At 37.1% G+C, this 139,801-nt stretch overlaps 3 protein-coding genes across 5 annotated transcripts; 2 read left to right on the forward strand and 1 right to left on the reverse strand.

The window, feature by feature from the left end:
* Positions 1-340: 340 nt before the first annotated feature.
* Positions 341-11,200, forward strand: Zdhhc23 (zDHHC palmitoyltransferase 23). 2 transcript variants are annotated; one of them, XM_026396253.2, is made up of 4 exons: positions 341-483; positions 5,048-5,758; positions 7,410-7,577; positions 10,933-11,200. In XM_026396253.2, exons 1-4 carry the CDS (start codon positions 341-343, stop codon positions 11,198-11,200), a joined length of 1,290 nt encoding a protein of 429 aa, XP_026252038.2. The 2 variants fall into 2 exon arrangements, with proteins under 2 accessions (XP_026252038.2, XP_026252044.2); XM_026396259.2 differs by having other exon boundaries at positions 7,419-7,577.
* Positions 11,201-17,627: 6,427 nt separating this feature from the next.
* On the reverse strand, positions 17,628-88,643 carry Ccdc191 (coiled-coil domain containing 191). Its single transcript, XM_026395607.2, has 17 exons — positions 88,517-88,643; positions 84,580-84,618; positions 78,617-78,758; positions 74,300-74,443; positions 71,155-71,333; positions 69,513-69,736; positions 66,788-66,941; positions 56,751-56,941; positions 49,141-49,393; positions 44,964-45,421; positions 44,077-44,165; positions 41,662-41,744; positions 39,618-39,719; positions 26,858-27,001; positions 25,130-25,282; positions 24,500-24,645; positions 17,628-17,829 (listed from the first exon to the last, which is right to left on the reverse strand). The coding sequence occupies exons 1-17, from the start codon at positions 88,604-88,606 to the stop codon at positions 17,685-17,687; spliced, it is 2,736 nt and encodes a 911-aa protein (XP_026251392.2). The 5' UTR covers positions 88,607-88,643; the 3' UTR covers positions 17,628-17,684.
* A 262-nt stretch (positions 88,644-88,905) lies between these two features.
* Qtrt2 (queuine tRNA-ribosyltransferase accessory subunit 2) lies at positions 88,906-113,720 on the forward strand. 2 transcript variants are annotated; one of them, XM_026394543.2, is made up of 10 exons: positions 88,937-88,991; positions 92,547-92,580; positions 96,103-96,323; positions 97,104-97,159; positions 98,782-98,858; positions 100,472-100,684; positions 105,131-105,330; positions 107,906-108,057; positions 109,714-109,831; positions 111,537-113,720. In XM_026394543.2, exons 3-10 carry the CDS (start codon positions 96,124-96,126, stop codon positions 111,766-111,768), a joined length of 1,248 nt encoding a protein of 415 aa, XP_026250328.2. In that variant the 5' UTR covers positions 88,937-88,991; positions 92,547-92,580; positions 96,103-96,123; the 3' UTR covers positions 111,769-113,720. The 2 variants fall into 2 exon arrangements, with proteins under 2 accessions (XP_026250322.2, XP_026250328.2); XM_026394537.2 differs by lacking the exon at positions 92,547-92,580 and having other exon boundaries at positions 88,906-88,991.
* The last annotated feature ends 26,081 nt before the right edge of the window (positions 113,721-139,801 follow it).

Below are 139,801 nucleotides of genomic sequence, written 5' to 3' on the forward strand. Positions count from 1 at the left end.
GCCGGAGATGTCCCGGGCCGCGTGGTCGGCTGTCGCCATGAGAACGTCTTGTGCCCTGACGGCGCCTGCCCCAGATGGGAAGGGGTGGTGAAGCAGCTTGGAGCCCTAAGATCCTCGGAGCCCCCTGTCTGACCATATGAAGCCACAAAAGCTTGATGAAATTGGGACCCCTCCCCCACTTTCTTCTCATTTTTGATTATTCAGGCGTTGGTGTTCATCAGAGAGAGAGGCGTGGATGTATTTACAAGATATGAATTGGAGTCTTTCCACCTTTACCTTTTGAGGGCTGCTTACATCTCATGGTGACAGGTGCAAATCACAGCACAGAAGGGCAGTCAGTATGAAGCCAGTGAAAAAAAAGAAAACCGAAGAACCTGAATTGGAGCCCCTGTGCTGCTGCGAATACATAGATAGAAATGGGGAAAAGAACCACGTGGCTGCTTGTTTGTGTGATTGTCAAGATATCGATGAAGGGTGTGATAGGTAAGAACAGAGCTTTTCTTGATGCTGACCCTACTGGTCCTTTTAAGAACTACCAGGTGTACTTTTAGCTTTGCCATCCAGAATGCTGGATTTTGCTCTTGATTACATTTTCAAGGATCAAAAATTGAGAATTGTTTTCTATGTCAAGTGTGGGGATTTTATAAAGATTGTATGCAGTAATGTACACTGGTCCAGCTCAATTTACTAGAACATTATTAATTTTCATTTAAAGAGAGATGATGATGATGATGATGATGATGATGATGATGGAGAGAACAGGCAGATAAGGGTATAGGAAGCAAGTTGTTATGTATATTAAAAAAAAAAAAAACTGCAAGCCAGCAGAATGTGTAAGTTTAAAATAAACACAGTAGTTCCAGAAAGTTCCTATATTCTTAGTGGCCTTTCATTAGAGACTGACTACATTCTACCTGGTTTCAAAGCACCTTGAGGTTTGAAAGATCATTTTTGTGTCGTTGCTGGTTTTGCACCTTGTTTCTGAGGAGGAGCTCCAGCCAGAAGGCATGAACCTCCTCTGGATCTACTGTTTTCAGGGTGAGCAGTGACGCCATCTTGATTGATCACATCATATTGTGCCTTTATTTCCACCACTCTCAATGATAGGAATTACTGTCCAAGAAGATAATTTTTAACATCACTGAAAAAAGTGTATGTCAAACAGGAATAAACTGTTTTTTACCTACTTTCTGAATGGAAAACAAGAATGTGAGAAGAGTAGGGATATTGGACATTTGATTTAATTACTTCTGATTTAAAAAGTCATTTCACCTGCAGATTGTTAACTTAGACCTTGGTGCATTAATCTAGCCATGAAAAGCATCCTCTGGGGACCACTGCAGTCTTGTACTAACGTTGTCTCATAAAGACTCCATTGCTTCTTTATAATTCTTTAGATTTAGTCTAAAATCCATACTGAGAAAATGGAACACTTTGTACTAATAAATGGTAAAATTATGCTTTTTCCATAACCGCTGTCACTTAGACCACAGCCTTTCCATTAACTTTGCTTTTTCTCCTTCCTATTCCTTAAGACTGAGGCTGTCCCCTGAACTCTCTCCTCTGCTCTCTTTATACCTTTCTCCTCTGGAGATGGAGTTCCAGTGTTTCCACTGTCCCTGCTCCTCTGTATGATTCCCATGTAGTTACTCCCACTCACTTCAAAGTTCTAGTCCTACTTAATAAAATTGTCTAAAATCAAAGTTTTTCCTATTTTCTATCTTTCCATATTAGCCTTAATCCATTCAGGCTTCTATAACAAATACCTTAGACTGGGAGTTTATAAATGACAAATTTATTGTTCACCATTCTGGAGACTGAGAAATCTGAGATCAGAGTACTGGCAGAATCAGTATCTAGTGAGAGTCCTATTCCTCATAGATAGCACCTGCATCCCCACATGGCAGAAGGGGTGAGTAATCTTCGTTGGGCTTCTTTTCTAAGGGCACTCACTAATCACATGAGAGTTCTGCCTTTGTAACATAGTCGCCTCCTAAAGACCCCATCTCTTAATACAGTTGCCTTGAGGATTAGGTTCCAATGTATAACTTTGGTGGGATACCAGTGTTCAGCATTCCACCACTGACCCCTCAAATTCATGTCCTCACATGCAAAACACATTCATTCCATTCCCCAAACCTCAAAATTCTTTATTTTCCCAGCATCAACACAAAAGTCTTAAGTTCAAATATAATTTAAATATCATCTAAATCAGATATGAGTAAGATTCAAGTACAGTTCATCCTGAGGCAAATTATCTCCTAGCTATGTACCTGTGAAATAAATAAATTGTGTGCTTCTGAAATACAGTAGTGGGACATGAATAGAACAGACATTTCTAGTTCAAAAGTAAGAAGGAGAAAGGAATGAAAGCTCCTAGCCCCACAGGGAAAACAACATTCAGGCTTGAGAATAAACTTGGGCTTGAAGTTCTACCTTCTAGACATACTGAGATGGAGAATGGGCCCCTACAGCTCTGAGCACTCCTCCCTCTATAATTTGCTGGGTGTGGCCCACACTGAAGCTCCAATGAGTTGGAGTCATGTGCTTACAGCTCTCTTTCCCTGGCTAGAGTTGCATACTCGTGGCTCTACCAGTCTGGGGGCCCCCAGGCAGCCCTATTAGGTATAGGAAAATGGCCCTACTCCCATGACTCTGTAGGCTTTGCCCTAGTAGGGGCTCTCTGTGGTGGCTATGTCCCTGTGTCAGTTCTTTGCCTTGGCCTCGAGGCTGTCATGTCTCTACAGCTCTTAAGAATTGGTACTTATGACTACCACCAAGATTTACCCCTAGAAACCCTTGGAGTGGTAGACACTGTAGCCTATACTGCACTTGGGTCCACTGGCGTCACACCTGGGCCTGCTGTGAAATGCTGCACCAGAATTTAGGGATAAGAGACTTCAGGTGGCACTGGGCAGCAAGCCCTGAATTCTCACAGGTACACTGGGTCTTTCCTATGCAACTGTTCTGTCGTCAAGGCCCTGGCATTCTAGACTTGTATTGGAAGTGGAGCTTTCAGGATCATTCCTCCATTGCCTTAGTGAATGGCATGACTGGTCTATATACTGATCTCCTCACCCACACCCTTGGTGTTTGCCCCTAAACATACTTTCTCATTTGTTACAATATAGACAGGCTGAGAACTTCCAAATCTAAGTTCTGTTTCCATTTTGATTATAAATTCTATCTCCTAAAGTCTCCTCACATTTTATTATAAGCATTCAAGAGAAGCCATGCAGCACCTTGAACACTATTCAGAGATTTCTTCCATCAAATATCCAGTTCTATCCCTCTTGACTTATAACTTCTACAAAACACGAGGACATGAACATAATTAAGCCAAGTTCTTTGTCACTTTGTGTCAAGCCTCACCTTTCTTCTAGTTTCTCATTTCCACTTAGACTTCATCAGAAAGGCTTTAACCATTCATATTCTAAATATTCTGCTCATGATCTCTTAGATAATTTCTAAGATTGAGGCTTTTTCTCTACCGTTCTCTTCTTTGAGCTGTCACCAGAATTGCCCTTACACAGTAATGTAGGTTTTTTTTTTTTTTTTTTTTTTAGGATGCACTTCAAAACTCTAGCCTCTGTCCAATTCTGAAACTGCTTCCATATTTTTAGGTATTTATTATAGCACCACCCCACTTCTTAGTACTGATTTCTATCTTAGTCTCTTTGGGCTATAACAAAATACCTTAGACTGGGGAAGTTATAAATGACAGAAATTTATTGCCAACAGTTCTGAAGACATGGGAAGACCTGGGCACGAGCACATACTGTGATTGGTGAGGGCTGCTGTCTACTTCATAGATGGTGCCTTCTTGCAGCATCCTCACATGGAAGGAAGGCAAACGAGCTCTTTTGGCTTCTTTTATAAAGTATTAATCCCATTTGCTCTCATGTATGACCTGATCACTTCCTAAACTCCCCCACCCCTCCGCTTTTTTTACCAGGGATTGAACCGAGGGATGTTCAACCACTAAGCGACATCCCCAACCCATTTTTTTATTTTTTATTTTGAGACAGGGTCTCGCTAAGGTTTTTAGGCCCTCACTCAGTTGCTGAGGCTGGCTTTGAGCTTGAGATTCTCCTGCCACAGCTTCCCAAGCTGCTGGGATTATAGGTGTGCACTACCATACCCACCCTGACCCCTTTTTTTTAAAGACAGGGTCTTACTAAGTTGCCCAGGTTGGCCTTGAACTATTGGGCTCCAGGATCCTTCTGTCTCAGCCTCCCAAAGATTAGCTAGAACTATAAGTGTGCATACCACTGTTTCTGGCAGTCCTATCTCTTAATACCAATGTGTTGAGGATTAGGTTTTAGCACGTGAATATGGGGGAACATAGACATTCAGACCATAGCATAGCCTAAGTGTGCAAAAGTGTCAACAGACACCATTCTGTTTATTAGGGTCAGGCATTTAACTCATACTGGTTTGATCTCCATTCTTCTTTGTGCAGAGCCCTGTCCCTGCTGAAGTGATGTGCTGTCCAGGACAGGTCTTGTGCTACACTCATTCCTCTTCCTTTCTCCCTTCCTCTCCACCCACATAAATGCTAGCTGGCTGTCAGGGTCAAGTACAGATCCATTTTTTTTTCTACTAAGACCCCTCTGATGACTCCACCTTCTTCAGAACTCTTTTTATAATGTTTGATCATAAGAATTCATTAGATGATTATTGTTGCTTTGTCCCTTATATAGTATTTTGTAGAATTCTCATTTTGTTTGTACAAGCTGTGATTTTTTGAGATTGTTTTAACCATATACACACCCATATCTATATATTTCTTGTATTGAGTATGTGTATATACTTATTAAATACCTATGTATTTGTTTAAGAGATAATCTTGACTGTTAAATTTCTAAATATTATTTTCTTGTTCCTGTTTTTTAAAGTCTGAAAAGCTCATGCTTAGTAGTAAAGAAATAAAATGTTTGGCCTTTAGTCTCTTATCATTATCCTGCTATTTGGCATTCAGTGTTCTGTAGTTTTGAATTCAGCAGACCTATGTGAAGTGTATTCTCTTTGTGCTCTTTCTGAATAGATGGCTTACGTGTAAATCAGTGCAGCCAGAGACTTGTGAAAGAATCATGGATACAATTTCTGATCGCCTCCGAATTCCATGGCTTAGGGGAGCCAAAAAAATTAACATTAGCATCATTCCTCCACTTGTCCTTCTGCCTGTCTTCCTTCACGTGGCTTCCTGGCATTTCCTCCTGGGGGTGGTGGTTTTGACCTCCCTTCCTGTGCTGGCACTGTGGTACTACTACCTCACTCACAGAAGGAAAGAACAGACTCTGTTTTTCCTGAGCCTTGGACTGTTCTCATTGGGCTACATGTACTATGTGTTCCTGCGGGAAGTGGTTCCCAGAGGGCATGTGGGGCCCACTCGGCTGGCTGTTCTTACCTGCGGGTTGTTTCTGATACTCTTAGCCTTGTATAGAGCCAAGAAGAATCCAGGCTACCTCAGCAATCCAGCAAGCAATGACAAATCCCTAAGCAGCAGCCAAAACGAATGTCTGAGCAAAAAAGGGCAGGAGAAGACCAAAGGGTTTCCTGGAGCCGACACGTCGGGGAGTCTCAACAACCGCACGCTGAAGGATGATCTTAAGGGCTCCTTCAGGATGTTGGCCAGCAGCCCCACCAAGGTGAAGGAGGACTGGTGTGCCAAATGCCAGCTGGTGCGACCAGCCCGGGCCTGGCATTGCCGTATTTGTGGCATCTGTGTAAGGAGAATGGATCATCATTGTGTCTGGTATGTTGGAAAAATTTGGAGGCCTGGAAAGTGTGAATTCATGTACAGCTCCCTAGTCATATTTGATCTTTGTGCTAGCCTAAAATTCCTCTCTTTCCCAGCTTTACACCTTGTAGATATTTGCGGGCTTTAGGGATGTTCCCACTTAGTCATCAGTTTTTTGAATTTCACAGATTTAGTTTCTTCAGTTATTTCCTGAAGGAGAAAAACGCTTTGGGTGTGGTTTTCCTTTTTCTTTCTTTTTCATTTTGCAATTTTCCTTGGAACTACTCATTTATTTTCTCCTTTCTAATAGAGTTGAATGTTTTTTTTTTAAAACAGAATTTATCAGCATATGTGTATTTTTCTCTGCTATTCTTTTTGAACAGAGGGCTCGGGAACGTGTTCTCCTATTTTTAGGTAACTCTTTTGTTCTCTTGCCATACACTCTTAATGATTTTTGATGCTAACAGTAATTTCCACTCAACATTATGGAGTTGAAGCGCTATCAGATAACTACTTATTTGCAGAAGGATGGGCTTCTTTTATACCTTCCAGCTGGCCAGTGGCTGAGGAACTCATGTAAGGTTCATTAGATACACAGTGCAACATTTAAAGATAACGTCTGCAGCTTTATGGAGTTAACTCTACACTGAAAGGAGAATTGAGTATTCAGGTACAGGACTGCTGTTAAGTAGCATGTTTGTAGCTTCATTGCTCTTAAGGTAGTTGTGATAATTGATTGTGTTTTTTGGCCATATAGCTTACCTCTTCTTAGCAGGGGATGCAGGAGAAGGTGAGGGTGCTGGAAAGGTCAGGAGGGCATCGGAGTGGAACTCAAGTGTACAACCCAAATACAGGGGCAGCTCTTTTCTGGGACTTTGTCTTTTGGGTAAAGGTATTTCCATTTTTAGATATTCTACTTCTTTGTCTTCATCACTTATTCCTGTGTGTGTATATATGCTAGTTTGTCAAGGGCCTAACAGCCTCTCCCAAGTGAAATCTACTTGGCCTATCTGAGCATCTTGGTGTGCAGTAGGCAAGGGAGACTGCTTGTACATCCTGCCCTGCAAATGGCCATGACACCGAACTATTTTTACTTAACAAGTAGCCTGTATGTTATCAGGTTACCCCACACTATGTTTCTAACCTCTTTGATCCTTTTAATAATCTCCTGTACTGAATACTTCTGACTTAGCATTTTTAAAGATTTCATAACTCTACTGTGTAGCTTCCTTTCTTTATTTAGCATGGTGATGGTACTATTGACTGTCTTTGTCACTTGCTAATAGACTTTGCTTATTAATACCAAGGAAGAGGAGTTAGGAGTGTAGCTCTATGGCGGAGCCCTTGCCTAGCATGTGCAAGGCGCTGGGTTCAATTTCTAACATAAAATAATATCAACATATGTGTATATATTTTAAATGATTCCTTAGCTAGGTCTGCTTTTTGCTTTTTTAAAAAATTAAATGATAATGATTCTACTTGGTAAAGAACATAGAATATAGGTATTGCTCAGTTTGACAAGTTTTAATTTTTTAAAGTTGAAAAAGAGAACTTAACATTTTAATAACTGAATTACATTATTCTTATCTTAAAAGCTTTCTTATTGTTTAAGTTATATAAAGAACCTTTAAAATATGTTTGCTTTTCATCCCCATGCTGTTTCTAGGATAAACAGCTGTGTTGGAGAATCAAATCATCAAGCATTTATACTTGCTCTTTTGATCTTCTTGCTCACTTCGGTGTACGGGATAATGCTGACCTTGGACACCATTTGTAGAGATAGAAGTGTCTTCACTGCCCTTTTCTATTGTCCTGGAGTTTATGCAAATTACAGGTGAGATATGTATCCCAAAGTTGATACACTCAGCCAGGAAGTAATGGATGTTGTCATTAACAGGAGTTGTTATTTGCTGTTAAGTTAGGATTTGTTCAAAATGAAGGACAGGTTATAGGGATCCTGGGTATCCCTGAAATTGCCAATAAAATTGTGTTGTGGTTATATACATTTTTCTAGGGTGATGTCAAAAGGATTGTTAATATAAAAACTGAGGAGCTAGTACTGTACAGACAGGCCCAGGCTTAATCAGGAACTTTCAGAGTCAAATGACCACTTGCACACCCAAGGTAACAATAGTGAAACTGAAATAATAAATATAACCAGCAATACCAGGAATCATTTTTCACTTTATTGCTACTTTCAGATGCTCTTTAGTCCAACCTTAATTTACTGCTTCTGATTCTTTTGAAAAGTGCTTATGATCTTTATAACCTTTCTTTTCTTTCTTTCTTCTCATGGTTTTTCCTGTTCTTTTTTTTTTTTTTTTAATCACTCATGATTACTGTGGTATCTAGGTCAAAATTTCCTTATGCATTATTAGGTGGGGGCCTGTTTATACCCTGTAAAGTTTTCAATGCAGTGGCAAAAACTGGGACTTGTCACCAGTGACTGTCGCCTTGTCACCCCCACCCCTCAACACCATGCGCTTCCCTGCAGCATTCTTTTTCCTTTCCTCCATTGTCCGCAAAGGTTGTGGTACTTTCCTCTTTCTTTTCATTCGCCTTTCTTCATAACCATCCCTGCTTTCTCCACATAGTATCCTATGCGAATTTTTTTTTTTCAGTCTATGGACAGATTTCCCCACTGTTACTCTAGATTGGGACATTTATGGGTGTTATTAAAATAGATTGGTTCTCTTCCTCAGGGCACAATTATTTCCTAGACAACTGGAGACTGTTATCTAGTTTTGGAATTCTTGGCTGACACTGTGGGTGATGAATGTCCTTCCTGCAGCAGAGCCTGTTGCCATGACATCATGGAACCCCAATTTTCTCTCTCCATGTACAACCCAAAAGAACTCCAATTCCTGTGATAACAGACTCCGGTTCCATGACTCTCCCTGTAGAACCCTGCATCCCAGGAAACACCATCATCATCAAATGTCCATTATGTGGTGCCTAATGTAGAGCCCATCAGAAATGTACATCAAAACACCAGTTATGATTCTACCCTTCCACATAGAGATCAGCAGCCCTGCACATTCTGCCACCCATTGAAATCCTATTCCATGTATATCCAAGGAGAGCAAATCTGTCCTGGGAATTTTGCATTAATAGAACGCAAGTTTCAAGGATCTCCATGTAGAGCCCTTCAGTGATGTGGAAACACCCATCACAAATCTCCAGTCCCTGATCTCCAATATGAGTCCATCAACCATGAGAATCCACATCATAGAACCAGTGAAATGGTTCTCCACAAAGAAACAACATTCCTATACAAGAAAACCTCTATGCTGTGACTGTAAACATAGTGCCTAGCATCCTGGGAATTGTGCAATTAATAGAATCCTAGTTATTTGGATCTTTGTGTAGAGCACAGGAAGAGCTCCAATTATAAAGTTAATTTTCCTTAGTCTTCATGTAGAGTCCAGGAACACTGTGAATCCTGCCATCTTAGAACCTTAGTTCCCTGGGACTTCCATGTACCACCGGCAGCATTCCAGGCCCAGCCATCATTGAAGCCCATTTCCCTGCATCTCCACATAGAGTCCATCAGCCTGTGAGTCCTGCCAACATAGAACCATAGTGCCTTGCTTGAACATAAGAGTCTAGCAGCACTGCATATCCTGCCGTCAGAAATTCAGAGTTCTCTGAAATTTCCTTATAAATTCAGCAGCTCTGCAAGTTCTGCTAACAGAAAAATCCAGTTCCTTGCTTTCCATAAAGAAAGAAAAGAAAGAAGCATCCCTGACAATCTTTGCACTATAGAATTCCAGCCCCTGCATCTACATGCAAACCCTGGCAGTTCTGAATATCCTTCTACCATAGATATCCATATCCATCCACTGCACATAGAGTTCAGCAGCCCAGCATATCTTGTCATCATAGAATCCCAGTTCTATGGAAATACATGAAACACCCTGCAACATGGGAGTCCAGACATTCCTTCTAGTCCCTCTATTTCCTTGGCATTCAACATTTATCCCAGCAGACCTAGGAGACCTGCCATTGTAGAATCTTAGTTCTCAGGCTCTCTACATACAAGCTACAAGATGTGTGATTCTTTCCATGATAGACACAAGTACTCTGACTCTAATTCTAGATACAGCAGGCCTGGGTGTCTTGGGATTATAGACAGCAATTCCTATCTCTCCAGATAAATCTCAACTCTGCTCATCCTACCTGTCTGTGCTCTGTGGGGTGATTGAAATGAACTAAGGAACACAACCCCACTGTTGGTTTTCACTCCACTCTGCAGGTGATTCATGTCACATCATCTTTTTTTTCTTTAAATACTTTTTTAGTTGTAGACACAATATTTTTATGTGGTGCTGAGAATCGAACCCAGTGTTTCACACGTGCCAGACAGGTGTGCTGCCACTGAGCCACAAACCCAGCCCCTCATGTCACCTCATTTTGATGGTGAGGTTCTTGGATTTAATCATTTCTGAGGCCCTTTTCAGCTTTACAAAAGAAGATTCTGAGTGAATTTATCTCCAAATAACTTTCCATTTGCTCATGTTTGAATGGATATAATCAAATGGCATGTGTGATTAGGCATCTCCTCCTCGCAGCTTCATTGATGAGCCTAAAAGGAGCTTTGCTGCCTTGTAAGGTAATTTGTTTTAGGAAGCTGAGTTGGAAATGTTGTAGTGCTCCTGCAGATCTTATAATTGAGGCTACTAAGTATTGAAACTTGCTTTCTACTTTGTGTTTGTCTGCCTTGGACTAGAAAAAGAATGGAGATTAATAACTTAAGCACGGTTCCTTGGTTCCCATTGCAACTTCCTAGAGGACATTTTTGGCAAACTTATGGCATCTTCATTTTCTCCTGTGTTAGGTACATTTTAGGAATTACACATTCATTCATCACTAAAAACAGATGTTGAATGTCATTGTGTCAGGGCTGTGCTGGTTGTGTGGAAGATACAAAATGTAAAAAAACTGCCCTTGCTATTCTAGTATAACATACTAGAAACAGAGGCACTGATGATTATAAAATACAGTAGAACATGTTAGTTCTTGTAAATTAAACCAGCTATTGGTATTCTGAGGGTAGTAAGGTATTTTTAAGTTTTGAGGATTGGAAAAAATGGCAAAGTCCTTAGTAATAAGTAGAAAATGTATAAAATGTGAGAATGGTAAGGACTCTATGTGACAAAAATGGCAGTAGCCCTTTTTTCCCTTCGCAGCTCGGCTCTGTCCTTCACCTGTGTGTGGTACTCTGTGATCATCACAGCGGGTATGGCCTACATCTTCCTGATCCAGCTGATAAATATCAGCTACAATGTGACTGAGCTGGAAGTCCAGCAGGCCCTTCGACAGAAGACCGGGCGCCGGCTCCTCTGTGGGCTCATCGTGGACACAGGCCAGTACAATAGGGGCTTCCTGCGGAACTGGCAACAGTTCTCCACCCTGGGCACGCGTGCATTCCACCACCCTGCCGAGGACATTGTCTGAAGTGCCTTTTGTGCGGCTCCTTTCCATTTTACACTTCAGTGTCCATGCAGGATGTTCATTTTTTCCCCAGTTCCTTACAGGCATTATAGGGCCATGCTCAGGTTTGGATACTGGACTGGAGAGAAATTAATTTTTCTGACTTCAAACATAAAGAGATTTTTATATTGAAGCAGTAAAAGTAGAGCCATTCCTTTCCAGTCACCTTATTAATTGACTGAATCACCAGAGGTTGAAAAGGATGTGGATTGCTAATGCACAAATTGATAGAAGCAATTCCCATCCTTTAACATGGCAGGAGGAGTTTGGGATTAGGAGAGCTTCTAGTCCCTCTTTCAATTTTTTAATAGCCATGTGACCCTTAGTCGAGTCACTTTCCCAAGTCTCAGGTTCATCTGTAGCATGGGGTACTGATGCCTGCCCTGGCTACTTCACAGAAGATCACAGGAGGGTCACACAAGGGTCACATGAGGATGAGGGATGTGGAAAGCACTATGAAACAATTTAATAAACACCTGAATATGTGAAATGTTATTAGGAAAATCCCAAGACTGAATAAAAATGTTGTGGTTCAGAATACTAAAGCCAATATTATTAGGGTTATCAGTTTTCAGCATATAATATGTTGTACAGTTATGGGAATTTCTCCTTAAGTATTAGACATTAACTACTCTCACAGGGCAAGAGATGATGAGATGGACTGATTCTGGTCATCTGATCTTAAATGAACAATTGATAACAATGATGAAGATAATTATTATCAATGTAATGTGTAGTGGTCATGAGTATAGGAAATGAGTTATTTTTATTTTTTTACGTGTTGTATTTACTGTAACAGACTCCAAAAGGTATTGAAGGGTTTTTTCCTCTTTCTGTGTTTCACCTGGTAAGGTGCTAGCACACAAGATAGTGGCTGGAAGAAGAACAGCACTCTTATATTAGGGAGTCTTTTTCTTGGTAGGGAGACTTAATTAATATCAAGGGCTTGTTTTTTTCTTTTTTATTCTCTACATACATGTTTCAAGTGCTGTAACTTTATAGCACCAAATTGCAAAAACCAGTCTTGTGGCAGTCACATTATTCTGGCATAAACTGTCTTTGAGGAGTTGATTGACATCTTCCCACTTAACTTACACATTATTTTCCATTCACTCTTCCCTACATAAAGTATCTCACTAGGAGAGAAAAACAGGGTATATGTGGCTTACTTTCATTAATGCATTCTTCCCTCATTTTCTCCAAAGTAATAAGTTGTTTCTTTAATCATATCTCAAAACTGGAAATGTATTAGATGGAATATTTATATAGAATGGATCATTCTGCCATAGAATTAAGAGTGCATTTCATATAGGGAAAATACTCTCTTGAAATGTTTGATTTTATACATGTACTGTTCTGCAATCCCAAAGATAATTCTTGAGTCCTTAAATTTGCCTTGGCTTGTTGCTTAATATAGGGGAAATACTGCTAGCTTTTTCCATCAGTCAGTGCATGCTGCTTTAGCAATAGATTTGTACGTGTTAAGAGGAAATACTACTTCCTACAATTCTGGGTAGCACCATCCCTAGTCTTGTCATTAGTTGACATTCTTCTTAAGATATTGTCATTACATTTTTATTCAGGCATGTCATTACTCTCCCCAGAGATGGATTGTTTAACAAATGATAGGCTTTGTGTTCCATTGGGACGAGCCAAAGACCCAGCCTGGGAATGCCAGCAGACACTGTGGTTTCTACAGTGATGCCCTCTCTCTGGCCCAGAGTCAAATATTCTTTTAGAATTGAAGTTGGCTCTGATATAACTAATTTCTTTCTGTGTAGGTTTTAGATACGAGAGTTGGTAATAATGTCAAGGACAGCGTTATGTAGGCAGAAATTGGTAGTTTTCATGTGTCTTGAGCCCCAGCTAAATAGCTAACTGATTATCTAGTGATTGATAATAAAAATTCATAGGTACATCAGTATAGTCACTTATAATAACTTGCCACACAGTAAATAGCAATCCAAATGTGATGTGAGCTGGGTGCAGTGGCACATGCCTGTAATCCGAGTGGCTTAGGAGGTTGAGGCAAGAGGATTGCAAGTTCAAAGCCAGCCTCAGAAAAAAGCAAGGTGCTAGGCAACTCAGTGAGACCCTGTCTCTAAATAAAATACAAAAAAGTGCTAGGGATGTGGTTCAGTGGTTAAGTGCCCCTGGGTTCAATTCCCCAGTACCAAAAACCAAACAAAAAATATGATAACAGTAGTACAAAAAGACCAAAGTCATCGAGGAGATTTAGGAATGTTCACCATCTCTGTAACATCTCACTCCTGACATTGATTACCTGGATGAGGCAACTCAGTGTCCCTTACTTGGATGGGAACTGCTTAGATATTATTCTGGCTTATTGGAATTAAGATACTTGGTTTAAATTCCTTAAGAACTCATGATTGTCAGTTTACTGAAAAAGCTCAAACCTGAAGGAAGCTCATTGCTTTTGTGGAGTAAAAGCTTTCTGAAGTGTTTAAACCAAAAGGAGCAGCAAACAAGGGTCTACATGTGCACAGTGTTTCTGTAGTCTCTGCAACATCCTTGGTCTAGACTTTTGAGCCATTTTATAATCTGGAACCATCTAAGGGATTTCATTATAGGCCTTGGTTCTCTCTGGAGGGCAAGAGAATTTACTGTGGAGTGTTTGAAAGGACAAGATCTCTCTGTTTGAGTCATCCCAGAGAAATATCTGGTAGTTGTGGTAGTGAAGAATTGCCCTGCAAATCTATATCCCAGCAGTCCCTTAGCCATAAGAGCAAACTCCTTCCCATCACCCTCATGTCCCTCCCCTTCTGGTTGCCTCACATCCCCAGACTCTGTTCAGAAACATTCTGGATGTGAAGCTTAATAAATTGCCTGTTATATTCTGGCCACTTTCAGAATTATCATACCACTGTGTACTTTCTTGGGGAAGAGGAATGAGTCCATTTGAAAGACTCAAGGGACAGATAGTTAAGGGTCAGGATTGGACAAAAGGAGAAAATTCTTTGATGTTCAGTGTTTCTTAGGATACCCACAAAATACTCCTGTGGTTCTAGCTGGGTGCTTCTGAAATGAGCAGACCATTAACAATGCCTCTTTGGTAGGTTACTCTTATGCTGCTAAAGTAAAGCCTTAAGTTTGTTTTCAGGATAGCATACTGCTTGTTTCACCCTCAGCTACATTTGTGTTTGTCTTTAGGATGTTATAAATCTTTGCTCTCCGAGTACTGTTTTCCTTTGGTGAGTGAAGTGATTATTGTCTTCCACTGTTCCTTCTGCCTAGAAGTAAGATTGCTACAGACTTCCTCTTATGCAATAGTCCTTGGTACTTCTAATATTTTTAAAAAGAGAAAATTTTCTATACTAGAATCTCTCACTGCCAGAAAACACAATGCCAGTAAGTTTCTGTGTAATACTGATCATCTGCTTAACAGACTTATTTCCTTGGTTAGGAAATTAGCTTTTTATTATCAAGCTCAATTAATAGAAGCAAAAATATGACACTAGAAGCACAGTTTTAACCAAGATATTTAAAAATCAATATTCTGTGAGGTTTAAGGATCTCTATCAACTAGGTAAATAGGTTTATATGAATTACTTCATTTTAGCCATATTTTGGTACTCTGCATTTTAAAGAAGAATTTTCTCAAACAAGCAATGGATGATAAGAGACTTTTGCTTGAGGCACCTGTTTGGGATCCAGTGTTCTCGGCAGTTTGACAAGTGTGCCATTTTATATCCAGCACTGCAAAGTCGATGCAGGGGAGAATCAAAGCCATGCTGAACTTAATACCGAATAAAACTCAGTATGTTTGCTGTGATTAATATAAACTGTTTGAAGGGTCAGCTAAGTGTAATCCTGTTGCTAGTATAGTTATCCCCACTCTGGCTGGCACTGAGTGTCTCACTGGAGTACAAGCCATGGGCCACAGACTAAATGGTCAATGGAAACACATTTCTTAGAGGCTGTGGCCATCTCCAAGTGGGGCCTGTGACTTACTAGTGCTTTAGTCTTCAAATAGCACCTTTCACCTCTAGAAATTCATATTTATAAAGCAAAGCTTTAAAACCTCAGCTAGTCTATTTTAATTGTTGATGCAACTGAAGTTCTGTGTTTCTTCAGCTGGATCCATAGACAAGATGCCATGTTACAGAGCTTGTAAGCTCAACTTGTGATCCTTCTGTCTAGGTGATTTGATGGTTTGAGATGTTTGGGGCCTTTTCATTTTATTACATTTCTGGGCCTGATGTTGGACTAAAGGAAACCCAGAAGTATTTATTTAATATTAAAAATTCAATATTTAATGGTACTGGCCCAGTAACATTAAAGGATTTCTGAAGTCAACCTGGAGGCCATGGATTACATATTGCACTGTTTTTATACCTGTATTCTTATCCTCTTATCACCTCAGAATCAGATGCAAGGCCTTTTAAATCGAGATTTTACAAATTACTGCCATTTGTGTAAAATGATATCCTGTGACCAAGTTGTTTAAATGGAAAATAAAGTGCTTTCTTTAAGGAAAATAGTTTGGTGTGTCTCCTGGATTCATTTGCTTTAAGAAAGTCCTGCATTGTAGCTGCTGCTGCTTTGGCTACCTTGATTTCCCATCCTATGGACCTGTTCCTAACCCCAAACCATCATTTTCTTGGTTATTTTTCCAGTTTTGTATATCAGGAAACTGCTTGTTTCAGGTGTTGTGTTAGCAGTCACATTTCAAGTCATAGTTTTCTGATAGTTCTGAACTATCTCTTTTGAGGGTTTTACAGGTAGTTTAAAAAGTCTAGGTGGTCTAATCAGAATATTATATGATTATAATATTCATATCCATAATCAGAATATTATGGATTGCCAAGCTTGAGGTGAGCAAAAATAAAGCTTAAGAAAGAAAATAAGCTAGATGTGGTGGTACACAGCTGTAGTCCCAGCTACTCAGGAGGCTAAAGCAAGAGGATGACAAGCTCAAGCCCAGTGTAAGCAACTTAGTGAGATCCTTTCTCAAAATGAAATGAAAAGGGCTCAGGGTTCAATCCCTGGTTCCCCCATCCCAAAAAAGGAAAACTTGAATGGGATCTATTTAGGTCCCTGACGTTTTTATTTGAGGAATTCACCCTTCCTTATCTACAGTCTTGGCATTGAATTAATACTGATATTTGCTTTTGGGTGCTAATATCATCCAATATTCTGTTAACTGTTATATTGTTAAATGTATACAGTGGTTTGGATGGAAAGAAATGAATTACTTTTAGTTCCATTTTCTTAGAATCATCTTAGAAAAGATTATTTTTTTTTTTAGTTTTAAAAACAACTATAATCACATTAAAAACTATTTTCTTTAGTTTTAAAAACAGCTATAATTAAAGGAGACAACGTGTGGGGGAAGATTATTGTAGAAGCAGTAAAAGTTCATTTAGGGGTGTTTTATCATATCTTGGTTAATCATCATATATCTTCCATGAGAAAAGGATGCAAGGCACGTTGCAGGTGGTGGAGAGGGATATCCCTTCCAGGAAGTACAAGATGGAGACAGGCACTTTCACTTGAAAAACCATAAGACTTTATTTTACCAATTCACATTTCTAACACACCATATAACAGATCCCTCAGGGCGACAAGGATCTTACTTGTTTTACCATGTGTATTAGTAGATTATTTGAATTGCCACAATAAACATGTATTGGTGATGAAAATTTTTTCCTACCAGGTAATTCTCTAAGACAGTTTATAAGACGAGACCATTTTATCAGTGTACCTTCAAGGACCTTAGAGATAAGTAATTCAACATCTAGATCAAACTGAGCTGAGGACTAGAAGACAAATCCAGTGGCTTATATGAAGTTGCAATTGGGAGCATGAATAGATATTTTAATGGATTGCTGGACTGTCTTTGACAGAGTTATTAACTTTTGGAATTTATGCTTATCAAGGTATATTATATTCATTGACCCAGTTTCTCTAAAAATCAGGATAAGCTGCTACCCTCCATGTATTACATGTTTTGCCATAAGGGGTGGCCAAAAAGGGATGGGTGTTGTAGGACACTTGTCCTCAAACTCTGACCATCCATGCTTCCTTTTCTGAGTACTTACTATATTTAAAGTAGGTTTCTATCAATAGCTCCAATTAAGACATAAGGACACATACTTTCCTTCACAAGCTCAGCAGGCAAAGACTTGTCCTTTTTAAAGTTTACTATGCTAAAAATGTATAGGATACACTTGAATAGTAGTATCCTAGACTCTAACTTCATATGATCCCTCTGTGCTAAATGCTATAGTAAATGACTAGCAAGAGGATTACAAGTTCAAAAACAAAGTATCTCAGAAACAGACCAGGTCCAGGAATGTACGTGGGTGGGTGGAGACAACATACACACACATTCTGGACCAACTGGCCACTGCTTCTGTATTTATGGGTACACAAAAGACTTCTCTTACTCAAGGGATGAGTATCTGACTGAAGGGATAAGTAATAGTCATGATGGTGCCAACATCTGGAAGTCTGGGAGAATTTCAGCCACCTTCCTGCGGAGCTGCTCTCGCCTTTCTTCTTTCCCCCTTTCGTCTTTCATAAATCTTACAGATGTCTTCCATGTCTGAAATGCTTGGCTGAGAATCCTCCTTTAAAAATAAAGTTGGGAGGAAGGGTAAAATATTAAGGAAAAGTTGACTTTCCAACTGATGTACATTTAAACACTATTAAAATAATTATGTGGGGGGCTGGGGTTGTGGCTCAGAGGTAGAGTGCTGGCCTAGCATGCTCGAGGTACTGGGTTCGATCCTCAGCACCACATTGAGAAATTAAAGATATTGTGTCCACCTATTAAAAAATAATTATGTGAATAAAAGGTTACACAAAATGTGTGGAAATCACAACTGGGATTCAGTAAAAGGGGATGACAGTGGAGAGGGAGATTATTTATTTTGGTAAGATTGCAGGGAAAGCCTTTCTAAGGAGATGACATTTGAGCAGAGGACCCAGTTGGCCTCTGATAATGCAGGCTATAAGACATGTTTCTCAGGTGATCTGATCACTACCTGTGTTATTTTGTGCCCAAGCCAGGATCAAGTGATTCCAGCAAGGGCACTGACAGCAACAACACTCAGGGCAAAGATTTTGGAAAACTACATTCAGAATGTGCCACTACTATGGGCACTGGGACTTCAGTGCTTAGTTATATTTTAAAAGCCTGCTGGTTTCTGGGTACAGTGGTGCACACCTATAATCCCAGAGACTTGGGGGAGGATAAGGCAAGAGGATTACAAATTCAAAGCTAACCTGGGCAATTAGCAAAACCCTGTCTCAAAATTTGAAAGGAGGCTGGGGATGTAGTTCCCCTGAGCTAATTCCCAGTACTGCAAAAACAAACAAAAATAAATGCCTTCTGATAACGTCACCTCCAACAAGAATAAAAACAAAAACAGGAAAAAAAGAAAAGTCTGACTCCAGTTGAGAAAAAACCTAACATTAATTGTGGAAGCATGGTTAAGGAGGGCCACTGAAGCTTTGTCTCTATGATCACAGGAAAGCATGCAATGTCCTTGGAGGGTTTCTCAGTGCCTGCTCAATCTGAACACCAGCCATGTACAGGAGAGCCGGGACACCTACCCAAGGAGACAATTAAAGTGAACCCAGAGTTTCAGTACAGTGGGAAGGGACCTCAGTGGTGAGAAGGACAGGGGCTGCCCAGTCTGGTGATGAGGAGTGTCCGAGGCTTTTGAAAGACAAGATCTCTGAACAGCATTTTAGTCAGGGCAAAGGAAAGGCTTTCCCAGAAGAGGGTGCATCTTGAATAAAGGCAAAGAGGCAAGAATAGCCGAGCATGTGTGAGGAATTACAAGAGCAGTTATGTTGAAACAGAGGTCAGAGTAGTTTATATTTTCACAACTGGAGGAAGGATTTGTTCTAGCCTCTTAACCACCTAATGAAGCCTGGAATGAGTCTCAATTCTCATTAGTTTTATGGCTGTTGGTTGTCTGATGTTTTGGATAAGGTTGATTTTTATTGGTAGAAGTATGAGACAAAGAGGGGGGATAAGGGGGAGTGTGCACATGGAGCTTTGAACTTTTTATCCATCCAGTCCATCATTTACAGCTTCCTGTACTCATCTCTAGGGCCCTGTGTTAGTCAACTTTTTATCACTTTGAGACAAAAATACCTGACAAGAACAACTTAGAGGAGGAAGAGTTTATTTCAGTTCACAATTTCACAGGTCTCAGCCCCTGGTCATCTGACTCCATTGCTCTGGCCTCAGGTGAAGCAGAAGGTCATGGCAGAAGATAATGGTAGATGAAAGTAACTCAAATCTTAACAACTAGGAAGCAGAGAGCACAAAAAAAGCGGGGGGGGGGGAGGATATATATAATCCCCAATACACACCCCCAGTGACCCATTTTCTCTAGCAATGTCCCACCTGCCTGGAGTTACACCCATTTAGTTCATTTAAATTATTAATCCATCAAGTGAGTTAATCCAATGATTAGGTTATAGCTTCCACTATATCATTTCACCTTTTACATTAACACAGGAGTTTTTCAGGGGCATCTTGTATCCAAACCACAACATTCTGTCTTGTCCCCAAAAGCTCATGGCTATCTCATAATGTAAAATACATTAGTTCATTTCCAAGAGTCCTTATAATCTTAACAGTTCAAGCATGGCCCAAAAGTCCAAGTCCAAAGTCTCACTTGACACTTAAGGCTAACTGTTGGTTGTAAGCTCTTGTAACAATCAAAAGCAGATTATGTATATCCAATATATATGGCGCAGTGTTATGGTTTAGATATGAGATATGCCACAAAAGCGCCCCTGTGAGACAATGCAAGAAGTTTAGAGGTGAAACGGACTGTTATGAGAGTCTTAACCTAATCAGTGCATTAATCCACTTGAATAGATAGTAGGGTATGACTGGAGGAGATAGGACACTAAGGGTGTGACTCTGGGGTATATATTTTGTCCTTGGTGATAGGCAATATCTCTCTCTGCTTCCTGATTGTTATGTCCTGAGCTGCTTTCTTCATGTCCTTCTGCTCTGATGTTTTGCCTCACCTTGGACCCAGAGCATTGGAGATGGCTGTGTGTGGACTGAGATCTCTGAAAATATGAGTGCCAAATAAACTTTTCCTCATCTAAAATTGTTCTAGTCAGGTCTTTTTGTCACAGCAGTGAAAAAGCTGACAAAAACACACAGAGTAAACATTTTCATTATAAAAGGGAAGAGTAGAGGCATAGGAAGAAGGGATGAGACCAAAGTAAGATCTAGCTGGGAAAATAGGTCCTGTAGCTCCACAACCAGCACTGAGGACTCACAGTGGTGAGATGTGATCTCCAAAGGGCTTGGGCAGCCCCACCTCTATGACCTTGCTGGTTGCACCCTACGTGGTCTCTCTCTTGGGATGGCTCTCTCTGAGGCCAGCAGCTTTTCTCAGCTCCCAGTCCCTATCATTTTCATCTCTTAATTCCTGGGGTCTCCACTACAGCTTCAGCTTCACCTTCACAGCTTCATGCATTGCACTCTCAAGGGCAGCTGATAGGGATTCCAACCCTGCTATACTTTGCCTGGCCTCCCAAGCCTTCCTTTGAAATCTCAGCAGAAACCTCCATAACCCTTAACTTCAGCATCCTGTAGTCCTCCAGAACCAGTGCCATGTAGAATGATACCAAAGTCTGCTGCAAGCTCAGGCAGTATCTGGGCCTCCTTGGACCATGGCTTTAATAGCCTCTTTGTACCTGGGTGGCTGAACAAAATGAAACAAATTCTGGGGAAATAACTTTGTGGGTTCTGCTAGGTGAGCTGGGTGCCTCCATGATTTCTTTTCAAAGGCATTTTCACTTATACACTCTTAAGCCTGCCATGGGCGTGGTCTTGCTGATTCAAGAGATACCCTCAAGGTATCTTTCCTATTGTCTCTGTGCAAAGTACTTGGCTTCTCCTTAGTGGCAGTAATACTTTCAATGACCACACCTTCCTTATCCCCAATTTTATATACACTTTTCTGGCTGATTGCAAATTTTAAAAAAATCTTTTCTGCTTTTTGTTCCCAATTATCACAGTAAACCTGACTAAAAAAGTTGCCAGCATTAGTCATAACACTGCCTGAATGTTGTGCTGCCTTAAAAATTTCCTCCACCAGATTAATCAGTCCATTACCTTTAAATTTAGCCTTACATAAAGTCTCAGGGTGTGGGGAATCTGTAGAAAAGTTCTTTGCCAGAATCTAACATGAATGCTCTCTAATCTAATTCCCAAGAGAGTCTTCAATTCTATGAAACCTCATGAATATAATCCTTTACTATCGGCACTCCTGTGAGAATTCTGGTTTTCTGAGATCTTCACTAAGTTTACAACATTCTAAGGCTTCTCCAGCCTGAATTATCAAAATGTTCCAAACTCCTTCTGCAAACCAGTTCCACAGGCTTTTGAACCACATCGTCAGGTTAGTCACAGCACTTTCTGTACTTCTCAGTACCAATTTCAGTCAGTTTTTTGTCACTCTGACCAAAATTCCTGAAAAGAACAATTTAGAGGAGGAAAAATTTATTTTGGTTCATACTTTCAGAGGTTCATTCAATGGTCAGCCTGCTCCATTACTCTGGACCTAAGGTGAAGCAAAACCTCATGTTGGAATGGCCTCTTAGAGGAAACCTGTTCATCTCAAGACAGCCAGGAAGCACAGAGAGAACATGAGGAGCCAGGAACAAAACACATAATCTCTAAGGCATGATTACAGTAACCATTTCCTCTAGTCAAGCCCACCTGTGTAGAGTTACCATCCAGTTCATCCATTTGAATTATTAATTCATCAATAGATTAATCCATTGTTTAAGGTTACAGTTCTCCCAATCTAATCATTTTACCTCCTGCATTAACATAGGAGCTTTTAGGAACACCTCATATCCAAATAATAATAGGCCCTCTCCCAGTCCTTGAACCTGTCTCCCACTTTTACCTGCTATTCACATCTTATTTCTCCTGTCTACACAACCATTTTCTGACTTCCACATTTTAGTTCCTACTGTTCTACCCTGCTGAAATGCTCTGCCCCCCTGCATGGAAAGAAATAGGGCAAGTAAACAGCTAGACAGTGATGAAGGTAGGTTGGTCAGGTGATATTTGAGCAGATGTCTGAATGATGGGAAAGTCCAGGTCCTATGAATTCTCTGAAGCAGAAGTGAGCTTTGTATGTCCAAAGAATAGAGGCAAGTGGGTCAGGAACACAGTAAACAAGGAGTAAAATGGGAAGAGATGAAGTCACAACAATACTTTCATATCAAGGAGACACTGCTGAAATTGTATTCCTTGTTGATTGCATGGATTCCTACATTGATTTCATAACTTCAAACCCTGAAGAGAAACACTATCTTACAAACTATCTTAACTATACCATATATATCTTTACTATATCATTAACTATATGATATACTTAAGATATCTTAACTATATCATTTGTTATAGTTTACCAATGACAGTGAATTATGAAAATGGGGAGGAAGACTGATCCAGGGAGCTGCCATGCATTATCTGTCTGCCTTGAATAATTCATCTACCTGCCTACAGCCTGTTTCCTTGCCTGAAAATGCAAATCAGGAAATCTGCTCCCCACCCCTGGGTTACACTGTGATAAGATGGTTTGTTATGAAGCTACAATAAATCGCAGCCTCTATTCAATGGCTGAGAAACAGAAAGAAAACAAAGAAAGGCAAAAAAGCATTTTAATAAAAATACATTCACAATGACACTAACTAAAAAATATTAGCTATTCTTTTGGACAAACCAGTGCATTACAATGATACCTTGCTTACTTTTCACAACAACCCTATAAAATAGGTTCTTTTGTTATCTTCATTTTAGAAAGGGGAATCAGGGAGGTTTTGAAAGGTTATTTGTCCAAAGTCACAGAGATATTGAGTCCTACCTTTCAGATTCTAAATCTGAAGCATTTTTATTCAAAGGCAAACCTCTGAATACTCTCACTTATTGCATATTTATTTTAATTTATACAAAATCATAATCAACTTGCTTATCGGTTGCCAGACCACTGATTTCCAGTACCTGTAAATTAAACATGGATGAACGGTTTTTGCTAGGAGTCGGTATTCTAGTGTACTAAATTATGAAAACTAATAAAAAGAACAGAGATATGCACACACAAGAGCGCGCATGTACACACACAAACACACACACACACATACTCCTACAAATGAAAGCAACCAAAATAAATCTGAGGGCAGTGACAAAAGAGATATTTGTACACATCAAAACAATCTTCACATCTCAAAACCCAGAGGCATCCTGAAAGCACCCACCACATTCACCAATGTTCATAAGGAATGATACCAAATCACCAAAAAGGATAGACTGTTTACTCTCAAAGGGAAGTGCATAATATTCAGAACATTTTTTGTACAAAATGCTTAAAATTAGAAATCAAAGAAAAAAATGTATTTATATAGACTACCTTATTTTCTAAAAATACTGGATTAAATTATTATTTTAAATATTAATATGATATACAGTATGATTCCATGTATAAAAAGTTCTAAACCAGGCCAAAAACAAAAACAAAACAATAGCATAATAGCATTAAAGGCTGCATACTTAGGAGGGAAAAGTATAAAGGAAAGTTAGGAAGGGTTCACTGTAAAAGTCAGGAGAATAGTTTATCTTTGGGAGGGACTTATGATTGGGAAGGAGCTTGGCGGACTGTGATGTTCTACATCTTGACCTCAGTCATGGTGAAATGGATGTTTACTTTTTAAAAAAAATGTTTTTAGTTATAGATGGACACAATACCTTTATTTTATTTATTTACTTTTATGTGGTGCTGAGGATCAAACCCAGTGCCTCACACATGCTAGGCATTGCTCTATTACTGAGCTCCACCCCCAGCCCTGGATGTCTACTTCTAAACAATTCATTAGACTGTATGATTTAGGTACTTTTCTGTATTTGTGTTATAGTTCACAACTAATAATGTTAAAAAACTAATGAAGCAGACAGTATATTTACTTAGGTGTGTTGTGTGTAATCCACATATTTGATCTCCTTGCTAGTCTCGGTGAGGTGAAGGGGGCAGGCCTCCATCTCATTTTAAAGATGGGTTCCCCTAGAATCCCAGGGTGGTCAGTGTTTCCCTCTTACCCATATAGTCAGTGGATATGCTGGGACTCCCAACCCTGCCTGGTGTCTGAGGGCTTAGCTCTCCTTGCCTCCACTTCCTATTTCAAGACATATTCCAGCAGAAGAGCATTTGTGAAGTCAGTGAATTTCCTTAAAGATCAAAACCTCACCTGTCACTATGTTCCACTGAGATCTTGTGCTTGTTCTGAGCATCAATCTTCGCCTCTTTGACCACTGTAAACCAGGCTCTGAAAATCCTCTTCTGAAGGAAATGTACACAAAGGTTTCTCACTTGTTCCTCCAGATCAATCATGTACTGGGGATAAGGACAGGAACAGAAGTGAGACAAATAATATCAATAGACAAAGAATTAGAGCAAATACCTGGACGCAGTGGCACATGCCTGTAATCCCAATGGCTCGGGAGGCTGAGGCAGGAAGATCATGAGTTCAAAACCAGCCTCAGCAATGGTGAGGCACACTAAGCAACTCAGTGAGACTCTGTCTCTAAATAAAATACAAAAAAGGGCTGAGTATGTGGCCCAGTGGTCGAGTGCACCTGAGTTCAATCTGCAGTACCAAAAAAGAAAAAAGAAAAAAAAAAGAATTAGAGCAAATAATAGAGAGAGAGAGAGAGAGAGAGAGAGAGAGAGAGAGAGAGAGAGAGAACAGAAATATACAAAACAAAGGAACAAAGGATGCTAGAGGGATAAAGAAAAAAGAGGATGTAGCTCATTGATAGAGTGCTTGTGTTGCATGCCTTGGGTTCAGTTCCCAGGATGGAAAGAAAAGTGTCCTTACCTGTAGCCAGCCCTGAAAGACTCTCCTAAGCAATATGTGGGAATAAAATTGATCTGCCTGGGCCATCTTCCTAGTCAGACTGTCCTGACTACACTGGAACCAGGTCAGCAGGCATTTCCTTTGTAGAGCCAAAGAGTGATGTTCTTCTGCCACCTAGATATATTTTTAAGTGAGAAAAGGAAATTATTCCTTAAATTTTAAATCATTTAAGAAAACTTCAGCTTGTAGTATATGATACTGTATACTGCATTTAAGCAGTTCTTAGGGAAGAAGAACCCTAAGTATAGACAGTCTATGACCCAGAAGTTTTGACTGCCCTGTTATTTGGAGGATATAGATACACATCATTATGCATGGCCCAATGCTGACTCCCTGAAGACCACTCCCTGACTGGCTGTTATAGAAATGGCATAAACAATCTCCAAAGCTGTCACTTCACTTCCATTGAGTTTTGGAGTGGGTGGATGGAAACATTCTTGGTTTGCTCTCCTGAAACAAGGACAGCAACTCCATAACAAACCTCTCTTTATTATGTACTTAACCACTGTTTAATTGAGAAAATGCCAATACTGTCAATTAGTTGTAATAAACTGTCACAAGCATTAAAATTTAGATATTATCAATAAATCACAAACCATTTGTAGAAAAATAACATGATGAGCATCAACGTCCTAGAAACTCGTAAGGCAAAGAGTATCATTCTATCAAAAAAAAATACAACTTGCTGTTTATAGATTTTATAAAGTATTGTTGTTTTCTGTATTGTTTTATTCTTTCAAGAGACATGAGAAAAAACCCTCTCTCTTAGTTCTCTCCAGGCAATGAAATATTTTCTAAGTCTTTTCTTAGTCTTTCATCCCTGTGAATATGACTGATCCAAGCAAACCTTTTGGTAGTCATATTTATTGGCCAAAATGAACATCACAAGGGTATTCTGTGGTATATACAAGCCTGGAAGCCAACGTTTCATCTATTTTGAACTTCATGATCACACACTTGAATACTCTGTTCCATGCAGTGGATAAATTTATGAGAGAAATTTCAGTGGTATTCAATTTCATATGTCTCTGTGATAGATCTCTATAACAGAATTTTATATATATATACCATTTGTAATATGATTTCACAGTGCCTTCCAGTGGAATAGATGGATCTTCTTTTCCCCCCTCAATGACCTTGATTGTGGCTCTATGACTTGCATTGTCCAGTGAAATATTAGTGGGCAGCAGAGGTTTCATATAGGTTTACATAATTTGGCTTGGTCTTTTGTATATCTGACAGCTGCCAGGTGAAAGCATGCTGGAACCAGAATGAGGTATGGGGAGAGACCTAAACTCAACACACAATTAGCCCACAGACATGTGAGTGAGAAATAAATTCTTGTAAGCCACTGATATTAGGCAAAGTTATCACAGTAGAACCTAATACACCTGATAACCTTTTCTGTTTCTTAAATTCTGCTAAAATTACTAGAAGTCTCTGTTCCTCTTACCTTGAAGATCTCTAATAAAAATGTATTCTAATTTTTTCCAACCTGCTAAATTAGAAAGTCTTTAAAAGATTAAATACAAACTCTTATCCCAAACAAATAAATACATACACTTAAATAATTTATGTTTTAGACTTTTAAATCACCAAACTCCTCCTAAAGCTTAGTTTTGATACTTGTGCTATTTGAAGAAGTTGTTTTCTAATTTTGAGGGTGAGGGTAAGAGTGGGACACTGCACCTGGGTGTTTTGTTTGCTTTGCATTCTCAATCTCTTCCAAGGTTCTAGACCTTTTTTTCTTAGCAAGAGCTTTTTATAATGTTCTGTGGCTACTGCTTCCAACTCTTGGTTCCTTTTAATTCTCTTCTGTTTCTCTAGTTCTTTCTGCAAAAAAATAATGAAGTAAAAATGCCATGATGAAAACACTAAGGAATTTCAACAAGAAGTTAAAGTATTTAATTTGAACATGAAACAGTGTGTTAATCATTATAAGAGAGCTCTGGAATATTTTTCAAAAGAAGAATCAGTTCTGCTTAAAAGGTCAGAAAAAGTTGGTTATAAGCTCTACAAGAATGAGCATTAAGTATATTCTTGGGTTTATATTTAGTACTGTTCACAGAAATGGTTTACCTCTTCCTAAATTACTAAAAAGTAAACATCTAGTCAAGAGACAGCAGGAATTTTCCCTCATTTTTATGGAAAACCCAATGTAACTCCCTCATTTATGTTATGAGGTAGAGATTGTGTATAAATAATGCTATTCAAATGTAAAGATACTCCATTAAAAAATTCCAGAAGTATAATCTCATTACTGATCTTTCTTTTTTAAGTGATGAACAATAGGTCCAGAGGCAAGTTAAAAAGTACTTGATTATCATTAAGCAGCTTTCCCTCCTCCTCTGAGGAGAAAGAGAATCCTGGTGATGCAATGAGGGAAAATACCCCACATTCCGAACAGGAGAAACACACCAAGTGGTATGCCTGGGAAAGGTGACAGACACTGCCAGGTACCGTGGTGTGTGTCTGTAATTGCAGCAGCCTTGGGAGGCTGAGGCAGGAGGATGGCAAATTCAAAGCCCAGCCTCAGCAACTTAGTGAGGCACTAAACAAATTAGTGAGACTTAATCTAAAAATAAAAAAATGAAAAGGGGAGCTAGAGAAGGATAGAGGTACTTTGGATTAGATAGAGGGGAGTGAAAGGAGGAGAGGGATTATGGAGGTAGGAAGGACAGTAGAATGAATTGGACATTAATACCCTATGTGCATACATGATTATATGATCGGTATAACTCTACATCATGTACAGCCAGAAGAATGAGAAATTATACTCCATTTATGTGTGATGTATCCAAATGCATTATACTGTCATATATAACTAATTAGAAAAAATTTTAAAAGTAGGGGCTAGGGCTGTGGCTCAGTGGCATATCACTTGCCTAGCATTCGTGAGGCATTGGGTTTGATCCTTAGCACCACGTTAAAAAAAAAAATAAACAAACAGACAAAATAAAGTAACGCTGTCCATCCACAACTACAAAAAAATTAAAGAAAAAAAAAGGGGCTGGGGATGTAGTGGTTAAGCATCCATCCCTGGGTTCAATTCTGGTAAGAAAAAAAGAGAGAGAGAAAGAGAGAAAGAGAGAGAGAGAGAGAAAGATAATAGAAACTTAATGCTCTACCCTACAGATATTATTCATCCTTTTCTATTTTGGTACAAATAGTTTATAATAAAAAGTGAGAGAAATGGTAAATGATAGTAAGTAACCTGCTATGAAAGATTCAAGAGTAACTGCAAAGATTGCACACTGCCTTCTTTGCAGCTGTCATCTATGGAGTATAAATATGAAAATATTTCTTTTTCTTTATATAATTTCATGTCAAGAAAAGGGTAGTGGCCAGGTGTGGTGGTTGTGCAGGCCTGTAATCCCAGCAGCTCAGGAGGCTGAGGCAGGAAGATCACGAGTTCAAAGCCAGTCTCAGCAACTTAGCAAGGCCCTAAGCAATCATCGAGACCCTTACTCTAAAAAATTACAAAAAAAAAGGGCTGGGAATGTGGTTTAGTGGTTAGGTGCCCCTGAATTCAATCTCCAGTATAAAAAAAAAAAAAAGAAAGAAAAGAAAAGGGGTAGTGGTGAATTGGCTGATTTGACAAGCTTCTCTATGTGCCTGAGACTACTATAAGAAAAAAATTAGAGCACTGGAACATTTCTAATATGGAAAGGAGAATTGCTCTACTCTCCCAATGCAAATGACCCATTTCTGTACAAGTTCCTGAAAATGGAATAACCAGATTTTCTAAAGCATTAGGCCAAAATAACCTTTATAATACCCAGGCACTTGAGATATTTGTTGAATGGAATGGTCAGAAATAAAAATTGCTTACAACAATATTCATATGAATAGTAACAGGAAGCTGAGGGTTAAACGGGAGGAAAACAGAAAAACTGTTTGTACATCCACAGAAATGTCCCTGTGGTATCAAAGCAGCTGCTGCAAGTTTGCAGACAGAAATTTAACCTGGACTATAGCCCTCTGGAGAAGTCCTTGGGCTCAGTGGAAAAAAACCTGTTCACACACACATACACAGAGAAGTGACAGTCCAACTATCCTTTTAGCCTTATAACTCTATGACTGGTGTTTTAGGCTCCAAAAGGAAAATGGTTTTTAGATAGATTGCTGGGGAAAAAAACAGACTTTAAGAAAAGTCTGTATTTCCAGGCTGGAGTTTGTGTTTCAGTGGTAGAGCACTTGCCTAGCATGCATGAGGCCCTGGGGTTTGATCCTCAACATCACATAAAAGAATAAATAAATAAATAAAGTTAATAATAAATCTTTATTTCCACAGAAAAATATATAGAGAAATATTAAATAAGAGTTCTGCTTAAGTTAAAAATTTAATTGAAATGTATATTTCCTCCACTGGTTATACACATTGATCAACTCCATTAGTATTATATTTTCCATTTCCTTATACATGTCCATAATAGTAGCTGCATCCACAACTGCTTGTGAAGATGATATGATGCTATGTGCTTTGAGATAATTCTTATATTTGGGATCTGGACAGCTAGGGTTTCAAAGAGCTCACTGTTCACTCAGGCTAAAATGGGCTACTAAATATCAGTTTCTTTTTGACTTAGTGGTTTACATAATTATGACATAAAAAGAAAAAGGCTCATAGCCACGTGCGGTAGCACATGCCTGTAATTGCAGCGGCCTGGTGGTTGAGGCCAGAGGATGGCAAGTTCAAAGCCAGCCTCAGAACTCAGTGAGGCCCTAAGCAACTTATTAGATCTTGTCTCAAAACAAAAAATAAAAAGGGCTGGTGATGTGGCTCAGAGGTTAAGTGCCCTGGATTCAATCCCTGGTACCAAAACCAAACCAAAACCCAAAGACTTATTTAAATGCATATCTATGTCAGCTACTGTCTTGAGAAAAAGACCAGGGTAGCTTATGTACAGAAAAGTACAGGTAATTGATGCTGCTCCAAAACAAATTTCTTCCTCACTACTGGCTCATTTCCATCACATAAACATGTGCTGGTATTTACCATCTTTAAAATACAAATAAAGCCAAGAAACAATTATCTACAACAACAAAAAAATCCTTCTCTGGATGTGATGGCTCTCTATATTCACAGGCTATGTTCTCCACCATTTTTCTTCAACCCACTAAAATGTGGCTCCTATCCCAGAACACCACTGAAAGCACTCTTGTCCAGGTCATGAACGATCTCCATGTTCCCAAACCAAAGAGGCATTTGTCTGCTCTCTTCTTAATAGAGCTCAGTAACATTTTCCAAGGTTAATTGCCACCACTCCCCTAACACAAATACTTTGTCTTAGCATTGGGTTTTAAATTTTTCTGGTTTTCCTTCTACCTAACACCTCTTCATCTACTAATATAATATTGGACTCAGTCCTGGACTCTCATCTCTTTTTCTTCTTTGTTTTCTTTTCATGGTGCTAGGGGTTGAACCCAGTGCCATACACATGCTAGGCAAGCACCCTGCCACTGAACTATATGCCCAGCCCTCAACTCTTCTCTACTCAGACATTCTCCAGGCACTTCCAGAGCATGAAAAACACTGAATTTTTTTAAAAAATATTTATTTTAGATGTAGTTGGACACAAACCTTTATTTTATTTATTTATTTTTATGTGGTTCTGAGGATCAAACCCAGGGCCTCACACATGCTAGGTAAGTGCTCAACTGCTGAGCCACAACCCCAGCCCTGAAATGTTTTTGTGACTAGCAGAGATACTTTACTGTAATTTTGATGTCCAGGCTTATATATCCAATAGGAATATCTCCTAGGCATCCCCACATGTGATATGTGGACATTGTGAGAGCCTCCACAACATCTAGCTGCTCAAATATCACCTCCTTGGAGAGGTTTCCCCATTTTGCTTCAACCATTATTTCTCTCCCTCCCTATTTTAAAATTTTTGAGTTGTTTATTGCCTGTTTTCCCAAATTAGCATAGAAGATTTGTGAAGGAAGGTCTGTTGTTGGTCTGAATCACTGCTCTATTCTATCCCAATGGTCTCCTATCTGATTTCATGATTCTTTTTTTTTTTTTTTCCTTTCTTTTTCCTCCAGCTTCCACACATGAGAGACAACATACAACCCTCCTCAGATTTTCTGAGTCTGGTTTATTTTACTTAATTTGATACTCTACAGACTATCAATTTTCCTGCAAATTTGCCTGGTCTTTTCTGATAAAAATTACTTTTAATCACAAGCTTCAACTATCCATCAATAAAATGTATATTTATACAGCCACAAAAGTTATTGCCTGACACATATTACTAGAAAGTAAGTATCTGATAAAAACAGAGCAAAGGGATGTTATTTTCAGGGAGTTGTGGTGTGAGATCTATGAGTGGCCATTATACTGCTGCATCTGACATGTTCTCCTGCCCCAGTCACAGCCATGTCTTGCCTCTTGCATCCCTCTCAATACAGAGGACAAGTTTGTCACAGGCCTATCCTTGAGGAATTCCTCCAGGTCCTTTGTCCTCAAACTGATGTCACAAAACCCTACACACAGATAACTGAGTTTATCTTACATTTTCTATCCAGAAAAGTATATGTGATTGTCTCAGAGACCTTCTCCATCATATCAATAGCAGGGTTGCCCATCTGTTTAATTAGAAAATATGGCACCTCTGCTGGACAATTTGTTCTGAACTCAGCAGAAATTTTCCCAGTTTCAAGAGGTGAAGCGGTGTTTTATCAGCTTTGCCTCATTGTGACCAAAAGACCTGACAAAAACAACTTAGAGAAGGAACAGTTAATTCTGGCTCACAGTTGAGAGTTTCAGTTCATGGTCAGCTGACTCCATAGCTTTGGGACCAAGGTGAGGCAGAACATTATGGCAGAAGGGTGTGGCAGAGGAAAGCAATTTAGGGCATGGTAATCAGGAAGCAGAGAGAGCTCCACTTGCCAAGGACAAAATATAAATCCTAAAGGTACTCTTACTTTCTCTAGCCACACCCCTATCTGCCTGCCCACAGTTACCACACAGTTAATCTATATCAGTGGATTAGCCCACCAATTAGATTGCACTTCTCATAATCTAATTTCTCTAAAAATTCTTGTATTGTTTCACACGTGAGCTTTTGGGGGGGGACACCTCATATCTAAACAAGCAGATTTCCATCAAACACATCCAGTCACATAAACTGATTCAGAGAAGTCATTGGTTCAGAAGTGCCATTATCTTTTTGACATCCAGAGGAATAACATTAATATGGTCTTGGAGGTTGTTTACCAGGAACAAATATATATAAAATGTATAAGAAAGTAAGAAATTGCTTGTGTAGGATGTGATGCCTCAAAAGGACTAAGACCACATGATAAACTGGATGGGAAGCACACTGTGTAGATTATCCTTACACAGATGGAAGACAATTGCCAAGTATGTTTTAAATCTAAAGCTATTCTTAAAGAAGCCTCAAGCATAGCAAGTCTGCAAATGTGTAGATCTCAATTTAGATAGCTACAATTGACTGACTAAATGGAAACTAGTCTATGTGACAAAATCTTTTTGTCTATTGCTATGGACTGACATTCCTAAAAAAGGGGTTTGGACTTGGGATAATGAGTGAAATAAAACTATCTCTTGGCTGGTACATATTTTTCATTATTCTTGGTCTGTACAAGCAATTTGGTTCCAACAACAACAAAAGCAGGGCAGACATAAAATTAATGTCTTTTTGTGAACTGATCAGATGTGAAGCCATCCCTAAATCTGGAGACAGGGACTCAAAAGTTTTCTTACCTGAGGCAGCAGAATCTACCAGATACCATATGAGTCATAAGATGAGATATTTTGGTGAACTGCTGGAGATTAAGAATACACCAGCAGGAGAAGAGTGGAGCTCCTGGGGGGTAACAGTCATGGTGGTGTTTCCCACTCTTATGCACGTTTTTTTTCTCTAGAAACTCCACTAGACTTTCACAGAGGAGATCAGGGAGGATTCAGAGAAAATTCCCACCATGGTTCTAGCTGAGAAAGAAGAAGAACAATACCTGCAAATCTACCCAGACCATTCTCTGTCAGGAAACTGGAGGCTCCATCCCATGGTACCACCTGACAACATTGGTGGAATGCACTCAGCTGGGGGAGGGGCACTCAGGAAACTCTTTCCAGACAAGACCCCCTCCTGCTCCCATTTCACCAGGGGAAGGGACTTTAAGGTCACAGATTGAGATAGTGGTGGATACCACTGCATCTAAAGAAGGAAATAGGGGTTCAAAAGAAAATTTTACCCTTAGAGTAGGAACAGGAATTCTTGTGAGTGCTCAATGAGGTATACTCCAAAGACAAATGTAGTTGAATAGAGAATGTTTCCTCTTATCCATACCCTACCACTACACTAGTGCAAACCTCCAATAAGATTACTGGATTAAGGGAGAACTATAAGAGACAGAACTTCTCTGGGGAGCAGCACAAAGGGAAAACCCAAAGCCAAAAGAGGAGATAAATAAAAAGTCACTAGAGGAAACTGAAGTCTCTGGTGCCCATGGTGACATCAAACCTCAACAGTGGTAACTATAACAACAATAAACATCAAACACAGCCCAATTCTTGGCTAGATTAATACAAATCTCATACTAAGGGACTATTTACCCCAGTTTCTATTGTTCTTAACAAAATAGCTGACTATTTCGTTAAGAACAAAAGACAAAAAATAAACACAATTTGAAAAGGCAGTGTCTTATCAGAATAAGACATTGACATGACAGAAGTGTTGGAACTATCAGAAGGAGAATTTTAAGTAACTCATGACAATAATATTAGAGGATCTAATGGAGAAGATAGACATCATTATCAGATAGGAATTTTAGCAGACATGAAAACAAAATGCTTCAAAATAAAAATGCTAAAAAATAAAAAACACAAGGTACCAGAGATGAAGAGAGCCTTCAATGGGTTTATCACTAGATGAAACACCTGAAGAAAGAATCAGGTAACATGAAAATAGGATAACAGAAATTACACAAACTAAGAAGGAAAAAGAGTGACAAACAAGTTCATCTGTCAGCTGTGGGACAATATGAACCAATTTAACACTGGAATAACAGGAAACTCAAAAGGAGAATAAAAAGAATGGGCTAGGTCAAATATTTGAAGAACTAATTGTTAAATATTTATTCCCAAATTAGTGACAGAATGTAAGACCATATATCTGAGAAGCTTAAGACTACTGTGAAAGTAAACAAACCAATCAACAAACCAATCATATTTGGATATATCATATTTTAAAAGCTGAAAACCAAAGACAAACACAAAATCTTAAAGGCAGCTTGGGAGGAAAACCCACATTACCTACTGTTATGGAGTAAATGTTCCCCCCAAAGTTAATATGTTAAAACACTAAATCCCTAGTGTGGCTGTATTTGGATAAGAGGCCACTAAGGAAGTAAGGTTAAACAAAGTCCTAAGGGTAGGAACCTTATTAGAATTAGTGTCCTTAAATGAAGAGATTCCAGAGAGGTTTCATGCTTTCTCTCTTCATGCACATGCACCAAGGAAAAGTCATGTGAGGGAAGATGCAGTGAGAATGAGGCTATCTGAAAGCCAGGTAGATAGCCCTTAATAAAAACCAACCACGATGGCACCCTGATCTTGGACCTCTACAACTGTGATTAAAATGAGTTTCAATTGGTCAAGCCATCTGGTCCATAGTATTTTGTTTTAGCACCCCAAGCAGAATAGCATATCTACAAAACAACAAAGATTAAGAATTATAGCAGACTTCTTGTAAGAAATTAGGCAAACAAGAAGAGTATAGGATAACATCTTTGAAGTTTTAAAATAAAAAATTGTCAACATAAAATTCTGTATCCAGAAAAAGTAACTTTCAAAAGTGAAGGAAATTCCAATGTGTTGGAACCAGAGACAGTCATGCTAAGTGAAATAAGCCAGTCCCAAAAAACCAAAGCCAAATGTTCTCTCTGATATGCGAATGCTAACTAACAATGGGGATTGGGGTAGGGAAAAATAGAAGTATTTTGGATTAGATAAAGGGGAATGAAGACAAGGGAAGAGGGATGGGAATAGGAAAGATAGTAGAATGAATTAGACATTATTTTCCTATGTTCATATATGAATACATGACCAATGTAATTCCACTTCATTACAACCATAACAATAAGAAGTTGTATTCCATGTATGTATAATATGTCAAAATACATTCATGTATAACTAGTAAGAATTTTAAAAAGAGAGTTAAAAAAAAAGTAAAGGAAAAAGATAAGACTTTCTCAGTATTTATTTCAATGTAAATTCCCTCAGTTTTTATTTAACTGACAGAAGAGCTATCCTACAAGACATATTAAAGAAAGTTCTACCCACAGAAAGAATATTATATATTAACATGATATTTTAATTATTATTAAGTGAAATAATTTATATCTATACAAAGAAAGAACATCAGAAATGGAAGAAATGGAGGCAAGGTAAAAGACAACTGTTTAAAGCAATATCTTTAACAAGGAATTGGGTATTTATAGCATAAATAAAAGCAAAATTTGACATATGACAAGAATAGCACAAGGAATATGAGGGAGTAAATGGAAATATACATATGTAAGGATCTTTCACTACATGTAAAGTTTGAAGGTAGAAAGGGATCATTTACAAATATATTGTAAACACTAGGCAACCACTAAAAATGTTTTTAAAAGAAATGTAAATAATAACTCCATAGAGGAGGTAAAATGGAAGTATAGAGATGCTCAAATAAAACCAGAGAAGGTGGGAGATGGAAAGAAGGAAATTTACAATGAGCAAGTTCGTAGATTTTCACCAAATTATATCAATATCACTTTATGTTAATGGCATAAAAATAATGTCTGTTAAAGGACAGATTATCATAATGGATACTAAATCAACACAGGTACATAATGTCTGAAAGAAGCTCAATTTATAACACTTAGATACAAGTTTTTTCCAAAATGTATGTATGTACCTAATAACAGATTTTCAACATACATTAAAAGGTCTTCACAGAATTTAAAAGTGTCATAAAACAGATATGAAAGGAGAAGTAGACAAAGATGCAACTTTAAGCCAGAGACTTTCCTGTCTCAATAACTGTTAAAACAAGTAGGCACAAAAATCAGTAAAGATATAGATGATCTGAACAACACAAGCAGTGTGACTTAATTGATATTTATAAAGCACACCGCAATAGAACACTACATATTCTTCTTAAGTATACATGGAATATTAACCAAGATGATCATATTGTGGGCCATAAAACAAAACCTTTAAAATTCATTCAATGTACATTCATGTACCATAATGAAACTAAATTATAAATCAATAGAAAGTTATCTGGGAAATTATCAATGTTTGAAATTAAAAAAAATATATACTTCTAAAAACCCATAGGACAAAGAGAAGGTCTCAAGAATAGTTAAAAGTATTTTGAATTAAATGAGATAAAATATCAAAATATTACTTGATATGCCAGGTAAAGAGAAAGGGAAATTTATAGCACTAAGTGCATATGTTATAAAAGGACAAATGTGTGAAATGAATAATTTAAGCTTCTGCCTTAGGGAATCAGGGAAAACAGAATCTTAAGCAAGCAGAAAGAGGGAAGTGACAAAAATTAAGCAGAAATTAGAGAAACTGAAAATGGGAAAAGGCCAAAGAAAAATCAATGAAATCACAAGGTGTTTCTTTGAGGAGAAATAAAATTGATAACCAAGGCAAAAAGAGAAAAGATACAAATTACTGTAGCAGAAGCTCACAGACATTAAAAGGGTCATAAGAGAATACTATAAGCTCTATTCCAAGAAATTCAAAAACTTAGATAAAATGCTCAAATTCCTTGATATTTATAAAGCACACCCTCAAGAAAAAGGGGGGAAACACAAGGGTCCTTGGTGACATTGGAAAACTGAGTTTTAATTCAAAAAATGTGAAGCTAAAGATAAATGGAACTATATATAAATACTGTATTGTAGTTGGCAAATTTCTTGTGGGGGGTATAAGCTAACAGTTCTAATTGCTTTATACCTATATTGCAAATGTACAACTAAGTAAATAATGGGGTAGGTTGTGGGAGCCAGGTTTCAGAGAAGGCACTTACAAATAAGCAAGAAAGGAAGGATAGAATAAACCTTCTTGTATGAATTAGTCTCTCTCTCTCTCTCTCTCTCTCTCTCTCTCTCGATATATATATATATATATATATATATATATATATATATATATATATATATATATATATCCACCTAAAGTCCACCTAAAATAGCTTCCAATGCTAACCAAAGCCAGAACAATTTGATCAACAAAATAAGTAACAGCATTTTTGTCACCCAAAGTACAAAATAAATAGACAGGAATTCTACTTATTTAAATAAACAATTGAATGATTGAACAAATAAATGGAGGAACAACAATAAGCCTTCTTCAAAGACGAATTCCAAATAATGTAGGTAGATATTTCTCCCTTCAGCACGTGAAGCTTAATTTTCCTTCCTCCCTGCCCTGAGAGTACACCATACTTAATAATTATTTCCAAAGGACAGAGTACAAAAAGGGAAAAATAATAACTTTACAGGGAGAAACCTGTCAAGCACTACCTAAACTAGCTTGTCAAAGATGAACATCACCAGAGACGAGTCATTTTGTTATCATGTACTCCTGCTATGATGTGATTAAGAGGACAGTTCACCTTGGTGTCATTCTTGCATTAAAGACCTTAACTACTGCAAGATAATTATAAGAAAAACATTAGATACACACAAACAGAGACATTCTACAAAATACCTGACCAGTAATCCTCAAAATTGTCAAAATTTTCAAAAGGGTCATGATAAATTAGGAAAGACTGAGAAACTGTCACAAACCAGAGGACATTAAAAGGAGACATCAGAGTTACATGGAATATGGTATCCTGAATTAGATCTTGAACATTAATGGAAAGACTAGTGAAATTCAAATAATGTCTGCAACTAATAGTAATGTGTTAATGTTGATTTCTTGGTTTTAACAAATGTACCTATAAGATGATAACATTAGGAAAAGCAACATTAGGAAATGAAGAATACATGGAAACTTTCTGTACTACCTTTGCAATTTTTCTGTAAATCTAAATAATTCCAAATAAGGTTTATTTTTTAAATGAACACACACACACACACACACATACACACACAGAATTCTGAATGACAAGTGAACATACTCACAATAGACCCTTAATAAAAAAAAAATCAGCTTAAAAACTATATACCCCTCCAAATACACAATGATCAATCTATTAGGAGAGAGATATGTCAGGTCTAGTGGTGTACATCTTAATCTCAGCTACTGTGGAGGCTGAGACAGGAGAATTGCAAACCTGAGGCCAATGTGGGCAACTTAGCAAGGCCCTGTTTCAAAACAAAAAAATGAAAAGAACTGGGGCTTTGATTAGTTGAAGAGCACCTCTGGGGTGAATCCTTAGTATTGCCAAAAGAAAAAGTGGGAGGAGGGAAGAGAGGATGGGGGGGATATGAACAGAAGTAGACATATTAAAATATTAAGACATTAAAAGGGCTGTGGTTGTGGTTCAGTGGCAGAGTGCTTGCCTAGCATATCTGAGGCACTGGGTTTGATTCTCATCATCACATATAAATAAATAAATAAATAAAGGTCCATTAACAACTAAAGATAATTTTTTAAAAAAGATATTACAGGTAGTTAATTCTTAGTGCTGAACTCAGAGATGCTTTTCCATTTTCTTTGTATTTCTCAAATTTGTTACAATGAACAGATATGAGAGGGAAATTTTTTTGTATTTTATATTTTGAAAATTATCTCAATCATTTACAATGGTATGACCCCAAGTTGATCCATGGTGTGTTACTGGGTGCTTTATAAAAAAATAGTCTGTAGTCAGATACGTGTGACTACCTGGCATACTGTGTCCCTCTTCTGAGATTCAAAATGTCTGATAACTTGTAAAAGGCTTTGAGAATTTGACTGATAAAGAAACTTGTTTAACTATATCTTATTTTTTCTGGTGTATTTTGCTCCAAATGTGCAATTATTCATTCATTTGTTCATTCATCATGCATTTTCTGAGTGCCTACTACATTTCAGGTACACTGTCAGCCAATACAATAGTGAACAACACCAGGCTTCTCCCTTTACCGTTATGAAGATTACAGTTTAGCTGGGGACAGAGAAATGAATAAAAGCCACAAATCAGATATATAATTATTAGCATCAGTAATGCTCTGAAGGACACTTCAGAAGAATTCACAAAGAAGTATCTAACCTAACATTGGGTGGAAGAAGAGCAGCCGGAGCAAGAAAAGCTCATCTGGAAAAAGTCATGCTTGAGCTAAAACCTGAACAATGGTAGTTTTCACTACTAAATAAGATGGAGAAAAAGGGGTATGGGTAAGAAAAGAATACTAGTGGACAGGACTACCAGATCACACACAATAGACCTCAATAGATAGGTAACGTAACAAAGACATTACTGACCATTTTCTTCAGTCTTTTCTCTTCTCGTTTTCTCTCAAACTGAGCCTCCTTTTCTTCTGCCTCCCTCTTCTGACGTTCTTCCTCTTGGGCCTTTAACTGGGCCTGATTGAGATTAGAATGCAGAAAAATCAGAACCTTCAATCTGCATGGGAATAAGATTTTTCATGTTGGGTAAGTCAAGTATCCACCAAAGTGCTGCACAATAAATACATGAAAAAAATGTTCAACATCATTAGCAATTAGGGAAATGCAAATCAAGACCACCCTGAGATTTTATTTCTCATCAGAATGGCAGATATCAAGAATACAAACAATAATATATGCTAGAGAGGATATGGAGAAAAAGGAACACTTTTACACTGTTGGTGGGAAAGTAAATTAGTATAACCACTATGAAAATATTATGGAGGTCCCTCAAAGGAAAAGGAATGGAAACACCATGTGATCCCGCCACACTACTCCTATGTATTTATCCTAAAGAAGTAAAGTCACCACATTATAGTGATACATGCATACTCATGTTTATAGCCACACTACAGAAGCAGCCTAGGTATCTATTGACAGATAAAGAAAATGTGGTATATATACACAATGGAGTTTTAGTCAACCATAAATAAAAATAAAATTATATCATTTGCATGAAAATGGATGGACCTTATGTTATGGTTTGGATATGGGTGTCCCCCAAAGCTCAGGCAATGTGAAGTATCCCCCCAAAGTGAGACAATGCAAGAAGGTTCACAGGAGAAATGATTGAGTTGTAAAAGAGTCTTAACCCAATCAGAGAATTAATCCCATTATAGGGATTAACGGAGTAGTTACAGAAGTGGTAGGATATGGCTGGAGGAGGTGGGAATTGGGAGCATGGCTTTGGGATATATATTTATATCTGGCAAGTGGAGACCTCTCTCTCTGCTATCTGATCATGTGAGCTGCTTCCCTCTGCCACACTCTTCTGGCCATGATGTCCTGCCTTACTTTGAGCCCTAATGTCTGTGGATTGAGACCTCTGAAACCATGAGCCCCTAAATAAACCTTTCCTCCTTTATAGTTGTTCTGGTTGGGTCTTTTAGTCACAACAATAAAAAAGCTGACCAAAACACCTTGAGAACTTTATGTTAAATGAAAAAGTCAAACTCAGAAGGTCAAGGGTTGCATGTTTTCTCTCATATGTGGAATGTAGAGAGGAAAAAGGAAAAGAAAGTGATGGGTAGAGGAGTGAAATGTCTCATGAAAATTAAAGGGAGATAAGTAAAGAAAAATGGGGAATGATACTGGCCAAATTATATTGTTATATTGTGTGCATGTATGAATATGTAACAACAAATTCCACCATTGTATGTAAGTATAATGTATCAATAAAAATATGGAAAAAAAGTTTTTTAAAAATGCCTTCTTTATCTCTGGAATAAGTCTGCACTTTGTGATAAAAGTAGAAAACCCAAACAACATGTGATCCGTTGTATAACTTAAAAAGTTTCTCCAAAAGGATTCTTTTCAACTTGGGAAGATGAGTCTGAGCATGAATAAGACCATTAATTTTTAATCATAAAATGAAAATTTTTTCTTAACTTCACCTGTGAAATACTAAGTCCAGTGTGGGGGAAAGATTTTTTTCCTTTCGTTTCCCCAATACACTCTCCTACAAAAACTATCAGAACAGTTAATGTATTCCTAATAGGTACAAAATTTACTTCTGACAGTCTAGGTCAAATTTTCGGAAGATAAAAACTATTCTCCTTTGCAAATTCATAAAGTTGGACATCTATCTAAAACACTCTAATAATATTGGTTATGTGTGAATCTTCCAAATTGCTAGCTCTCAATAACTTTATATAGTTTCCTTCCTGCTAGGCTAATGATGTTGATGTTTTTCTCCTTCATTTTCTTAAAATGGTTACAGAACTCAGGGAGTAGAACATAAGCCATTTCCAAAGTTGGTCTAACTTTACTGTTTCAGGCTTGAACAAGCAAGGTTTCATTATTTAAGAAACATCTAGACAAATCCTTTTTCTTGCCTCAGTTTGCATTCTGTATTTATTACCAATTTCTCTTCTTCTAGTTTTTTCTTCCTCTCTGCCAAGATCTGCCTACGTTCAGCTCGTTGAATTGCTCTTTCTTCCATGGCTAAAAAATAGTAACAGAATTCCAATATAAAAATATGAGAAACACTGAAAAAGAAATACCTCCATTTAAATGTAATATTTAAGGTTAATTTTAAGATTTTTCTTGTAAATTAAATGTTCACATTCTCAGAGAAAAATTAGATATAAGGACTTATACATGCTGTATAAGTTAAAGGCCTACAATCTAATCCTCAGCAATGATGACCTATTTGTAGGTAATTATGTTTTTATTCACATTTTTATTTGAATAACTCTTTGTGAGCCAAGCATAGCAGGGCATACTTGTAATCCCAGTGACTCCAAAGGTGGAGACAGGAGGATCACAAATCTGAGACCAGTCTCAGAAACTTACAAAGGCCCTAAGCAACTTGGTGAGGTCCTGTCTCACAATAAAATGTAAAAAAAGGGCTAGGGATGTACTCAGTGGTTAAGTGCCCCTGGGTTCAATCCCTAGTACCAAAATCAAAACAAAAACAATAACAACAACAACACAAAAAACAAATACAAAACAAAAAACCAAAATAAAACAAAACAAAAAAGAGAAACTCTTTACTGGTTTAGGACTGGGGATATAACTCAGTGGTAAAGTGCTTGCCTAGCATGCACAATTTCCTGAGTTCAATTCCCAATACTGGAAAATAACAATAATAATAACAATAACAACTCTTCACTGGTTTAAATAAGATAATGTGCCTGATTGATAGACATTTAGTATATGAAATGCAGAAGCCAGAATTTTAATTTAGCTATAACTTGATAAACAAAGAAAAATACAACTACATCTAACAAATACTTTGAGAATAGAAGCATTCCATAAATCCCATTTTAAGTGAACCTGCTAATTTTTCTTAAGTCACTGTATATACATCTGTATATGCAGGAACAACAAACAAATTGTAAAGTTTGGGGCCATGATGAATACATTTTAAGTCTAGTCTTAAGACCTGGATATCCAGATGGGCAGGAAATGGAACTGTACCAAGCATTTGGAGAACTGGCATCCAAACAAATTTGAGTGTCAGACTCCTGTTCTTGACAGTCTATTAAGTATCGATCCAAAAGAAACAAATGTGCAAGATGGTCTGATAATATGACTCTGTAATCATGCAGGGCTTTCATAGAAAGGAGGGGTGTGGGTAGGAGGAAGTATCAAGTTCTGCTCACCTAAACCATCTCCGAGTTGCTTTGGGCCATGTTACAGAGAAGATTTAAGACCAAGTTTTAAGAATTAATAAACAAAAACTCACCAAGCTATTTCTTACAGATATTAAGTGTCTGTTTTGCTACAAAAGAATAGTGGTGATGCCACAGATAGCAGGAGTGAGATTGTCCTTAAGAAGACAGAAATAGACTAAAGGATTAAAGTGAGAGAGCTCTGAGAAGTAGAGTTTCTGGTAATATGCCCTTTCCTCATCTTTTCTAGATGGAGTCATTAAAGTCTGCTTGAAAAGTAGACTAGGATTCTAAAATAGCTAACGCCTTGATCAAATAATAATTTTAAAAAACTTATTGCACTGAACTGGCATTTCTGATCAGGCTTAGTGGTGGGCAAAGATAGCATTAACTGTTGCCCTGGCAGATAGTTGATGCAAAGACTGCCTATTTCCAATTAATAGGAATTGAGAACAGTATTTCAGATGTCACCCCTTCTTGTTAGGGTAGCAAGTTTGCCAGAGGTAAAAAGTCAAAAGTCACAATATAATTGTCATCCGTACAAGATGTGACAACATATAACATACTCATTGTATAAACATATACAGTGTGTGACTAAGAATATAATAAAAGCAATTAGCAAATTTACTAGGTGGATTCTGAGAAATGCTCCTGTTCTTACTGTCCTATGTAGTTTTTAAATAAGAGTTTCTATGTGCTTAAAAAATATTATCAAATGAAAATATCTGGTTTATAGCTTTCATTACTAAAACATTACTATCCTCATCACAAAATGACATAATGACTTGGATTGCTATAAACTGACCAGAATTTTAGCATTCATGAATTACAGTGACAGATGATCTTTACAAATAATTAGTCTTAGTAGTTACTCAGAGTTTTCTCATTTGTGTAATTTTCCCATTCTTTTATCACAGCCTGGATCTGAAATTACAGAACAATCACATACCTTTCAACATTGTGTGTGTGTGTGAGCCAGGAAAGCCAAAAAGGATTCCAAAACAGGCAGGAAAAAAGTAGTGAAGCTCCCTGATACATTCCATTCCTCTCCTGTCTACCCATCTTAGATTCTGACCAAGTTCTGCCAAATTTCAAAACCTGAGCTGCCATACTTCAGACCCAGGCATATTATACACTAGGAGAGAAGATGAACAACTTGCCTTTCAGTATGGGATGGGGTGCCTTCAGCTGCTTTGGATTCCTTTTGGGTCCAGAAAGAGAATTTTGGGAGTCACTTCTGCCTTCAGTCCTAGGGAAAATAACAGATGAATTGGAAGGAAAAAAAAGAAAGAAAAAACAATGGAGAAAGATTTCAGACCAACATTCAGCTTCCTTTAATACATTTTTACCTGAGGAGTTCAAAGCATTTTACAAATTTTAATTAATCCTTCCTCTCTGAGATAACTGTGTTATTATTATACCCAGCCTACACACTGGTGTATTAAGGTACAGAAAGACTGCATGGCTAACCTGAACCTACAATGAGAGTCAGGCATTCTGACACCCATTCTAGTGCTTCAAGTCAAGGGTTTCATCTCTTCTTACCATTTATTGCATGTAGTGAGTCTCAAGCACATGTGAAAATATCTTAGAAGACTTTGAGAAATTTGGACTCTTACTCCAGACTTGAAGATATTTAGTTTTATCCTAAGCAACTAAAAATTTAATCTAAGTAATTAGCGAGCCCAGGGGATGCGCCATGTGTACCTAATGTTGCTCAAGCTGGCTTTTTAGCCTTAAATATAATCAGAAACTTAGAAATCTAGTTAGAGAAAGTTAAGCATTTTTCTCTTTCATTGGATAGTTGGAGAGCTCCTCAGACAAAGGCAGCCATGACCCAAATGCTAACTGTAAAATTGGAACCTTATAGGCAACCACTTGCCTGAAATATCTGTTTATAACTATCATGTATGAGTCACAACATGTGAAGATTCTTTGCTTTGAGAGTGCACAATGAAAGAAAAGATCGGGGAGTTTAGAAAAAGTGCAAAACAGTTTAGGAACATCTCTATCTCAAAGTGAAGAGTGTTTGATACAACAGACATACTTCAGAAGCATCTGGCAGGTTCCTTTTGGTTCCTCTGCCCCTTGGGATTTTAACAGGAGGCGATTCTGTGCATCTGTGACTACAGCAGCATGCTTAGCTGCCCACTGAGCCTCTGCCAGGCGCTGTTTTTCCTTCAAATCGAGAATGGTTTTCTGCTGTTCCTGAAGTTTCTTCTTTTGCTTCTCAATCAGCTGTTGCTGGAAGATATGGCGGTTGCAGAAATGCCTTACACAAGCTGGTTCTGCTTTGTAGCTGGTGGTTCTGAGCTTGTCCTCACTGCCTGGCTGTTCAGAGAGCTCAGCATCCAAGGTCTGGGGCTTACTGTCGGGTATGTTCTGAGAGACATTCTGAAGGGGACACTGCAAGTTACTCATTGTTGTCTTTCCTGGGGGAGGAATGAGCATACAGCCATTGCTCTCTAAGGATGAGTTTTCTGATAAAGACGGCACAGCAGTCACCTAAGAGAGAAAGAACATGTTAGAGCTCAACTATTTAAAGAACTCTGTCCATCAGCACTGTTTTGTTTAAGGCACAATGGTCTCACACCCCAGGCAGAACTGCCCTATGCTCTTGGTCTGGTTATCTCAAAGGCCACCAGCCTTGGCTCTGTGAGCCTGTTAGAATGTGCAAAGTTGCTCACCATGAAGAGTGGGTGGAGAAGTGGCTATAGCTGTAAGAACCACTACAAGGGGCCAAGACTCTGGCAACAGGAAAAAAATGTTCTCTTATTAATTAATTTGGTTAATTCACTTGTAAATTAGGCAATTACTTCAGATAAATATGGGAATTTTATGTAAGAATTGACTTTAAATTTTGCAGAAATTTGAAAATTTTGTAGATATATTCATTCTTAAGAATGTTTAAAAACTAAAGAATATAAATTAATACTAGTTCTATTCTTTTGATGCCTCTCTTGCCACTGGTAAATTAATCCTTTGCCTCAGTGCAATATATTTATTTGCTGCAGCATCAGGCCTAGCTGAAAGCCTAGTCTCCAGCTATTTGTGAGAATTATTTGGAAGCCCAGGATTACCAGGCAAATATCTGTATAGCATAAGAGTAATATTACTTAACTACTTTGTATTAGCATATGACTTAATCGGTTTCAAAGCTTTATCATGTAAATTTCATTTTTTAAAATATTTATATTTTTTAGTTTTAGGTGGACACAATATCTTTCTTTCTTTCTTTCTTTTTTTTTTTTTTTTAATGTGGTGTTGAGGAAGGAACCCAGTGCCTCACGCATGCCAGGCAGGCATGCTACCACTTGAGCCACATCCTCAGCCCATGTAAATTTCATTTAATAGACTGAGCTATCACATGCAATTACAAGTTCTATACAGAAGGGAAGAAAACAAACATTTATAATCAGCAAAACTTACCCAGGCCAAAATAATGTCAAGTTAAAATGTCTCTTTTGAATGATTTGAGTCCATGATCTATGGTCTGATCTGCTATTGATTATGCCATCTTCGGTGGCATAAAGAGAAAAATACTATGAACTATCTAATATCAGAAGCTTTTAAGTCTAACAGGGTGCCATCTCAGGTACTCAAAACTATTTTTCATGATGATGGAAAAGTGTTCCATAGGCTTAATTCAAGTGAAAATTTTAATATATGGAAACTCTGACATGTTAAAAGACTTTTAAAAATAACCTTTTGTTTCAGAAATGTCGGTGGACATTTACTCATGAGAATACGTGCTTATGTAATATAGCATCAAGCAGGGTATATGTTTTAAGCTCTTTTAAACTTTGTGGTAATGACATGTTATTAACCCAGCAAGACTAAAAGCCTTGAGTAGAGCAACAAGATTTCTTTTAGATCATGGTAACTTTTTAGGTTAAAAATGAGTGAATGGAAGAAAAGCTTAATGGTACACATTGTACTAATAGTTTTGAAAGATTTTTAGGTGGAAGATGTGTGTTCTTGGTATATGAATACCTTGTCTGTATAATTAATGAACATCTAACTACAGAGTTTATGTTTTCATTTGTTTGTTTTACTCTAAACTCTGGAAAAGACTTAATTTTGTAACCGGCAGAATCTATTACAGCCTTCAATTTTCATTTGTTCTATTTTTATAATGTCATCCCTTCTTGATAAAATCTTATTCTTGATTTTAGAGGTTTGGAAGCATTTTTCAGTATGCTCAGCCATTTTCATTTTTTTTTCTATTGCTAATGTGTGTGCTTTGTGTTCTGTACAGGTAAAAAATATTTTCTGGGCCTGGGGTTGTGGCTCAGTGGTAGGGTGCTTGCTTGACTAGTATGTGTGAGGTCCTGGGTTTGATTCTCAGCACCACATTAAAAAAAATAAATAAAGATCTAGTGTCTATCTACAGGTTAAAAAAAGAATTCTGCTGACTTTTTTTTTTTTTTTCAATTAAAGATAAGGGCAGTGGAACTTTGTAAGGAAAAAGGTTCCATACATCTACTTTTAAGTACAAGTCTCTCTTGGATCTCAATGGAGATAGTGTTATCTAATTGACATAAAGGTAGATAAATTGACTAGGGGAAGGGACCAAAATGTTACATAAGTCCCAATAAGTATCCTCAGGATCCCCTTCACTGAGAGACTAACTAAGCTTAAATTAAAAGCAGCCTACTTTGCTAGCAGTAATCAGGGTCAAAATAAGGCTGGGGACCTCAGTGCCCAATTTAATTTCACGTGTCTGTGAGTTAAGTACTTAACAGCATTATGAGGAGGGAGGAGGTGACCAGGTAGAGGACCTTCTCCAAAGAGCTCTCTAAACCAGAGAAATGAGGAAAGAAAAAAATGACATAAATGACTTTATAAAAAATTAACAACTGGACACTGTACCAAACACCATAACTAAACCAGAAGACAAATGGAAAAAATGTTTGCAACCTATGTAATTAAAAAGTATCCATAGTCTTAAAAATATAAAGAGCTTCTATAACTAAAAAAATGTACTCAAATAGAAAAATAGACAAGTTACTTTATATCTATATCTTTCTATATTCATATATATCTATATATCCAATATAAAGATGTTTTAACCTCACTAGACATCAAAGAAATGCAAATGATGAAACAATAATCAGATGAAAAGAGAACATGCACTCTAAATTTAATTATTTATACTAAATAAAGCATCATGGGTATATGCAAAGATTTAGCTACTAGGATGTTCACTGAAGCACAATTTAAAATAGTAGCAAACAGGAAACAACTTAAATTCCAGCAACAGATGAGTTAAACAGATATTAGCTTATGGTCTATTACAGAATGTCATTAGTTATCACAAAACAATGGCATGGAATAATAGTCCTTATCCAGTGGTACATATCAAATTTACCTGTAGAACTTTAAAAAAACCACAGGTGTCCCACATCCAGAAGTTCTGATTTGTAGGACTCATTTTGAAGTATATTTTCAGTTAGAACTGTTTGTTGCTAATGTAATAGCATAAGAAATTCTCGTGTTATATTTTTAAAATGCAAAAATAATTTTTTAGAAAAATAATTACATTTGTAAATAAAAGAAAAGACCATAAGTTCCTTTTCCTGAATTATGGCAGAGATTTCCTCAATGACCTGACAGAAGGAAATTTAAAAGCTAAATAAAATATTATCGAAGACAATTTGCATATGCTTGAGTAGAAAGTCTACTTCCATGTTATTAGTTACCTCCAAATGATGGAATTATAAATTACTTTCTTTTTTTCTCTGTGATTTTCTTCTACCAAATTACTATAATTGGCACATATATACTTTATTATATGTACTATTATAATAATTAGAAAAATAAAAATATTTAAATTCCTCTTGTAAGTCACAAGTTCATTTAGAAAGGAAATATATGAAGATCAAAGAAGAAAATAAGAGGAAGAGAGGAGCTGTAAATAGTGCTTGATCTGTTTCTTCCTAAAGCAGTCTTTCACTTAGTTGTTATAAATTCCCTCTCTATAATATGTACTTACCAACTTTCAACTACTCTAAAGTTGTTATGTGTTTATAGAAAGACGATTTACTTCAAGAAAATAAACACTGCCTGGAAGGTAACCTTTGTGCACTGTAGCTGCCCTAACCATTGGATGGCCTAAGACTAGGCAACCTGACCAGGGCTGATGTACCCCAGGCTGTAAAAGTGCAAAGCTCAAATGCAAGTGTTTAATGAGCAGAAGACCAATCAAAGAAAAAACAATGTACCTCCATGTTTCTTACTAGTGAGTCCACCGTGGCTGTTGCCTCCTCAGGTACACTGATGCCTGATGACCACCCACTTGTACTGAGTTTCCCTAGAGATGCTGCCTTCAGCAGCTCATCCATTTTCTTCCTAGTTTCCTCCTTTGCTCGAGCCAGCTCTCTCTTTAGGACCTCTGCACTACACCAATGATGCCATTCTGCAAAGCAGTGTTGAAGAACTTGTTTCCGGTTATACTCAGTGGCCAGTTGTTGTTTTCTAAGCAACAAAGCACTTTCATTAAAATAAAGAAGGCATTTATACTTCATTAGTTGATAAAATAAATGAAACACAAGTCCAAGGGAGTCCCAGAAATGCTCTAGCCTATCCTTTTAGATTAAGCTAAATGAAATGGCTTTAACATTCCCCAGTGCACAGGGTCTCCATATGGAAGGCATAAGCACCTCAAGACAGTACCTTCAAGAAAAAAGAAAAAAGATGAATATTCTGTTCTATCATGTCACAAAAGAATATTAATATTTTTACATGTAAGTGTGTATTTTCTTCATTTCGATGTAGATTTTTTAGATAATTATAATTACTTTAATTTTCACATGCTTTTACCATCTATATATTCTAGTATTTTGATAGCTATAATAAAGTTTAAGTGACAATGATTTAAAAAATAATGACATATATTATTTGCTTTTATTCTGAAGGAATACAAAATTAATAGAAAAAGTTAAGTCCCAATCTAGACGCAGAATTAATCAATTTTATGAACTGTAAGCTTTAAAAAATAGAACTTTAATAGTGATGAACCTTTGCATCTCTACCATCCTCAATGTCCATGTGTTAATATTCCTATTCCTATTTCTTAGAGGAGTTACAATACTAGACTATACAATGTACTAGGCTCATATTTTAATAAATTTTATTTTGTTTAAAAAAAAGAATATTAAATTTTTTATAGCCATAAAATAGTTTCTGACCATAAAATAGGGGAAGGAGCAAAAAGAATAGGTATGTAAATAACTTTTAAAAAAAGGAATGCATGAGGGAGAAAGATTCAACTGGGAAGCTAAGGAAGGCAGGCTTGGGAGAAAGGAAAAGGAATAAATTGTCAGTAATTATAAAACTTATAAAAGTAAAATAAAACTATGAGAGTGGATATTATAAATGAAAGACTTGGTAGGAGAATGATCTTTAAAGGGAAGGATTCATTTAAAACCCTTGAACTGAATGAATGACAACATTGTGAACATGCTTGCTAATATTACATACATCCATGAAAGGTAATGGCCAGGCACTTGCTCTCATGAAACTCATTATCTAGCTCTTCCTGAGGAAGAGCTTCTTTCATTCCCCAAAACTTCATAAATGTCAGAAGAAGTGAGTGGAATCTTTATCAGAAGACACTTTGGTGATAGCCAGTCAAGAATTCAAGTGGAGGTCTCTGATGTCTACCTACAGGTGGATGGTTATTCCTGGAGAAGTGAGCTTGGAACCTATTATGTGGCATTAGGGATCAATCTGGGGGTTTAAAATCTAATATTTAGATGCATACTTGATTTTATCTTGTAAAGGTGGCTAGTCTAAGTTCTCTATAACACTGTACATAAATTTCTGTTACATATATATAATGCTTAATTCTCATGGACTCTTTGGGGTCATATCAAGAACATCATAAAGTTCTAAAATCAATGAGTCAGGAAAACATTTAAGTTCTTAATGCTTGCATGACTTTTAAAACTCTTTTGAATGCCACCTACAGCAAAGAAAAAAAAAAGTTACGCTGTACCTCAATATATAAGTTTGTGTGTATATGAAACAAAAATATATATAACTGAAACAAAAAATTCATCAAACAATATTTACCCTTATACCAGAGAAACACTGATATTTCTGTTCTAATCTTGTTTTATTTCAGTAATTATAAAACTGAAATATAAGCAACTCTGCTGCTTATGGTTTGACTGTACCTTCTAAAATTCATGCTGAAATTTAATCACTACTGTAACCAGTATAAAGAAGTAGGACCTTTAAAAGGTAATTACACCATATAGGGCTGTACCCTCCCAAATAGATAAATGCCCTTATCACAGGGGGTGGAGAAGGTAGGAGGGCTGGTTAGTTATCTGGAAGGTGGGTTCATGATAAAAAGGATGAGTGACCTTATTTTCTGTCTCTGTGATGTGCATGCTTGTTTGTCCTTCCACCATATTGGGGAAAAGCACAAAAGCCCTGGCAAGATGCAAGTACCATGCATCTTGAAAATCTTGATTTTTTAGCCCCCAGAACCACGAACATAATAAACTTCTAGTGTTTAAAAATTATTCAGTCTGTGGTATTCTGTTGTAGCAACAGAAAACCGGCTAAGACATCTGCTAACAGCATATTTCATTATATCTAATTGATCTTCATGACAGGTACTCAAAAAGTACTTTGTGATTGGTGGGTTTTATAATAAAAGTATATTGTAGGTTATAATAAACATTTGTATATAATATTTTACTTTAATGAAAATAATGTATCTGAGACAGAATAACATTGAATTAAAAATTGTAGAAGAAATAAAAACAATAAATTAGATAATAATGCAGGTAAGAACAAAGCTCTAAAAATACCATTGTATAAATAGGGAAACAAACAAAACACCCTATAATATTTTCTTCAAGTGGGTAAAAATCATCAATTTCCACAGGATAGAAGAATGTTGCTCTGATTAATGTGAAATTCAATTTACATCAATCTGCTCAAGAAGGAGGAGTGTGAAATGTACCTGATGTGCTAATTTCTTGTTTCTATAGCATAAACAGCCAAAATCAGCACTGGGGTTTTGACTGTTAGGGAAGACTTATTTGGACACTATTAAATGGCAAAGAGAAGGCCATTTCTGTAACTAAAATGAGACTAAAAATGTAAAAAAAAAAAAAAAAAAAGAGTATAAAAAATGCATGTTTACTATAGAGTTTAGATCCCATTGTATAATGGTTATGTAGGAGATTCGAAAATGCAGTTAAGATGTCTATATTTGTGGGTTCAGATGGATGAACAGAAGCAAAGAAGCTAGAGATCCAGAGACAAAGTGATCCCACTTCTGCTGCCTTGCAGTTCATTTCAGTAGAGTAATGATGTTCCATATAAGCCAGTTTCTATACTTTTTAAAAGATGACACTAAAATCATTAATATTTTTAAAAGTAAAAAAAAAAACCCAAACTTCCTAAAACGTTAGTCATATGCAATTTACTTGTGTAACTTCACCTAAAGAAATGGCTTCAGACATAGTTCCCAGATAATTATAAAATGAAGGACAGAGTTCTCTTATGGAAAACAGACTGTCCCAGTATGCTTGCAAGCTAAAATCAGAAAATTTCTAGCGAGAGTATATAAATTGATCATCACAATTATATAACTGCATGCAGAGAAAGGCTGTCTCTGTAGACCTAAGAACATAAAATCTAAAAGGTTTAAAAAGGAATGTGTGAACCATGCTACCCAGGATCTACACCTCAAATGATACTTAGTGAGAAGTGCATAATTTAGAACCTAGAAGTCAGAAGAACACTAACCAGATCTGGGACACAGGAAAGCATCTAAAAATTTCTAAGCTATAGATTCATCCTCAGAAATGGTGTCAATAAGCCCTGCATTGCTTAACCTAAAAGAACTTTATTTTCAAAATATAATTCAATAAGAAAAGAATCTGAAAATATAATACAAAATTCACATGTAAGGTAAAATGCTGAGGGCAAGACTATCAGATGTCTAAAAAATGTCTTGAATTTTTAAAAAAGGGAATAGAAAATAATAAAAAAAAAACACATATTAGTGATGTGATTGAGTGCTGAAATCTGGTGTAGAACATAAAAACAGCAGTGACACGAACAGCTGCATTTGGGATGAGCAGGTTTAGCAAGAATAGGAATGAGCAAGCTAATGCATTCAATATGCACTAGGCAGCCCCCAGGGGAAAAGTGGAAGATAAGGCAATTCTGTTTTAAAAGAATTTTTAAAGTAAGCTGGCAGCACAAGTCTGGTCCTCCTGCCTCTCTGATAGATATATCAGGAAGTTTATTAGCTACAGATGCCACATGGCTTCTGGCCACTCACCTGGGTACCCAGGTGAGCAGAGAGGAAAGGACAATTGAACATGATTAACAGAGACACTCCATAAATGATTGCCCCAAAGAAGGCTGAAATTAGGAGTGCTGGAAATGAAGAATGCCTGACAACTGAGGATTACAGTGACAACTGAGGATTACAGTAACAACCAGTAAGGGGCTTGAGGGACAGAGACAGAAAGCATGCTCCAGGCAAGTCCCAGGACACCTGTGCAAGAAAGGGCAAGACCAAAGAGGTTGTGGAGGTTAATACAGAGAAGGGCAGAGATATTTGCAAAGAATTGAGAAACGTAGGAAGCAGGCCTCAAGAAGGGTTGGCAGAGAATGTTGAAAACAAATCCTGCTTCTTCCTAGTTTTGTCTAGAGCTGGCTGTAAAATCAGAGAGGAAGGGAAAGAGGAGGAATAGAAGATCTGGAACCAATTTGCAAAGCATGCTAATGAAACTGAAAGTACGGTTCAAATTTCAATATTACCATGTCAAAGGTTTGTAAATACTAGAATTTTGTCTCATTACCTAGATAAATTCATCCTTGGGGTTTAGAAATATTTGTTAATGTTGAAATTGTGTTATGATTTTTTATTGAAATTTTATGATACCGTTAGTTACAATACCTAAAGAGATAGGTAAAAATAAAGTGTCCATAATTCCCATTAGGGAAAGCAAGATGCATTTTTAGAAGAAAAAAATGGATAAACCCTTGGAGTTTAGGTGAGACTCTGAGCACAGTGTCAATAAGAAAAGATGGCTGCTAAATTATGAATAAGAAGAGAGGGATTTTTGTTGTTTTAGAGAGAAAGTGTGAAGAACAGAAAAAAAAAAAAAAAGCCTGCAAGGTTAAGCCCTGCATAAGGGACAAGGCCAGCAAGAGCAAACCTCAGGGGAGTAACCCAAGTGGGTGCAGGAGATGGAGGATGAGGACTCAGCTAAGATCTGAATAATAGATAAAACAATGATTTCAAGGACACCCAGGGGATGGGCCCCCAAGTCAGTGTGTTTTGTCGATGTGATAAGAATTAAGTTTCTATAATGATGAACTCATTATAATAAATGTTCTCTCCTCTCCCTTGAGCTCACAATTGAGAAAAAATGCTTTAAGGGCTTGGGTTGTGGCTCAGAGGTAGAGCACTCGCCTAGCATGCGTGAGGCAATGGGTTTCATCCTCAGCACCACATTAAAATATTGTGTCCACCTATAACTAAAAAAAATAATATTAAAAAAATGCTTGAAAACCCTACCAATGTGCAGAGAGCCGGGGATTTAGAGGAAAGTGGCACGAAGGAAAGTCTGGGTAGAATGGCTCCTTTTTTCTCATATGTTTCTAGGATGACCTGTCACTTAATAATTTACCAATCTTAGTTTTTATCTGCTATAATCCAAATTTCAGAACAGTTGAAAAAGATGGATGTATCAGGGAATCACAGCCTAGACACTATTTATTTTAACAGTGTGGTATAGGAAAAAGCATCTGACTCACAATCAAAACGATAGGACTCTAGTCCTGGACTAGTTACTCTTAGCTTTGGATTAACAGAGTCACTTATTCTCTCAGAGCCTTCCTTTTATCAACTGTAAAATGAGAGGCTAGATCAGACAATTCTTGAGGTGCCTTCCTGATCTAGGATATTTTTTGTTCTAAAGCTTTGTAGTAAAAAATTATTATAAGTTAAATATTTTCTAACTCTGGCAGTTATGGAAAAAGATTGGTACCCATTCTGAACATTTAAAAATAGACACCTGAAAATAATTCACAGATATGAGACGCAAAGTTCTGAGAAGATCTTTTTTAAAAAAAAATTTGGCACGTCATGCTATTATGAAATCCCCATTTAGTGCTTTTATATTTAAACAGTTTAATTGGAATGGAATCCTAAATTCTCCAGATTTTTCTTCTACAAGTTTCTTCTAGCATGTAAATCTCAGTCTGCTTTTAACTTTGCCATCTCAGTTTCTATTCACTTTATGCCCTCACTCACATTGCTTCCACATTATAACACTTCCAGTTTGCCTACTTTGTCCAACAAATCCTGACATCATTCATTTTTCAGTAAGCAACTTCCCAATTCTTTATATCAAGCACTAAGCCTTGAGATTCTGGAAACAAATTATAGGTGAGATTTCTACATGGACCCCCACCCACCCCTACTCTGACGATTTCACCCAGAATACTGCAGAAAGGGAAAGTGACTACCTTTTCACTTAAAAACAATCTTCAAGAATTCACCTTTATTACTAAAGAAAATCTACCTTGTTCTGGTATTTAAAGACATTCAGAAACTGATGGACTTGACAGCTACATACTTAAAGATCTCCATCCAATCCAGGTGGCTATGCTTCATGCCACCACCCAGTTTCCCAAACCCACCCAGAAACATCCTGTTTACCACACAGAACCCAGATCAAATCCCATCTTCTAGACAGAGTTTTTCCTGACACTCTTAAGGAGTTTCCTTGGCCACAGCAGTGTTTCTCTGTGCCACATTCTTAGCAGCAAAAGGGGATGTATTCCTCTGTTTGCAATAGTGCTCAATACCTGTAATGTCTCTAGATCTTGTTTCCTCCAAACAACTATGTAGGAATATGTGCCAGTCTTCTCTGTACTTCCCTAGTGCCTGATGTTGTCATGTGGTTGCAAAGCTCAAGGGGGCATCATGCCCTTCTAAGTAACAACACTTCCATATTTCATTCTGAATGAATGTCAGAGTTGCCAGGAGAAAATGGTTACACATAAGAACATGAAGCCCCCAAATAAACAGATAGTTCCTTCTATATCTATGATATTGATTCTAGAATATAAAGTTGATGAAGGGGGTGGGGCTATGAGGTATAACTCAGTGGTAGAGCATGTGGAATGTGCTTAGTATGTGTGGGTTCAATACCTAGCACTATCTAACAAACAAACAAAAAACAGAATGCAAAGATGAACTTGGAAATAAGAAGAAAAGGTATTTAATTTATCATGGAATAAAGAAAGCTTCATTTAAGGATAAATTTTGTTTCTTGTGCTTGTTATAAGAGAGAACCAATATAAAAGCATCAAAAACCTCTAAATAAGGTGTGGAACAAAAGACAGTAGAGTGGGAGGAATCACTCTTGGCAGGTTGGCCCTCCCAGATGGATGTTCCCTGTGTCCTTAATTAACATTCTATGTGCAGACAGTGATTTCTATCAATGAGGATTATTGGCATATAAATCAAACTCCCTCTTTGAAGCATAGGATGGTCCAAAGTGCAATGTGGTGACATTAGCATTAGGGAAAAGTCTAATACTTGCTTCCTTTAAAGAAAGAAAATTAGGTACATTAGTTTTTAATCAGATAATTTTGTTTGCTTTGATTTTCACTTAAATTTTTCTAGTTGAAATGTAACATAGAAAAACTAATTACCAAATTTTATAAGTAGTTAAGATAATTCTAGTGAGCAGCATTTTTAGAATTTATTTCTAGATTCTTCAGGAGGAAAAGATGCCCTAGTTAAACCCACTAGAAGGATTTTTATGATAAGTAATGGTACCTGTTTTCTTCCCGAAGATCATTTTCCAAGGCTTGAGTCTCCCTCTCCAACTTCTGGGATCTTGTGTAGTCTCTCCAGGCTCTTAGGACCTTCAGTTGGAGTTTCCAGTCAGATAAGGTCCCAGCTTTCCCCAGCTTAATCCTATGATCAAGAATCAGCTTGTGCCAGGCAGAGAAATACCGTTTTTGACACTGCAGTAAAAATATTGGAAAATCACCACTAATGTGTGCTAGTGTTTCTAATATTTAGCACTGAGAGTCCTTTCCTCAGATTTTCCCCTCACACTTTTTCTAATAAATCTAGAAACTTTGATCTTGATGGAAGAGAACAAAGAAAAATTCCTTTACATTTATAGTGATGAGAATTATCCAAGTCATGCAACTGAGGTGCTCTCAGCCTCACAGTTTAAACCAAAATTCCAAATTTCCATTGTGAGGCACTAGTCTCATGGGAAGCTGGAGACACAAGTCATATCTAAAACATGAACTAAGGCACTTGAGAGCCTTGAAAGACCTGCTTCCAACATGATTTGCACTGCCAGGCTGTCTTGGAGCTTAAAATGTCAACCATTTAATTCATTCCTGTTCCTGGCACCACTGATATCCCTGAGGACAAGAGAGCGAAAAGCAACAATTTTAGCTGGGCTACTGATGACCATGTTAGACTTTAGTGAGGAGGTTTAGAGAGACCAACTTAGTTAGATAAGGTCTACCAACCCAAAGGATGTCCTCAGTGTTACTCGTGATCTTAGTCTAAGAAAATCACTGCAACCTAGTCCTTGTCTATCTATTCTATCTTTACTACAAAATTTATGTTCCTTCCTTTCAGCTCTTGGCTTTAATACCAACCATACTATTTCACTATCTATGTTCATGCTAATTTTTCTGTCTTTCTTTTTAGTCCTCTTTCTGCCTGACTACTTTAGGAATCATCTCTCTCAGAAAACTCTTCTATTACCAACCCTCTTCCCAAATGTAACTGCCCACCTACTGTGTTCTCAAGGCCATCTATGCTGTCTTCAATCAAAACACTCTTCATACTGTGTCATAATCACCAGTTTACTGATTTCCACTATACTGTGAGCCTCCTGAGAGAAGAAAATAGGTTCCTAAATGGGAATGGCAAATCTGAGTGTGGGGAGACTAAAACAGGAGGTAAACTCTTGGGAAGTGACTTTACTGGAAATACGAGTGATGCATGATACCAGCTTCAAAGACGTCAGCAGGGCCAGCCCATTTACTGCTTCCTTCTTTATAAAAATATATGATATTCTTTATTATACTTTCTCATTGGGAGAAACCATGGATGGTAAGCTTAAAAAAAATTGTTCCCTTGTCATTATGTCAAATGAGGGCATATTTTCTAGACCTTCACCTTAGATCTTAAAAAGGAGGGGAGAAAGGAAAGGAGGGAGGGAGGAAGGGAAGAAGGAAAGTAGATTTGCTGAATATGGGATATGTCTTTAATCATAACAAAGAGAAGACAGACAGCTGCCAGGTTGAGGGGATATGCTTTTTTCCACTATTTCTTATCTCACAAAATACAGCATAAAAATGATGTTAGTATGTGACACTGTCAAAAGAAAATAACCTATGTCTATCCAGATAAAAAGATTCCTATTGAGTGACTAGGTAAAATATTGTATGCATAGCTGTCTCTAATTTTAACTCTTGGATTATTTCTAATGATGGAGTATTACAAACATAATCCACCTAGACAATAACACTATTAGTAGTGTCTTTGGATTTCTACAGTACTCTTGTCTATAAAGCTTACGTAATTTCCATGTATTATTTTTTTGCTTTGGAGTTTTCAAACCCAGGGCCTTGTGCATGCTAGGCAAGTAATCTACCATTAAACTATATCCCCAGCCCTTTATCTTTTATACATGTGTAATATTATTAATTCTTAGATCATGACAAAATGGAAATTGAAAATAATCTTATGATTTACCTCAGCAAGTTAAAACTTCAAGTGGAGAAAGGGTTAATGACTAAATTCACAAGATAAAGAGTTAGTGGTATACCTGAGTTAGCTAGGAAAGAGAGGAATAGAAAGTGGGATATCTGAGACTAAAATTAAAACATTGTATTATTCTGATTAATCTATTTGGTAATTAACCAATCCTAAAAATGAAGGGCAAATTCTTTGTGGCTTTTGTAATGAAAGAAAACTCTTTATATAAATTAACATGGTAGAAGGGCACTGGTTAGAAACTTATCTGAACTTAGGAGGGAAAAACTGGAGTTTATAAATTCTTTAGTTAACATATTTCTTTAAAATACCTAGTAGGAGACTTTGAGAGCAAAATCAGTTTTAAAGGTCTATTATTCAGTTTCATGACACAGAAGTTAACAGCAACAAAGTGACAGACTTACAGAGCAACTGTTTTCTTGAAATTGACTTGCTATTGGTTTTTTCCTGCCTCCTCAAAAGCTTTTCAATTTCAAAATTTTAAATTTAAATAAAAAGAAATTAAGTACAAATCAGATAGCTGCTTAGTTATTCTTGATTCACAGCAAACATTATTCAGGTAAACCCGAGTCCCATGAATGTACTTGGGAAAGAAATCCATTCTCAGCCCTTCTGTTTTCATTTCGAAGGAAAAGCAGAATTGGCATACTTTACTGACATGATCTACTTATTCTCCCTATTCCTCCTCCCCCACCTAATTCTGCTGCTTCCAGGTCTGCCACTCTTTTTCAGCTCTACATTCTAGTACTATTGTAGTGTTGTATGTCTTTGGCTCTTTGAAACAGAACTATTATTTAACACCATAACTGGGTTGAAAGAGGAATGTATTCCATTTAAACCAAGAGACCTTAAAATTTTAACCAGCTCAGTAATTAGTCTGATTGCTTTCCATTTCTTTCCTACTTTCTTTCTGAATAAGATTAAAAAAACATTTCAATACATTTTCAAATATATTATGTATTCATTTCCTAACTTCTACCATCTGTTTATCAGAAGCTCTGGTAACTAAGACTTGAGATAGGTAAAAGTACCAAAAATCACTGTGGGGACGAGCTATTCCTAAGTACATATATATAATGATTTTTTAAAATAAAATACTACAATGCGAAATTTAGAAAGTTTTAAGTAAAATGCTTTCCTTCCCTCAAAATCTTCCACAAGACATCATTTGGTTGTTAAGGATTCTACTCAAGAGAAGAAATGACAGCTCGCCCTGCTAAATTTATTACCTGCACTGGAGTTGCCCTCATTCTGTTGGCAAGAAAAGCTCTTCCCTGAAGTGTAATCACACTGCTGTCACTGCAAATGATTGACGTTAGGTGGAACAGCAATTTGCTATCTAATCTTCATTGTAATTCTAACCCTGTCACTAGAGATGCTTGTTCTGATTAATGAAGTGGATAACTCATCAAAATTCCTCAGCTATTTCCCTTTTGTCAGAAAGCTCAGTGATAATTGCATCAAAATTCTCTGTCATGGAAAAATAAACAATGAATTGTAAAGAGGACAAAAATGTCAACAAGTTTACAATTTATTTTCACTGAATGGAACTAACAGTGGTGCAACTAGTGGTCAAGGGGAGCTGGCCAAGGCTCAAATGCCAGAAAGAAAGCCACACCACTCCTTGCCTCCAAATAACTCCTGTTGCTCCTGTTCCCAAAAGACAGACAATCTATTGCTACAAAAGGAAGCACTCCCTAACTTCTCTTCTTCCTTTTAGGACCACTGTAGCTAGGCAAGAGACCTCACAGATGTTACAAATAGGCTGGGGTTTGGATAGAGAGGGATATTTACCATGGCAAGATAAATTTCCAGTGGGAAGGACCAGCCCTGAATCTGGCAAGAAAAGAAGTACCCTGTGATCAATCCTATTCCTGGTTTCCATAATTTTGCCCCAAAGAATAGAGAAGAAATCATGGCATCACTCCACCCACAACCATATACATTCCTATAGCTAATTACAGTAGAGGAAATAATTGAGTTCCCAGAACACGGTGTTAAGATTTGGACTGGCTGTTGGGTTCCAAGGAAAAGCCTAGAGACTCAAACTTTAACAATCGCTGCTGTGTGAAACTTCTGTATTTAAATTTTTATCCTTCTTCTTTTAAACTTCTTTAAAAAAAAAGCCCTTATTACATAAATTTAACAAACATATCCAAAAGTAGAACAAAAGAATAAATCTTCACTCCGCTTCAAAAATTATCAACATTTTGCCAATCATGTTCCGTCTGTCTCCCACCACCTTTTTTTTCCTTGAGTATTTAAAAATAAATCCCAGACATCAGACATTATATCATTTTACTCATAAATGTGTCAATATGTACCAGTAACATAAGGACGTTTTGTAAATTCTTCTTAATTCTGCTAAGAAGTTTCAATCAACAATATTGCTGTATTTATCTAATACTCTGTCTCACTCTAGAAGTAGTACAGTTTCAGGCAGCAATTCCTTAGTCTCACTGTATAGTAAATGCTTAACCAATAGATGGTTCTAGCCTCTTTTAAAGAAGAATGACCTTAATACAACCCAAAACCTAACTATTATTAGGATAGGGCTCCTTTCCTCACATAGCCTGGACCAGTTCTCATGACACATTGTCTTTACAGAAGGCCAACCTACAGCTCCCCGTTGTCTTCTCTTTCCCTTCAAGAATTTCTTTCCCACCCATCCCTAGAACCTGCCCACCCTTCTCCACCACGGCCACACACAAACTACTCCAAGAACACAGCTTACCTCAAAATATATCAGACAAGTGCTTGGTTCACTCTCAGGGTAGTCTGACAGTAAGACAATGACATGATGTCATTTGTTCCTCACCCACTCAAGATCCTTATGAATATTCACCTCAAGTGTCTAGTGTTTAGGGAAAAAGATATTCTACTCTGTAAAACTTTAGAGAACAGACTTCATTTATGCCAAAGGCTCTTTTTTTCAAATTTTAAAAGTAAATTTTAATCAATGCTTTTTCCAAAAGATAAAAAAGTATATATAACCCACGTTTAAGAATATGAACCTCTGGGAGATCTGGGTTCCTCATAGGATGAGGAAAGGCAGACAACAGCAAATAAACAAGCAACCTTCTTGCCCCAACAGATAACTGTAAGTGAAAAATGTCTAGAGTTGGCTAAAGTAATATATAATAATGCTTCAAATGCCTCCCGAAATGCATGCCACACATTGTCCTTTTCAATGAACCTGGAGGGGAGAGTTTCATGAATCCCCATGTTGGCATTTCTTTGTTTTTACAGTTTATTTGCAGAGGTATTCCCTTTACTTCTCTCCTCAAATATAGATACTGTTGAGAGGATGGTTGCTACGTGTCAGTTCAGAAATGGTTTTGCTTCAGTGGTGTGTAGGAAGTTCTGATAAAAGTAACATCTTTGAAAAGGAATCATGCTATATGAATGAGTTACTTAACTACAGTTTTCATCATCCTGTCAGGAAAAAAAATGCAAGTTTCTTTTCCATTCATCTCTATGCTTCATTGGTTGAATTTGGGGTGGGCTTTTGGATAGTGCTATGCCATAGTAAACTATCAACAATGATTTCTTTGAGTCATTATCATCTTACTTTCTAATAGAAAAATCTAGCCAAATCAGCAAATCAAAATCTCCCTCCACCCAGAAAATAAGATTTAGGTCCATGACACCCTATCTTTCATTATTCTAACTTTAATAAGCAAGAAAGTTTATAGAGTTTCTAATCTTATTTTTTTAAAAAACAAAAATGCATTATAGAATAGAGTGAGAATTAAGAAGCCCATTTTCCAAATACTGTAAGAATTTCAAAGTTAATCCCTTGTTGTCTCTGCTAATTAGCAGTGACACGTGGGTTGCTGAATCTCCCTAAGAGATTTCACCACAAGATCAAAGAGAAACTAGGATAGGATGGAAGTAGAACATTTCTACATAAAAACAGAAGTTTCCGATATAACAAAAAGACCTGTCAATGAAATGGGTAGGAGAGATGCACGAAGAGTGCTGCATCTAAACTTGTATTTTGATAAGAAAGCATTCGCTGTTTCTGAGACTCTCTCATTAAATAATATGACCCAAATGAGATATAAGATTTCCATTGGGAGAACATAAAATCCAGAGTCAAAGCACAAAGAATTACAGGAATTAAAGGAAACTTGAACCACAGCAACTACTAGAAACACATTCTTTTAAAGTCAGCCTTCCAAATACTGTATCCAGCTATGTTTGTTGGGTCTGTACCAGTGAAGCATTTTGAGGGTGCTGATAAGAGTACCCAGTTATCTGGGTGCTCAGTGTAAGTTACCCAGTTCTTATTATGCATCCATTTGTAGATTGCTGAGTATCTAGGTTTCATTACCCAAGGGCAGCTTCAGTCTCCTTTAGAACCAGGCTAGGAATCTGGACTGGGATCAACATAGTGATAGTTGGTAGTAGGTAGGCCTACCTACTCCACTGGCATTTACCAGGACTGTCCAGCCAAGTCTACATAAAAGTGTGAGGTGTCTAGTAAGTAGACTTTCACCACGACTCAGTTATACCTATATATTAGGGAAGTCTAAATTAGAGGTTCACTACTCATTATAAATGAATAGCATTATCACACTGAAAGACAAGGCAAAGAAAAGAACTAACCTAAGTAACTTTGGAAAATAATATTCTGACTAAATACTATAGGCTAAAAACAAAAATAACTGTACAGATATTATACATTATACGTTAGTACATTTGCTTCCATAGTGGTATATGTTAGTAATTCTGAAACTAGATTTATAGTATACTAGTACTAGACAAATAAATAGACTGTGCATAATGAGAACTGGGTGTCTCATTGTCAGAGAAAGAAGTTACAAATCAGCAAGAGGGAAAGGCTATACTGAACCGGGGTGCTAGATTAGCATTGAAAATATCATTATGACAAGTCCCACTATTATGTACAACTATTATGCACCAATAAAAAAATATGAAGAAAATATCATTATAAATTCACAATTACTTAATATATAGTCAGGTAGAACTGAAGTAAGTTACAAATAATAAAAGGGAAAACAAAAACATGACTCCCTGTGTTGTAAAGCTTTCAGAAGAAGCTCTTGGATTTCAACATGTATACAGATATACAGACACAAATCAATAGAATGTGCATGTGGGCATGGGTTAGTGTACCTACAAACATACATTTCCTAGCCCTATCTGCTGAGAGGGCCTAGAAACAATGACATCCCAGCAGCAGTGAGCACATGGATCTTGGTTTATATAAGACCCTTCTCCAATAAAAGGTTCTGTGTAGAAGTAGATAATTCCAGGAGTTATGCCAGGAAAATAGAAGCTAGACCTGGAATACCTTGTGGTGCCATAAAGAAAGGAAGCACTCAGAAAAGGATGGAAGCATGTTGAAAGGTCAAAGAAGCCAGCTGTAAGATTTTCCAATGGCCAAAGTTGGAACAACTGGACATTAGAGTTAACAATATTAGGTTATAACTCATAGAATAAAATAAACATGGGTCAGTCCATACTAAATAAAATGAATAAATGCATAAGCAAATAAATGGGAGAGATGGCATAGTTCCTTCTAGAAGAATTTTAGTTAATAAATCTAGAATAAATGGGGGAAACACAAAGTCACCATTGACAAATACCATATTAATAATGATTGCAGGCAGGATCTATCACTGGATGCTATAATCAATGGATGAGCATTTTAAGGAGGAACAAGGTATTTACATAGCTTTACAATATCTCCTACAAGACATTTATTAATTATGAAAGAGAAAATAGTAACTTTACAATGGAGAAACCCAGGAGACACAATCAACCAAGAGATCAAGGAAACATCAATAATTATGTACTCCTTGACACAATATACTGAGAAAGGCACGGTATCACTTGTAAGTAATTACATGAAAAATGTTTAATCTCATTCTAAGCAGGAGACAACATCATAAAACACAAATTGAGAGACTTTATACAAAAATACCTGACCAATTCTCTTTAAAAATGTCACGGTCTTAAATGACAGGGTAAGAGTCAGTGCAGAGATACACATCCAGTGTCTCAGGAAGCTGATGCAGGAGGATCACGGTTTGAGGCTAGCCTGGGAAACTTAGTGAGACTCTGTCTCAAAATAAAATAAAAAAGGGCTGCAGATGTAGCTCAGAGGTAGAACACCCCTGGGTGTTCAATTATCAGTACTGGGTGGGGGGGGGGAATAGACGGTAAGAGAGAAACTGTCATGACACACTGCAGGAAACTAAGGAATAATAATTAAATGCAATATGGATTCATGGTTTGAGTACTGGAGCAGTAAAAGGACATCAATGGAAAAACTGGTGATATTCTCATTGGGTCAACTGTTTAATTAATGGTATCAAAATGGTATTATAACAGTGTTAATTTCCCAGTTTTGATAATTACACTATGCTTATGTAAGATTTTAACATTGAGAAAAGCTGGGTGAAGGGTATTCAAGAACTCTCTGTACTATTTTTAAAACTTTTCTGTATGCCAAAAATTATCTCAAAATAAAATCTTAAAAATAATAAAGTATAGGAAAAAATCAAGCAAAATCTCTTGCAAAGTGGAGATAATTTATTCATGACTTGTCTTTTTTCCCTTTCAAATATATTGACACATCCTTTTAAAACCAAGTAGTCTGTCTGAGATGAATCACTAATTCTGTAAAACTATCTATGTGCTTAACATTCACATATAGCAGTTCCATCTAAAACATATATGACTTCTCATTTCAATACAATTTTAAAATTAATTTTTTAGGGAACACATGTCGTATTCATCCCTCATTGGTTGTGTAACATATCATGGCACTTTTTCCTTCTGGCTTCTCAACATGGTCCCCTGAATATTTATTTCTCTCTCAAATTGCCCTTAGAAATCTTACCTATTATTATAGTAGGTCACATAACTCCATCTGCTCACTAAGATCCAGAAGTCAAGAGTTTTTGAAAATCTTTTTAAAAATAACAACCCCAACTTTTAAGATTTCCTCCCACCATATTTTCCTATTTCTGAAAGCAAAACTGATCAAATTTTTTTTGTTCAATATCTAAATAATATGGCTTCCTATCCATCATTCCAAAATGCTGCCATTAAATATGTCTATCTTTTTAAAAAATCACTTATGCTACTTTATTTTTTTTCCTCATACCTTCTTTGCCCATATTATATTCAATTCCTGTTATTGATTCCTGGGGCCCTTATAAGTCTATCTCTATATTTATCAAGATTCCTCAAAATCTTTCTACCATTATCTCTCTCTCTCTTTTTTTTTCATTAAATCTGCTCATTCATGCGTTGATTTTATTAACTTTCACTGCATTTCAGCAATACCTAAGGCCCTGGGTGGGTGTTGTAGGAGATAGGAAAAAATTTATACACACACACATATATATTAGGAAAAATTTTATACACACACACATATATATTTTTCTCATCCAACCATCCCATTTGCAAATCTGTCAAGTAATTTGTTTCATGTGAAGTGTAATAAGTCCCAAATTCCTACTTTTATCAGAGCCCAAGGAGGTTACTCAATTGTCAATGTCAAAATGGCAGTTATTTTTACAAAAAGAGAAAGCAAAAAGAAGAAAGATAAAACGAAATGTAGACCATTAGAGAGAAAAAAAAAAAAACATAAATGTATCATTACTTTGAGATGGGACCTAGCAAAGGGCATGTAACTTGTTCTTTTACCTTCTAAATAACCCAGTCATAATGATGCTTGAGAATATCAAGGTAGAAGTGAAACTTTTAAAAATTTCCAGAGAGCTGTCTATGTAGTTAAATGATATTTTGAAAAGGGTGATTGAGGAGAGTCCTAAATTTATCTGCCAGTTTCCTAGGATCTCACCTAGGCTCTTTATAGTACAAAAAGAATAGCTCCAGAAAGGGAGACCAACATACAGCTCCAGTCTCAGGTCAGCTGGACAACAGAGAATAAATAGTGTGGGCAATTTTGGTATTTAGGATGAGTCTTTCATGGGCTTAGCATTTACTTTATCCCATCTCTGATGCACCTTCTTGTCATTTATACTACAGAAAACTGAATAAAGAGACACTATAATTCCTACCTGGTGATTTTCCTTGAAAGTTTGGATTAATAACTCTTTGAGTTTCCTTTTCCTTTCTTTTGCCACTTTTTCTTCATTCAAAAGAATGTGAGCACTTGGAAACATGTCTTTCTCTGGATTCTTTTGAGAATTTTCTTCTTGTCTTTTCTTCTCTCTGTTAATAACAATTTTAAAATACATACATGTATAATAGAATAACAATGAGTTATTACAACTTACTGTAGTGGAATGAACACTGACAATACATATTTTTAGATTTGGCTCTAAAGTTACATAGTATGATGATTTTTCTGAGTCTTAGTTCTTTACAAAATGTAGGTCAAATGAAATAAAAATTTTTATAAATTATCTTAACAAATAGAAAGTTCTACGGATTATGGGCTGGGGTTGTGGCTCAGAGGTAGAGCGCTCGCCCAGCATGCGTGAGGCACTGAGTTCAATCCTCAGCACCACATAAAATAAAATAAAGAAATTATATCCACCTATAATTAAAAAATAAATATTAAAAAAAGAAAGTTCTATGGATTATTTTAGTAAAATATTTTTATTCAGTTTATCATCAAACCATACTCTGATGAAAATTTGAGAGTAAACAACTACTAAGTATTCTCTAATGTGGATACGCATTCTCACTCTTCATGTTAGGAGGGTAAAAAGAATCCACAAGTAAGAAAACCACTAGGCTTTTATAAGGTTTCTAGGAAGAAAAATAATAAAAGAACCAAGTGTTATTGGGTAAGGAAAGAATGGAGTCTATAGTAGTTCTAAAATAGCTGACCAGAGAAAAATGTAGAAAAATTTAATAATAAGGAAAGGCCTTTAGGTAAGTTCTAAATAACTTTGTTACTCATTCTCATTTTCCTCTTATTCAGATATTCTTTTTCTTTATTAGTGATAATAAGGCAATGGTGACTTTATGTTTATCAGAAAGGAAGGTGGTAACACAATGCACAGTAGGACAATAAACAATGATAACTTGTCATTCCTGCTTCATTGTGTAATAATAATTTAATCATTTCTCTAATATTTATTAATGTCTGTCATTATAAGAAACATTATCTTAATTATCTTCATAAACAAATCTTTGGACCTTAGATTATTTTTTTGTACTATAATTTCCAGGTCAAGGGATAATACCATTTTTATGGCATACTGTTTATTGCCAAATTGCTTTCTGGAAAGTTTAAATCAGTTCATCCACCTAGAAGTAAAGGACATTATCTTTCTTACTGTAATGATGGGAAAGTTTTTAACTTTTGTAAGAAATTACTGGTCAACGAATATTTGTGGAACACCCATTGTGAACAAAGCATCCTGCTATCATCAAGTGTTACTTGTTTTCACAGTTTATTTTAGGTCAGCCTAGTTTTTCCAGGGCTTGGGTACAATCTGAAAAGCAGAGTTGACCTTAGAAAGAACTCACTAAAACACTGGTGATTGCTTTCTGAAAGGAACGGCATCTGGAGGAGGCCTGAGTCTGGCACTTGAAGGAGTGAAGCGCACATCCACTACTGAGCTGTTTTAAATTGGGTAGAAGGAGAGCAATCAAGAACACAGGGGGGAAAGTTGTGTAGGCTGATGGGCGGAAGGATTATCTAATAGGTCTTTCTGGCCTCTCACTTTGAGTAGGCAGGCACTTTAGTCACGTTGTTCCAAGACTTCAGCAGTTCATGCATCAGTGTTATTTCTCAGAATAAATACGTTCATTATTTCACTTACTGAAGCTCATTTTCTGCATGAGGATGGATAATAGTACTACATCCTTGAGGATTATTTTCATTTTCCTCTTATTCAGATATTCTTTTTCTTTATCAGTGGTAATAAGGCAATGGTGACTTTCTGTATGTTTATCAGAAAGTAAGGTGGTAACACAATGCACAGTAGGACAAGGCATAATTACCAAATATGCATATGGAATAAAGAAACATGTTCAACCTTAAAGGTATTATGCAACCAAGACATGCAAACTAATCCAACACCTACTGAAAGTATGAAAGTATTGAAAGTGAGATACTCCCCAGTACTGAGAAGTGTGATAAACTGCCCCACTGCCAGTAAATGAGTAAGTACAACCCATTTGAAAGCAATTTGGCAATGTTTCAAGAGCCATAAAAATATCTATACCTTTTATCTCACTAATGACATTCTTAAGATTGTAATTCAAAAGAATAAAAAAATCTTTAGGCTAAGGATGCTCATTGCAATATTATATTGATGAAAAATCTAAATAGCCAACATGCTTAGCAGTACCTGGAGGAGGCTATTGGGCAGGAGGTCATTATATAAAGGATGGTATAGGACCTCAATGGAATAATACACAACCCTCAGAACTCCAGACTGTTTTAATCACAGCAGGATAACAAATTAAATGTACTTTATGGTTGGAATAAAGTATGCAACATGGCCAAGACCAGGAGCAAACATAGAAAAATAAAATCAGTTAATTTGTTAAGAAGATATAATAGATTATATAATGGGATGTCTGTCTGTCTGTCTGTCTGTCTGTCTGTCTCTCTCTCTCTCTCTCTCTCTCTCTCTCTCCCTCTCTCTCTTGGCAATACTGGGGAATGAACCCAGGTCTTCTCTCATGCTAGGTCCCCAGCCCATGGGATTTTTCTTTTTTGTTAAGTTATTGCAACGTCTATACATTTTACAAACTTTAGAGTACTTCCAAAATCACTCCCTTAGACAGAAAGCCTCCATACTGCTTATCATACTGGCTTACATTTTCCATGCTTCCTCCACGGTGCGTCTCCTCTCAAGTATCTCCCTCCGGAGCTTCACCATCTCCCTTTGAATGTCCTCCTTTTCTTTCTTGGCCTCCAGAGCCTTCCTTCTCTTCTCTTCTTGCACCAGATACTGAGCCTCCAGGAAGGCTGATTTTTTCAGGGCCTTTTCAATTTTCTGGTATTCTAGTTCTTTCTCACGTCTTAAACGATTTTCTTTTACCTTAGAATACAAGAAGGGTAAAATGCAGCCCTTTCAAGTAGAGGGGAACTGCAAAATTCAGAATACATTTTGAAGTTCAGAATACAACTGATTTGAAATATTCTGGCTCAGAGCCCTGCTGCTTATTGGTAGAATCAGAGAAATTGATTTGTTTACTGGGAAAAGTTTTACATGAAATCAGATGAAGAAGACTCTCAAACCATTGATCCTGCAGCATGGAAAACCTGGGTTTACTGGGTCAGATTCTAAGTTCTGTATTCTTATTAAAAAATGATCTCCCACCCATAGAATTATTCAAGGTGAACATGTCTGCTTTTTATTGAGGTTCTGTCTGCATTCTAATTATAATTCAAGAAAGAACAGGAGTATTCTTTGGAATATTGTGAAAGTTAGAACAGTGATTTATTGTGTTAGGTAACACTACAACTCTTTGTTAATTTCGATTATTATTTAAATAAACCAGTGATTCTGGACCAAAAACATGAACTTTGCACATATTCTGAATAATTATATTCACTTTTTTCAGACCTATCACTTCTTTGGGTGATTGACTGGTCCTTTCCACGCTGCTTCACTTATCTTACTCTCCAGTTGTGATAAGACTTCTAGACAATGGCCATATAGCTTACTGAACCTTCTCTCCTCCTTTTTGTCACACATCCAAACCAGGATTGTATTTGGACCCCTGTTTCTCCAACACCACCAGTGCTGATTAGGCATAACTTACTGGTTTAAACCATTGTTTTTCAAATTTGGCAACCAGAAATTCAGTATTATAAAAAGATTGCACACACATATATAAATTCCAGTTCAGCCTTAGTCCTGCACAAATGACAAAGACTTGGTCATTCTGATTCTCCGAAGCTTCTTCATAAAGTGTTGAGATAGTCTTTTCCCCTATTACCTACTATTGACTTTGAAAAAAGGAAAGTTCCCACATGCCTTTCTAATTCAAAACAGCTGAACTAGATTTAATTCCGATCTGTCCTCCTTTTCAAATTATAATCACAAAATGAGTGAATTTCAGTTGTCTAGAAAAGAATTATCTTTATAATATTCACCAGAATATTCATGATAATATATTAATGTCACTTCAAAAATCAAATTAAAGCAAATGCAATCTACATATTTATAATAGGAAATACCATGCGCAAACTAATAAAGTTTAGTTCAACACTCTTTTGGTCAAAATCAATTATTCTAACTTAGGTTATTTCTTAAATAAATTGTTTCCTATCCTCAGTTTATGAGAATTATTTTTCTTCTGAAGTTCTTATATTTTATTTTTATTCTTTCTAACCAAACCACAGATGGCACCCTTTTTCATAATAAAGCCTAAATCTTTATTTAAGCTTATTAAATGTGTTACACAAAGACTGCTTCCTGTTATCCATTTTAATTTTGTTTTTCCCTCCCACCTGCTTATGTCTCATCTCCATGGTAAGACGAGGATCCTTCTGCTGCTTCTTGTCTTGGTTTTCCTTCATTCCAAGATCTTCCAGCATCCCAGAATCCACCACTTCTCTATGGAGCAGATGGTCTATAAATTTTTGAACAGTGGTACTTTCCTCCTCTTCCTCCAAATAACCATATAAATCTAGGGAAAACAGAACAACAAAGAAAAATTTTTAAAAATTAATTTATATTCATAATTATATAAAGAATCCTGAAAACATACAAAGCCCCAGTGTTCAATAAAGAGTAATTGATAATGCCAATTGGATGAATAAAGCCCTCAGCAATTATTACCTCCAATTCAAGTTAAGAGGAAATAGCTCCACTTATCAGAAATTACCCTCACCCAAGTCACTAAATACTTCTTCACAGCCAAATTTACAAGATACTTCAACTTAAATAACCTTGAGAACTCCACACCTAAAGAAGTAAAAAGCTTTATAAAGGTGGTATAATTGACATACAATATATAAGAAATATCTAAAGTCTCCAATAAATTTTGACATATGTATTTATCAATAAAACCATCACCATAATCAAGATAATGAATGTGCTCATTACCCACAAAATGTTCTCTAATCTGAAATATTTTTCTCTCCTTCCTATGCCCTCTGTCCTGCTTCAAGTAAGCACAGAACTGCTTTCTGTCAAAAAAAAGTTCACACTATCTAAAATTTTATTTAGGTTAGGCCATACACTATGCACTCTCTTTTGGGTCTGGTTTCTTTCACTTTAGCACAATTATTTAGGAGATTTATCCATTTGGTGTGCATCAAATGGATTAGTTTTTATTGCTGAGTAATACAATATTCCACTGTATAGATATACAACAAATTGGTCATCATTCCTCTGTTGATGGATATTTGGATTGTTTCCAGATTTGGACTATTAGAAATAAAGCTGTTAGGAGCATTTGTATACTAGCTTTTGTATGAACAGAGTCTTTCTTCTACTAGGAAAATGCCTAGGACTCTGATGAGTGGATTACATGGTATGTATATGCTTAACTTTTCAAGAAAACATCAAACCATTGTTCAAGCAGTTTTTCATTCCCACCAGCAAAATGGAAGTGTTCTAGTTCCTCTGCATTCTTACGTGGCACGGCCTGTCTTTTAACTTTAAAACATTTTAATAGATATGTAGTGGTAACGGATTATACTTTTTTCCTTGTACCATTAATATTTATTGAATAACTTTAAAATGCCTTTTTGCTAATGATTAATAATACTACATCTTCCTTGTTAATTTTTGTTGTTATTGTTATATACTTTATTGAGAGTGGGGGTATAGAAGTCTCCACCTATTACTGCTGAATTTTCTCTTCTTCCTTCAGTTTTGCTTTATCCATTGTGGGACTCTTCTCTCAGGTATATATATTTGTAATTGTGTTTCCTTGGTGGATTGGTCTTTTATCATTACAAAATGTACTCTGCCTTTAGGAACAATTTCTTGTTTTAAAGTCCATTTCCTGTCCTACCCCCATATTAGTATAGCCACTCCAGTTCTCTTTTGGTTACTATTTGCATAGTATATCTTTTTTTCATTCTTCTATTTCAACTTATCTGGGTCTTGAGTCTAAAGCACGTCTCTTGTAGAGAGGATATATTATGTCATGTATTTTTAATCCATCCTGCCAATCTCTGCCTTTCGACTAGAGTGTTTAAATCCACTTATATTTAATGTATTTCTGATAAAGTGGGTTTACATTTATTCTTTTGGCCCTTGTTTTCTGTATTATGTAAGTGTTCTTTATCAATTTTGAGAATTCTCCTTTTATTACTAGTGTGCTGAAAGTTTTAATCAAGAATGAATGTAGATTTGTCAAGTGCCTTTTCTGTATCTATAGCTATAATTAGAAGTTAATTAGTACTTTTGGTAAATATCCTTTTTAATGGTTACACAGTATTTTGTTCAATATGTTGAGGGAAAAAAAAAAAACCCTCTCCCAGAATAAGATAATTGAGGCTTAGTGTGATACTCAATGATAACAGACAATCTGAGTAAAGGGATATAAGTAGATCTATTAGCATAACATCAAAGGAAGCAACAATTTCACTATATTACATGACTCTGATCCCCTAGCTGGAGATTGTAGAGTTCTAAACAAGGCAAATACTGCCAGGTATTTCTCCAAGAGTGTTTGCTTCATGCACGGGAAGCTGCCCCTAGCATCACCATGCCTAACCCTATACTCAGGGAAGAAAACCTTAGACCCTTGAGTACATTTGAGGAATCCTCATGAATTGGCTAAGTGACTTGTTTAACATTAGCTTTGCACAAAATAGTAAGGAAAGAAAAAGACCTAGAAAAGTGATAACTAATATACAAAGAATTCTGTAGCCAGGTGTGGTAGTACATGTATGTAATCCCAGAGATTCAGGAGACTGAGGCAGGAGGATCACAATTTTGAGGCTAGCTTCAGCAACTTAGTGAGGCCCTCAGAAACTTTAGTGAGACCCTGTTTCCAAAATAACGAACAAACAAAAACAATGGGCTGGGTTGTGGCTTAGTGGTAAAGTGCTCCTGGTTTCAATCCCTGGTACCAAGAGAGAGAGAAAAAAAAAAGAAGAATTTTGTGACTAAAATAATACATGAATGCTTAAACACAGTCTCCACTGAAGTAAATAGTCACGACATAGGAGTAAGAGATACTTTTAATTGCTATTATAATAATAATCAAAATGATAAATAATGGAATATTTTGTTTTGTTTTGTTTTACAGAACAGGGGATAGAACCTGGGGTACTCTATCACTGAGTGATATATTCCCAGCCCTTTTTGGTTTTCATTTTGAGACAGGGTCTTACTAAGTTATCTAGGCTGGACTTGAAATTGCAATCCTCTTAACTCGGCTCCCAAGTAGCTGGGATTATAGGAATACACCACCATGCCCAGCAAATAACAGAATATTTTAAATTTTAAAAAACATCATGAATTTACTTAGGATATAGCATGAGGACTTTACATTCAACCAAGAAAAATTAAAGCTAATAATAAAACCAAACAAAACAGAAAAGTAGAATGACATTGTTTATTATTCAAAATAGTTTAAGGCTTCTTAGACAATTGATTAACATTAAAGCTTAGAACAATTAGATAAGGTCTTACCATCAAACTTGTCATATTTCAAATGGCCACTGGCTTCTGGCATAGCAGTGCTACTTGTGACAGTGTTTTCAGAATCACCTTCTCCATCACTTGCTAATTCTTGCTTAAGTTTGGTGTCTAACCAGTCATTGACCAGCTCCTGAGCTATCAACAAAATAAAACATCTTTTAAATATTTCAGTTACTTCAGAGACTTTCTTTACTCTCTATTTTTATTTATTCAATAAATATCACATATCTATCATGTAGCAAGTACTGTTCTAGATGCTGAGAATATAGCAATGAACAAAACTGGAAAAATAAATCTCACCACTATGAAGCTTATCTTCCAATCGGGAAGATGATGGGTAGAGGAGAGTAAAGAGAAAGAAAAATGAAACAAAGCAGGGCAGGAAATAGAGGATGGTGTTATAGTTCTAAATTGGGTGGTCAAAGAAGGCCTCAATGTGAAATAGATCTTTGAGCTAAGAAGAGAAGGAAGTGAGGAGAGAGCCATGTGGATGTACAAGAGAAGATTATACTATACAGAGAGAAAGCAAAGGTCTTAACAGCACAAATGTCTGAGAAACAACAAGGAGGCTATTGTGGCTGAAGGAGAGTGAGTGAGTGAGAGAACAGTAGGAGATGAGACAGAAGAGGAAATGTGTGGATCAGGCTGGAGTAATGGTTATCAACTGGGGAAGATCTCCGCCCAGCCCTCCCCCTGCCCCCCACCATGGAGACATGGCAATGTCTAGAGTCATTTTGGGTTGTAACAATAAGGGGAAGTGACACTAACATCTAGTGAGCAGAGATCAGGGATGCTGCTAAACATCCTATAAGTCAGGGGATAACCCCCAACAACAAAACGTCTCTAACCTAAAATGTCAATGGTCTGGAGGCTGAATCCCTTTGCTTAGAGTCTTCACATTTCTAGATTTCTTGGCTCCTATTCTTAGTGTACTGAGGAGCCACAGGAGGGTTATGAGCAAAGAGGTGACAAATTTTAAGAGGATCACTTTGACTACTTTGTTTATTAAAAAATAGACTAGAGGGGACAAGCACAGAAGGAGGGATACCAACTGGGATGAACGCAAAAATCCAGGAGAAAGGTTATGAAGGCCTGGACTTGGAGTGAAGGAATTACAAATGGTCAGATTCTACAAAAATGTTGTAAGGAAGAGTTGCCATGACTTGCTGAGGGTCTGAACAGGAGATGTGAGAAAAAGAAAACCACAGATTTTTTGGCTTTAGCAATTGAAAGATGGAGATGCTACTTACTGAGATGGGGAAGGACAAGGGATCAGCAAGTTTGGGGGAAAGATTCAGCCTTTGACATGTTATTTTCAAATGCTTATGAGAGGGTTAGGAATGTAGCTCAGTAGTAGAGCACTTACTTGCCTAGCATGTGTGAGGCCCTGGGTTCAATCCCCAGGACTTGCGAAAAGAAAAAGTTGAGCAGACGCTTATGAGACTAGTCTAAATAGGAATGTCAAATACGTTTTGGTAATTGGATTTAAAAAGAGAGGTCCAAGACGGCATTTAAAGCCACAGAAAATACCAAAGGAAGAAGTTAGAGCAGCTTCAAGAAGCCAGCCCTGGGGAAGTCCACCACTTAGGGCTTGAAGGGAAAAGATGAAGCAGGAAAGCTGAATAGGAAGGAGAGGCCATTGAGGTAGGATGAAAATCAAGAGTGTGATATACTTCCATTTGAACTTGTTTCTTAATGATATTGAGAAAATCTTCTTAAAATACACAGGTATTGGAGTGAAATGTATTCCTTGGCATTGCTTTCATCATTTTTATCAGTATCAAACAGCTCATTTGTGCAGGGAATGAAGATTTTAAAAAAGAAAAGCTTTTGTATTACCTTCATTGCTATTATTATCCTTATCTCATAGCTCTTGGGGAATGGGGTATTTCTCTATTAATGTCAAAAGCATTTAATATAGATATAATAGGAAAAAAATCAGAGTTCAACAGCATCCCTCCTCCATCTTATCAGGAGTTTCATTTTCTATAGTTTTAGTTTCTTGTGCTCAACGATAGCCAAAAAATATTAAATGGACAATTCCAGAAATAATTGATAAGTTTTAAATGAACAGTGTTCTGAGCAGCATAATAAAGTCTTGTGCCATCCTGCTCCATCCCACCTAGGATGTAACTCATCATTGTCCAGCATATCCACACTGGGTACACCACCTGCTTTTTAGTCACTTAGTTGCAATCTCACTTATCAGATTGCCTATCATGATACACAGTACTTGTGTTCAAGTAACTCCCAGGCAGTAGTCTAATGCTATGTCACAATGCCTATGTCATTCACCTTGCTTCACCTCATCACATGGGCACGGTATCATCTCACCTTTTAAGAAGAGTGATTACTAGATAAGGTATTTTAAGAGATGGAGATCACATTCACACAACCTTCATTACAGTATAGCTATAATTGTTCTATTTTATTATTATTATTAATATATTACTGTCCCTAATTTATAAATTAAATATTATCATAAGTAGCATGCATAAGGTTCAGTACAATCTCCAGTTTCAGGCATACACTGGGGGGGAATCTTGGAATGTATCCCTTATGGATACAGAGGTAAGTAGGGGAGACTACCATAGTAGAAACTAAGTATAACAAAAATATTAGCAACAAAAACTGTTGGCTTTCAGAGGAAGGTAGAGAAAGGAGCAGATATTTATTGAGTAACTCTTGGGTATAATAAATTCAGGCATTTATGTGTATAATAGTTTATATATAAAAATAATTTGGATGTATCAAGGGCCATTCACTGGAAATTAAGGATTTACTATTAAGTACCCCTAAAAGAACAAAGAAAGGAAACTTCTCTTGGAGGATTAAGCTATAGAAACCCCCCATATTGAATCAGACGCGAGGCTGGGAGGTTACTTATAAGCAATTTCTCAAATGATGATCCTCACAACACTAGTTCTTGTACAACACATTGTTGTAAAATATTTAGTTGATAGGAGGAGAAAAAATGAGTAAATCTTTGAACACCATGTTCTGTCCATAAACTACTACAGTGAATCACTAGTTTCTTAGGATATTAACAGCTAGTTCAGGATTAAAGGAGGTTTATGGGCTAGACAGTTTTTAACCATAGGACTTTGGGGAACGCTTAATAGGCTCACATATATTTTATATTCCTATTGGCAGAATGGGAGGCAGGTGGACAAGACACAGACCTGCCAATTTCACAATCTCCTTTTTCTATGTCCAGTACTATTGTAACCACCTGAGAACAATCACTACTGTTGCTCACTCCAGACCACTGCAAAAGCCTTCCACTGATTACTTTTCTCCCTTGTTCATTCCATTTTTCATACATTTAAAAAACTATCCTAAAAGATCTTTGCCCCATTAAATCATACTCAATGAAATCTAAATTCTTTTCTGGGGCCTATAATGTCCTATGTGATTTGTATCTGCTCACTCCTTCAAGTTCATATCTGCTGGGAGGCTCTAGCCACACATGTCTTGCTTCAGTTCCTCACCTACACCAAGCCTGTCTGAACTTTAAGCTCCCAATGTGACCTTTCCCTCTGCCAGGGAAGCACTTTTTTTGCCATCGTGGCTCCTTGTTATTCAGGTCCAAACTTGACTGACCTTTCCCTTCCTAATGATTTGTCTGTCATTTTCTTTATTCTCACATTAGAATGTACACACCATTACTTCCAGTGCCTAAAATCTTAGAGTAAGAATCATGTATATAGGTGTTGAGTAAATGAAGAAATAAACTAAACAGTTGAAGACATATACAATCCAAACGAAAAGCTGGCTTGTAGGGCATCATACTTGGACTTCCCACCTACCTCAGCAGTTTCTCCTTCACAGTAGCCTTCGCTAGTTCCTCCTGATCCCTCAGTCAGGAAGAACCAGTAAAGTACTTCCTCGGAGCATTATAAATTAGGATACCAAATTCCAAATGAAGGGAGCTTTGGGGGACTTTTGAGAGGTAGAGAAGTTAGGTTGGTTTTAGATCTCTTCATAATGCACAAAATTGGTTTTATTAACTAGTGGTTGAATTATCAATAGAAGGCCACATCAGTGCCATAGGACGAATACAACATTTACCAGTTAACTATTAAAAATGCCTCTGAATGTGGCTGTTTCTATTTCAGGAAACAAAATGGACTTTAAATATGCCCTTACATATAGTGACAGGGTTAATTTCAGAGTAAAATAGCTTCAAGGAAATAGAAAGAAAGAAAAATTAGGAGCAAGAGTAAGAAAAGCTTTCAGTCTTTGATATGTATTATAGGATATGCTTTGAAAACTGTTAACATCACAGCAAAAAATACATTCTCTCACCTTCTGTATAGACTTCATCATGATCCACTGTTTGCTCAGATGTTTCCAAATCTATCATTTGGTCCTGAATCCTTCCAGGTAAGTGCGAATTTCTGGCTGAAAATGCATTCAAAACTGCAAATTCTGAGGCTTTCTCCACTCTCTTCTGCATAACAGAAAACAGTCTATTAAGATGATAGTAACCTTGTTTGGGGTTAGACAACTTCTCTCTTACTCAACTGATTTTTCTACTCATTTCTCAGATTCTTTCATTTTTAAAATTTTGACAAAATTCTGAGGTTTATACATCTACACCAAATAATTTTTACTTTCATGTGTGACATTGAATTAATTGCAGCATTTTATCAAGACATGACAGATGGTCACAATGTTTATATAAAAAGTTATTTAAGCTTTAGATAACTTTTTTTAGGGCCTTAGTAATGAGATCCTGAGACTGGATATTTTATTTTAAATAAAATATAATATTTTATTAGTTTCCCTACCACTGAGACTTGTGTATGAATATAGACCAGAGACTGAGTAACTACAATATCCTCAAATTACTGCTCCTGAAAGGAACCTACTATCATATATTAGGCAAATCACAGGTTCAATAAAATTGAGATAAATAGTATGAAATCGAAGTCATCCAGAATATTTAACTAAACACTGAGAGTTTAGTAAAAATAGGACCAAATTCATGGGTTTGGGGAAGGAAATGGTGGAAGTGGGCAAACTACCTTGGCATCTGGACTTATCTGCATAGTACAAAATGAGTTATTTTATAACTAACTCAAGACTTTCCCTCTTCCCAAGAACCTGCTTCCCCTATGCTTACTGTGCTCATAGTCTTCCAACTCAGGGAGTGATAACTTCTTTCTTTTAGTTCTTAAAGAGGAAAACTTAAGAGTCTTCCTTAAACCAAGCCCTACCCTCCTCCTCCTCTTCCTTCTTCTCTCTCTCTCTCCCTCCCTCCCGCTCTGTACCTCTCCTTTTCTCCTCCCTCCCCATCCTCAGACAATATGTCAAGAAAACTGTGGGCTTTATTTTCAAAATGTATTCACAATCTGACCCCTCCCCATCACTATCACCTGGGTCCAAGACACAACTCTCTGACAGATTTTCTAGAATAGCCTCTGACCACAGCAGTGAGTGATCATTTAAACTGAAAGCCATATCATGCCATAACACCACTCAAACCCCATCAATGGTTCCCTATCTCAATCAGAATAAAGTCAAATCCTTACAATGTGCTTCAATGTCCAGGGCCCTTTGGAAGCTCTCCAACCTCCCCACCTACTCACTCTGCTTCACCCACACCAAGTGTGTTACCAGCTCAAGGCTTCTGTACTTAATCCCCTCTGCATGCACAACTCTCCCACACACATCCCTATGACTCCTTTGCTCAAACATCGCCTTCTCAGTAAAGGCCCTCTCTGCCCACCATATGTGAAATTGTAACCACCTTCCTCTTGCTCCCCTTCTTTATAGAGCTTTTCACTTTACACATATTTTCTCATGTATTGTCTCCTCCAAGTAGCATGCTGGCAGAGATCGTTTTCTCTTCCACTTGTGTACCCCTAGCAACCAGAATAATGCTTGGCACTTAACAGGTGCCCAATAAATGTTTGCTGAAGGAATGAATTGACGAAAGATTAATTTTTAAAAGATGCACTTTCCCCTATTATATTTTCACCTGGCCTATTTTGAAAATAGCTTTTCCCCTTGCCCTGGGTGATGAAACTAGGAGTGCCTCTACAAAAACTTGCCAGGGGTTTAACTGTCTCATTCTCATGTTTCATGTATTAGGTTTAAATTAGAAGTCAAGGAATAAAATTTAAAAGTTGAGGGCAATTTGAAAAAGATGTGGAAAATAGAACTGTAGGAAAACCTATAAACCAGAAGAAAATGTGATTTCATCAGAGTTAAAGTTAAGGAAATATCATTCACTCCTTATAAGATCACTCTGTAGAGACCTGTTTGCCCCCATTATTTCTTTTACCAATTTATGTTGGTGGCATATGTACTTCATTGAATTTATAGTTGGTATAGTATTCCCCTTTAGGTTATTAAGACAGCAAGATAAATTTTACATATACTATATGTTTGTATATACATGTATATGTAAACATTGTACAAATAAATTAATCAACTTCAGTATTTTTAAACTGATACCCACAAAAATGAATGACAAAAACAGATTTTTAGACCTGACTTAGTTCTTAAGGCTATGAATAAAATAAATAACTACATATCATGTGACTTTTCATCTGGGTTGGAATTTGTGCACACTCTTAACAGAGGAAGGTAAAGAGCTTGGGAGATAAGGGAAGAAAGACTGTTCTTGGTACTAAAGAAAGTCTGGTAAAGGGAGTAAAGATAAATGTCTACTTGGCTTTAAGAAAGCAAGTGCTTGGGATATCACTTAAAATAAAGATTTGTGTCATTGCCTATTAGATGATACTAAGGATTAGAAAAAAATCTGGTTTTTGTCTTAAAATATTACTTATGTTTTTCAAAATAAATGTGCAAGAGTTAGGAGAGATCTATCCTATACTCCAATAAAACACACTGTGTCAAAGTAATATCTTATTCTTTCAGCAAGTCCATATTGAAGACTAGCTCTGTTCCCAGTACTATAATGGGTATTAAGGGGAAATGAACATAGGTTTCTGTACTTTAAAAAGTTCATGTTTTTATTTTTGGTTCCATATGCCATGTGCACAATAAACAACAGTTCCAAAGCAAGACAGAGTGATTTAAAAGAGCCAAATACCTTCAAAAGTTTATTATTCAGTAGCTATGTTACATGTAAGCATGTGATCTGTAGAGGAACTGTCTCAGTTGTTCCTGCAGTCTTATATGTGCATCTTGTGTCTGATGGATCATTATGGAAGAAAGAAATAGTGGCTTACATGTGGTCCTTCATTTCCTCGAGACTGGGTGGTACAAACACAAGTTTTCTAATATACCCCTATGTGTACATAGCATGCTCATTCAGAACAGTTTTGTACGTAATATATTTTTAAAGCACCCAATTCTCTTTTAATCCCCTTGTATAAAATCAAATCCTTGATATTGTATCAATAATTGTGAATACAAATGCCAAAAAATTTCTAAGGGAAAGAGTATTAAAGAATGGCATTATGTGGTTGAGATGAGTGAGGGGGTTTTGTTCACTAAGAGGGACATCTCAAGCTGAGCTGTAAGGGAATAATCAGGACTACCTCTCAGAGAAGACATACTCCAGGCTGAGGGATCAGCATGAGTCAAAGCAAAAGGAACCCCTACTTGATGGAGGGAAAGAAGAATGGCCTGACAGGAGCAGGAGTCACACAGAGTATCAGTACAGGAGCTGTTTCAGGTAAATGGATATTATAAGTTGATTGACACACGGCCTTAAATGCCCATCTGGAATTTAGTTTCATATGATGGTACAAAAAGTCACTAAAGGCTCTAGAGTAGAAAATTGACCTGGTGAAAATGTTTAGAATGTTTAATCAGGTAGGAGAATGCACTGGAGTAAGATGAGTCAGTCTATCAACTTGAGATGAAGATAATTGTAAATCATGGCCTGTTGTATTTTGGGTGAGCTGCCATAGGATTCAGTACTAACCAAGCATCTTCTGGAATCTAAGTGATTTCAAGACTTCCCTGAGGATGACTCACTACTATCTCAGCCTAAAGGTTTTCTAGGTCTTCTGCATTCCAACAGCCTTCCCTTTTATTCCACTTTAGCAACTCTCAGACAGTCACTCTGAACCATGTTGCACATTATTTTTCATTTCTTGATCCAAACTCTTGATAACCCCTCTCCAACAACAACCTCCAAACCAATTCCCTGCTTCACTCCCTGTACTCCCATGACATTGATAAGGACCTGATCAACTGTTCCAAACTCCATATTCCCCCTAATCTATGAATCTTCCCTTACTACTCAGCATGGCTATTCAGCTAATATCCTACAATATTCTCAAATCTCTGTTCCTTTGTATTTGCAACGAAAACCTCCAAGTCTAGATAATCTGATCTATCAATTTTGGGTACCATGAAAAATTATGGTTACTTTCTTCAGTCATGTCCATATTGCTGCTGAGAAATCTTCCTTTTCCTCTGAAGAGAGGCCTGTCTCAATCTTCTTGATCCTTCACACCCTTTCCATATATACCCCCCTCCATCTGTGGAACAAAATCTCTGATAATTTTAAAAGGGTAGTCCCCTCAAGTGGATTTGGAAGTCTTAGTTCCAGAGGTTAGAACTACTTGGGTTACACCCAGAGTTGGGATATATAGGGGGGAAAATCAGAAAAGAAGAAACTAGACAGAGAGGTAGTAGGAGAAGCAGGAGAAAACAGTGCTACAGAAAAGATAAAGTAAGAAAAAAGTCATAACTACCAAATGAAATTTGTAAAAATTTGAGGTCTATCAAGAGACTGCTGAATTTGGTCAGGAAGTCATTTATAATAACAGTTTTTGTGTAATGGAAACTGAACTAAGAAATGGAAACTGAAAGAAAATAATTGTGGACATGAGAGAAAAATACAAAGGCAAGGAGTCCAGACTATACATCTAAAGACATTAGATAAGAAAATAAAATCACTCAGCGATCAGAATGGACTGCAGGGTCAAGTAAGGACTTATTGATTTTTTTTTCAGGATGGGAGATTTGAGGACATAATGGAAAAAAAGTCATTGCCGAAGTGATAGAGGAATGATACAAATCGGAGTCAAGCTGGCTGACAATTGTATGAAAGAGGAAAATGATATTGACAAGAGTAGCATTTTATCCTCCCAATTTAGTTAAATCTTTCTCTCTAGAAGAGAAGGTTACTAGCTGGTGACCAAGCCAGGCAGGGGCCTGGCACTGGGCCTGTCAACAGTGACACACAAGTTAGACTTACTAGATGTTAAATGGTCTTCTCAGAGGCCAAGTAGCCTTCATGATGGTGGAACTATTGTAGCTGTCTTCTGAGTCAGGCCTTCTGAAGTACTGAGGAAGTCTTCCCTAGTCCCATCTATATTAATGCCTCCCACCACATGCTTCCATTACATCTTTAACTTTCTACTCATCTTTAGGAAGGTTGTTTGTGTCCCAATGAACTATAAACTCTGCGTGGCCAAGGACTATGCTTGCCCTGTATCCTGTTTTAGCTTCAGCATCAAACTCAGTGGACTAGTACTTAGTGGGCATTTAATAAATACCAGTCAAATAACTGAATGGATAAAATTATTACATCTGGCCTAGGTTCCATCTGCCCTGGTGCTCACAAGGCATGCCAATTTATATAAGTAATAACTCTTCAAAGTACTATTAAGCAGAAGGATATTTTCCTAGGAAAACAATGCATGATTTTGAACTATGAAGTACACAAATGAACTGATTAGCAAGTTGACAACCCAACACTTAGAGACATGCACTTGATGTGGTTTAAAGGAACTTTCAACATACATGGTATCTAGATTCAAAAAAATACATCTCAGGACTAGAAGAGATCTCCCAGGATTTCTAAACCATGCTATCTCAGTAAATATTCAAACATATTCTTCAGTAGCCTAATAGTAAATGACCTTTCTGGGTCATTTAGGATCACTAAATTTTTGGATCCAAAATTAGACATTAGCAAATTCTTGTGATACTCAGCTTTCACCCACAAGTTCCCTTTGTTAATATAACTACAGTATAGTCTTGGCAGCATCTGAGGAAGATACAAGGCTTCTCCTCCCCTGCTCTTTTAATCTCCTTCATGTGATACTCATGGCATTTGAAAGGGCATATCTATACATCTGTTTTCTAATTTTCATACTTCAATGCTTTCATGAGAAGCAACAGAGTAACAAAAAAATACTAAAAAGTATAAAATTAAGGCAACATATATAACTACACAGAATAAAAATAGTCAAGCATGTACAAAGTATTTCTTTTCCATCTAATTATGCCTGAATTTCAATTTTCTTTCCATCCTAATTTTGAAATATTCTTACCTTAATCCAGTGCTCCACATTGTCAGGGTCAAAAGCAGGCTGCAGAAAATATATATAGAATATTAATGCACTGCATTATCTTTATTAACTTGTTCATTTTATCTGTTTTTATGACTAAAGCATGTGGAAATGTATCCTTTATTCTTTTTTCCCAAAGTATTTCATTGGAAAGTTCAGCACTGATTGACAATAAAAGAACAGAAATAACAGCACAAGAAGAGGTTTGAAGCCTTCTCTGGGACATTGTCTATTTTTTTATTTCTTGTCTATCCTACCTTGAGATTTGGATTTAATTTTTCTGGGTAAGGCCCAGATATCAGTATTTTTTTAAAGGTACCAGAGTTATGAGTCAAGATGTAAAAATGCTACATATAATGCTGTGCACAAGATCCAAACAAGTACTAATTAATTAGGCTGTCCGAGTAATTATCTGCTGGGAGAAAGGCATGATACTCTCCTTCCTCTTTTCAGGAATGGCCTGGAGACAGAGGCTTTCCTGACTTACTTATATCAGAGATATTGTTTGGTAATAAGAACTGGGGAATTGGGGTGAGCATTTATCATCTGACTTCTACTGTTCTACCAAGCAGAATATAAGATGGAAAATAAATTAATTTCTACTCAGATCAGTCAGATATTAATCTAAAATTAGTAATCTGAACATAAGGATACCTCCTTTCTTTATTTTCTGTAACTCTCAGAAGGTTGCAAAAATCCCTGTGCTAGTCACTTAATAAGCATACATATTTGCTTTGCTAAAAATTCAGGTAGGTTTTAAAAATAAGGCTATATCTCCAATGTGATGCAATACTATTCAAAATATCAATGACATTCTTCACAGAACTAGAAAAAATAGTCCTAAATTCATAGGGAAGAATAAAAGACCCAGAATGGTCAAAGCAATTTAGAGCAATAAGAGCAATTCTGAAGGCATCACAACACTTGATCTCAAATTATATTACAGAGTTATAGTAACAAAAACAGCATGGTACTGGCATAGAAACAGACATGTATACAAATGTAATAAAATAAAAGACACAGGGACAAGCAAACACAGATACAAACCCACATCTGATCCTTGACAAAGATGCCAAAAACATATATTAGAGAACAGACAGCCTTTTAAAAAAATTTTATTGAGAGAGAGAGAGAGAGAGAGAGAGAGAGAATTTTTTAATATTTTATTTTTTAATTTTTGGTGTAGACAACATCTTTATTTTATTTTACTTTTTATGGGGTGCTGAGGATCGAACCCAGCGCCCCACGCATGCCATGCAAGCACGTTACCGTTTGAGCCACATCCCCAGCCCCAGACAGCCTTTTTAAACAAATGTTGGGAAAACTAGATTTTCTTATGTAGAAGAATGAAACTTGACCCCTACTTCTCACCCTGCACAAAAGTCAACTCAAAGTGGATCAAAGACCTAGGAATTAGACAGAAACTCCAACTGCTAGAAGAAAACATAGGGTCAACATTCCAATATATAGGAACAGGTATCAACTTCCTTAATTGACTATTGTTAAAGCTCAGAAAATAAATCATGAATTAATAAACAGAGTAGCATCAAATTAAAAGGCTTCTGCACAGGAAAAGAAACATGAAGAGAAAGCCCACATAATGGGAGAAAACCTTTGCCAACTTAAGATTAATATCCAGAATTAGTAGCCAGAATATATAAAGAACTCAAAAAACTTAACACCAAAACAAACAAACAAGAACAACTCAAATAACCCAATCAATAAATGGATAAATGAACTAAACAGGTATTTCTCAAAAGAAGAAATACAAATGGCTAAAAATATATGAAACATGTTTAACACATTTAGCAATAAAGGAAATACAAATCAAAAGTACATTCAGATTTTATCTCAGAACAGTTAGAATGGCAATAATTAAGAATACGGATAATGATAAATGCTGGCAAGGATGTGAGGAAAGAGGAACACTCCTACAAAAAACTATTGGTGAGATTGTAAATTAGTACATTCATTATGAAAATCAGATGGAGGTTCCTTAAAAGCCACCATTTGATCCAGCTAATACCATTCTTCTGGATTTATCCTAAAGAATTAAAGTCAGCATACTATAGTGATACATGCATAGCCATATTTATAGCAGCACAATTCACAATACATAAGTTATGGAACCAACCTAGGTGTCCATCATGGATGAATGGCTAAAGAAAATGTGGTTATATACACAACAATGTTTTCACACAGTCATACAGAAGAATAAAATTGTCATTTGCAGGAAAATGGAAGGAACTGGAGAACATTACACTGGGAAAAATAAGCCAGACTCAAAGTCAAGGGTTATATGCTTTTTCTCATATGTGGAAGCTAGAGAGAAAAAAAGAGGTGGGAGGGATCTCATGAAAATAGAAGGAAGACCAGTAGAAGATGGGGATTAGTGGGAGGAAGGAGAGGAGAGAAAGGGGAAGTACAAGGAATGAAATAGACCAAATTATGCTATGTGCAGTTATGAATATATCACAATGAAGCCTACTATTATGTATAATTATAATTCACCAATAAAATATTAAAATAAATAATAACATTGCATAAAGAAAAAATAAGGATATAGCTAAACTAGCATTCTGACTCATGGAAGTGGGAAAGGCATAACTTTCTTTCACTTATCTACACTTCACGTTATATCAAATTAATTAATGCAGTTTCATTGCTGAATTATTTTGTAACTGGAAGAGCTAATCCTATTAAAACCAAACTTCAAGGCACTCTTGTGTTTTTTTTTTAAATTTTTATCTTCTAGGCAGTAACAATAAGTGCTATCAGCAAAAGTTCCTCCCTATGGAGTCCTAAGAAATTGTCCCAAATTTTTACCTTTCATCATCAAGTCTATATTCATAAACTATTTTTGGATCCAATCTATTATGCAACTGATACATTGCAGTAGCAGCAGCCTCAGTTTCCAAGTCTCCCTAATGCTCCAGTCTATGCCCTCCAGTATCTGGAGCAAGATTTTCAACAAGTGAAATATGTCCAGTGCATTTAGTTGGTATATTTAGAATAAACCACAAGAACAAATGCCTGAGGCCCTCACAGAAGGCCACAAACTTGCAGGTTTTTTGTTTTTTTAAAGGAAAGTGTAACTGAAGGGTGAAAATGCTCTGGAGCTGAAAGCTAAGAAGCCGCTCCATTTTAGTGGTCTCATTTACATTGAAGGATTTATTTTTGTGACCGTTAAAAGGTACCCTAAAAGGTATACACTGTGTGACTTTGTACATGTCACTTCTTTGTTTCAAGTTTGAAACGGGGTTATCATTTTTTGTGTGTCTCTTCAGGATCTAGTGCATCAAAAGAGATGCCAGATGTAAAAGGATCTATTTTTGAATAGTGGTTGAATTTGGAAATTACCATGTGAATCAAGTATTGATGTAATTTAATAATGACTTGGACAACTTTGTTCATTTTAGATACTGTATGTAGGATGGAAAGCAGGGAGAGAAATAGACAAAAGCATTTAAACTTATGATCTCTCCCTTTCAATAAAGATCAGTTATTGCAGATTTGCACACACACACACAAACATTTTTAAAGAAAGAAAGACAAGAAAGGGAAGGAAATATGCAGGAAGGTTCCTGAAATTGGTGGCAGGGGAGGGGTGGGTGCCAAGGTCGCGAATTCTCTTCACCCTGATGCGCAGTAGAGGACCTCTTGGGTTTGAGAACATTAGATGGGAACAATTGTTCCCTGACGCTGTCCACCCAGATCCTAAAGTTCCTATACCCATTTCACTTAGTGTGGATTCCAGGACAGTCAAGGCCAGGTAAGGCTGCCCCTGGGGGAAGTCGGAGGAAGCACAGGAAGGGTAGCGGCTGTTTCGGGACAGGGTAGAGGCGGTAGCGGCTATTTCGGGATTGGGCAGCATTTTGGGCGATCCTTGTCCCCCCACAAAGCTCCCGACTGGGATCACCTTGGGATTCGGCTTCCTTGTGAACTGTTTCCAGCGATTCACCCCCATCCTCTTCTTTGAGGTGGACTTTTCCTGGGTAGCCAGCAGCATTTTCCAGGTTCGGTCCCGGACCTCGGCCAAAGCTCCAACAACCACTCCTCAGTCCAAGCAGCTTCCGGGTCGCACTGGGAGTTGTAGTTCCTTCCGCTTTCAAAGACAGCAAGTGTGAACGCCGCCGAACTACCACTCCCAGGAGGCTCTGCGCAGGAGGAGCGTGTTCTCTCAGTTACCATGGCAACAGCGTCTGTCCACGGGGATGGCTTTGATAGGACTTTTATTTCTTTCTGGCGCCTGGTGATGACTCAATGTTCCTTGATTGGCTCTGCATCGGAGGCGGACGTTTAGGGGGACGAGAATTCTGCAAGCCGGACACGTGGTAGCGAACTGTGGAGATTTGAGTGTTCTGAAGGCCAAAAGAGTTGGGATATTTTTGGGGGTAAGCGTCCCCTCTCCCTCCTGGTGTGTGATTGCTAGGGATTAATGAGTCTGGTCGGGCCCAGACGCTTTCTGATTCTGTTGCAGTAATGGTAACTACTCCCGCCATCTCTCTTCTTCCTTTTCCTGGGTCACCAGGTAGAACTAGGCTTCTCTGAATTCGATTTCTCACTAATCGTGTGAACGTGCTGACATCTCTGAGAGCAGAGGGACTCCTTTTGACCGCCTCAGGGTCAAGCTCCCCGACGCAAAGTTTTTCTCCATAACCCAGGGTATTTAGGAGCGTGAGGTGTTCTCGAATCTGAGCTAGGTGCTTGGCAAGGCCTGGGCCCCTGGAGGAGACCTGTGGGACCAAGATAAGTACAACCTTCTTGGCTGAGCCTAGATGTTGTAGGGGACGGTCCATTTAGTGATAAGTGTAAGCTTGTTAGGCAGAGATTTAGAGCAGGAGCTTGGGATCCAGCTACTTGTGGGTTGTATGACCTCAGGCAACTTAATAACTCTCAGACATAACGTTTTCTCGCTGGCAGATGGGGACGATAATACCTAAACCCTTGGAATGTTGTAGTGATTAAAAATCAATGTGTGAAAAGCATTCTGCCAGGAAATGTAAACAAAAGTTCACTTGAAATTGCTGAAAATGACGTCAGGAAAGCAGTGCCTTCCGATTTTCCCGCTCTCCCACAACCTGCCCTTTAACTTTAACGCCCAACAGAAAGGGATGGTTGAATAAATTGTGTTGCATTGAACTATGCAATATCGCGAAGAATTTCTTTTAAAAGAGTTAGTTAGCGCCATCTTTCTTTTTTTGGTGGTGGTGGGGAGATGATCCGTTGTGTATTCCTGAGAGCAAAGCAAATTGCAGAGAAGTGCATATAGTATAGTATGTTTCTATTTTTGTAATAGCAGATCCCCTCCCATATACAAGTATATCTAAATGTTTGGATGAGTATGGGGAAAGGTTGTAGAGACCGGGAAGTCAGATTAGAGGTAGAGGAGAGAGAAAGGAGAACAACAACAATAATAAGACCAGCAATAGAAAATATGAGTATGAAATTTTATCTTATTATTATAATTAATATGTAAACGTTGCATGTGCTTATGGACAAGATGGAACCTCTAAGCAGCTATCAGCCTATTATTGTGAGGATAGCCTCTAAAGCTAGACATTCTAATGTCTAGCCCTGTATTTTCTATTTTGATGGGCTTTATTTGGTCTAATGTAAGTAGTAGATCTGCCACTTATCCATGATGACTTTATCAGTCTCATTTTCCCAGTTGGTAAATGCAGACATTAATAGCATCTATTAATGCTTGGTATGAGGATTGATGAAGTTCATATAGAGAACATACATACTAACTACCCAATAGATGTTAGTTGCTACTGTTATTATGCCTTTCAGTGGATGAAATTAGTATAACTCTATTGAACTTCTACCTTACATCTTAATTTGTATTTTGTACTTTTAAAAAATATTTATTTTTTAGTTGTAATTGGACACAATACCTTTATTTTGTTTTATTTTTATGTGATGCTGAGGATCAAACCCAGGGTCTCACACATGCGAGTGCTTTACTGCCAAGCCACAACCCCAGCCCTGTATTTTCTATTTTGATGGGCTTTATTTGGTCTCTTTTTCTTGGTCTTCATTAGATTAGTCATTTTTTTTTTATCCTCCTTCATCCATCCCCAGCAGGTTTGAAAATTTTGTATTGTCATCAAGTTTGGGGGGAAGAATACCAGGGATTGAATTCAGGGGCACAGGACCATTGAGCCACATCCCCAGCCCTATTTTTTATTTTATTTAAAGACAGAGTCTCACTGAGTTGCTTAGTGCCTGGCTTTTGCTGAGGTTGGCTTTCAACTCACAATCTTCCTATCTTCTCCCGAGCTGCTGGGATTACAGACTTTTACCTGGCACCATCAATTTTTATTGACTAGTTTTAAACTTTTAACACACATGCTTAACAAGTTTGTTAAATTCAGTTTCTTCTTTGCCTACCACATAATGTAAGAATTTTAGAATACTTTCCCTCCAAATAGTCTTCTCATCTTCTGTTACTGTTTTCTAGAATTTTAGCATCTATCATTTCTATTTGATTTTTTTAGTCAGCTCAGTACGCCATATTGCTCAGAAGCCCTTCAGACTTTTTTGTATGTATATATACTTACTGTAGAATCTGTATGGAGGAACTAGGGGAGAGGTAGTTTTGTACTCATAAATGTTTATTGTTTTCCTTCCACATACACACAAAAACTGGCAAATCTTACTGTATGTTAATTGTATCTCAATAAAATTGGCATCAAAAATTGTTTAAAAAAAAAAGATGCAATCATCTATGTTTGCTCTATTCCCTTAGCAAAAATTGGAAATCTTTCCGTGACAGTATGTAGAAAATGCATTGAAGAAATAATTTGAAATTACTTCTTTCCTGACACCTGAAAGGTAGGGTAGACTAAGGTGTTAGGACAGCTACAAAGTTACCAGAAGTGCTAGAAGTCTTTGTTGGCTCTTGTAAAGATACAGATCCTTGGATAGCCTGTCATTTGTCCTTATGTTCTGATGGTTCTTCCTTAGGATTTTTCCAGGAACTTCATCTGTATAAGTTAAGCAAAGTAGAAAGTTCAGCACCAGAAATATAAGAGACTCACAACAAGTGAAAGGGGAAAGGATAATAATAAAGGCAAATAAACCTGGTTGATATTTGAAGACCATTGACAAAAAGAAGTGCAACTATAAAAACATTGGCATACATTGAACAGTGAATGAGAAAAGGAAGAGTTTGTTTCACTCTGGACAAAAATCCCATTTTATATTTTTGATTGTTGATTTCTAGTTGAAGTGCATTCTCTGATGCTGTCCTCAGATTTCTTTTTCTTTTTTAGATTTCTTTTTCTTTTTCTCTTTTTTGTTCTTGCATTGCTGAGGATTGAACCCAGGGCCTTGTGCATGCTAGTCAAGCACTCTAATGTGACCCCAGCTTTGTCACATTTCTTAATGTTCACATTCCTCCTCACAAAATGGAGTCATTTACAATAGCAGTTTATCCATTACAACACTTTTTCTTAAACCCATTCTTCTGCTTTCCCTTGCTAATCTTTTCCTTCAGCAACACGTCAAATTACCATGATTAGGGAGGTACTTTTAAGAAGCCTCAAACAGCAGAATGTGAGTACACAGCATCAAAGTCTACCGCTATAGAAAGAACCACATGTGTTTCTCTCTAGCTGACCTACTGGGTTCAGTATGCCAAGCTAAGAATTTTGAATTTGATCTTTAAAGTTATGGGGGTTAAACTTCTGAGATGCAAGCATTGTATTACATGAGAGCCCATCTCTGCATTAAAGAATTATGGGTGATGTCCACTAGAGCTGCCAAGGACCTGTAATGACAGACTGTGGGTTAAGAATCAAAGAAGCTATGTCTTCAATTGAGGAAAGAGTGGGAAAGAGAAGTATGAGAAAATGTCTTCAGGAGTGAGTGGATGATTAATTACCCTTGAGATTCTTCTGTTAAATGATGGAGCCTTCTAGAACATGTTCATTCTTCCTCAGACAAGGAAAGAACTAAAAGGTCCCCAAGAGAAAGGTAAGTCTTGGAAGCTACCAGTCTGGGCTTTCAGGTCTCGTTGTCTCTACACTTTTGGAGAGACCCATGTCCAACCTTAAAGAATCTGATTGGATATATTAAGAGAAACTGGGTTTCCTTTTAGTTGCCATTATGTATGTAGTTGTTACTTATGCTTCTTATTCTGATGCTGTGTGCACACAGTGTTATTTTGGGTTCCCAAATGGCATTCTGTAGGGCAAGAATGTACTGACTGACCCACTTTCCTTTCCAGAGTAAATAATCTGATTTTGTTGTTTAGTCTCGGGTTGGTTTGTTTGAGCCAGTCCCTAAATGACGGATCTGTGCTGTGAGTATAGACAAGATGAGACTCAGAGCTTGCCAGGCAGAAGGTCAGATCCCTGACCAGTGGCCAGCTTACTGAGCAGGGCAAGCCTGTGAGGACTTTGAGGAAACAGCAGGCAGCCATTCTTTGATCATATGTGCCATTCTGTTGGCACAGATCAGAGCTTGAGAGCTACTTTCTCTTTATGACTTTACAGTATATTCTTGGGGTGGAAAGATGTTTCACAGATTTCAAATGCAGTTTTGAAAAATCATCTTTTTCTTTGAGTGGCTATGGTATGGCTGCAGGTTGTCTTTTTTTTTTTTTTTTTTTAAATCGGACTGCATCTCCTAGCATGTTAGATTTACTCTTACTCAAAAGTCATAATGTGAAGAGCACATACCTCTTATGATTAAGACTTGGGTTCCAGACTAGTTCTCTAAGTAATCTTGCTGAGCCTTAGATTCCTTATCATAAGATGACAGAAGGAATGATGATGGTTATGAGGTGTCCCAGCTTGGGGGTGAAGGTGTGGTAGCAATGATGGAACTCTATTAAATATTTGTTTTGTTTTGTTTTGTTTTGTTTTGTTTTGGTGGTGGTGCTAGGCATTGAACTCAGAGCTTGAACTGAGAGCTTTGTATATTTTAGGCAAGTGCTCTACCACTGAGTTGCACCCTCGCCCTTTTTGTCTTTTGTTTTGAGATAGGGTCTTGTGAAATTGCCCAGGCTAGCCTGGAACTTCCAATCTGCCTGCCTCAGCTTCCCAAGTCATGCCTCCACGCCTGCTGAAATGTATTTCTTCCTTCCTTCCTTCCTTCCTTCCTTCCTTCCTTCCTTCCTTCCTTCCTTCCTCCTTTCCTTTCCTTCCTTTTCTTTTTTTGTACCAGGGATTGAATCCAGGGACACTCAACCTATGAACCATATCCCCAGCCCTTTTTTGTATTTTATTTAGAGACAGGGTCTTACTGAGTTGCCTAGGGCCTTGCTATGTTGCTGAGGCTGACCTGTCATCCTGCCTCAGCCTCCTAAGCTGCTGGGATGAAGTGCATTTCACCTGACTTTGTGTTTTCCTCTGCTTGAATTCTCCACAGCTTATTTAGCTTGCAAAATACTGTCTTTAAATTTGCAACAGAATGGCTTCAGGGTTCTGTTAGTTTAAAATATATATACATTAATACATAAGATGAGTATTATCTGATAAGTAAGGAATGTGATTCTGGTACTATGTTTTCTATATTGTGTTCTTATTAGCCTTAATTATATTTTTATAATTCTGGGGGATAAATTTTCCTTATCAGATTTAATGTATATCAATTTTTTGTGGGCTGGGGTGTATAATAGCCTTTTCCAGGCATGGTGGCACACACCTGTAATCTTGGCTACTGGGGAGGAGCAAGTTTGAGGCCAGCCTCAGCAACTTAGTGAAACCCTCTCTCAAAATGAAATCTAAAAAGGGCTGATGATGTAGCTTAGTGGTAGAATGCTCAGGGCTCAATTCCCTGGTCCCACAAAAACTAAACAAAACAAAAGCAAAAAACAAACTATTCTCTTATTAAAACTTTTTGTTTCTTTTTAGTTGCAGATGGACACCATATCTTTATTTATTTATTTTTATGTGGTACTGAGGATTGAACCCAGTGCCTCATGCATGCAAGGCAAGTGCTCTACCATTGAGCTACAACCCCAGCCCTTAACTTTTTCTTTTTAACAGTCTCCATTTCTGTGGGCTCCAATAATAGTAATTTTTATGTCTTTACTTTTGTGGTAACTTGAAATAATGATGTTACAGTCAGAAAATCAACCAGACTTTCCTCAAATATCTTATGTTTAACATGACATTTCTTTTTGGATCATACAGAAAGTAATTTTTCTCATGTCTAATAGCTTAATCTTGATAGTTATTGTCATATTTAAATTTTAAGAATTTGCCTCCTAAAAAAGTAATGTTTCCTTAATAATAAGTAATGCTTGTTTGTTTTATAGCATCTTAAATAATGGGTGACATCCAGAACAATTTTTTAAGAGTACAGGATCTGAGGTTGGAGTTTCTAGATAGCTGTAATAATTTGTCTACTAATAAAACTTGACCTAGTCTAGTTGGAAAGAATTCCAGAGGGTACAGTAAGATTATGGTATTTGGCTGTAGTGATGTACTAAAGCATTTGTAAAATGTTGATATGTCCAATGACATTTTGCAAATGATCCACCACACCTGCTTATCCAATTCTGAAGTGCATTTTAAAAGTAGAACCCAGGAGCTGGGGATGTGGCTCAAGCAGTAGTGCGCTGGCCTGGCATGCGCGGGGTGCTGGGTTAGATCCTCAGCCCCACATAAAAATAAAATAAAGATGTTGTGTCCACCAAAAACTAAAAAATAAATATTGAAAAATTCTCTCTCTTTCTCTCTCATAAAAAAAAAAAAAAAAAGTAGAACCCAGGATTTTACCACAACAAATACTAATTGTTTAGCAATTTCCAGTAAATAATTGGTGTTCTTTTCTTTTCTTTCTCCGTTATATCTATAGAAATTAGATATCTATGTTTTTCTTTCCCAGTCACAAACGGAATGAAAAATTGCTTATGAAATACATATATACTCCATGTATTTTCTCACCTGTGTTTTGATACTATCTGAGAACAAATTGGAATATAATCCCATCTTAGATATAATCTTTGTTGATTTTGGTATACATTCTTTGATGTGTATTCATATCAGAATGCTGTCTTGAAATATGCTTTTGTTACTTAGCAACATTATTAGGGAAAATTGCTATGTTGTTTAGTATTCTCTCAAATTAGAGAAAGGAAAAAATGGTTCATATCAGCAGTCAGTATTGCCTAAGCTTTGGGACCCTTCTTTATATACATTTTCAAAGCTAAGAGTGAACCTTGACTTATTGGCATTCTTTTCACGATTTTTCTTTTCACTTCCATCCTCCATTTGTTTGGTTTTCATCAACTTTGACTAAAATTCCATGACTAAATTTAAAAGTAGTTGATGTCATTATATTGATCTGGGACCTTGGAGAAGGGATCTGTGACACTCTGTGTCTTTTTTCATTCTTCTATTCCTAATATCCCCGCTCCCACCAAAATATCATAGACTAGAAATAATAATATGCTATTTTTCATTTTTATACAGGTTGTTTTCTTTACAAAATGCATAGCCTTTAGATGTTGCCAAGCTTCTGAATTTAATGCTTTTTTTCTTACAGGAAGTGGACTAATCCTTAAGGATGAAGCTGAATCTTACCAAGGTAGTTAATGGCTGTCGCTTGGGAAAAATACAAAACTTAGGCAAAACAGGGGACCACATCATAGACATTCCAGGCTGCCTTTTGTACACCAAGACTGGCTCTGCCCCACACCTGACTCATCAAACACTGCATAATATCCATGGGATTCCTGCAATGGCTCAGCTTACACTGTCATCCCTGTAAGTATTGGACCCCATCATTCAAGAATTGACTCTGGCAGCAGTTTAGTTACCTTAGTTAGGTGTAAGAAAGAGAAAAATGCCTTTTACTCATATGTATTTATAGATTTTCATATTAAAATCAGAAGAGAGGTATCAGTATACATCATTTGGCTCAGACCTAGAACCGCAGATGAATCCTGAGTATTAGTGCTGTGCTGCTTTTTCTACAAACTTGCAATCCTTCTCTGCCCTCACTGCTACTGCTTCTTGTAGGAATGGGGCAAGAAATGCTCTCTAAGAGCTAAACTTGGAATTCAGGGGCTGTCATCATGCACCAGCCTCATAGTTATTCTGCTTCAATAATTTTTCTGCCTTAGCACTTGAACTTGCTAGTACTACTTTATGAAAATGGAACTGCTGGAGTTAAATGACTTGTGTAATATATAAACCAACTTTGTACTTATTTGAAGAGCCTACTGTATGATCAACTTATTCTGTAGTATTGTGATATCAGTTGTGACTTTGAAGGGGCAAGAGAAACAAGAAAATCCAAATATTCTGAAGCAGCTGATCTGTGCCAATTTCTCTTCCCCCAGAACCATTTACAAATTTAAGGCTTTGATTTTGAGTAATGAACTTAGTCTAGTTAGTAAGGTCTCTTGAATAATGAAGTACATTGTTGTACAAGACTGCATTTAAGACTACGTAGCTTATTTGAGTGAGAAGAAGAAGGCTTCAGTTGTTATGCAGTATCCATAGAATGATTCATTATTATGTATTTTTCTGTTTTATTTACAGGGCAGAACATCATGAAGTTTTGGCAGAATATAAGAAAGGAGTTGGAAACTTTATAGGTAAAAATTAAATTATTTGTGTCTTAAATGAATTTGGAGTTTGGAGATGCTATTGACTTATTGATAGTTTATTCATGCATTTATTTATTCATTATTCTAATAGAAATCTTTTGGACCAAGAATCAGCCATTGGGTATTCACAGTTGTTTAGGAAACAGTTGTTGCTCTCATGGAACTCAGATCCTAGCTGAGATAAACAGGTAATTCTAGTAAGAATATAGTGACTGCTTTGTAGGATTAGGAATATGTATGTATATCATGATAGCCCCAGAGGGAGGAGCACATACCTGCTCTGAGGATATGTGGAAGGTGATCAGAATAAAGAAAGAATTCTTGAGAGAGTAGATAAGGGGGCATCTTAGATGGCTCAAAGGAGAGCATTTATTAGGCAGGTCAGTAGTGGGAATGCAGTGGTGGAAGACAGTTACAAGGCAGGTACAGGCACTGAGCAAAGGACAGAGGGGACATACACAAGATCCTAAGCATACTCAAGATCCCTTGAGCCACACTCATAAAATGGCAGATGAAGACTTTATATACAGCTATATTCTGGTATATTGATATTATCTTCTGTTCCAAAAGTAGGATTTTTTTGGTACAGATTTATGTATTCATTTATTTAGAAGAAAAGCTTAATGGTGACAGGTACAGAACCAGTTCTTCTGTGGACCACTTTTTTCTGAAGATGTTCCCCAATACCTGGGACTCACTTAAGTGAAGACAGATCCTGTTTCCATTGGTTAGTGAGTCTTCTGCTTCTGTTGGTTCATCAGAGGAGTTGATGTGGCATCATTCTCCTAGATCTGAGGCCAGGTGTAGTCTCCAGTTTTAAAGTGTACAGGCATGTAATTAAGTCAAAATAGCTATTGTAAGCTTTCTAGAAATAATCATAATAATTGAAATTGTGGAAAATTGAGGTGAACTGCAGAAGTTTGTAACTCACTTTGTTTATCTCTTTTTGAATGGAATCCTCCCCCCTTTTTTTACGGGAAATTTGGGTAGTATATGAAATTTAACTACTAATGGTTTACTAATTGGTGTTTTAGATTTTTTTTTTTTAAAGTGGCTGTCTTTTAGACTAAAGAACCTAAGAAGCTGTCATCTTGAGTCAATAAAACAAAACATACTGAGAATGAGATCCATTTGTAGTATCCCACAGCATCACTATAATTCTGTCCCTAGGGACCCATGATTATTATTAATGAGATTTGTGGTTAATGAGATTTCCTTTTGATTATATCTCTTTATCTTTCTAGTACCAGTTCCTTTTGGATGGTTCCTAGAATGAGCATACTTAATGTTAAATTCTTTAAAGGAAATTGATCAACATGTCACTAAAAACTTTTCATTGTATCTCATACTCTGAGATACACCTTTTCTTTGTAGCAGCTCACTACATCATTAGACATGAATCATTACATTCCATTCTTTTAGATGAGTAAGTTTCAAAGTAATCTTTTTGCTTATGCTGATAGGCCACTTGTAATTCCAAGATAGGTACCAACTGTTTACTGTGGTTAGAGCTGATATATCCACCAATACATATGTGAAGCTGTTCCCTGTTACAGTAGAGTTATTGTTGACATAAGCACTCTCGGTGGTTCTTCTTTGTGTTTATACAGGCATGCCAGAATCACTCTTATACTGCTCCCTGCAGGATCCAGTCAGCCCCTGTCCAGCTGGTTATGTAACAAATAAGGTGTGTTCTCAGAAGGGCCTCCAAGGCTGCAGCTTTGTTCCAGGAAGTCAGCCTGTTATGTCTCCTCAGAAGTGAGATTCTCTCTGTCTGGGTTGAATTCCTTTATATCTTCTGTTTATTGTGATGATTTTAATGGAATTGGGCTGAAATATAAGAAAGAATATGGCTGCGTAAGGATGAGTTAAGGGGAGGAATATATCCTCAGCATTTTTTGTTACAAAAAAGTGGGGTGTGGAGGAGGGTCAAGCACGTGCCCAAAAAAGAAGTTGCTATGATGGGAGGAGATAATTGTCTTTTGATGCCATGCTGTATTTGCAGTTTTAATAACTCCAGGGAGAGTGGGGAAGTTGCTGGTGAGTGTTATCACATGTGTAACTATATATAGTAGAACCTCAGTGTAATACTGCTTGCTGCTAGAACAGAATTTGAAAAAGCTGGGTCCACAGCCTGAGATCTTAGTTAGAGAAGAGTGGTATCAAAAGGACTTCCTTAAAAGTTTTAATCTAGAGGTGTCCCCTTTGGCAGGATCTCTGAGGACAGTGTTCGGATGAGGCCTCAGCAGGTACAACTGCTTTACGAATGAAATCACTTTCCCTGCACTCACTTTGTTGATCTCAACAATGTTGATTTATCTAAGAATACTATTTTCAGTTATTCTCCTATTTTAAGCTTTATTTAAATTTTATAATTTGAATTCAAAAGGCAATATTTGACCTCAATTATCTTCCCTATTTAACAGGGGAAGACTTCATTTAAACAGTATTCTTATGCCTTTGGTACATACTGGAAAGACCATTTGTGGCTTCTCCATCTGTGTCCGTGGTGATCTCATCTAAGAACAGATCCTGTAGGGGAAAGATTAAACAAAGATGGAATATGATACAGTGATTCTCATGAACTAAAGGGTTGATGTCTTTGCATAAATTCTGTATCTACCTGAACCTAGTAAACACTTACTAAATGTTAACATGTAGGGCTCCAGAATATGCTTTTGGGATATAGGTATAAAGTGAAATATTCTAGACAGACAAATATAAAATGGTATAATAAGTGGTTTTTTTTCTGTAAAAGAAAGAAATACAAATTTCTGTAAGAGCTTAGAGGATTAAATAATTCATTACACGCAGGAACAGTTGGGGGAACATGTTAGATGATATTTAAATTCAGTTCTTTGAAGGACACATAGTATTTTTCCAGGCAAAGAAGTAGAAGGACATGTCAGTCAAAAGGAATAGTGCCATCAAAAGTGAAGAACCAAAGTCTGTGGTTTGTTCAGGAATAGCAAGGGTGAGGTTGGGGTGGGAGGGATGTGATTGGGGACAATGGAAGATTGTGTTAGAAAAGTGTGACTGAGGACTCTTTGGGGGGCCTAACTCAAAAGTTGGCTTGCATTACCATTGAAGGATTCTTTATGAACTGTCAGATCTCTAGAGCATTTGAAATTTGGAAATTTGCTTTTTCTCTCCATGAGACAGATTTTTACCCACCATGTCTAGATCTTAAATTGATACCATCTCTCCGGTTGTAAAGAATTAATGCTTTATTACTTTATTGCTTTCTCTCTTTTTTGTATCTTACTCTTGCTAATTCTTCTTTGTCTTGCTTTATGGCAGTCTGTGTCTGTGTGGGGTATTGGAGGACGAGTAGAAATGACTGTATCCAAGTTCATGGCAATTCAGCAAGCCCTTCAGCCAGACTGGTTCCAGTGCCTCTCAGATGGAGAAGCATCTTGTGAGGAAACAACTTCCACAAAGAGGGCCAGAAAGTCTGTGGACCGATCCCTCCTATTCCTAGATAGCTGCCTGCGGCTACAGGAAAAGTCAGAGGTATGCTGCACCACCACCCCTCTTTTTTCTTGAAACTCCTTCCACTCTGTGATACCTCCTTTTCTGTTTCTCCTTCTACTTCTCTGCTTCTTGGTCTGTTTCACTTGTTTTTATTTTTCTTCCTTGAACTCCGAGAACTAATATTTTCTAGGATTCTATCTTAGGCTCTGTTTTCATCACATTATATGTGTCATATCCAAGCTTTGTTTTAATTGTTGAATAATTCTAAAAATTATATGTACTGTCAAGATTTGTCCATATAACTTCAGTTACATAACTACTGGCCATAGCTTGGTTGTATTACTCAAACTAGTTGCTATTCATCAAACTCAGAGGGAATCAGACTTCTTGTCTTACTTCTTCAAACCTGTTCTTTCTTTCACTCTTCCTTAATACTTTATCTCAGTTCAAGTTCCTTAGTCCAGAAACTTGAGATTTTCAAGATTATTTTGATTGATTGATTGAGTATTGAGCCCAAGGGCACTTTACCATTGAGCCATATCCCCAGCACTTTTTTATTTTTTTATTTTGAGACAGGGTCTTGCTAAGTTGCTTTGAGCCTGCCTAAGTTGCCAAGGCTGGCCTCAAACTTGCAATACTCCTGCCTTAGCCTCCCAAGCTTCTGGGATTGCAGGCATGTTCCACTACCCCTGGATTAAGAATCTTTTTCTGTGTGCATATTTAATATCCATTTATTCACTCTCCCTTGATTCTATCTCCCTAATATGTCTAGAATCTGCCTCTTCCTTCCCACCCTTCGTATCACCACCTTAAGCTATGACTTCATCATCTCTTATATAGTTACCTTTGAATTATTCTTTCTGTCTCTATTGTCTTTTTTATTTAATCCATCTTCAGCCCTGCTTTCTAAGAGACCTTTGTAATGCCCAGGTACAAGCCCATTGCCTACTTTCCTAAAAGAATTTAACGACTCTCCACTTCAACTCTTACATGGCATGTACACCTGTGACCTGGCCTTCACCTACTTTTCGGCTCATTGTGGTCTTTTCTCCTGTGGCCTGCACTCTGACCTTCCTGAATTATTTACAATTCTTTATGGCATTTGCCTGTTTTATTCTTGGGCCACCTGTATACAGACTTTGTATACAGACTTTCTTCTGGACTATATCTTTTATTTTTTAATCTCCAGCCATAATCCCATACTTGCTCCCATTGGCTTACTTCATTCCATTCACCATTTTATGAAACTGGTTCCTGATTTTTTCCAGAAGGTGCTATTCATCCTTTGATATCCCTTTAATTTGTAGTTGTATTATAACCCCAGTTATATTCCAGTGATTTCTTATGCATTTACCTTTATTAAATTGTGGCCTCTTTAAGCTCAATTTCTATGTCGTTTTTGTATTTTCATCATGTAGCAGAAGACCGGCACATGGTAAACCTCAGTAAATGTTTGCTGATGGTGAATGATTATGATGATGAGGAAGATGAAACTGTAGCAGTATATAAGGGAGCCCAAGAGCAAATTTGGTGAAGTTGGCAGAGGATGCATTTATTAGGAGAGCAGAGGAGGTGAGGGAACAAAAGATAGTGATCAGACAAGAGACTTCCAATATTTAAGATAATTTATGTGGAGTAAATTTATATATATATAAATAAATATATATATTTTTATATATATAATTATATATATATTTATATAAATATATAAATATATATTTAATCAGGTCTAATCAGGTATAAGCTCATTTTGAGGAACATGGTTATTTTGATGCTAGCAATAAAAATATAATTTGGCTAATAAGCTTAATGTACATGAAATATTAGAGGAAACTTAGTGGTCATTCTAAATAAAACTCATATTATCTTCAGTAGGAGTCCAACATAGGGACATTGCTATAGGTCTGGGTAGATAATGTTGGCTTGATAGCATTTATTTTGAATTAGTAATTATCTTTGTTGGACTAGTAACATTTGGATAAATAGAAAGCAGCAGGACAGTGCTGGGTATGGTGGTACATGCCTATAATCTCAGTGACTCTGAGACAGGAGGATTGCAAGTTCAAGGCTAGCCTGGGCAACTTATCAGGACACTGTCACAAAATAAAAAATAAAAAGGGCTGGAGATGTAGCTTAGTGGTAGATGGCCCCTGGGTTCAGTCCCCAGTTCTGAAAGAAAGCAGGCAAGTTAACAAGCAAGCAAGCAGGACAGGGAGTATGACAGGGAGTATAGTTCTTAGAAAGGCCAGATGTGCCTCAGGTTCCTCATTTTTATTATTGCAAGCAGCCTTATCATTTCACATTACTTCCATGCATTCCATTTTAGACAGTAAATTATATGACCATACTTCTTCACATGGTTGTACTAGTCATGTGAGGGGGCAGTCCTGTGTAATTACATGTTTTCTGCATTTGCATGCATCTTTTTCTATTTCTGTGATGTCTTCCCCATCTTATTCACTGGATCCTTTTATTCTGCATGTTCAATATTGAAGCTCCCCAAATCTGTTTTTAGCTTGCTTTTTTTTTTTTTTTTAAAGAGAGAGAGAGAATTTTTTTAATATTTATTTTTTAGTTTTCGGCAGACATAACATCTTTGTATGTGGTGCTGAGGATCGAACCCGGGTCGCATGCATGCCAGGCGAGCACGCTACCGCTTGAGCCATATCCCCAGCCCAAGCTTGCTTTTTTCTCCATACATTCCCTAGGTCAGGAATGGCAAATGGGTTTCATTCATGGAGCTTACCACCTTGCCCAGTGCCATAGGAAGAGTTATCTGTTAGCCCTGTCTGCCACAGAAACAGGAGAGGAAAGTGATGTCAGTCAAATGCCTAACATTCTAGTCTGGATGACCTAACTTGTGTCAGATATATTCATATAACTTAAACTTCATATATTCAGTGGTTGAATTGAAATTGCTGTTTGCACATCCCATTAATACCTCAGATTTAGAGTGCACAAAGCAGAATAATCATTGTGCCTCAGCCTCCACTATTTTTCTAAGATTATTCCCTGTCTTTGCTTTTAGCACCATCTCCCTGAATTTCCAAAACAGGAGCCAGTAGTCTTTCTAGAATTCATCTTCATCCTCTACTAAGAAAAATAATTCACCAGGTTGTATTGATCCTACCTCCTGATGCAGTTTCAAATTTTATTTGTACTCTTTCTTCCTCTGCCTGGGCCTTAGTCCAGATCATCTTGTGTTTCACTTAGGTTAGTTAAATTGTCTCCTACGCATTCCTTAGCCATACTCATCTTTATTTTTCACACAGCAGCCAAAATAGTCTGATTCTTTCCCTTCTGCTTAAATGAAGGGGTGAAATTCCTTCTTTACAGTGTTTCAGACTTCCTCCCCATCCTTTTCTTTTATCAGAGAGCCAGTATTGATTTGTGTATGTCCTTGCAAGGCTTACTTTTGGAGTTGTATACATGTAATGAACATTAGAATCAGGTGCAGTGGCACATGCCTGTAATCCCAGTGAATCAGGAGGCTGAGCAGGAGGATCACAAGTCAAGGCCAGCTTCAGCAACTTAGTAAGGCCCTAAGCAACTTAGTGAGACCCTGTCTTAAAATAAAAAATAGAAAGTGGCTCAGTGGTAAAAAGACTCTGGGTCTAATCAGCAGTACCAAAAACAAACCAACCAATCAACTAGCATAGATATGCATGCCTGTATTATGGGCATATGATTACATGTTCAACAATTTATTTGGTTTTGGTTAACAAAGTTCTAAAACTCCTGTCCATGCACTTAATTAGTATATCTACTTCATTCTTTTTAAAATAACTCTAGGAAGCCATGTTATGAATATGTCATAGTTTATGCTTTTGCTCTGCTGATGAATGTTTAGGTTGTTTCCAGTTTTTCATTATTCTAAATATCTTTGTAAGTATGTCTTGATGCATATGAATGAATGTATTTATAGGACAGATCATTAGAAGTGGAATTTTAGAATCCAAAGATATTGATATTTTAATAGGTGTTATCTACTTGCCCTCCTAAAAAGCTGAACTAAGTTTTACTGTTTTTTGGTGAAAGTCTAAGGGAAATGAGATGGTGTTTATATGCCATTTCCCTTACACTTTTTCCTCCGTTCTGTTATTTGTGTTAACTTTTTTGTTATTGTAATTGGCAAAAATGGCATCTTATTGTTTCCACTTTGCATTTCCTTGCTGGTGAAGCTTAGTAGCTTTCCATATGCATATAGGGCATTGAGGTTTTTCTGAATTTTGTTCAGTTTTGTTTTAATCAAAGTTAGGACATGCTGATTCCTGTTGATTGCCCCTGTTTCCTCAGTCTTTTCTTACCTAGTTTGTGTTTTGCACAGAGTGTTTCTGGAGATTGTTGGGGAGCATCACCTTCCTTTGATGTTTCATCTGTAGTAATTTTGTTGTGATCTCTTCTGTCCATTGGACCATGTAAGGTTCATGTAAAAAAGTGTCTTACTGAAAATGGTTAAGAGCATCAATCCTTTCCTTACCTCAGATCCTTCAGAAAAGTATCATCATTGGAGTGATTGAAGGTGGAGACGTGATGGAGGAGAGGTTGAGGTCAGCACGAGAGACAGCCAAGCGGCCTGTCGGAGGCTTCCTTCTGGATGGCTTCTATGGGAATCCAGCAACCCTGGAGACTAGACTGCACTTGCTGTTGTCTGTCACTGCAGAGCTCCCGGAGGACAAACCGAGGCTAGTGTTCAGTTGAGATGCGGGCCAACCTCAAGGGATACAAGAAAGGAGTGCTGGCCAGTTGTGTATGATACAGTCTGTGTATGAGCATGCCTTCTGATGTTTTGATTATGTCCTTTCTGTCCTTTTCTCAGCAGACTGTGAGGGAAGTTTTCATCAAGCTTAGCCTGCCCTGATTTCAGAATGTAGAACAGAGGATGATTGCCATGTGAATTACTGTATTGATCCCCATAAGTGAGGGCAAGTGTTATACTGTTTCCTCACATTCTTGTGCCAAGTATAAATATTGTTTTTGTTCATTCTAACTTGTTACTTAAGGACAGGTGTAGAGTCATGTGGAATTCTGGTTTAAATCAAGGAAAGTTGAGGACAGATCTTGGATGCCTAATACATTGAGGCTCTACTAATAAGAAGTTTTAGATTTGAGATAGGTAGTGAGTAGTGTCATTTTTTGAAGTTCAGGGAATTGGCAACATAAGTGGGATTGGTTCTCATGTTTCCATACTTGCAGGATTTGCTATGTACTCATGAGCAGAGATGATCTGCAAGATTCAAAGCTACAAATTGTAAGTTTCTGAAAGCAGCTCATGTCACCTTAGACTTCCTAAATTTTAGCTCTTTCTTTCTTAAAAGAGGAAAACAAACAAAACACCAGGTAAACCTGGAGGTCATTATGTTAAGTGAAATAACCAAAGCGCAGAAAGACCAGTGCTGCACAATTTCACTCATATGTGGAACCTAAAAAAAGTTATGTCACAATATAGAGTACAATAGTGTTTATAAGTGACTTGGGTGGGTGGGTTAGGAGGATGTTGGTCAAAGGATATATAATTGCACAGGAGGGATAAGTTTAAGGGATGTGTTGTACCTTCTGGTGACCATGTTAATGATGATAAATTGTATTCTTGAAAAAGTCAATGTGAATGGATGTTAAGTGTTCTCACCATAAAAGTGATAATTAGATGAGATAATGCATTCATTAATTAGCTAGATTTAACCATTTCTTTTATATATATATATATACACACACACACACACATACACACACTTCAAAACATGTTGTATATGACAAATACATACAATTTTATCTGTCAGTTAAAAAAAAAGACTTTGTAGTCTTTTATTTCACTTGGTGTGAATAATCATGCTTTTTTGCCTGCATATATATATATATATATATATAAAGTTTGATTATGGGGTGCTGCCTGGTATTCCTTGAGGGCTATTGAATAGTATATAGAATATGTCATTTTGTTACTTTTTTTAAAATTCAGGTATAATATGCAATAAAATGCACAAATGATTGGATACAGGTCAATGAATTTTTGCACATTTGTATAAAGACCATGCAGAAAAGGGTTTTCCCACCCAGCTTTTGCCCCAGTGTTTATCTTCATCCTCTTGCATTCATTGCACTCCCTGTCCTTGTTTCATTCTGGTTCAGATAACAACTCAGCACTAGTATTCCTAGTCATTTTCTGGACTTTTTTGTGTTAAGTGCTCACAGATGTCTGTTACTGAATTTGAAAGCTGGGATTGTTTTTCTTTCTATCAGCATGTAGAAATGCCAGCTTCAGTTGGAGAGGAGTTCTAAAACACTACATTATTTGAAGGAAACTGTAGTCAGGAAAACTGGCATATATTTAAGGTTTCTGCTTGTTTAATATTACATAAGCCTTTTTTTGAACTTCTTTTAGAAATCAGAGAATATGTAAGCTCTTCTCTTCCAGTTCATGAAAAAGGGGCTATCAGTAGAAAAACAAACATGAAAAATAGTTTCAATCAGCCAGCCTGATCAAATGCATCTCTACCATTTTGTTTTAGTGGCAAAACCTGCCTGAAAATTATTAATACTCTCTGAATGCCTTATCTAGTCCCTCAGAAAACACCATTTCATTCTACGGTGCAGACTTTCTGTTGACAGAGAAAATATAAAGAAAACCAACTAGATTCTTAGATCTTGTGGCCAGAGTTCAAATTCTAAGAGCAAGAGTCGCTGTATAAATGAAGCTATCCTGAATATGGTAGATAAAATATCTTTACTGAACCAATTTTGAAAAATAATTATAAGAAAAATTCAGTTAATAATTTGAAGGAGAAAGAAAGCATATGGCTTTGCACTCTTTAAAAAAAAAATCTCTATAGTATATATATGAGCTATAAAGTTCAAGACCAGGGAGGCTGTTCAGAAAGGATGAGAAGGGAAAGAAAAACCAACCATTATTGAGTTTCTGTAGAGTCAGGAACTATACTGTATGCTTTTCCAAATATCTTATTAATCCTCACAGTGATTTTGTGGAGAAATATATTATTGCTCTTAACTCAGGGATGTTAAAAACCTGCCCAAAATAACACAGCAGTTAAATAAGCGGTAGAGCTGGGGTGTAAGCTCATCTCTCTCTTTTTTCAAAGCCCTAAGCTCTTTCTACCACATGTTGCTATCTGCTGCCAGCCACTCCAACCCTTATTGCTGTCTTTTGTTATTATTGCTTTTAATGCCCTGTTCATCAGAAAGACTCTTGATGTCATTCCAGGCATTGTCCTCATGTCACTGTTCTTATTGTCATTTTCACAGGCTCATTTGTGGTATTAGTCGGCCAGATGAAGTGCTCGAGTGTATCGAAAGAGGAGTGGACTTATTTGAGAGTTTTTTCCCTTATCTAGTGACAGAGCGAGGATGTGCCCTGGCTTTCAGCTTTGACTACCAGCCGAATCCTGAAGAGACATGTAGGTCTTCTGAAGTTCATCTCTGTCTTAAGGAAGTTTCTTCTATTTCCTATTGATTTTTGGCCTGAGTCACAAGTCAGAAATATGTACATGTCAAGCCAGTCTTTTATAAAACGCCATCTTTGTGTGTTATCTGTATGCCCTGGCATTTTGGCATACAAAACTAGGTACTTAAAACTATACATGTAACTCTTCAATATTGGGTTATTGATATTGTAGTGAGTAAAAACAAGACCTTTTCTGTTAAGCTGAAAAAAGAACATTCAGAGTAAATTGTGATAAAAATCTAAGAAAATTTTGAAAACCTTTGAACTACGTGGTAAAAGTTACTTTGTCCCCGCCCCCGCCCCCACAAAAGAGTTCTTTGCTTTTTGCAAGTCCCATTTTTGTAAACCTAAACCCCATGCAATTAAATTACAGGGAGCCTTACCATCATCTGATCCTGGTGTTGCATTTAGCTTTTTGGAGTTTTTTTACACACTGAGATGAGAAAGCTGTTTTCCTCTGTTAATATTGCTTTGAAGCACTGCCATTTTTCTTTTATTGTTTAGTTATTCAGAAGTCAAGGCAAGCAGTTTTAGATTCTAACACTCACTTGGCAGTGGAAAAGGAACCGGACACAGCCTGTGGCTGGGGGTCTCTTGAAGCAGTTGTGCTGGAGACTATTGTCTGCCCCATCCCCCTCTGGCTTTGGAGATGGTCTTTCCTTTTCATTTTCCTTTTTCTGCTTTCCTCTGAACTCTTCCTTGACTATAGCCAACCTTAACTTTGAGTAGGACCCCAGAATTCTTTAAATGTTCCCTTTATTTCCTACAAGTGATTAAATTTCATTCAGAACATGTCACACTTTTATAAAGCAACTTCGATATTAATCTAAATCAGATTACTTCTAGATACAAAATAAATTAGGTTGATCAAGTTCTTATATATAGGAGGTCAATTTTACTATTCTTTTAGACAGACCAGAGCATGATATATGTGAATAGGCATACCATTAACACTTTATACATTTTCATGACTTCATTTACAAACTAAATTACTTCCACCAGGACAGAGATAACTTAGTCTTCTAGTACCATGAATATATGCAAAGCTCTACGAAGAGGCTGACACTGAGTTCTGTGTCTCCGGAAGGAGCAAGTTCCTTTTTGGCTAGAGAAAGCCAAATTCCTTCATGATTAGGAAAACTGAAATAGTTTTATTAATCATATTTGTGTGTAGTGTTTGTGTAAGTATGTTGTACATTAAAGTTTTTGCCAATTAATATTGTATAATCTACTTGAAATATAGACCACTACAAAGCCCTGTTTTTATTTGCGTGTACACTTGAGATGAGGCTAAGGAATAACCCCAGCACATACATACACATTAAGTGTTAGTTAAAATCATTCTTTGATAGTAGGGTTATATGTTACATACCTAAAACCATAGTTTGCTTAGACATTATTGAATATCTCAAATTGTTTTGATACGGTAGATAATAGGTCAGTAATCATCTGGGAGTATACTACTATTTTTCTTTCTTGTGTGATTTCCTTAGGATAAATTTCAAGAGTGGAATTATAGGGTCAAAGGGCATGAAATAATAACTAAAATTCTTCCAATGGCTACTCTATCTGATCTTCATTCAAGACTTTCTGTTGGTTTGTCCTTCAGTATTACAACAGAATGGGACACAAGAAGAAATCAAATCTGTGGATCAAATAGAGAAAATTAAAACAACTGATTGCAACCAAGAAATGACATCATTTGAAATTAATCTGAAGGAAAAAAGGTAAAAATTTTTTGAAGTTTGAATTTTGATTTCTAACTTTAATTTTCGTCTGTTTTAAAAGTTTATGTAACTGTTCCTTTTTCAGTTTATGACTTCATAAAATATTTATAGTTGGATATTACTTAGGCCTTCTCAAATTTGGTTCCAGAAAAAACTTTTTTCTGCAGATGAATTTGTGTACTCTATCTTGTCAAAAAATTGAGGCTAGATAACAATTGCTTTAGAAAAGCTGTCAAAAGATTAGACCAAATCCATTTGTTTGGTGTCTTTTATTCCTTCCAAGTACTTTAAATAATGATGGAGTGAAATTGGATTTCAAGATAAAACAAAGTTTATAACTTGTAAGGAACTCAAGTTGTCTTGGTTATGTGAAGTTATAAATCTTAAATAAAACATTTGCCTCAATAAAGAATGAACTAAGATACACTGTAACTCCACATTTGATCAAAAGTGATAATCCTCAGTACCAGAGAGGGGTGTTTCTGTGAGTTTGGTGCATTCCCTTCAGGATGAGGATTTGTTGGTTTCTGTGAAGGGACATTCTAGGGATTCTGACTTACTTATGTCAGTCTAGTAATAGTAGAGACTTGGGAATTTATGAAAGAACATGAAAATCTTAGTTTCTATTTATATTTTGTTGGGACTTCTTGATGTAGGTCTGAAATAGTAAAATCTAACTCATTTAACTTTGTGTAAAATACCCAAGGAGATTAATTTCTGTTTAAAATATTTTTGTATTTTAAAATATAAATGGTTACAGTACTACTAAAATTTCCTTTTTTTTTTTTTTTGTAGATGTAATTGGGAATTATAGTATGCTTATTATCAGTGCTAGACTTGAAGTTTTGGAGACTTGGAGTCAAATTCTAGCACTGCTTTTAAATATAAGACATTGGTCAAGTCACTTAGCTTCTCTTTAATATCTGATAAAAGGTATAGTACTGCATAGTACTTAGTATAGTACTTAGTATGCGCCCAGCAGAATTCTATACTATGCTGTATACTATAGTACAGTACTATATAGTACAGTATATATAGTTCTATACTGTATACTTAGTATACTTAGTACTGTATAGTACTGTATAATACTTAGTATGCGCCTAGCAGAGTTCAAGCCCTTTCAGCTCTCTTAACTCATTTAATCCTCTCAACAACTCAGTGAGGTGGAATACCTTTGGTTCATGGATGAGAAACAAAGGCACAGAAAGATGTTAAGTGACTTTCCCAAGTGAGTTGTAGAGCCAGAATTCACTCTGGTTAGGCCCAGAGTCCTGTAAACCCCATAAAAACAGCTATCTCAAAGAGTAGATGCAGATTAAATAAGACAGTGTGTGTGAAAATGCTTTATAAACTACAACAGCTATGGAAGTAGAAAGTTATGCCATGTTTTTCAATGAGAAGTGTCAGACCAGCATTTCCTAACCTTGTGTGCCTTTTCAGTGCTCAACATGAGTGACCATGTGGATTTTTTAGCCACCAGCCTTGAAGATTGCATCCATTAGAGGAAAACTCTTGAGTCTCCGTGATTCATTGCATTCTTTGTTAACTTTTATCCACATTGCCATCTTATGGAGGTGCCTAGCACTAAACATTTGCCAGGCTTGTTATTAACGATTGGTAACTTTACCAGCAAAACAGATAGTCTAGGTTGTGGCTTTCTTATATTCTTCACTTTCTAGAATGTCACTGTGGCTTCCTTTTGCAGGTATCAAGAGGACTTTAACCCACTCGTAAGAGGGTGTTCCTGTTATTCCTGTAAAAATCACACTCGTGCATACATCCACCATCTACTGGTAACCAATGAGCTGCTGGCTGGGGTCCTGCTAATGACGCACAATTTTGAACACTACTTTGGATTTTTCCAATCCATCCGGGAAGCACTAAAAAGTGACAGACTGGCACAGTTGAAAGAACTCATCCACAGGCAAGCATGTTAAGAATTGGCAATACAAATCTGCCTCTGCACTGAGCTTGTATCACTGTTATAACATGGAAAGAAGAAAAGAAGAATCAGTCATAGCTTGAAGCATTTAAATTTGGAATAAAATCTGTCAAAATAAAGAATGTCTGTCCCAAACTGCCCACATGAGGGTGAAAAGATGTCTTCTAAAGACTTAAATGGCCTAGATTGATCCAAAAGGATTGAACCATCATCTGTAAAATTTCTAGGCCACTTCTATTAGTAGGTAGAGACTCATTTAGTAAAAAACCAGAGGTGAGAAGATACCCTCAAAGAGGAGGATGAGATTCTGGGAACACTGAAATGGAGATGACTGTGCATGAGTAGCATAACCTCTGTGGACACATGACTGTTGACTGAGGTTTTCTTAATTTTGATCCTCATAGTTGGGGAGCTCTTTTGGATACTTTTACCTTCCATGCTGCCGTGGTAATACAGTCACTCCAAAAGGGCTCTTGTGACTTAACCATGTTTGCCTCTGCCCTGGAACATGGGGTTTAACCAATGCTCCTACGAACTTTGGCCCAAGTCATTCTCCTTCATTTGGCCAGTGGGTCTATTTGTCTTCCTAGAACCACTGTTCTTACCCGTAGGATCCAAAAGTGTACCTAGCTGCTTTCGACTGGTCATACAGATCCACTATACTCCACCCCTCAGGTTCATCAACATCCTATTCATGAAATGACTATAGTCCTGTCACTTGTGGAGATTCCTTTCTAGTTTGTCCCCTTGGATGAAGCCTGGTGGGCAATTAGAAGATCAGTTTTAGTCCTACTTAGCTGTGTTGCCTAGGAAAACGAGTTAGGCCTCTGTGCCTGTTACCTCATGAATAAACAGGGACAGGCATAGTGGATATGAGCTTCTAAGATTCTTCTAGCTTTAAAATTTGAGGAACAACCAGGCATGGTAGTGTACATCTATCTGTTCATACTTCTTGTTCAATGCCAAGCCCATCTATAATCTTAGCTACTCAGAAGACTGAAAGCAGGAAGATTCCAAGTTAGAGACCAGCATGGGCAACTCAGTAAGACCCTGTTTCAAAATTAAAAGTGAAAAAAAGCTGGGGATACAGTTCAGGGTCAGAACACTTGCATGATGTCCAAGAAAACATTTTTTTTTCCCTTGAGAAACAAAGTTTTAGATGAGAGTACTAAACATACTTTTCATCCTTGCTTATTCATCACTATTGACCTGATTTAAAAAAAAAAATACAGCAGTACCAGGAGACAGGCAATAGAATAGATATTTAGCTCTAAAATGAAGTTCTGCCTATCAATTTTGGAGTTAGCATCAGAATTTGCTGATTTTGGTGAATTAGCATCAGAGATCCTGGGGGGGGTCCTTCCTTGATCCTCTCTGATTGTATGATTTTGTTCTTACCAGAAGAGGAGTAATATTTTTGTTGATGATATGACTGGTTATTTTTATTTTATTTTGTGCTTTTCTATATTTGTCAATTTTTATAAGGAATACAAATACACGTATATAGTCATTTTTGTAAAATAACAATAACCAAACCAAAAAGACTTTTTTTGGTAACAAATGCATTGTTTTACCCTCTTATGCTTTTCTGGTTTTTAAATTTTAGTGGGCATTATTGAATGTTGTTTGTAGGTATTATGTGTTTCTTGTATTTTTATGTGTTGGGAACCCATCTATATGTTTTCTTTTTAGTGATGTAACTTCTCGGTGAATGGCAAAGGACACTTATGGACAACAGAGTTTCTGTTCTCAAGGATCTAATTCTCTTGGAATTATTGTATTATACTTATTTATATGTTCATATTTCTTGTTCAATGCCAAACCCATTGTTGAAGGATTATCAGTAAATATCCCAGAGTCCATATAAAAGTTATGAGTTTTATTTATGTCCAAAATACTGAAAATTCTGTTCAACATTATTCAGTTTCCTGGGTCTTTTTCTTTTATTAGCACATTTCAAAAAATGTTTCTGACCTTTAATGTAGTAAATCTATTAAAGGCAATATCTAATAAACATTTTTAATTTAAAAAATTCACTGTGTATTGCTTTCTGTAAGTGGTAGTGAGTCTATTAAGACAAAATATTAAATTTCCATGGCACCAGAAATGTTCTAGAGATTTCTCACTGGAAAAATATTTTTTCTCTATTCCATTGCTTTGAGAACTTTCATGCTAAATGCAGAATCCAAAGAGGAACTATTATTAAATGATATGTGTTTTGAAGATTTCCTTATCTCTATATTTATATAATCAGAGGCCATAAGACCATGATAGTACATAATTAAAAAAATAACTATCACAATCTTGGGAGATTTTATTGTACCAAGCAACTTAGTAAATGCATTCCATATGAATCTCACCTTTAAAGCCTCACTGTGAGGTACTGGTATTACTATATTGAGGTTAAAACTTGAGTTTCAGGATGATGATCTACCAGAAATTTTAGGAAAGTTGAGTAATTTGCCTGAAGGCCTGTTACTACTCAGCTCCCAGTTTAGATTGTAGCTCCATCTGAGTAAAACTCAACAGTTGACCATTGCACTAAATAGATTCTTGTTTTGACTTGCTCCTAGGTTGAAGGGTTAGGGTTAGGGTTAGGATTGAATAGAGAGGAATAATCCAATGAGGAATAGCACATACTAGCAAGTGTAGTCCATGTTACCATGCTGGCACCTATAGATGCTCAGTAGGGGTTGCCATGTCATGTCCCCCTCTCCTCATCCAAGTTTGGGACTAACTGCACCCTAAAGTGTTTGGGGGCTTTCATTAGTTCAAATGATCTCCAGTAATGGAAGTCTGTGATTTCCCATATATCTTGAAGGAGAAATATTTTATTGCTGGGATTCAGGGGAAATATTTTTCTAAAACAATTTTAAGCCAAATTCTTGTATAATTAGAGCATTTTAATAAAAATTTCCAAGACCATCAGAGGGTCAAGGCTGGAGGGTAAAGCAGTTATCTTATCAGGGATGTTTTTTCTGGAGAAGCAGCTTGGAGAAAGCTCACTGAGACACCACAGTTAAATGATTAGCCTGTACCTTTCTGATTAGGAATAGCCTGCTCTCTGCAGTTTGATTAGTCTTGCTTGTAGCTAAGGGCTTACAGCTTATTAAAACTGACAGTGCTGTGTAGGGCAGGAAGCCTGGAAGGTCAAACTTACATGCTGAGCCAGCCCCCAGGAAGGCTTTCCCTTCACCTAAAGGTTTGGTGTAATTGGGATTCGTTTTAATATTCTTTTAAATATCTGCTTGTTTTTCAACCTTCGTGTTGTTCCTCATTTTACACGCTTTCCTTCCTTGTGAGATTCCCAGTTGTGACCCCCAAATCCCAAATAGCAATGAGCAACAACAGCGTAAACAAATTGACAAAGTGATCATATATCCCCATTGCTCAACAACGCTGGTTTATGCCTGTGGCCCAGGTGTAATCACTAATGGCGTCCCCACATCCCTTTTCTCTCAAAAGTGCACAGTTTGGACAAGTTATATGGTCACCCTAATGTGAGTGGTAGAGATGATCAAACCAGAGAGCAGGTGTCGCTATCTAAACAGGACAGCTGCTACCCACTTCTAGCTAATTGCTGCTGTGGGTCTGCTACAGTCAAAAACTCCAGCCTTTCCAAGAGAAGCCAAAAATCTGGGTTCTCACAATTTTCAAATGCTGCATCAATTTTTAAAAATACTCTATTAGCCAAACAAACATGGGGGTGCTTAGTTTTTAACTTCTGGCTTAAAATCTGGAGGAAAGGCTTTGTTATCTTTAGCAGTTAAAATTTTCTCAACTGATCACAATATGCAGAAAATATACTGATAATTCCTAGCCCATGTAACTGTACAGATTCTCACATTAAGAGATCTTGGGCTGGGGATGTGGCTCAAGCGGTAGCGCGCTCGCCTGGCATGCGTGCGGCCCGGGTTCGATCCTCAGCACCACATACCAACAAAGATGTTGTGTCTGCCCAGAACTAAAAAATAAATATTAAAAAAAAAAAAAAGATCTCTATGTTGTCTCATTTCTACTTCATGATCCCCAGGTAACTCCTGGAACCATTCTAACTTTGCCAGAAGGAAAGTATGCTTCATCCTGTTCACTTTCTATTTTATGGATGAGAAATTTTAGGCTTAAAGAAAAAAGGACTAGTAATTAGTTGTGTCCTTCCTCTTTGGGAAGGGTCTTAGTTTGCTTAGGGTGCTATAATAAAATACTGCAGATGGGGTCTTACAAGCAACAAATTTTTTAATTATAGCTCTGGAGTCTGGAAGTCTTAAGATCAGAGTACCAACATGGTTAGGTCCTGATGAGCTTGCAAACTGCCGTGATCTTGGATATCCTCATATGGTAAAAAGAGGGCTGGCTGGAACATTCCTAAAGTTTCTTTTATAATAGAACTAATCCCATCCATGAGGGCTTTACTCTCAAGAACTCAAATTTATTTCCAATCTTATACCTTTTAATATTATGAAATTAGGGGTTAGGATTTCAACATATGAATTTGGGGGTGATGCAATCAGTTAATTCATAACAAGGAGTTGAAACATACACACATTCCTTTTTAGTAATTGTGTTGGTTCTCCTACTTCTCACTCCTATTTTCTGTTGGGCCTATGTTCTTCCAGGGTCAGTATCAAATTCCCAGATTCACTTTCCACTGATCCTCTCTAGTCTCATAAAACCAGCTGGTCCAAGGACAGAGGGCTCCTAATACACCATCCAGCATTCATCCTGGCTGGCACAGCGAGATCTCAATGACTATCAAGTGAATAAATATCCTCAGGGTAGTTGAGGCATTATCTTCAGATTTTAGCCAGCTGAGCACTGGTTGGCAGTGACTTGCACAGCAGTATATGGTAGACCCAGGATGACTGTCTTGTCAGTGGTGGTTTTATCTCACTTTTGCTAGGCAAGCTCCCAGTGACTTGACATGTTATTTATTTATTTATTTATTTTTTCTGTTACTCACTTCCACTTTCCACCATCTTTTAGTGCTGACCTCAAAACAATTTCTCCTGCTCTAACAAGAGGAACTCAGGGTGATCTTTTCTTTTGTTCGCATTCCTCACAATCCACTCTGAGATCAGGCTGAAGTTGCCAAGGAGTTCAAACAGCCTGTGCTCCCTCCAGTGTGATTCAGAGAGATTAGCCATCCTCTCTGCACTCTCTTCCTAGCGTTAGCCTCTCTCCCTCAACTCTTCTCCCCTGCTGTCCGTGCCTTTGTCTGTGAGACACATTTTCTCTTATTATCACCTAGTTCCCTGCCTGCTCTGGATAGCTTCAGCTTGTCTCTTAACAAAATCAAGATGTTGCTATAATGGTCTCTTTCTTAACAGCTTAGAGTCACTTCCTTTTATTTAGTTCTTTTCTCCTTTCCTCCCAAATCACATAATCATCTTTGCTTCAAATAAAAGTTTTATAGACATTTCGTAACAACTGCTTTATAGTTGCTATCAAAAAAAGCACAAGAGGAAGAGATAAAACAAGGGGAGAGAAACCAGAAGGTGAGGGGTTGAGGGATACCCCAATAATTGAGAAACAGAGTAAGCATCTTCAGGACACTTCTGTGAAGAAATTTAAGAAAGTTTAGCTCTTACAACTGAATGTTGCAAGCTCAGTCGTCTGTGAGGTTTTCCTTTCATTTTTATGGACAGATGGAAAGGTGGTCTCCCCTCTGAGGATCTGTCTTCCTTCCAAATAGTTAAAATCTTGCCTTAGAAGGCTCCCAGCGTCATTTATGTTGGTCATAAATCCTTTCACAGAATCTAATCACATGATAGATACAAGTTTTTCAAATCACATCCCCCCAAAGCTAAAATATTTACTCACATTTTCCAGCATTTTCCATTCCCTCCTCATTTATTTTTATTTTAGTTCAACAAACTTAAATAACATTTCCATCACAATTCCATTTATTTCTTCTCCATAATGCCAGCTAAAGAAAACACAAACAATGCAAATATGCTCAGTTTCCACATAGTAATTACACATCAAAAGAGAAGAGAGTGACAGTATGTTTAGTTTCTTTCTTTTTTATCCTGTATCTGATTTTGGTTAGACTCTCCATTTCCATGTTGTTTTTTGTAGAAAATCCCTTCCAGTCACACAGAAAAATCAGTTCTACTTTACTTTTCCACGTGAACATTCAGTCATTACCACTAACCCAATATGTCAAAAATCAAATTTACCATCTTTCTTCAATCAAACTAGCTCTCCACTTCAACTTGGCCTGTGTCAGTGGCGCCTCTCTTCCAGTCAAATGCAGCTGGAAGTTATTCTGTGGATGAATACTATCATACATAGAAGGACTGGATGCAAGATATTGAAAGAAAAGATCACTAAGACTTGGTGACTGGTTCAGAGGAAGCAGTTAAAGCATGATTTGCGGAAGATTACTGCCCGTCCTGCCCTCATATCCTTATCTTCTCTAACTCCATTCTCTTCCTCTTGTACTATTCACCGTAACTAGGCTAAGCTTTCACGAGTTCCCTTACTAAAAACCTTCAATGGCTCCCTAATGCCATCCAGACAAAGAACAGCTGAGAGCCTGAATTTCTTGGCCTGCCATCATCTGACCCCATTCAGTTGCTGTGGGCTTTTCTCCTTTTTCACAGTAGTTGTATCCTAATCCTACCCATTCTTCAACATCCAGCCCAAGAACCAAATCTTTATTATAAAGACTTGCTTTTCTAGAAGTCTAGACTCTTAGGACTAGTCTCTTTGAATTCTCCTGTCTACAAAGGCATTAGCAACCAAGGCTCTGGTCATTTGGTTTGCTCATGGCTTCAATTCTGTGTGCCTTATTCCCCAAGCAGACTATCAAAGTGGGAGGAAAAACTATTCAATATTCTTCATGCCAGCTCCCTACCTCCAATATTCTCCCAACTTCAATATACTTGTCCAATGAAATAAAGGAAGAATATGTAACTAGGCCTATAATATGCTCCTTCATTTTTAACACATAGCTTGTCCTATTAACTATTTTCATTATAATTTCTTCTATACTTTCTTGTGCTTTAGCCTATTACCTACTTAATTGCTCAAGACAACCCTCTGAGGTTAATATCATCTTCTCCAATTTACAGAAGAAAAACTGAGGCTCCAGGAGGTTCAATGTCTTACCTAAGGAAATAGGATCCAGAATTTGAACTCAGTATTTTGACTCAAAAGCCCAGAATTTTACCATTTCATTCCCTGACTTCCCTAAATTGTGTTTTTCTTATGCAGAACATCTGTTCTCCTTAAAGAGTAAAGGACAGAGTAGGTGGAGGCCTATGCCAAGTGGTGCATGCTTTTCTGTGTGATCATCTGTTCTTGTTCTAAGGTTGTGCTTTGGCCACCCCATGATGGCCCTGGTACCATAAGAATAGTAGGTCAGGATGGCTTAGAAACTGTTTCCTTTTCTCTTTTAAGTTTCAGAAATCCACATTGCATTTTAATGATGAGAGGGCTTATGAATGACCCAGAAATGGTGATTTTGTTTTGGTTAAGGCACATGCATTTACAAATAAAACATGAAAAGGACATTTAAATTGTAGAAAGGGGGGAAATAACTTAGTGTCAGAAATGGGCTTTTTTGGTGACACAGAAAATATGAGTTTAGAGTGGGAAGGATGGTTACTAAACATCTAACCAACCCCATCATCGTTCTAGGTGGAACTTGGCCCAAACAGAGTGTGACTAACTTAAGGTCCAAGGGGAAAGGAGAGGCAAGGCCAGCTTCCTTTCTCCACCTCAGCCTTCTGCATGTCTGACTCTTATTCTGCCTTTATGCAGCCCGGGTACCTCAATGTAGCTCCTATGTCACATACCAGGTGCTTTACAAACGTGATTATTGTTACTTTGGGATTCACATAACTTCTTCGCCTGCTGGGGTGATGGTGATTCTTGAATACAGAGGCCATTCTGCCTATAGATACATTTTAGGTGATTTCATTTGCCTCATTTTTATGAATTCATGGGATTTGGCAAAAGATGACTCAAGTCAGGCATGGTGGTGGATGCCTGTAATTCAGTGATTTGGGGGGCTGAGGCAGTAGGATCCCAAGTTCAAGGCTAGGCTCAGTGATATAGTGAGGTGCTAAGAAACAGTGAAACCCTTTCTTAAAATTTAAAAAATAAACAAATAAAAAGCGTTGGGGATGTGGCTCAGTGGTAAAATGCCCCTGGGTTAATCCCCAGTATCTCCCCCAAATGTCTCAGACTAAGATCATATCGAACAAAACTTTTCCATGTATTATGCCATTTATAAACTCCTCCCTAGCATATACTCTTCCCATATATACCTCTATATAATTTTTATGTTTCTGGTTTTTATCAGGAAAAGGGAGGAGTGAGCATTGGTGTTCATCTTCCAAAGATCCATCTAATAATTATATTTTTTTATAGGTCCTTGATGGTCTTGAACATCTTCCAGCCAATCAGCATGTCAAAATCAAACATCTTGAACAGGGACTTTTTCATATCTTGGCCACAGGGATATTGCTGTTATTGCTGTTATATGCATCTTCCTCATGCTGATGCTGTCTGATAAATGGCATTTGTTCATTCACCCAGTTGAAAAATTTATCCATTTCCAACTAAGGGTTGGTTGCTCTCTAGACACTTGGAGTTGAATGACAAATGCCTTGTAGGGAGCACCTACCTTCTCAGAATTTACAGACCAGGAGCAAACTCTAAAGTTACATATATATTTTACATAGGGTAGAATTTTCAACTGTTGCTCCCAAATTTTGCTAAGGTAGTCTACTGAATCATATCCCAACCACAAAATAACTTGTCCTGAGAGATGAGAGAAAGTGGAAAACCACCAGATGACAATATCTATAGATAAAGAAATTTAAAAATAAATGTGAGTGTTTACTATTCATTATCTATTTGTTACTAAGGAATAGAACTGCAGCCAGATTAATGAGTGTGAGTTTACTTCTTAGCTGGCTTGCAGATCAGCTCACACTAATTCTGTTGTAGTGTTTTTCATTTTAAAGTTTGAAACAAATCTATAGCCCTCCCAAAAGTTTACATTCTGTAATTGAGGAAATAGGGTTAGAACAAACAACTGTTTATTCTTAATTCGATGTCAGAAATATCTGGTTCCAGAGGCTGTACTCTTATTTCTGTCCTCAACTTCTTCTTATTCACTGCTACTTGGCACCAGGGCAAGTCACTATGATGGATAGAAAAACAGTACAACCTACCTACTCTTATCATGTGTTTTCAAAGTCAAGTCACTGATTTAAAAAAAAAAAAAACAATTTTGAAGGTGATTTAATCTTGATATCTAGGAAGATAGTTATGGGGATACAGATCTTTTCTGATGATATTACTTTACTCAAAACATTTTTGGAGCAACTTTTGAAAATAAATTTCAGGAAAAGAGTTCCAACTGGGACAGGTATAGCACACATGCCTGTAATCACAGCAATTTGGGAGGCTGGGGAAAAATGATTACAAGTTCAAGGGCAGCCTCAGCAACTTAGACAGACCCTGTCTCAAAAATAAAAAGGACTCAGAATGGAGTGGAATGGTCAAGCACCTCTGGGTTTAATTCCTAGTACAAAAAAAAAAAAAAAAAAAAAAAAAAAAAAAAAAAAGATGTCAGACTGGGTAGAACATTCAGCTGAATATTCATGAGAGCATTGTCTGTATGCTTTAAATTTCAGAAAACAGCAAAAAGTCATTTAAATCCACATCTGAGGCTGGGGGTTGTGGCTGAGAATGTATACTTTGTATGCGAGAAGCCCTGGGTTTAATCTCAGCACCAAAATCAAAACCAAACAAAAAAATCCATGTCTCATTAGGAGGTCAAACTAAGTAATTCTGGTTATAAACTTTCATTTCTATGGGTTAAGAGTGACTGTAAAGTAAGTTATTGGATTGGGAGAGGGTTTGTGTGATTTTGAAGTCAATGACAAGATATCAGCTAAGAAGCTGCATTTTGAGTATTCATTTGGTGGTCAAAGGACTTAAAAGAGTTTCCATTTCGTACTGTTAATCTTCTTAATAATATTTGTTGAGTGGATGACTCTTCATTCCACAAACATTCATTGCTTTTTACTATGTGACACATATTTTGAATGGTGGAAACTTAGTAGTATAGTGCTTACCCAGAATCACTGCCGAGAGAGAGAGAGAGAGAGAGAGAGAGAGAGAGAGAGAGAGAGAGAGAGAGAGAGAGAGAGAGGAAAGAAAAGAAAATGTCAGGGTCCTTGCTTTGCTTTTGAAATCACAGCTTGGTGGAAGTAATAAACATTTCACTGAAAAATAGCATGGTAATGACTTTGCAAATGGGATATACAAAGTAACATGGAAAGTCTTTCTGGACATGTTTTTTGACCTAAATAAGAGCATGCAGGTTGATGAATAAGAATCTTCTTATGGGGAGAAGAGTGAAAATAGTTGACTTGCTAATTTAATAAAAGATGTGCAGAGCTTTTTATTTCAGGGCAGTAATAAAATGGCCTGAGAATTCATCCCAGATTTTGACTGTGCTCTTTCCACAATGCCACGTTGCCTCTGACTAGCCTTCTGTCATTTGTTCTGTTATTCACAATTTGCTGGCTGACTGGTATGTGAATGATACAAAACAAAGGAACAATATCTGTTTGATGAAACAAAACCTGGACCTCCAAGTTTAGAACCAGAAAAAAAAAAATTGCACAAGTGAATAGTTAACTGACCCTATTAGCTCTAGTCTTCCCATTCTGGTTTTAACCTCTTTGGAAGTTTCATATTTGGGCTAGTACTTCTCCAGCAAGCTAGCTTCTGCAGAAATACTCTGACTCAAATTGGTTTGGAAACATTTTTGCCTTCCCTGAGAGCAGCTGAACCTTCTTTATTATTATGTTTTCACACATATCTGAGCAGATTTTAATCCACCATCTTTTTTTTCTTTTCTTCATCAGTGGGAGTAATGTCGGGTGGCAGAGACATTGCCCAGAGCTGCGAGTTTGCTTCAAAGGCAGGGAAGGCATTCTGACCTACCATGGAGCCAGAAGGGACTGACAGTAGTAATAGCTAATCCTAATTCCATTGTCTCATTTGCAGTGAGTTCAATGAAAAAGACCCTCTGTTTCTGACTGTAACACGAACCAGCAAGCAGGTGCCATTTTCTTAGTGTCAACCCATCAGCTCATAGCCAGTCTTATATCTTCAAGATTCTCATCCACTCTCCTACTGCCACCACTGGATTACTCTGAAGCAAATACCAAACACTTTATAATTTAATTCATAAATATTACAACAAGTATCTCTGAAGGATAAGGGCTCCTTTTACAAAAAACTTAAACGTAACACTTTATTCCACTTAAAAATAAAAAATGAGACCTTAGTATAACCAAATACCTAGATAGTATTTATATTTCCTTTATTATCTCACAAGTTTTTTTCCTATTGTTTATTTGAATCAGCATCTGGTCAATGCTTGAAGTATGGCTAGTCTGAATTGTGATATGCCAAAAATGTAAAATATAGAGCATATTTTAAACTCTCACTACAAAAGATGAAAAACATTGTTTTTACTTTGATTACATGTTTCAATGATAATCCCAATGATTTTTATATATTAGGCTACATAAAATGTTATTAAAATTATTTTGTCTGTTTATCTTTACTTCTTAATGTGGCTAGTAGAAAATCTAAAATTACATGTGTGGTTTGCTTTGTATTTCTGTTAGATAGTGATGATCTAAAGGATTGATCAGGTTTAGGTTTGATTTTTTTTTTCTGGCAAAACTATTTTATACGTGGAGGCACAAAATGGTTGGCTCCTATTTTGGGCTGATTAATCCGTGGTCTAATTATTCATCCTGATTCATGCAGGTCAGGTATCCTGGCGGCTCCTCCTTTTCCTTCTCCTCCTCCTCCTTCTTCTCTTTAAGAGTACTGTGATTGAACCCAGGGCTTCACACATGCTAGACAAGTGCTCAATCACTGAACTAACCCCCCATCCTCCAAAAGTTTTTCAGCTAACAGTTTTAGCAGCCATTAATGATTATTTCCCATGTCCTCTACTTCGTTAAGGCATGCTATGTACTGAATGTTCTTGCCCTCCTCCTCTCAACCATGGGAGGATACAGCAAGCAGGTGACTGTCAGTACGCAGGGAAGAGGGTGTCACCAGACACTGAATTTGTACTCTCCTTGATTTTGGACTTCCTTGCCTTCAGAACCAAGTGATACATATATATGTTCACTCAGTGAAATATGTATATGTGTTGGAAAAGCCACTAAATCCTTGGTATTCTGTTACAGCAGCCTGAAATGACTGTGATGGGGATTCTAGGTGATGGTATATCATACTTTCTGCATTTATTAATAGGAATGTTTCCAGTAAAGAAAACCTTTCCATCATTAATTATTTGCTTATACAGAGATTCAAATTATACAGAATAAATGCTTGATTCTTTACTTGTATTCACCAGTTCTCCTACAAAAGTAAACAAGGATTTTTTTGAAATATATTTTAAGTATTATAATGAATTTAAGCATTTTAAGTTGTTTTTTGTGTTTCCAAAACCATTCCAGTTATCCTGTTGACTTTCAAATTCTTTTGATGACATCCTTTGTCTTTCTTTCTTTCTATTTCTTTCTCTTTTTTCCCTTTCTTTCTGGAATAATTAGATGTTCCAAGATCACATTTTACATTTTCTATCTCTAATAGGGAATTAACCATTTTCCTAAGAAATTCCTTTATTGGGAAATGCTTTTTAGAAGTCATAATCTGGTTTGCTAAATTTATGGTCATTGCTTCCAAGTTCTTTCAATAAACAGAGCAAAGAAAAACGTACTTTTCAAAAAGAAAATACATGGGTTGGCGATATAGCTTCAGTGGTAGAAAGCTTGCTTAGCATCCATGAAGCCTGGGTTTCAATTCTCAAAATAAATTCAAAATCAAATTTAGATTTAAGTGTTTTGCTTCATCCATACCCACATACATATGTCACTGAATTCAAACAACAAGGTCAATATTATGAGTAACAGTGCAATGTCTTATAATACTTGAAAGGTTTATTATTCTTTCTTTTTCTTGGAGATGTGCCCATCTTAGAGATCTACAAATTACTGTGTTTTAATATCACTTGAGATGATTTTTCTCTGTGATGTAGCCATCAACTCTGATCACATTCTTTGATATCATTTTACTTTTGATTTTGGGGGGTTGCTTATTAACCATAAATATTTAATTAGGATAAGGGTGAGTGTTTTTCTTTTGACACTTTAAATGTTTCACTTTACTCTATTTAAAAAAAATTATAGGAGGACACAATATCTTTATTTTACTTTATGTGGTGTTGAGAATCGAACCCAATGCCTCACACATGCTAGGTGAACACTCTACCTCTGAGCCACAACCCCAGCCCCTCACTTTACTCTTTTTATTTGCTTAATTTCTGAAGAGGTATTTGTTCTAATTCTATATATATATATATATATATATATATATATATATATATATATATATATTTTATTGTTGGTTGTTCAAAACATTACATAGTTCTTGATATATCATATTTCACATTTTGATTCAAGTGGGTTATGAACTCCCTGTTCTAATTCTTATCCTCATTCCTGATAGGTAAGGTGGGTTGTTTTTTTTTTTTTTTTTTTTTTTTTTACCCTGTGGCTCCTTTCAAGATTTTTACTCCTCTTAGTCTTTGGTTTTCTTCTGTTTAAATATAGTATGCCTAAATTTAGATTTTTTTGATATTTATATAGATAACCAGATAGATATAGATATTTGTACTTCTTTGTGTTCTCTGAATGTCTTCAATCTCTCATTTGACTTCTATTACTAATTTTGGAAAATTCTTAGCAATTATTATTTCAAATATTTCTGCTCTTTTTTTTCAGTTTCTCTTGCTTCTGGTACTCCAGTGACTTATAGCTACACCTTTGAAATTGTTGCATAGCTCTTGACTATTGTGTTTTCTTTTCTTCTTGTGTTATAGTTTGGAATTCCGATTGCATATATCTAATCGCACTGATTCTTTCCTTGCTATATCCAGTCTACTGATAAGCCTATCAAATGCATTCTCCATTTATGTTATGGTGCTTTTGATTTTTAGCCTTTACTTTTCATTCTATAAATTTCCAGTTCTCTGCTTACATTACTCATCTGTTCTTGCATCCTGTCCCTTGCTTCTATTAAAACTTATAACATTTATCATAGTTATTTTAAATTCTCCTTCTGGTAATTCCAAAAGCAAGTGCTTGATAGTCTCTAGAGTTTTCTTGCAATAGAGTATGCTTTGTAACTTTTTGTTGAAGGCTGGACATGATATATCAGGTAATAAGAACAATAAGCCTGTAATGTGTGTTTGTATGCTAATCTGGCTAGGAGCTGGGCTGAGTTTAACGTTGGTGATAACTATAGCTGTTGAAGACTCCAATTCCTCTAAGTGTCTTTGTATTTTCTCCCTCTATTGTTTTGGGCTTTCTTTAGATTTCCATCTTAAGTAGAATCTGCACCTTGCAGCTCTTCCAGCTACAATCCACAATAATTATATCAGAGCCCTGCTGATGTGGTGGCTCAGTGTGTGGGAGGTGAAGTATTCTATAAGGTGATCATTGAATCTAAGACTTTCAGTGTGATTATATTCCTGAACTGTGCCTTCACAAGTGTTTCTTGTTTTTTTAACATTTTACCCCGACACCGTCTTGCATGAGGCAAGAAGGCTAGAGATGATTGGATTTGGCTAATGGTCCTTTCCCTAAGGTGATACAAGATTCTGATAAAAGTCTTTCTCCTTGCAATGTAGACCTTTGCTTTGAAGAATACTTGATATATTTCAAAATGATTGTATTTCCTCTCCCCAGAGGGTAATTTTTCTGACTCTTTCCTATGATGAACTGGTTTTGGGGCCCTCCCAATACCAAGACCCCTGAGAGTTTCTCATTTTTATATTAGTTCATGCATAGCCTCCAGCAATTTGTTAAAAGTACCACTTAAAAGTTCCCACAAGTTTATGGCTCCAACAATTTTTGCCCTTAGTAAGCTGATAACAACTTTGACTTTTCTGTATTTCCCCATATCACCAGATTTCTAGGAGATGGTATGCCCAGAAACCTCAATTCTCTGATAGGTATGAGAGAAGTTGATTTTTCAGTTTGCTCAGATTTTTTTTCTTATTGTATGTATGGGAATAAAGTCATCCAAGCTCTTTACATGTTGAGGCTAAAATCATAAGTTTCTGCACATTAATTTTTTTAATATATTTGAAATCATTCTATTTCCTGGTTGATATAGTCTTATTTTACAAATCTTTCATGTATGTACAAATCTTTTATGAAAATTCCATATAAGCATTATTTTAAATATTTTATGTATCTCTGCATATGTTCTGGCCCTGCTGTTTAATAGAACTTTCTGGGATGGTGGAAATATATTCTATGTATTTGTTATCCAATATAGTAGCCACAAGTGGTTGGTGAGCACTTGAAACATATCTAGAGCAATTGAGGAATTAGATTTTAATTTTATTAATTTCTGTTAATTAAATTTAGATTTAAACAGTTGTATGTGGTCAATGGCTATAGTACTGGACAACTGCTGTGGACTCATCAGCCCTCTTCAGATTTTCATTCAGAGCTTGAACTCAACACTCTTTTTTTCTTCTGCTTGGGACTTTCATGCATGTTCTTTTCTTGCATAGAACAATCCCTAGACTCATTTCAAGGAGAACTCATTGCTATCCTTGAGGTCTCTTTTATTTTCTCAAGGGGTCTTTAATTTTTCTTTCTTTTTTTTTTTTTGAAATCTCCATTGTTTTTTTTAAAAAATTAATTACTAATTAATTAATTTTAATTAAGTATATATGAGAGGAGAAGGCATTTTGATTCGTTGTACACAATTACAGCACAACTTTTCACGTCTCTGGTTGTACATGATGTAGCGTCGCACCATATGTGCAGTCATGCATATACCTTGGGTAACGATGTCCATCTCATTCCACCATCTTTCCTGCCCCCATGTCTCCTTCCCACCCCTCCCTCCCCTTTGCACAATCACAGTTCCTCCATTTTTCCCAATCCTCCCCAAGCCCCTGTTATGGATCAGCATCCACTTAATCAGAGAGAACATATGGTGGTTTTGGGGATTGACTTACTTCACTTAGCATGATATTCTCCAACTTCAGAGAGTCTTTTCTGGTTGGCCTCCCCTATTATTTTGCTCATAAAAACCTTTTTGTGCTTTTGATCATTATTCTAATTTATAATTATAGACCCATGAGTGAATATTTATATAACATCTCCCTCTCTCTTTCCCACAAAACTGTAAGCTCCATGAGAAAAAAGACCATACTTGTACCATTCATCATTATATTTCTGGGGCCTAGAACAATGTCTGAAAATATTAAAATTTTTCATTAAGAAATGGCAAAATAGTGAGGGGAACTGACGCCACAGATCTGTGCTCTGGGCCTGGGAGCAGATAGTGATATCTGAGATTTCCTATGCTCTAGATAAAGAAAATAAAATGGCTTGGCAGGTAGCTCGTGCCTATGGTCCCAGTGACTGGGAGGCTGAAATGGGAGGATCACAAGTTCAAGACCAGCCTCAGCAACTTAGCGAGGCCCTAAACAACTTAGTGAGACCCTGTCTCAAACTAAGCAACAAGAATCTGATTCAACTTGATGAGAACCTGGCTTAGTGGTAAAAAGCCCTTGGGTTCAAACCCTGGTACCAAAATAAGTAAATAAAATAAAAAATATTCTGAGAAAGACAGGGAACCAGAGCCAGGGCCTAGATTTATTTAAGGCAATTTTGTTTGGAAAATGGCTTTAATTATCTCCTAGGGAAGGAGTGGTGGAAATAATAGGCCAAATCCAGATATTTTTCTGTTTTTGCTTTTGTTTTTGTTCTTGTGGTGCTGCAGAATAGAACTCAGGGTATTGAGCATGCTATGTAAGAGTTTTACTACTGAGCTACACCCCCAGCTTCTTTGCCTGTTTTTATAAAGTTTTATTGGAACCTAGCTATATTCATTCTTTTACATATTGTCTTCTTTTAAATTGTAAATTTTTTTGTCTGCTTTTGTACTACAAAGAAGAATAGTTGTGAAACACATAGTATGGTTGGCAAAATCCAAAATATTTACTTAGTATCTAGCACTTTAAAAAGAAAATGTTTTCAGCCAGGTGTGGTGGCCCATGATGGTAATCCTAGAGACTCAGGAGGCTGAGGCAGGAGGTTCACAAGTTTGAGGTCAGTCTCAGTAACATAGGCCCTAAGCAACTTAACAAGACCCTGTATCAAATAACAGATAAAAAGGACTATGGCTATAGCTCAGTGGTAAAGCAAATCCCCAATACACACACACATACACAAGAAAGTTTCTTGACCTCTCTTAGGGCTCAAGTATAAACAGCAGCTGTCGAAGTACTAAGAGGACAGATAGTCTCATAATGAGGAATCAAATCAAGCCTCCACTGGTTTGGTGTATAGGTTTTGGGGAAAAAAAATCTCTATATTATCATTGGTCTGGAATTATAAGACCCAGAGCCTGGCTAGAAGTAAATGAAGTCTGCCAGACACAATGGGAACAAAACAAAAGTATGCTACCTAAAATGTGCCTGCAAATCAAAATTTTAAATCACACAAAGAAATAAAATCAATAAGAAGTCAATGAAAATCACTATTTATAACATGAGTTAATTCTAAATGAAAGTCATTTTATAGAACATCCTGCAAAGTCTCTAAAATACATGTATTTCGAAGGCTCAAAGAAAAAACAAAGAACTAATCCCATTGAAAAACTCAAGAAATTATGAAACAGAATAAGGAAAAGCAAAATAAGAACATATAGATATGAGAAAGAACCAGTTAGAAATCTTGGAAATAAAAAATATATATATCATTGAAGACAAACAAGACACAACAGGTAATAATGTTGATTTGCCTGGGCTACTATGACAAAGTACAACACACTGGGGGGCTTAACCAGTAGAAAGTTATTGTTTTACAGCTCTGGAGACTAGACATCTACAATCAAGACATCAGCAGGATTGATTTCTCCTGAGGGCTGTGGGGAAAATCTATTCTATGCCTCTCTCTCTTAGCTGCTGCTGGTGCTTGGCTGACCATCTTGACCTCCACTGGTGTGCAGGCATATCATTCTGATCACTGTCTTTGACTTCACATGGCATTTTCCCTGTGTGTGTCTATTCCCAAACTTCCCATTTTTATAAGGATACTAGTCAGACTAGATTAGTGCCCACTCTGGGGATCTCTGGTTACTTCAAAATGAGGTAACATTCTATCTAGAAAGTAGTGCTTCAACTTATCTTTTGTTTATGCAGGGGGAATACACTGTACTTTATCAAATCGAAGAAAGAAAACCCCTAATCTATAGAAAAATTGAAGACTGAATTAATAAATTGAAGATAGTATTGTGAAATTCATTCAAAATATAACCCAGAGAGACAAAAATGTGTGTGTATTTATTCAGAATATATACATGTGTGGATTTGTCTGTTGATCTATTTCAGTTAAGAGACATGAGGGATAGATTGAAAGGGTCCAACATCCCAGCATATCTAATATTGTAGAAAGCATTGCCGCCTGCCTGTTCGAACACCATTGCCTTTTCTCCATCCTTAATAGCACAATCTTGATTCTCCCTGAAGGGAGGCAATGTGCTAAGCTAAAAATGCTTGACTCCTTAGCTTCCCTTGCAACTGAGGTAGTCATGTGAGCACTTCCGGGCAGTGAGATACCAGCAGAAGTCTCCAGATAGGCCATTCCTGCCTTCGTACAAAGTTAGAACCCCATTAGGAGAAAGTGTTTCACTCCATAGCACTTCTCCCAGGGCCCTCACCCTAGGACACAAGTCCCAGTCGATTTTTTTCTCTTTAACAGAGTAATTAAACAAATCTTCAACCTATAATCCCTATCTTTTGAAAAATAGTGAGGAAAAGCTATTCATTTTATGAACTTATTATATCCTTGATGATAAAGCCATTTAAGAAAAAAAAGATCAGCCTCACTTATGAACGTAGATGGATGTTTAAAACATCCTAAATAAATCTCAGTCTCTCTCTTCCCCTGCCACTTTGCTTCTAGCCAAGATGAATTGACCCCCAGAACGCAAATAACTTCATATCAGAAAAATCTATGAATCTATACAAACCGATTAAAAGGGGAAAATACAATCAACTTAGATACAGAGAAAAGCAAGCACATTTGGTAAACATTCCTGCATTCTCATATTCATTCAATTGAGGAAAAGAGACTTTCAGAGTAGGTGTTGGGAGAATTGCTGCTGTATATATACAGTATGTCTTTTGTAGGTGACATTTGAGTATAGCAGGGTAAGGAAATGAGGAAGCCAGCCATGCTGATACTTTAAGGAATAATGGATAAAAACTTCGAGATGGGAGTGTGTGCAGTGGATTTTTAGTTCACAAAGAAAACAAACAACTGAACTGTTATTAGCTATGGATAGGAGGAAAAAATGCTAATTGTCAAAAGATATCTATCAAAAACCTTGCAGAATGTTAATGATGAAACTTCCTTAAACTATATTGACACTTCTGCTCTGCATTCTACTGGAAATCCTAGACAGTGCAATAAATGGGAAAAAGAATAGAAGGTACAAAAATTACATGAGGTACCCGCACAGATCTTATTTGTAGTTAAGCTATTTGACTATATGGAAAATCTCAGAGAATCTATAAACTACAAGAGTTACTCACTGATGGCTTGTGGATATAAGATCAACATAAAAATTCAATTAAACTTTTATATACCAGGAATAGGCATTTGAAACTGCAAACCATAATGATACTAACAATCTCAATAAAACTATGAAGTGTCTAGAAATCATACCCATTATATTAGTGAGTTAAATACAGATGCTTCTCAACTTATGATCAGTTACATCCCAATCAATAAGTTTAAAAATATTTTAAGTAAACAATGCATTCAACACACTTAACCTAACAAACGGCTTAACAACACAGTACATTGTAGAATATTGGTTGTTCACCTTTATGATCAGAAATGACTGGAGGCACGGCTTGCTCCTGCTGCCCAGCTCTCAAATGAGTATTACACTGCATATTGTGTATTGCTAGGCCAGGAAAGGATCAAAATTCAAATTTTAAAGTATGATTTCTACTGAATGCATATCACTTTTGCATGACTGTGAAGTTAATAGGTCACAAGTTGAATCACTGTAATTTAGGGACTGTCTGTATTTAACTTAAAAATTAAAAACAATGTGGATAAATAGAAACTTTCATATACTAGAGATAGGAAACTTAGTTAATACAACTTCTTTGGAGAGCAGTTTGATAATATCTACTGAAGTAGGAGATGTGCAAGTAGTTCTACCTGGGATGTCTCTTATTGGCTTATATTCTACAGAAAATTCAGCACACACACCCAAGGATATATGTACAAAGGTATTCATTGTAGCTTTTCTTTCTTTTTCTTTTGTGGGTGCTCGGTCACTGAGCAACATTCTCAGCCATTTTTTAATTTTGAAACAGTCTCACTGAGTTGCTGGCCTGGAATTTGTAATTCTCCTGCCTCAGACTCCCATTGCTGGGATTGTAGGCATGGTGACAAAATATCAATGTTTAATAAGACCATTAGGTATAGGTATTATTCTTTAAAATATTTTAAGTCTTTGATATATTTCATAATATTTTCAAAAGTAAAATAAGAGAATTTAGTGTTTCTGCCAGTTGGACATTCCAGCTCATCTCTTAGCTCTCTGCCTCTCTTTGGGAATTGGAATGAGGTCATATCTGTGTAATCACCAGAGCAGCACCCAAAACAACTGCTGTGTTTGTTTGTACCCTCCCCCTTTTTATTCTGACAGGAATTGAAACTCATGCTTTGATTTCCACCCCTACAGGGTTGCTCATCAATCAATATAATGAAATGAATAATCCAAGAACTTTGAAACACCTCCTATATTTCCTCAGGGAAATTGATAAAGGCCTGGTAAAGGTTTGAAGGTTGTAATGGTGGGTGCAAATGGAAAGATGGGTGGGATGGAGTTCCAGGGAAGATTTTATCTTCTTCTTGACTGAAAGGATTTCTTCTTCTTCTTTCTAACTGAATTTTTGCTTTCTCACTAACAGCATCTCTCTCTTTTTCTGGAGCAGAATTTAATTGATTTCCTTTGAGAAAACTTTTTTCCATCTTTTTTTCTACTCTATGAAAACCAGCTTCACTTACCTCATGGAAACTTCTCCCTCACTTTAGCTCCCTTGGCACTCTTAAGCAAGCCCTGCCTTTATTTCCACTCTCCTCCTTCTAGACAACCTTGGATTTACAACATTTTCAAAGGTGAAATAAACCGGGTAAGAGGACAGTACCATTGTTCTCTCACCAAGCACTCCTACTTCCTTGGCCTTTCCTTCCTCCCCATGTGGGCGAGGAGGCCAATTCTTGATTTACAAAGCTCAGTATTCCTAGCTCAAAATCCTTCCTAAGGACAATTCATTTCTGCCTAGTGTCACACTCAAAAATCTTGTCCTTGATATTTTCAGGCAACGTATCTATGATTAAGGACAAGTAATGTATACTCTTTTATCTATGAATCATGCTTTTCAATTTATATTTTCTTACCTATCTTCCCCCAACAACTCTGTAAGGTAGGCAGCACAAAGATCACTGTCCTCATTTTATTGTTGAGGAACCTATTGTATGGAGAGATTTACCCCTTAAAGTTTGTTGACCGCAGAAAGTGGATTTAACCAAACTTGATAAAAGCAGAATAGTTAAGTAATGGAAATCTTCAGCTATCAGGGCTTACAGATACAGCCAATTTCTTCCACTCAAGGATTTTATTTTTCTTTTTTTCTGGAAGCAGGAGGTAGGTACAAAAAAAAAAAAAAAAAAAAGATTTGCTCCAATACACGAAGAGAAAGTATTTCAGTTCAATAAAAGCAGAGTCTAGGAGAGAAACCCAGGGGGTTTACACCAATTCTGGAAGGAGGCAGGAGACAACTAGAGGTGAAAAGGACAGAAGGAAAATGGGAGGGGGAAGGAGAGTAAGTGACAGAGAAGGAAAAGGTGTGAAATAATTTGCCCCCAATTTATCTTTATGAAAATTTGATATGTGAGAATTCTTACTTGAAAATGAGATAAATAAAGAAGTAATTATTTGCATCACAAATTAACTCTTCACTTCAAAAGAGTATTTACCACAGGTGTGATTCTGTGATGTGAGACTTTAGAAAAGAATATGACTTGGGAGAGGTGGGAGATTTAAACAATAAAATCCTGGTTATAATATAATAGGAAATAATTCCAGTGTATAAAGGGGGGGTTAGATTTTATAAAAGAGAGAGAGGTGGTTGAACAGGGAGCTCTGCAGAACTCAGGCTTTGAAAAGGACATGAACAAAAGGCAGAGGGAGGGGAATATAGATAAGCTTGAACACAAAAGACTCATGAACCTTCAAGACAGAATAAAGGAGGATGAAGTAGGGATGAGCTGAGCTCTACAAAAACTGCTAACAGCTGCTTTACTTAAGAGTAGGGAGAAGCACAAACACGGAACAATTTGCTTTGGGGGTAAGTATGGCAATGTTAAGAGAAGTTGAGTAATTCTTATCTCTCTGTTCATTTTGCTTCTGTTTTTCCCCAAGGTACAAAAAGTAGTTTTGACAAGATGAAGAAAATGGTATTTCTCTTAGAGAGGTAGCATGTTTGAGGGGAAGATATACACTGATGTTAGCCCTGTTGGGAAGGGGATGGAGATCCCCAGATGCCGCAGTCTGGCTGGGCACAAAATCATGAGCCACTCACACCTTGTAGATTCAAACAGCAACTCTTTATTCTCGAACTGTCACAGGCACTCTACACACAGGTTCTGGGCAAAATCCACGTTCTGGGCAAAATTCACGTACTCCACCAGGCTCTGAATCCCAAATACTTTCTGAATCCCGGGAGAACTCAAGGGGAACTCAAGGAGCAGGCGGGCGCTTGAGGCAGCAGGATACGCCCTATTCCCAGCAGGGTACACCTTAAACCTGGAACCGCCCTAAACCCAAGGAGCGGGATACTCCCTAATCCCAACAGGATACACCCTAAACCTGGATTCGCCCTGGTCCTTGAGCAAGGTCACCTTACTCAAGCATACATGCAATGTCACTGCAAATGACCTGGGTCCAAAGGCAAGCCCATTTCCACAATGGAGAGTCCTTCCTCTAAGCAACATGGAGTAGGCTGACAAAGAAATTGCCATGCATCATTCCTACTTGGCAATGGCTCTCAGCACCCAGAGTCTGGGCATCAAGCAAAGATTTAGGAGCCCTGAGGACAAATTTGAGGAAAAGGTGATGATAAGCAGACACAAGAGAGAGAAAATCAGGAATCACATGATCTGCAACCCCATCACCTCCCACTATGCTCAAATCTTAGAAAATTCCACTAAAATTCATTGATTGCTTAGTGTGAGCAGATTTCTTATGGAAATGGAAGATGGAACTCAGCTTGATTCCCTTAGAGGAACTGGGGAAAATAAAAGCCAACTTCTACATTCAGGAGCCAGAGGAAAGGGACACAAGGCTAGACCTTTGAAAGGAAGGTGCAGTGAGAATTGAAGTCCCACACAGGTGAGAAGGCAAGAAAATATGCAACCCTTGGAAATGGATGTAAGCTTCTAGGACTAGAAGAACTGAATGTCTACAACAGCAGAAGTACTCTTCCTCCCACTGAGTTTCTTTGCCTGATAGCCCCAGCAGACTTCCCTCTTGTTTTACTAACCAGGATTATATCACAATAGCAATCGAAACTGACACATGACTGGTTGAGGCTTAAATTAGCCTTTTGCAGTAGAATGGATGTCAGGGCTTGCTTACTGATCTCTAGTGTCTAGAATCTAATTTGTTCCCTTTTGAAAAAAGTCATCGGCCTTTAGCCACCTCTCTTATTTGCTATTAATCCCAACAGATTATTGATAAAGGCTCTGAGAGCCCCTCTGCACTATACATGATTACAAGTCCATAGCACTGAATTCTTCTAGCTCTAGAAATTTAAATCCATTTCCCAAGGGTATGTGCTTTCTTGCTTTCTCACCTGTGTGGGACTTCAGTTCTCTCTTCAGCTTCCTTTCAAAATCAAAGGGGTATATAGCCTGGTGTCCCTTTCCTCTGACTCCTGCATCTGGAAGTTGGCTTTCATTTTCCCCAGGTCACCTAAGGAAGTCAAGCTGAGTTCCATCTTCTAGTTCCATAAGAAATCTGCTCATACCAAGCGATTAATAAATTTTAGTGGAATTATCTAAGATTTGAACAGAATGGGAATTGAAGAAGGGTGACAGAATTAATATATTTCTGGTTTTATTTATCTCTTGCAACTGCCCCCATCAAAACCTTGTACCCATGGAGTTGGGGGGGGGCAGTGGGAAACCAGCTTGAGAGCAAAGTAATCCTCTGAGGCTAACAGACAGGAGGAATGATGAAAAGAGTATGAATTCACAACTACATTGCTAAACTTCTACTAAAACTACCAGTCTGAAGCTCATTCCACCTTCAGACTTCTTCATTAACAGTAATAAACATTCTCACTGTTTAAGACAATTCAAGTCATGATTTTTTTTTTAATTTGGGGCAAAGACAGTCTAACTGATACAATCATATATTTTAATTCAATAAAACATTTTATGAATTTTTTTCATATTGTCCTTAATGTGAAGGTAACTAGTGGAACAGATAATAATAATAATAATAATAATAATAATAATCTAAAGTGCATTTGTGGGTGGCTGGGAAAGCAGTGATAGTGTGTGCGTGTCCTGCAAATATCATACAACTGTGACTGTGAGGATCCTGGCCTCAGTGTTTTATTAGTACATGACAACATTTCCTTTAATGTCTTCTTTCCTTTGAAGATAATTCAAATCTTGAGGGAAATCTAAGACAGTAGATATCAGAATTAAAATTTGAAGGGACTTAGCAGGCTGGAATGTTAGAATAAAACCAACAAGTTGAATAGCTATCAAAATAAGATGCAGCATTGGCTCAAAAATCTATTGTAAAACTTCAAGATAAGCAAGGCATGATTCAGCAGAACAGCTGAGAATTTTAGTTGTGCTATGCAGTGGATATCATGGTCTACTGCCTAGAGTCTCCCTTTAAGACCAAAGCAGTTGTTTCTCCAGTGGCAGGGAGTATTGTGGCCAGTGACCAAAGGTTCTCTGCTGAGTCCCTCTATAGGACTGAACTTCAGCTGAAGAGAGCTATCACCATTAGTTTGCACCATCTCCTTAGAGATCACTGCTTTCTAGAATTGATATGGGCATAGAAAAGCCTGGTTTAAACGCTTAAGGCATGGACAAGTCTGAAGGGCCGTCTCAGATGTAGAGGCCCCTCTGGGACCTACTGAAGCCTTTATTATAACTGAAGGGCCATCTCAGATGTAGAGGCCCCTCTGGGACCTACTGAAGCCTTTATTATAACAGAGTTCCACTTTTTTTTTTTTTCTCCTTCAGAGTTCTATTTCTTATCTGCCCAATCTTCCTTTATCCTACATAGGTGTTAATCCTGTTGATCCTAAAGTTCTAGTAAACTTTCTACATGGGAATTTCCAGCTCAGAGACTGTATTTGTTAGGGACAAAGTGTCATCATGGTCCCACTGTTATATTGGGTTCATACAGAAGCCAGGTAGTAAATGTAATACTGGTCTAATAATGACTCACAGTGGGTTGAGTCATTCGTTCCCAAATATTATACATTCTAATTTATAATTGGAATGGACATATGTGGTAGTTGGTAAAATCTCCACTGTTTGCTTGGCTTGTGGATCAAGAACTAGTATAGTGAGGAGGCCAAGTAAAAGCTTTCATCCAATAACTGGCTGTGGCCATAAATGCCCTATTCACACCCCTTCCCCCAGCTCCTTAGGGATTGTTTGAGGTTTTGGTGTGACTCGCATCACAGTTCAACTGCTGACTCCTACTTCCTTCTCCGTCCTATAGGTGTTGATCCCTAAGTCATATCCATTAAACTTCTCCATTCTGTAGGCAAATCCTTTCTTCAGAGTTTCTATATGAGCCCTAAAAAGTCAAGCAAGTGGAGTTGGGTCATTAAAAATTGAGCATGCTACAGGGACACTGCTACATCAATGTTCATAGCAGCACAATTCACAATAGCAAGACTGTGGAAACAACCTAGATGCCCTTCAATAGACGAATGGATTAAAAAAATGTGGCATTTATACACAATGGAGTATTACTCTGCATTAAAAAATGACAAAATCATAGAATTTGGAGGGAAATGGATGGCATTAGAGCAGATTATGCTAAGTAAAGCTAGCCAATCCCTAAAAAACAAATGCCAAATGTCTTCTTTGATATAAGGAGAGTAACTAAGAACAGAGTAGGGAAGAAGAGCATGAGAAGAAGACTAACATTAAACAGGGATGAGAGGTGGGAGGGAAAGGGAGAGAGAAGGGAAATTGCATGGAAATGGAAGGAGACCCTCAGGGTTATACAAAATTACATACAAGAGGGAGTGAGGGGAAAGGGAAAAATAATACAAGGGGGAGAAATGAATTATAGTAGAGGGGGTGGAAAGAGAAGAGGGGAGGGGAAGGGAGGGGAGGGGGGATAGTAGAGGATAGGAAAGGCAGCAGAATACAACAGTCATGAGTATGTCAATATGTAAATCAATGGAAGTGTAACTGATGTGATTCTGCAATCTGTATATGGGGTAAAAATGGGAGTTCATAACCCACTTGAATCAAAGTGTGAAATATGATATATCAAGAACTATGTAATGTTTTGAACAACCAATTAAAAAAAAGAAAAAAAAATTGATTATTCTAATCATGGGGAATAATGAATCCTAAACCGGTTGAACAGCATTTAGAGAATTAAATTCTATTTGGGGTCTTTAAGAGAAACTAATAAATGAGGAAAGCAACCAAGATGAATAGTGTAAGAAAATTTTACTTGAAGTAGAGAGAAAGGAATTAAAACTTTGAGAACTGTCTTTAATCCCACAAAGGCCGTCATGGGGAAGATGGAAAGGTTTCTGTGTTGGAGGGGAGTATGGGAGCAAAGGATAGATTCTATAAGGAGGCAGATTTTAGATTAAGTAAGGGGGAGGAATTTCTAAAGGGCAACCTGTCACATGTCTTGGGAAGAATGAGCGAGCGTCTCAATACAGTTAGATGATCATAAGTCAAAAGTGTTCGAGGGAATTTCTTCTATGACTTGGGGACTAGTTTCAAGTCCTTTTCATCTCTTAGATCCTGTGATTATAGGTTGTGATAAATTACAAGCCTTTTAAGGGTCCTTAGTATGGAGAATTACGTAATCTGCTCAAGCATAATCTAAGACTCAATTATATTAGTTTTTCTTAAAGGGAAAAAACCCTGTGTCACCTTCAGTCAGTCTGGAGTGTTGTGCATGGAGTAGGATACATAGGTGATATTTCCATTTAGCTTTCCCCATCCTCAGTGAGCTTATAATTGAATTCCTTGTGTAAGATGCAGAAAAGAAAAAGACTTGTTTTTGAGCAGCTTTGACTTTTATTGATAACCATGTTTACAGGGTTTTAGGGCTTTGAAGATAATTTATATCCTTCTGGAATTATTTTTAGCCTGTCAGCCTAGCCTTAGGAATGCAGACTTAACACTTTCACTGATAAGGAAGTTAAGCTCCAGGAAGTTTATAGACCCAGATCACTAAAGGAACTATGTGCCAAGGCTGGAATCTGGCCTCTTGCCTTCGGAATGATATAACTTTTGAATATTTTTCCAAGTTCTCCAAATTCCAAATCCTCTTGTGTTCCAGACCACTCTCACCATATTTTTATGGGTTGAATTTTGTCCCCCAAAAGATAAGTTAGTACTAAACTGCAGAACTTATAAATGTAATCCTATTGTCGGAATAGTCTTTAGAGATAGAATTAAGATAAGTTCATGTAGGATCAGGGTGGGTCCCAGTGTGAAAACGAGGCAGAGACTAGAGTTGGGCTGCCACAAACCAAGGGACAATAAGACAACAAGAGTTGCCAACCATCACCAGAAGCTGAAAGATGCGAGGGAAAGTCCTTCCCAAGAGCCTCAGAG

The sequence above is a fragment of the Urocitellus parryii genome, chromosome 2 (assembly GCF_045843805.1).
Source record: "Urocitellus parryii isolate mUroPar1 chromosome 2, mUroPar1.hap1, whole genome shotgun sequence".
Classification (NCBI taxonomy): Eukaryota; Metazoa; Chordata; class Mammalia; order Rodentia; family Sciuridae; genus Urocitellus; species Urocitellus parryii.

Bases quoted from the DNA above. Each gene is read 5' to 3' on its own strand.
- Zdhhc23 (XM_026396253.2), top strand. From the start codon at position 341: ATGAAGCCAGTGAAAAAAAAGAAAACCGAAGAACCTGAATTGGAGCCC. The intron at 484-5,047 runs GTAAGAACAGAG...CTTTCTGAATAG, and splicing joins ATCGATGAAGGGTGTGATAG to ATGGCTTACGTGTAAATCAG. The intron at 5,759-7,409 runs GTATGTTGGAAA...TGCTGTTTCTAG, and splicing joins ATGGATCATCATTGTGTCTG to GATAAACAGCTGTGTTGGAG.
- Ccdc191 (XM_026395607.2), bottom strand. From the start codon at position 88,606: ATGCTGCTGGCTACCCAGGAAAAGTCCACCTCAAAGAAGAGGATGGGG. The intron at 84,619-88,516 runs GTGATCCCAGTC...TATTTTCTGCAG, and splicing joins CAAGGAAGCCGAATCCCAAG to CCTGCTTTTGACCCTGACAA. The intron at 74,444-78,616 runs GTGAGAGAATGT...TTTTGTTGATAG, and splicing joins TGATGAAGTCTATACAGAAG to CTCAGGAGCTGGTCAATGAC.
- Qtrt2 (XM_026394537.2), top strand. From the start codon at position 96,124: ATGAAGCTGAATCTTACCAAGGTAGTTAATGGCTGTCGCTTGGGAAAA. The intron at 97,160-98,781 runs GTAAAAATTAAA...GTGTTTATACAG, and splicing joins AGGAGTTGGAAACTTTATAG to GCATGCCAGAATCACTCTTA. The intron at 108,058-109,713 runs GTAGGTCTTCTG...TTTGTCCTTCAG, and splicing joins GCCGAATCCTGAAGAGACAT to TATTACAACAGAATGGGACA.